The 144,179-nt window shown below is 52.4% G+C and overlaps 1 protein-coding gene and 1 long non-coding RNA gene across 2 annotated transcripts; both read left to right on the plus strand.

The window, feature by feature from the left end:
- The first annotated feature begins 33,693 nt into the window (after positions 1-33,693).
- Positions 33,694-108,645, plus strand: LOC142483701 (C-signal-like). Its single transcript, XM_075583723.1, has 6 exons — positions 33,694-33,885; positions 34,356-34,407; positions 94,166-94,353; positions 99,572-99,733; positions 101,255-101,365; positions 107,377-108,645. Exons 1-6 carry the CDS (start codon positions 33,748-33,750, stop codon positions 107,488-107,490), a joined length of 765 nt encoding a protein of 254 aa, XP_075439838.1. The 5' UTR covers positions 33,694-33,747; the 3' UTR covers positions 107,491-108,645.
- A 5,705-nt stretch (positions 108,646-114,350) lies between these two features.
- LOC142483698 (uncharacterized) lies at positions 114,351-130,201 on the plus strand. Its single transcript, XR_012797420.1, has 3 exons — positions 114,351-114,424; positions 129,495-129,599; positions 130,054-130,201. It is a non-coding gene; the product is annotated as an uncharacterized LOC142483698 (long non-coding RNA).
- The last annotated feature ends 13,978 nt before the right edge of the window (positions 130,202-144,179 follow it).

The raw sequence follows: 144,179 nt of genomic DNA on the forward strand, positions 1-144,179 counted from the left end.
GAGGTAACAAACGGATTGCTTTCTAATGGCCAGGAGTGCTGTAATTGCTGTGAGTTCTTATACGTAATCCTACACAAAGACAGTTACGGTTAGGGTTGCCAGGTGGCTTCTCCAAAAACGAATAGAAAATGTATAAACACTGCTCAACCTTAATATTCAAATAGTATAGGTAAAAAGTGGTGCATGGGAATATGTAACAAGTGGATAGGATTGGTCAGAGATGACCAACAAAAAGAAATCCCATAAGTTTGCACTCAACTAAATTATAACTCTGAGTATAGATATATATTAAACCAAATGGGTACCAGGAGGTTTAAAACACAAAACAAAAAATTATTTATTAAATACTATATAAGTACACATCTAATTGAAGACTATTTAAACTAATTTAAAAGTAATCTTAAAGTCTCTAAAGATAGCAGCGACGGAGCAGGTCGGCAAACCCAGTGAGGGTGTATGGGTATACAACAGGTAAAGTATTCAATATACTATCACGGCGGTCCCATACGTGGGTGCTACTGCATATATATAGAACTTAACAGTATAAGTCTGTATAGAGTAAATCAGCAGTGTGCCATAGGGTTTTGGATGTATCCAGCTGATTATCCTTTATGCACTAGCCTGTGTATCGCAAGGACCGTCTAATCTGCGTCACTAGACAGCTTGCATCTGTATGTCCCTAGTGTGTATACTCATAGTTAGGGCATAGTACTCTGATGAGTGTGCAATGTGTCTATAGTGCGCTACATATCACCCATATCCGAGATGTAGCTCGTGAGTCAGTGGGGATGCCTCACGCTCCGTCCTCAAGCTCCACGAAAAAAACTGGCTGACGTCATCGGTCTGCGCGTCGCCTGACACCCGACGATCGTTTCACGCCTCTTGGCGCTTCTAGGAGAAGAAGCGCCAAGAGGCGTGAAACGATCGTCGGGTGTCAGGCGATGCGCAGACCGATGACGTCAGCCAGTTTTTTTCGTGGAGCTTGAGGTCGGAGCGTGAGGCATCCCCACTGACTCACGAGCTACATCTCGGATATGGGTGATATGTAGCGCACTATAGACACATTGCACACTCATCAGAGTACTATGCCCTAACTATGAGGAGTATACACACTAGGGACATACAGATGCAAGCTGTCTAGTGACGCAGATTAGACGGTCCTTGCGATACACAGGCTAGTGCATAAAGGATAATCAGCTGGATACATCCAAAACCCTATGGCACACTGCTGATTTACTCTATACAGACTTATACTGTTAAGTTCTATATATATGCAGTAGCACCCACTTACGGGACCGCCGTGATAGTATATTGAATACTTTACCTGTTGTATACCCATACACCCTCACTGGGTTTGCCGACCTGCTCCGTCGCTGCTATCTTTAGAGATTTTAAGATTACTTTTAAATTAGTTTAAATAGTCTTCAATTAGATGTGTACTTATATAGTATTTAATAAATAATTTTTTGTTTTGTGTTTTAAACCTCCTGGTACCCATTTGGTTTAATATATATCTATACTCAGAGTTATAATTTAGTTGAGTGCAAACTTATGGGATTTCTTTTTGTTGGTCATCTCTGACCAATCCTATCCAATCGGCTTCTCCAAAAATACTGCACTCTATGGTGAAAGGTGCGTCAGGTCACTATGACTCAATCTCACCCACCCCAGCCTACATCTGCGTTGCCCCAAAGGCGCACAGCCTTTGGCGCAGCCGAAGGGCAGACAAAGGGTGTGAGCCGTTTGCTGCCGTTCGGCTGATGTTGGTTGATGTTAAAGTGATGTTGAAGCTGCTCTATTTCTATCTGAAACTCATAAGCCCTATATTCCCTGTACCCAATTTTCCAACTCTATCTGTCCATGAAATGTCTGTGAAGTGACTGTATAACCCGGTTTTTTAATGTAACCATGTATTTTTTATAACTCTGTGCCCAGGACATACTTGAAAACGAGAGGTAACTCTCACTGTATTACTTTCTGGTAAAACATTTTTATAAATAAATAAATGTCCAGGGAGGTAATACCGGAAACATACATGTCCAGTATTGCAGTACCTCTCATTTTTTACTAGACAAAGTATCCAAATACAGGACAGTCCAGTCAGGGTAAGCCTTTCGAAGCAGGCGCTCTGCACCTATTTGAGCCTTGTTTTGACCCACAGAACCCCAGTAAGTGTGTTTTTCAACTGTATTTTGTGTATTCATTGTGTGTACGCGGGTTTATGTAAGGCCGCCACCCACAGCGCCCGCTTCGGCTCTTACCTCCGCTGCCGGGGCGCGCGGCGTCCGGTCCCGTGGACTCTCCTCTCTCCCTGCATCTGCTTCTGCACATGCGCGCCGCCGGGGCAGACCCCCGCGCGCGTCGACGGCTTCTGCTTTCCTTCCTGGTGTACTCCCTCCTCCCCTTCCGTCGCACACGTCGCGCGCACGCGCCAATATGTCCATCTCCAAGGCTGCCAATGTACTTGTTCCTCCCACACCTGCCCTGCATCCTGCCTCAGCCTATCTGCGCTCTACCTTCATCTGACATCACCGCTGGTGGTTCTCATTGGCTCCTATCTGTATATAGTGCTACCAGCCCAGAGCTGATTGCTGAGCATAGTCAGTTTCTAGTTGTGCTTGCTACAAGCCACTTCGCAGTCTGCTCTTGTATTCCGTTACAGACCCTTGCTTGAATCTGGACTCCCGACCTCTGGCACCCTCGAACCCCGGCTTGACCTACGGACTTCTACCTTCTCCTCGACTTTGGCTTTGGACTTCGACAACTCTTGATCTCTCCGACCCCGACTCTGGCAAGTACCTCTACGATTCTACATTCTCCAGCCCCGAACCAGGCTATCCACACTACTCTGCTTACCGGACCCGCTCACGCGGCTGTAGGGCGGTGGTTTTCCTGTATCCCCACCTCGGCCTCGCGGTCCAGTTCAGTTTGTGGTGAGCACTCCTATAGTCCCTTGACATTATGCTCAGCCCAACAGACCTGGACTCCGCCAAGGTGGGTCGACGCTTAAGCGAACACGATGGCCTGTTCAAAGAAGTAGAGACTTGTCTCTCTCAAAATAACCAGCGTATGGAACTGCTCCAAAACTCCTTAGGTACCATTTCGGAACAAATAAAATCCCTTCTGTCCTCTTCTGATACCGCTGCCGCTCCACCTGCTCCTATCTTCTCCCCGCCGGTACCTCAAACTCACCCTTCTGAGCCTCGCCTACCCACTCCCAATCCATATGCGGGAGAGCCTTCTGCATGTCGTGGCTTCCTGGGGCAGTGTTCCACCCAATTTGATTTTCTACCCTCTCATTTTCCTTCTCCCCGTTCCAAGGTCGCGTACATTATCTCGCTGTTGACCGATGATGCCTTGCCCTGGGCTACACCCATATGGGAGCAACGGCCGGATCTGTCTTCCAACCTGGACCGATTCTGTGCTGAATTCCGGACCAGGTAGGAGGGTAACAGCCGCATCTTCTCTCATCAATGTAATGCAGGGAAATCGCTCTGTGGCTCGCTACGCACTTGAATTTCGCACTATTGTGGCAGAAACAAGGTGGAATGACGAAGCTCTCGCCGCAGTGTTCTGGCAGGGCTTAAATGACTCCCTCAAAGATGAACTGGTCGCCCTGGAGCGACCTACATCATTGGAGGAACTCATTGCGCTCTGTATCTGTATGGACCAGCGGCTCCAGGAGCGAAGAGCAGAGAAAGGAAAGCGCCAAAAAGGTATCCAACCCACTTCCTTCCCACATACAGCTCCAGGGGAGTCCGCCGCCGTATCTACCGAAGAACCCATGCAGCTGGGTGGGACTCGCCTTTTGTTGACAGAAAGACTACGCCGGCGTCGGGCGGGTCTCTGCCTTTACTGCGGAAATAGTGGACACCTGGTGAGTACCTGTCCATCCAAGTCGAGAAACGCCAGCCCCCAGTGAGTACTGGGAGAACTACACTGGGTATGGTAACCTCTCCTTCCTCTCCCAAACTACCATCCAAGATACTCCTTCCTTTAAACCTATCAGGAGGCTTTGGGGACATCACCACACAGGCCTTCCTAGACTCCGGTTCTGGTGGGAACTTTGTCGATCAGGCTTTTGCTGAGAAGAACCAGATTCCTCTGGTAGCCAAGGATTGGCCCGTGGGCCTTGAAGCCATTGATGGTAGGCCTTTGCAGCCCGCATTCATTTCAGAACAGACCATTCCCCTCCATCTCAAGATGACTGGTCACCATTCCGAACATATTCAGTTGGATGCCATCAACTAGCCGGCTGTAGACGTGATATTGGGCCTTCCCTGGCTCCAGCACCATAACCTCCAGATGGACTGGCTCCGGTCACAACCCATCACCTGGAGAGACCGGTGTAAAGACATTTGTCTGGATTCGCCTAAGGCCATAGTAGGTGCCACACACCCGGAATCTAAGAATCCCCTCCTTCCGGACGCCTACTGGGAGTTCAGAGACGTCTTTGACAAAATTCAGACGGAGGAATTACCACCCCATCGCGCCTACGATTGCCTGATCGATCTTCTTCCTGGCGCGATTTCCCCCACAGGTTGTACCTACCCGCTTTCCCCCCCGGAGACCAAGGCGATGAAACTTTACATACAGGAGAACCTCCAGAGAGGCTTCATTCGTAAGTCTTCTTCTCCGGCAGGAGCAGGCTTCTTTTTGGTAAAGAAAAAGGATGGCACACTTCGCCCTTGCATTGATTATCGTGGCCTCAACAAGGTGACTGTCAAGAATCGGTATCCACTTCCCTTGATTGCCGAACTTTTCGACAGGTTACAAGGTGCCACTATCTTCTCCAAGCTGGATCTCCGGGGAGCCCACAACTTGGTTCGGATTCGTAAGGGAGATGAGTGAAAGACGGCCTTCAACACGCGAGATGGGCACTATGAGTACCTCGTGATGCCCTTCGGTCTCTGCAACGCGCCAGCCGTCTTCCAGGATTACGTTAACGACGTCTTCAGAGATCTTCTGGATCAACGCGTGGTGGTCTACCTAGACGACATCCTTATATTCTCCCAGAATCCCCTGAAACATACTCGGCACGTCAAACAAGTACTTCAGAGGTTGCGGGAGAACTGTCTGTTCGCCAAACTTGAAAAATGCCAGTTCCAGCAGTCATCCACGTAATTTTTGGGTTACATAATCTCAGACACTGGACTCGCGATGGACCCTACCAAAGTGAAAGCTGTCTTGGATTGGCCCCGACCCCTCTCCCTGAAAGCGGTACAGAGGTTCTTAGGCTTTGCCAATTATTACCGCAGGTTCATAAAGAATTTTTCCACTCTGGTCGCAGACCACACGGACCACAGCCCTCACTCAGAAGAGCGCCAATCCCGCACTGTGGTCCCCCGAGGCCATCATGGCTTTTCAGGTTCTCAAGGAAGCCTTTGTCACAGCACCTATCTTGGTGCATCCTGATCCGGCACAACCCTTCACTCTCGAGGTGGATGCTTCGGACATAAGGGCAGGGGCGATCTTATCCCAAAGGAAGAACCCACAGGCCAGATTGCATCCCTGTGCATTCTTTTCTAAGAAATTCTCCGCTGCAGAACGGAATTATGACGTGGGTAACCGTGAGCTCTTCGCGATCAAGATTGCCTTGGAGGAGTGGCGTCACCTGCTGGAGGGCGCAGAGTACCCCGTCACCATCCTTACGGACCATAAAAACCTCTTATATATTGAGACTGCCCGCCGTCTGAGTGCCCGGCAGGCACGTTGGTTCCTCTTCTTCACCCGGTTCAATTTCCTTATTTCATACCTCCCTGGTTCTAAAAATGTTAAAGCGGACGCACTGTCTCGTCAATTCTCTGTAGAAGATAGAACTGAGGACCTTCAAGAGACTATCCTTCCTCCTAAATGTGACCTGTCGGCCAATACCTTTGATGCATTGACGGAGATCACCAAGGTTCAAGATCAGATTCCTCAGGGTCTCAGGGTGCCAGTTGGACGACTCTTCACACCCCCTACCTTCCGCCAGAAGGTAATGCAATGGGGGCATGCGGCCAAGACAGCAGGTCACCCAGGGATCAAAAGGACTATCGACCTCTTGCAGCGAACCTTTTGGTGGCCAGGCATGCATAAGGACATTCAACATTTCGTCTCAGCATGTCCCACTTGCGCACAAAACAAGATACCACGGAATAAACCTCCAGGACTCCTGTAACCCCTTCCCATTCCCGATCGACCATGGGAACATCTCTCGATGGACTTTATTGTCGACCTCCCCAAATCTAAGGGTATGGACACAATACTAGTAGTGGTCGATCGCTTTTCTAAACAAGTGCACTTTATCCCACTCAAAGGCCTACCCAGCGCCCCTAAACTTGCCGAGTTATTTGTGAGGGAAGTCTTCAAGCTCCATGAGTCACCCCAAACCATAGTCTCTGATCGTTGGTCGCAATTTGTCTCGACATTCTGGAGGGCCTTCTGTAAAAAACTTAACGTGGCGCTTCACTTCTCCTCGGGATACCACCCACAGACCAGACCAATGGTCAAACTGAACGAACCAATCAGTACCTGGAGCAGTTCCTTCGTTGTTTCATATCTGACTCTCAGGACAATTGGCTCGACCTACTCCCCTGGGCAGAATTCGCTCATAATAATCTCAGGAATGAGTCCACACTACAGTCTCCATTCTTTTCTAATTTTGGCTTTCACCCTTACTCAGTCTGGACCTTGTACAGGAGTTCCGGCCGCAGAAGAGAGGATTTGGGATCTTCAAGCTTCCTGGTCTAGGATTCAGGAGAATCTCAGACGGGCCACGGCTATGCAGAAGAGACAGGCTGATCGCCATCATCAGAAACCACCCAATTATGCCCCGGGTCAGAAGGTATGGCTATCCACAAAGAACATACGGTTAAAAGTCACATCCCCGAAGCTGGCACCCCGATTTATCGGTCCATTCTCTATATTGAAGAGGATTAATCCGGTTACCTACCGACTGAAACTACCTGCGACTATGAAGATTCCCTCTACCTTTCATTGTTCTCTATTAAAACCATTCATACCCAATTCTCAGATTCGACACAGCGCACCTCGTCCCAGACTGGTCAATGGACAAGAAGAGTTTGAGGTACAGTCCATCCTGGATTCTCGTATCTCAAGAGGAGGTCTCCAATATTTGGTACATTGGATGGGTTTTGGACCCGAAGAGAGGGCATGGATTCCGCAAGTCCAGGTATACGCTCCCAGGCTGGTCCAGGCATTTCATCTCAAATTTCCGCTTAAGCCTGGTATGGATCGTCCGGAGTCCGACCCTGAAGGGGGGGGGGGGGTACTGTAAGGCCGCCACTGTATTTTGTGTATTCATTGTGTGTACGCGGGTTTATGTAAGGCCGCCACCCACAGCGCCCGCTTCGGCTCTTACCTCCGCCGCCGGGGCGTGTGGCATCTGGTCCCGTGGACTCTCCTATCTCCCTGCATCTGCTTCTGCACATGAGCGCTGCCGGGGCAGACCCCTGTGCGCGTCGACGGCTTCTGCTTTCCTTCCTGGCGTACTCCCTCCTCCCCTTCCGTCGCGCGCATCGCGCGCGTCGCGCTCACGCGCCACTATGTCCATCTCCACTGCCGCCAATGTGCTTGTTCCTCCCACACTTGCCCTGCATCCTGCCTCAGCCTATCAGCGCTCTTCCTTCATCTGACATCACCGCTGGTGGTTCTCATTGGCTCCTATCTGTATATAGTGCTACCAGCCCAGAGCTGATTGCTGAGCATAGTCAGTTTCTAGTTGTGCTTGCTACAAGCCACTTCGCAGTCTGCTCTTGTATTCCGTTACAGACCCTTGCTTGAATCTGGACTCCCGACCTCTGGCACCCTCGAACCCCGGCTTGACCTACGGACTTCTACCTTCTCCTCGACTTTGGCTTTGGACTTCGACAACTCTTGATCTCTCCGACCCCGACTCTGGCAAGTACCTCTACGATTCTACATTCTCCAGCCCCGAACCAGGCTATCCACACTACTCTGCTTACCGGACCCGCTCACGCGGCTGTAGGGCGGTGGTTTTCCTGTATCCCCACCTCGGCCTCGCGGTCCAGTTCAGTTTGTGGTGAGCACTCCTATAGTCCCTTGACATTATGCTCAGCCCAACAGACCTGGACTCCGCCAAGGTGGGTCGACGCTTAAGCGAACACGATGGCCTGTTCAAAGAAGTAGAGACTTGTCTCTCTCAAAATAACCAGCGTATGGAACTGCTCCAAAACTCCTTAGGTACCATTTCGGAACAAATAAAATCCCTTCTGTCCTCTTCTGATACCGCTGCCGCTCCACCTGCTCCTATCTTCTCCCCGCCGGTACCTCAAACTCACCCTTCTGAGCCTCGCCTACCCACTCCCAATCCATATGCGGGAGAGCCTTCTGCATGTCGTGGCTTCCTGGGGCAGTGTTCCACCCAATTTGATTTTCTACCCTCTCATTTTCCTTCTCCCCGTTCCAAGGTCGCGTACATTATCTCGCTGTTGACCGATGATGCCTTGCCCTGGGCTACACCCATATGGGAGCAACGGCCGGATCTGTCTTCCAACCTGGACCGATTCTGTGCTGAATTCCGGACCAGGTAGGAGGGTAACAGCCGCATCTTCTCTCATCAATGTAATGCAGGGAAATCGCTCTGTGGCTCGCTACGCACTTGAATTTCGCACTATTGTGGCAGAAACAAGGTGGAATGACGAAGCTCTCGCCGCAGTGTTCTGGCAGGGCTTAAATGACTCCCTCAAAGATGAACTGGTCGCCCTGGAGCGACCTACATCATTGGAGGAACTCATTGCGCTCTGTATCTGTATGGACCAGCGGCTCCAGGAGCGAAGAGCAGAGAAAGGAAAGCGCCAAAAAGGTATCCAACCCACTTCCTTCCCACATACAGCTCCAGGGGAGTCCGCCGCCGTATCTACCGAAGAACCCATGCAGCTGGGTGGGACTCGCCTTTTGTTGACAGAAAGACTACGCCGGCGTCGGGCGGGTCTCTGCCTTTACTGCGGAAATAGTGGACACCTGGTGAGTACCTGTCCATCCAAGTCGAGAAACGCCAGCCCCCAGTGAGTACTGGGAGAACTACACTGGGTATGGTAACCTCTCCTTCCTCTCCCAAACTACCATCCAAGATACTCCTTCCTTTAAACCTATCAGGAGGCTTTGGGGACATCACCACACAGGCCTTCCTAGACTCCGGTTCTGGTGGGAACTTTGTCGATCAGGCTTTTGCTGAGAAGAACCAGATTCCTCTGGTAGCCAAGGATTGGCCCGTGGGCCTTGAAGCCATTGATGGTAGGCCTTTGCAGCCCGCATTCATTTCAGAACAGACCATTCCCCTCCATCTCAAGATGACTGGTCACCATTCCGAACATATTCAGTTGGATGCCATCAACTAGCCGGCTGTAGACGTGATATTGGGCCTTCCCTGGCTCCAGCACCATAACCTCCAGATGGACTGGCTCCGGTCACAACCCATCACCTGGAGAGACCGGTGTAAAGACATTTGTCTGGATTCGCCTAAGGCCATAGTAGGTGCCACACACCCGGAATCTAAGAATCCCCTCCTTCCGGACGCCTACTGGGAGTTCAGAGACGTCTTTGACAAAATTCAGACGGAGGAATTACCACCCCATCGCGCCTACGATTGCCTGATCGATCTTCTTCCTGGCGCGATTTCCCCCACAGGTTGTACCTACCCGCTTTCCCCCCCGGAGACCAAGGCGATGAAACTTTACATACAGGAGAACCTCCAGAGAGGCTTCATTCGTAAGTCTTCTTCTCCGGCAGGAGCAGGCTTCTTTTTGGTAAAGAAAAAGGATGGCACACTTCGCCCTTGCATTGATTATCGTGGCCTCAACAAGGTGACTGTCAAGAATCGGTATCCACTTCCCTTGATTGCCGAACTTTTCGACAGGTTACAAGGTGCCACTATCTTCTCCAAGCTGGATCTCCGGGGAGCCCACAACTTGGTTCGGATTCGTAAGGGAGATGAGTGAAAGACGGCCTTCAACACGCGAGATGGGCACTATGAGTACCTCGTGATGCCCTTCGGTCTCTGCAACGCGCCAGCCGTCTTCCAGGATTACGTTAACGACGTCTTCAGAGATCTTCTGGATCAACGCGTGGTGGTCTACCTAGACGACATCCTTATATTCTCCCAGAATCCCCTGAAACATACTCGGCACGTCAAACAAGTACTTCAGAGGTTGCGGGAGAACTGTCTGTTCGCCAAACTTGAAAAATGCCAGTTCCAGCAGTCATCCACGTAATTTTTGGGTTACATAATCTCAGACACTGGACTCGCGATGGACCCTACCAAAGTGAAAGCTGTCTTGGATTGGCCCCGACCCCTCTCCCTGAAAGCGGTACAGAGGTTCTTAGGCTTTGCCAATTATTACCGCAGGTTCATAAAGAATTTTTCCACTCTGGTCGCAGACCACACGGACCACAGCCCTCACTCAGAAGAGCGCCAATCCCGCACTGTGGTCCCCCGAGGCCATCATGGCTTTTCAGGTTCTCAAGGAAGCCTTTGTCACAGCACCTATCTTGGTGCATCCTGATCCGGCACAACCCTTCACTCTCGAGGTGGATGCTTCGGACATAAGGGCAGGGGCGATCTTATCCCAAAGGAAGAACCCACAGGCCAGATTGCATCCCTGTGCATTCTTTTCTAAGAAATTCTCCGCTGCAGAACGGAATTATGACGTGGGTAACCGTGAGCTCTTCGCGATCAAGATTGCCTTGGAGGAGTGGCGTCACCTGCTGGAGGGCGCAGAGTACCCCGTCACCATCCTTACGGACCATAAAAACCTCTTATATATTGAGACTGCCCGCCGTCTGAGTGCCCGGCAGGCACGTTGGTTCCTCTTCTTCACCCGGTTCAATTTCCTTATTTCATACCTCCCTGGTTCTAAAAATGTTAAAGCGGACGCACTGTCTCGTCAATTCTCTGTAGAAGATAGAACTGAGGACCTTCAAGAGACTATCCTTCCTCCTAAATGTGACCTGTCGGCCAATACCTTTGATGCATTGACGGAGATCACCAAGGTTCAAGATCAGATTCCTCAGGGTCTCAGGGTGCCAGTTGGACGACTCTTCACACCCCCTACCTTCCGCCAGAAGGTAATGCAATGGGGGCATGCGGCCAAGACAGCAGGTCACCCAGGGATCAAAAGGACTATCGACCTCTTGCAGCGAACCTTTTGGTGGCCAGGCATGCATAAGGACATTCAACATTTCGTCTCAGCATGTCCCACTTGCGCACAAAACAAGATACCACGGAATAAACCTCCAGGACTCCTGTAACCCCTTCCCATTCCCGATCGACCATGGGAACATCTCTCGATGGACTTTATTGTCGACCTCCCCAAATCTAAGGGTATGGACACAATACTAGTAGTGGTCGATCGCTTTTCTAAACAAGTGCACTTTATCCCACTCAAAGGCCTACCCAGCGCCCCTAAACTTGCCGAGTTATTTGTGAGGGAAGTCTTCAAGCTCCATGAGTCACCCCAAACCATAGTCTCTGATCGTTGGTCGCAATTTGTCTCGACATTCTGGAGGGCCTTCTGTAAAAAACTTAACGTGGCGCTTCACTTCTCCTCGGGATACCACCCACAGACCAGACCAATGGTCAAACTGAACGAACCAATCAGTACCTGGAGCAGTTCCTTCGTTGTTTCATATCTGACTCTCAGGACAATTGGCTCGACCTACTCCCCTGGGCAGAATTCGCTCATAATAATCTCAGGAATGAGTCCACACTACAGTCTCCATTCTTTTCTAATTTTGGCTTTCACCCTTACTCAGTCTGGACCTTGTACAGGAGTTCCGGCCGCAGAAGAGAGGATTCGGGATCTTCAAGCTTCCTGGTCTAGGATTCAGGAGAATCTCAGACGGGCCACGGCTATGCAGAAGAGACAGGCTGATCGCCATCATCAGAAACCACCCAATTATGCCCCGGGTCAGAAGGTATGGCTATCCACAAAGAACATACGGTTAAAAGTCACATCCCCGAAGCTGGCACCCCGATTTATCGGTCCATTCTCTATATTGAAGAGGATTAATCCGGTTACCTACCGACTGAAACTACCTGCGACTATGAAGATTCCCTCTACCTTTCATTGTTCTCTATTAAAACCATTCATACCCAATTCTCAGATTCGACACAGCGCACCTCGTCCCAGACTGGTCAATGGACAAGAAGAGTTTGAGGTACAGTCCATCCTGGATTCTCGTATCTCAAGAGGAGGTCTCCAATATTTGGTACATTGGATGGGTTTTGGACCCGAAGAGAGGGCATGGATTCCGCAAGTCCAGGTATACGCTCCCAGGCTGGTCCAGGCATTTCATCTCAAATTTCCGCTTAAGCCTGGTATGGATCGTCCGGAGTCCGACCCTGAAGGGGGGGGGGGGTACTGTAAGGCCGCCACTGTATTTTGTGTATTCATTGTGTGTACGCGGGTTTATGTAAGGCCGCCACCCACAGCGCCCGCTTCGGCTCTTACCTCCGCCGCCGGGGCGTGTGGCATCTGGTCCCGTGGACTCTCCTATCTCCCTGCATCTGCTTCTGCACATGAGCGCTGCCGGGGCAGACCCCTGTGCGCGTCGACGGCTTCTGCTTTCCTTCCTGGCGTACTCCCTCCTCCCCTTCCGTCGCGCGCGTCGCGCTCACGCGCCACTATGTCCATCTCCACTGCCGCCAATGTGCTTGTTCCTCCCACACTTGCCCTGCATCCTGCCTCAGCCTATCAGCGCTCTTCCTTCATCTGACATCACCGCTGGTGGTTCTCATTGGCTCCTATCTGTATATAGTGCTACCAGCCCAGAGCTGATTGCTGAGCATAGTCAGTTTCTAGTTGTGCTTGCTACAAGCCACTTCGCAGTCTGCTCTTGTATTCCGTTACAGACCCTTGCTTGAATCTGGACTCCCGACCTCTGGCACCCTCGAACCCCGGCTTGACCTACGGACTTCTACCTTCTCCTCGACTTTGGCTTTGGACTTCGACAACTCTTGATCTCTCCGACCCCGACTCTGGCAAGTACCTCTACGATTCTACATTCTCCAGCCCCGAACCAGGCTATCCACACTACTCTGCTTACCGGACCCGCTCACGCGGCTGTAGGGCGGTGGTTTTCCTGTATCCCCACCTCGGCCTCGCGGTCCAGTTCAGTTTGTGGTGAGCACTCCTATAGTCCCTTGACATTATGCTCAGCCCAACAGACCTGGACTCCGCCAAGGTGGGTCGACGCTTAAGCGAACACGATGGCCTGTTCAAAGAAGTAGAGACTTGTCTCTCTCAAAATAACCAGCGTATGGAACTGCTCCAAAACTCCTTAGGTACCATTTCGGAACAAATAAAATCCCTTCTGTCCTCTTCTGATACCGCTGCCGCTCCACCTGCTCCTATCTTCTCCCCGCCGGTACCTCAAACTCACCCTTCTGAGCCTCGCCTACCCACTCCCAATCCATATGCGGGAGAGCCTTCTGCATGTCGTGGCTTCCTGGGGCAGTGTTCCACCCAATTTGATTTTCTACCCTCTCATTTTCCTTCTCCCCGTTCCAAGGTCGCGTACATTATCTCGCTGTTGACCGATGATGCCTTGCCCTGGGCTACACCCATATGGGAGCAACGGCCGGATCTGTCTTCCAACCTGGACCGATTCTGTGCTGAATTCCGGACCAGGTAGGAGGGTAACAGCCGCATCTTCTCTCATCAATGTAATGCAGGGAAATCGCTCTGTGGCTCGCTACGCACTTGAATTTCGCACTATTGTGGCAGAAACAAGGTGGAATGACGAAGCTCTCGCCGCAGTGTTCTGGCAGGGCTTAAATGACTCCCTCAAAGATGAACTGGTCGCCCTGGAGCGACCTACATCATTGGAGGAACTCATTGCGCTCTGTATCTGTATGGACCAGCGGCTCCAGGAGCGAAGAGCAGAGAAAGGAAAGCGCCAAAAAGGTATCCAACCCACTTCCTTCCCACATACAGCTCCAGGGGAGTCCGCCGCCGTATCTACCGAAGAACCCATGCAGCTGGGTGGGACTCGCCTTTTGTTGACAGAAAGACTACGCCGGCGTCGGGCGGGTCTCTGCCTTTACTGCGGAAATAGTGGACACCTGGTGAGTACCTGTCCATCCAAGTCGAGAAACGCCAGCCCCCAGTGAGTACTGGGAGAACTACACTGGGTATGGTAACCTCTCCTTCCTCTCCCAAACTACCATCCAAGATACTCCTTCCTTTAAACCTATCAGGAGGCTTTGGGGACATCACCACACAGGCCTTCCTAGACTCCGGTTCTGGTGGGAACTTTGTCGATCAGGCTTTTGCTGAGAAGAACCAGATTCCTCTGGTAGCCAAGGATTGGCCCGTGGGCCTTGAAGCCATTGATGGTAGGCCTTTGCAGCCCGCATTCATTTCAGAACAGACCATTCCCCTCCATCTCAAGATGACTGGTCACCATTCCGAACATATTCAGTTGGATGCCATCAACTAGCCGGCTGTAGACGTGATATTGGGCCTTCCCTGGCTCCAGCACCATAACCTCCAGATGGACTGGCTCCGGTCACAACCCATCACCTGGAGAGACCGGTGTCAAGACATTTGTCTGGATTCGCCTAAGGCCATAGTAGGTGCCACACACCCGGAATCTAAGAATCCCCTCCTTCCGGACGCCTACTGGGAGTTCAGAGACGTCTTTGACAAAATTCAGACGGAGGAATTACCACCCCATCGCGCCTACGATTGCCTGATCGATCTTCTTCCTGGCGCGATTTCCCCCACAGGTTGTACCTACCCGCTTTCCCCCCCGGAGACCAAGGCGATGAAACTTTACATACAGGAGAACCTCCAGAGAGGCTTCATTCGTAAGTCTTCTTCTCCGGCAGGAGCAGGCTTCTTTTTGGTAAAGAAAAAGGATGGCACACTTCGCCCTTGCATTGATTATCGTGGCCTCAACAAGGTGACTGTCAAGAATCGGTATCCACTTCCCTTGATTGCCGAACTTTTCGACAGGTTACAAGGTGCCACTATCTTCTCCAAGCTGGATCTCCGGGGAGCCCACAACTTGGTTCGGATTCGTAAGGGAGATGAGTGAAAGACGGCCTTCAACACGCGAGATGGGCACTATGAGTACCTCGTGATGCCCTTCGGTCTCTGCAACGCGCCAGCCGTCTTCCAGGATTACGTTAACGACGTCTTCAGAGATCTTCTGGATCAACGCGTGGTGGTCTACCTAGACGACATCCTTATATTCTCCCAGAATCCCCTGAAACATACTCGGCACGTCAAACAAGTACTTCAGAGGTTGCGGGAGAACTGTCTGTTCGCCAAACTTGAAAAATGCCAGTTCCAGCAGTCATCCACGTAATTTTTGGGTTACATAATCTCAGACACTGGACTCGCGATGGACCCTACCAAAGTGAAAGCTGTCTTGGATTGGCCCCGACCCCTCTCCCTGAAAGCGGTACAGAGGTTCTTAGGCTTTGCCAATTATTACCGCAGGTTCATAAAGAATTTTTCCACTCTGGTCGCAGACCACACGGACCACAGCCCTCACTCAGAAGAGCGCCAATCCCGCACTGTGGTCCCCCGAGGCCATCATGGCTTTTCAGGTTCTCAAGGAAGCCTTTGTCACAGCACCTATCTTGGTGCATCCTGATCCGGCACAACCCTTCACTCTCGAGGTGGATGCTTCGGACATAAGGGCAGGGGCGATCTTATCCCAAAGGAAGAACCCACAGGCCAGATTGCATCCCTGTGCATTCTTTTCTAAGAAATTCTCCGCTGCAGAACGGAATTATGACGTGGGTAACCGTGAGCTCTTCGCGATCAAGATTGCCTTGGAGGAGTGGCGTCACCTGCTGGAGGGCGCAGAGTACCCCGTCACCATCCTTACGGACCATAAAAACCTCTTATATATTGAGACTGCCCGCCGTCTGAGTGCCCGGCAGGCACGTTGGTTCCTCTTCTTCACCCGGTTCAATTTCCTTATTTCATACCTCCCTGGTTCTAAAAATGTTAAAGCGGACGCACTGTCTCGTCAATTCTCTGTAGAAGATAGAACTGAGGACCTTCAAGAGACTATCCTTCCTCCTAAATGTGACCTGTCGGCCAATACCTTTGATGCATTGACGGAGATCACCAAGGTTCAAGATCAGATTCCTCAGGGTCTCAGGGTGCCAGTTGGACGACTCTTCACACCCCCTACCTTCCGCCAGAAGGTAATGCAATGGGGGCATGCGGCCAAGACAGCAGGTCACCCAGGGATCAAAAGGACTATCGACCTCTTGCAGCGAACCTTTTGGTGGCCAGGCATGCATAAGGACATTCAACATTTCGTCTCAGCATGTCCCACTTGCGCACAAAACAAGATACCACGGAATAAACCTCCAGGACTCCTGTAACCCCTTCCCATTCCCGATCGACCATGGGAACATCTCTCGATGGACTTTATTGTCGACCTCCCCAAATCTAAGGGTATGGACACAATACTAGTAGTGGTCGATCGCTTTTCTAAACAAGTGCACTTTATCCCACTCAAAGGCCTACCCAGCGCCCCTAAACTTGCCGAGTTATTTGTGAGGGAAGTCTTCAAGCTCCATGAGTCACCCCAAACCATAGTCTCTGATCGTTGGTCGCAATTTGTCTCGACATTCTGGAGGGCCTTCTGTAAAAAACTTAACGTGGCGCTTCACTTCTCCTCGGGATACCACCCACAGACCAGACCAATGGTCAAACTGAACGAACCAATCAGTACCTGGAGCAGTTCCTTCGTTGTTTCATATCTGACTCTCAGGACAATTGGCTCGACCTACTCCCCTGGGCAGAATTCGCTCATAATAATCTCAGGAATGAGTCCACACTACAGTCTCCATTCTTTTCTAATTTTGGCTTTCACCCTTACTCAGTCTGGACCTTGTACAGGAGTTCCGGCCGCAGAAGAGAGGATTCGGGATCTTCAAGCTTCCTGGTCTAGGATTCAGGAGAATCTCAGACGGGCCACGGCTATGCAGAAGAGACAGGCTGATCGCCATCATCAGAAACCACCCAATTATGCCCCGGGTCAGAAGGTATGGCTATCCACAAAGAACATACGGTTAAAAGTCACATCCCCGAAGCTGGCACCCCGATTTATCGGTCCATTCTCTATATTGAAGAGGATTAATCCGGTTACCTACCGACTGAAACTACCTGCGACTATGAAGATTCCCTCTACCTTTCATTGTTCTCTATTAAAACCATTCATACCCAATTCTCAGATTCGACACAGCGCACCTCGTCCCAGACTGGTCAATGGACAAGAAGAGTTTGAGGTACAGTCCATCCTGGATTCTCGTATCTCAAGAGGAGGTCTCCAATATTTGGTACATTGGATGGGTTTTGGACCCGAAGAGAGGGCATGGATTCCGCAAGTCCAGGTATACGCTCCCAGGCTGGTCCAGGCATTTCATCTCAAATTTCCGCTTAAGCCTGGTATGGATCGTCCGGAGTCCGACCCTGAAGGGGGGGGGGGGTACTGTTAGGCCGCCACTGTATTTTGTGTATTCATTGTGTGTACGCGGGTTTATGTAAGGCCGCCACCCACAGCGCCCGCTTCGGCTCTTACCTCCGCCGCCGGGGCGTGTGGCATCTGGTCCCGTGGACTCTCCTATCTCCCTGCATCTGCTTCTGCACATGAGCGCTGCCGGGGCAGACCCCTGTGCGCGTCGACGGCTTCTGCTTTCCTTCCTGGCGTACTCCCTCCTCCCCTTCCGTCGCGCGCATCGCGCGCGTCGCGCTCACGCGCCACTATGTCCATCTCCACTGCCGCCAATGTGCTTGTTCCTCCCACACTTGCCCTGCATCCTGCCTCAGCCTATCAGCGCTCTTCCTTCATCTGACATCACCGCTGGTGGTTCTCATTGGCTCCTATCTGTATATAGTGCTACCAGCCCAGAGCTGATTGCTGAGCATAGTCAGTCTCTGATTGTGCTTGCTACAAGCTACTTCGCAGTCTGCTCTTGTATTCTGTTACAGACTGGCTCCGGTCACAACCCATCACCTGGAGAGACCGGTGTCAAGACATTTGTCTGGATTCGCCTAAGGCCCTAGTAGGTGCCACACACCCGGAATCTAAGAATCCCCTCCTTCCGGACGCCTACTGGGAGTTCAGAGACGTCTTTGACAAAATTCAGACGGAGGAATTACCACCCCATCGCGCCTACGATTGCCCGATCGATCTTCTTCCTGGCGCGATTCCCCCCAGAGGTTGTACCTACCCGCTTTCCCCCCCAGAGACCAAGGCGATGAAACTTTACATACAGGAGAACCTCCAGAGAGGCTTCATTCGTAAGTCTTCTTCTCCGGCAGGAGCAGGCTTCTTTTTGGTAAAGAAAAAGGATGGCCACTTCGCCCTTGCATTGATTATCGTGGCCTCAACAAGGTGACTGTCAAGAATCGGTATCCACTTCCCTTGATTGCCGAACTTTTCGACAGGTTACAAGGTGCCACTATCTTCTCCAAGCTGGATCTCCGGGGAGCCTACAACTTGGTCCGGATTCGTAAGGGAGATGAGTGGAAGACGGCCTTCAACACGCGAGATAGGCAATATGAGTACCTCGTGATGATCTTGGGTCTCTGCAACGCGCCAGCCGTCTTCCAGGATTACGTTAACGACGTCTTCAGAGATCTTCTGGATCAACACGTGGTGGTCTACCTAGACGACATCCTTATATTCTCCCAGAATCCCCTGGAACATTCTGTTACAGACCCTTGCTTGAATCTGGACTCCCAACCTCTGGCATCCTCGAACCCCGGCTTGCCCTACGGACTTCTACCTTCTCCTCGACTTTGGTTTTGGACTTTGACAACTCTTGATCTCTCCGACTCTGGCAAGTACCTCTACGATTCTACACTCTCCTGCCCCGACCCAGGCTATCCACACTACTCTGCTTACCGGACCGGCTCACGCGGCTGTAGAGCGGTGGTTTTCCTGTATTCCCACCTCGGCCTCGCAGTCCAGTCCGGTTTGTGGTGAGCACTCCTATACTCCCGTGACAGTTTACCCGAATAAACGTAATTTTGTTCTATTATTCTGTTTTGCCTAGTGAATGATCCCGGTATAAATTTGTAAAACGTCCTGGTCTCCCGTGACATGCCCCCATTCTATCTCCATGACCCCTTGCTATTTCCCCATCTATTCTATTTAATTCGCTATCTGCTTCTTTTCCCTCCCCCCCTCCATCCTAGTTTAAAATCTCCTCCAAACTTTTTAGCATTCTCCCCCCTAGCACAGAAGATCCCTCTTCATTGAGGTGCAATCAGTCCCTAGAATATAGATGGCACCTCTCAGAAAAGGAGTCCCAGTGCTCTAAAAACCCAAACCCCTCCTTCCTGCACCACTCTCTTAGCCATACATTAACCTCCCTGATCTCGGACTGTGTTGGTGAGTGTGAGCTCTGTGTGGGATTTTGTGCTGTGCTTGCTGACTCCGGCTAGAATAAAAACTCTCAGTATTATCTGATGAAGGGTCATTTACCCGAAATGTTATGCTGTACTAAAGACTCTCTGCGATGGAATAGACAGAAATGGACTATTATGAAAATATATACATTAAAAACTAAACGCTTTTGATATTTTTGACTTATCTCCCTTTCAAAAAGCGTTTTGGTGCTAAATACATTTGATTTTTATTTGGTAAATCGTTTTGTGTGTGCCTGGTAATCGGACGATTCTTTTTGCTTACCTTTTAACCAATGTTTAATTTATTGTCGGTTGTTGAAGTTGAATCGCACAGAGCCAGCCAAAAAAACAGCTCATTGTAAAGAATATCACAAGCTAGGTGGCTTCCTTAAACTAATCTAACCGAATAAAAGCAAAGATTTGGCTGCTTTTGTGAATTAATTACAAATTGGATTTCTATGGGGGCAGCTAAATGGGGAAGTATTTATTTGTTTGTTTTCTCCACCCCTAGCCCCGCCCTGTATGTATCAGTCTTATCAGAGAGACAGTAAGGATAATGAGAAGGGGGAAAGATGGAGGAAATGAAACCCGCCCCAAGTCTCCGCTCAGCTTACAAACCAACTTTCCAAAATGATTTAAAGATACTCACAGATGTCGTATTTGGTAAAAAGGAATCAATCCTCCTGATGTGACCCTTTAACCATGTCACTGCCAGTAGGGCACTTTGGTTTTAGGAGGGGCTGCCCCCTTAAATTGTTCATGTCATCTTCCTACAGTATGTAAGCACGATATCGCTTAGGTTAACTGTTCAGAAACATGGTATTTATTTTGCTTGTCTGTCACCTTGTCGTTATTAACAAAAATAACGAGTCAGGTGTATCACCGCTGTGTTACAAAGGACTGCACTGTTACCATACATAGCTGAAGGGGTTAAATACAAAAATGTAGAATAGACAGGTGACAGACAAGCATAATAAATACCATGTTTATGAACAATTAACCTAAGCGATATCGTGCTTACATAGGGAGATATGAAGGGGTTAAATACAAATATTTAGAATAGACAGGCGTACAACTTAAAGAAAGAACAGAATGAACAAGTCACGAAATGCCCAAGCAAACGGGTTCAGACTGTGCAGAGGTGAGGTGAGGTAACAAACGGCGTGCTTTCTAATGGCCAGGAGTGCTGTAATTGCTGTGGGTTCTTATACGTAATCCTACACAAAGACAGTTACGGTTAGGGTTGCCAGGCGGCTTCTCCAAAAACACTGCACTCTATGGTGAAAGGTGCGTCAGGTCACTATGACTATGGTGACCAGATTTTCAAAATGAAAAACCGGGACACATTAAAAAATTATTTATAAAACAAATTACATCATGTGACGCACCCCGTTGCCATGACAACGAGACACTGACGTCAGGCGGTGACATGTTGCCATGACAATGTGGCATCACGTGATGCCTCGGCACCATAATGCGTCCCGTTGTCATGTCAACTTGATGCCGTGTGACATCACGGAGCGTCTCGTTGTTATGGCAATGGGCATTACGTGACATCGCGCAGCCATGTTGATGGAATTTGGAGGGGAGGATACAGCCAAAGGCAAGATAAATATATAATAAATAGAACTAAAAAGTGTTATCTCCACAAAGAGCCACTGACCCCCCCACACACACACACAGAGCCACTGACCCCCCCACACACACACACAGAGCCACTGACCCCCCCCCCACACACACACAGAGCCACTGACCCCCCCCACACACACACAAACACAGACACTGACCCCCCCCCCACACACACAGAGCCACTGACCCCCCCCACACACACACACAGCCACTGACCCCCCCACACACACACAGAGCCACTGACCCCCCCACACACACACACACAGAGCCACTGACCCACACACACGGAGCCACTGACCCACACACACAGAGCCACTGACCCCCCCCACACACACACAGAGCCACTGACCCCCCCACACACACACACAGAGCCACTGACCCCCCCAAACACACACACAGAGCCACTGACCTCCCACACACACACACAGAACCACTGACCCCCCCCACACACACACAGAGCCACTGACCCCCCCCCCCACACACACACACACAGAGCCACTGACCCACACACACAGAGCCATTGACCCACACACACAGAGCCAGTGACCCACACACACAGAGCCACTGACCCACACACACAGAGCCACTGACCCACACACACAGAGCCACTGACCCACACACACAGAGCCACTGACCCACACACACAGGGCCACTGACCCACACAGAGCCACTCACCCACAGAGCCACTGACCCACACACACACACACACACACACACACACACAGAGCCACTGACCCCCCCCCCCCACACACACACACACAGAGCCACTGATCCACACACACACACACACACACACACACACACACACACACACACACACACACACACACACACACACACACACACACACACACACACACACACACACACACACAGAGCCACTGACCCCCACACACACACAGAGCCACTGACCCCCCCACACACACACAGAACCACTGACCCCCCCCACACACACACAGAACCACTGACCCCCCCCCCCACACACACACAGAACCACTGAACCCCCCACACACACACACAGAGCCACTGACCCCCCCCCCCACACACACACAGAGCCACTGACCCCCCCCCCCACACACACACACAGCCACTGACCCCCCCCCCACACACACACAGAACCACTGAACCCCCCCCCCACACACACACACAGAGAGCCACTGACCCCCCCACACACACAGAGCCACTGACCCCCCCCCCCACACACACAGAGCCACTGACCCACACACACAGCCACTGACCCACTCACACACACAGAGCCACTGACCCCCCCCCCCCCACACACACACACAGCCACTGACACACACACACACACACACACACACACAGAGCCACTGACACACACACACAGAGCCACTGCCCCCCCCCCACACACACACAAAGCCAGTGACACACACACACACAATGCCAGTGACACACACACACACAGAGCCAGTGACACACACACACACACACAGAGCCAGTGACACACACACACAGAGCCAGTGACACACACACAGAGCCAGTGACACACACACACAGAGCCAGTAACACACACACAGAGCCACTGACCCCCCCCCACCCACACACACACACACACACAAAGCCAGTGACACACACTCACACTCACTCTGTGTCCTACCTGTCACTGTGGAGCATGGAGGGGGGGAGCCATCTTGACTGGCAGCAGGCACCTCACTTCAGGCTCTCACTGCTGAGGCTCCGCTGTCACTAACCCCGCCCCCACCCTCTGCAGCTAATCCCACCCCCACCCTCTGCAGCTAATCCCACCCCCACCCTCTACAGCTAATCCCATCCCCACCCTCTGCAGCTAACCCCGACCCCACCCTCTGCAACTAATCCCCCCCACCCTCTGCAGTCACTATCCCCGCCCCCACCCTCTGCAGCTAACCCCACCCCCACCCTCTGCAGCTAACCCCGCCCCCACCCTCTGCAGTCACTATCCCCGCCCCCACCCTCTGCAGCTAACCCCGCCCCCACCATCTGCAGCTAACCCTGCCCCCACCCTCTGCAGCTAACCCCGCCCCCACCATCTGCAGCTAACCCCGCCCCCATCCTCTGCAGCTAATCCCACCCCCACCCTCTGCAGCTAACCCCGCCCCCACCCTCTGCAGCTAATCCCATCCCCACCCTCTGCAGCTAACCCCGCCCCCATCCTCTACTGTCACTATCCCCGCCCCCACCCTCTGCAGCTAACCCCGCCCCCACCATCTGCAGCTAACCCCGCCCCCATCCTCTGCAGCTAATCCCACCCCCACCCTCTGCAGCTAACCACGCCCCCACCCTCTGCAGCTAATCCCATCCCCACCCTCTGCAGCTAACCACGCCCCCACCCCCTGCAGCTAATCCCACCCCCACCCTCTGCAGCTAACCCCGCCCCCACCCTCTGCAGCTAACCCCGCCCCCACCCTCTGCAGTCACTATCCCCGCCCCCACCCTCTGCAGCTAACCCCGCCCCCACCATCTGCAGCTAACCCCGCCCCCATCCTCTGCAGCTAATCCCACCCCCACCCTCTGCAACTAACCCCGCCCCCACCCTCTGTAGCTAATCCCATCCCCACCCTCTGCAGCTAACCCCGCCCCCACCCCCACCCTCTGCAGCTAACCCCGCCCCCACCCTCTGCAACTAATCCCACCCCCACCCTCTGCAGTCACTATCCCCGCCCCCACCCTCTGCAGCTAACCCCGCCCCCACCATCTGCAGCTAACCCCGCCCCCACCCTCTGCAGCTAATCCCACCCCCACCCTCTGCAGCTAACCCCGCCCCCACCCTCTGCAGTCACTAACCCCGCCCCCACCCTCTGCAGCTAACCCCGCCCCCACCCTCTGCAGCTAACCCCGCCCCCACCCCCTGCAGCTAATCCCACCCCCACCCTCTGCAGCTAACCCCGCCCCCACCCTCTGCAGTCACTATCCCCGCCCCCACCCTCTGCAGCTAACCCCGCCCCCACCATCTGCAGCTAACCCTGCCCCCATCCTCTGCAGCTAATCCCACCCCCACCCTCTGCAGCTAACCCCGCCCCCACCCTCTGCAGCTAATCCCATCCCCACCCTCTGCAGCTAACCCCGCCCCCACCCCCACCCTCTGCAGCTAACCCCGCCCCCACCCTCTGCAACTAATCCCACCCCCACCCTCTGCAGTCACTATCCCCGCCCCCACCCTCTGCAGCTAACCCCGCCCCCACCATCTGCAGCTAACCCCGCCCCCACCCTCTGCAGCTAATCCCACCCCCACCCTCTGCAGCTAACCCCGCCACCACCCTCTGCAGTCACTAACCCCGCCCCCACCCTCTGCAGTCACTAACCCCGCCCCCACCATCTGCAGCTAACCCCGCCCCCACCCTCTGCAGCTAACCCCGCCCCCACCCTCTGCAGTCACTAACCCCACCCCCACCCTCTGCAGTCACAAACCCCACACGCACCCTCTGCAGTCACAAACCCCGCCCCCACCCTCTGCAGTCACAAACCCCACACGCACCCACTGCAGTCACTAACCCCGCCCTCTGCAGATAACCCCACCCTCTGCAGCTAACCCCGCCCCCACCCTCTGCAGATAATCCCGCCCCCACCCTCTGCAGTCACTAACCCCGCCCCCACCCCCTGCAGTCACTAACCCCGCCCCCAACCTCTGCAGCTAACCCCACCCCCACCCTCTGCAGCTAACCCCGCCCCCACCCTCTGCAGCTAATCCCACCCCCACCCTCTGCAGCTAACCCCGCCTCCACCCTCTGCAGCTAATCCCACCCCCACCCTCTGCAGCTAACCCCGCCCCCACCCTCTGCAGCTAATCCCACCCCCACCCTCTGCAGCTAACCCCGCCCCCACCCCCTGCAGTCACTAACCCCGCCCCCACCCCCTGCAGTCACTATCCCCGCACCACCCCCTGCAGTCACTATCCCCGCACCACCCCCTGCAGTCACTATCCCCGCACCCACCCTCTGCAGTCACGAACCCCGCCCCCACCCTCTGCAGCTAACCTCGCCCCCACCCTCTGCAGCTAACCCCGCCCCCACCCTCTGCAGTCACTAACCCCGCCCCCACCCTCTGCAGCTAACCCCGCCCCCACCCTCTGCAGTCACTATCCCCGCACCCACCCTCTGCAGTTACTAACCCCGCCCCCACCCTCTGCAGCTAACCCCGCCACCACCCTCTGCAGATAACCCCGCCCCCACCCTCTGCAGTCACTAACCCCTCCCCCACCCTCTGCAGTCACTAACCCCGCCCCCACCATCTGCAGCTAACCCCGCCCCCACCCTCTGCAGCTAACCCCGCCCCCACCCTCTGCAGTCACTAACCCCACACGCACCCTCTGCAGTCACTAACCCCGCCCCCACCCTCTGCAGTCACTAACCCCACACGCACCCTCTGCAGTCACTAACCCCGCCCCCACCCTCTGCAGATAACCCCACCCCTACCCTCTGCAGCTAACCCCGCCCCCACCCTCTGCAGATAACCCCGCCCCCACCCTCTGCAGATAACCCCGCCCCCACCCTCTGCAGTCACTAACCCCGCCCCCACCCTCTGCAGTCACTAACCCCGCCCCCACCCTCTGCAGTCACTAACCCCGCCCCCACCATCTGCAGCTAACCCCGCCCCCACCCTCTGCAGTCACTAACCCCACACACATCCTCTGCAGTCACTAACCCCGCCCCCACCATCTGCAGCTAACCCCGCCCCCACCCTCTGCAGCTAACCCCCTCCCCCACCCTCTGCAGCTAACCCCGCCCCCACCATCTGCAGCTAACCCTGCCCCCACCCTCTGCAGCTAACCCCGCCCCCACCCTCTGCAGCTAACCCCGCCCCCACCCTCTGCAGCTAACCCCGCCCCCACCCTCTGCAGCTAACCCCGCCCCCACCCTCTGCAGCTAACCCTGCCCCCACCATCTGCAGCTAACCCCACCCCCACCATCTGCAGCTAACCCTGCCCCCACCCTCTGCAGTCACTAAGCCCGCCCCCACCATCTGCAGCTAACCCCGCCCCCACCCTCTGCATTCACTAACCCCGCCCCCACCATCTGCAGCTAACCCTGCCCCCACCATCTGCAGCTAACCCCACCCCCACCCTCTGCAGCTAACCCTGCCCCCACCCTCTGCAGTCACTAAGCCCGCCCCCACAATCTGCAGCTAACCCCGCCCCCACCCTCTGCATTCACTAACCCCGCCCCCACCATCTGCAGCTAACCCCGCCCCCACCCTCTGCAGCTAACCCCGCCCCCACCCTCTGCAGCTAACCCTGCCCCCACCCTCTGCAGCTAACCCTGCCCCCACCCTCTGCAGCTAACCCCGCCCCCACCCTCTGCAGTCACTAACCCAACACGCACCCTCTGCAGCTAACCCCGCCCCCACCCTCTGCAGATAACCCCGCCCCCACCCTCTGCAGATAACCCCGCCCCCACCCTCTGCAGTCACTAACCCCGCCCCCACCCTCTGCAGTTACTAACCCCGCCCCCACCATCTGCAGCTAACCCCGCCCCCACCCGCTGCAGTCACTAACCCCACACGCACCCTCTGCAGTCACTAACCCCGCCCCCACCATCTGCAGCTAACCCCGCCCCCACCCTCTGCAGCTAACCCCGCCCCCACCCTCTGCAGCTAACCCCGCCCCCACCATCTGCAGCTAACCCCGCCCCCACCCTCTGCAGCTAACCCCGCCCCCACCCTCTGCAGCTAACCCCGCCCCCACCATCTGCAGCTAACCCCACCCCCACCATCTGTAGCTAACCCCGCCCCCACCCTCTGCAGTCACTAACCCCACACGCACCCTCTGCAGTCACTAACCCCGCCCCCACCATCTGCAGCTAACCCCGCCCCCACCCTCTGCAGCTAACCCCGCCCCCACCCTCTGCAGCTAACCCCGCCCCCACCATCTGCAGCTAACCCCGCCCCCACCATCTGCAGCTAACCCCGCCCCCACCCTCTGCAGCTAACCCCGCCCCCACCCTCTGCAGCTAACCCCGCCCCCACCATCTGCAGCTAACCCCGCCCCCACCCTCTGCAGCTAACCCCGCCCCCACCATCTGCAGCTAACCCCGCCCCCACCATCTGCAGCTAACCCCGCCCCCATCCTCTACAGTCACTATCCCCGCCCCCACCCTCTGCAGCTAACCCCGCCCCCACCATCTGCAGCTAACCCCGCCCCCACCCTCTGCAGCTAACCCCGCCCCCACCCTCTGCAGCTAATCCCATCCCCACCCTCTGCAGCTAACCACGCCCCCACCCCCTGCAGCTAATCCCACCCCCACCCTCTGCAGCTAACCCCGCCCCCACCCTCTGCAGCTAACCCCGCCCCCACCCTCTGCAGTCACTATCCCCGCCCCCACCCTCTGCAGCTAACCCCGCCCCCACCATCTGCAGCTAACCCCGCCCCCATCCTCTGCAGCTAATCCCACCCCCACCCTCTGCAACTAACCCCGCCCCCACCCTCTGTAGCTAATCCCATCCCCACCCTCTGCAGCTAACCCCACCCCCACCCCCACCCTCTGCAGCTAACCCCGCCCCCACCCTCTGCAACTAACCCCGCCCCCACCCTCTGTAGCTAATCCCATCCCCACCCTCTGCAGCTAACCCCACCCCCACCCCCACCCTCTGCAGCTAACCCCATCCCCACCCTCTGCAGCTAACCCCACCCCCACCCCCACCCTCTGCAGCTAATCCCACCCCCACCCTCTGCAACTAACCCCGCCCCCACCCTCTGTAGCTAATCCCATCCCCACCCTCTGCAGCTAACCCCACCCCCACCCCCACCCTCTGCAGCTAACCCCGCCCCCACCCTCTGCAACTAATCCCACCCCCACCCTCTGCAGTCACTATCCCCGCCCCCACCCTCTGCAGCTAACCCCGCCCCCACCATCTGCAGCTAACCCCGCCCCCACCCTCTGCAGCTAATCCCACCCCCACCCTCTGCAGCTAACCCCACCCCCACCCTCTGCAGCTAACCCCGCCCCCACCCTCTGCAGTCACTATCCCCGCCCCCACCCTCTGCAGCTAACCCCGCCCCCACCATCTGCAGCTAACCCCGCCCCCATCCTCTGCAGCTAATCCCACCCCCACCCTCTGCAGCTAACCCCGCCCCCACCCTCTGCAGCTAATCCCATCCCACCCTCTGCAGCTAACCCCGCCCCCACCCCCACCCTCTGCAGCTAACCCCGCCCCCACCCTCTGCAACTAATCCCACCCCCACCCTCTGCAGTCACTATCCCCGCCCCCACCCTCTGCAGCTAACCCCGCCCCCACCATCTGCAGCTAACCCCGCCCCCACCCTCTGTAGCTAATCCCACCCCCACCCTCTGCAGCTAACCCCGCCCCCACCCTCTGCAGTCACTAACCCCGCCCCCACCCTCTGCAGTCACTAACCCCGCCGCCACCATCTGCAGCTAACCCCGCCCCCACCCTCTGCAGCTAACCCCGCCCCCACCCTCTGCAGTCACTAACCCCACCCCCACCCTCTGCAGTCACAAACCCCACACGCACCCTCTGCAGTCACAAACCCCGCCCCCACCCTCTGCAGTCACAAACCCCACACGCACCCACTGCAGTCACTAACCCCGCCCCCACCCTCTGCAGATAACCCCACCCTCTGCAGCTAACCCCGCCCCCACCCTCTGCAGATAACCCCGCCCCCACCCTCTGCAGTCACTAACCCCGCCCCCACCCCCTGCAGTCACTAACCCCGCCCCCAACCTCTGCAGCTAACCCCACCCCCACCCTCTGTAGCTAACCCCGCCCCCACCCTCTGCAGCTAATCCCACCCCCACCCTCTGCAGCTAACCCCGCCCCCACCCTCTGCAGCTAATCCCACCCCCACCCTCTGCAGCTAACCCCGCCCCCACCCTCTTTAGCTAATCCCACCCCCACCCTCTGCAGCTAACCCCGCCCCCACCCCCTGCAGTCACTAACCCCGCCCCCACCCCCTGCAGTCACTATCCCCGCACCACCCCCTGCAGTCACTATCCCCGCACCACCCCCTGCAGTCACTATCCCCGCACCCACCCTCTGAAGTCACGAACCCCGCCCCCGCCCTCTGCAGCTAACCCCGCCCCCACCCTCTGCAGCTAACCCCGCCCCCACCCTCTGCAGTCACTAACCCCGCCCCCACCCTCTGCAGCTAACCCCGCCCCCACCCTCTGCAGTCACTATCCCCGCACCCACCCTCTGCAGTTACTAACCCCGCCCCCACCCTCTGCAGCTAACCCCGCCACCACCCTCTGCAGATAACCCCGCCCCCACCCTCTGCAGTCACTAACCCCTCCCCCACCCTCTGCAGTCACTAACCCCGCCCCCACCATCTGCAGCTAACCCCGCCCCCACCCTCTGCAGCTAACCCCGCCCCCACCCTCTGCAGTCACTAACCCCACACGCACCCTCTGCAGTCACTAACCCCGCCCCCACCCTCTGCAGTCACTAACCCCACACGCACCCTCTGCAGTCACTAACCCCGCCCCCACTCTCTGCAGATAACCCCACCCCTACCCTCTGCAGCTAACCCCGCCCCCACCCTCTGCAGATAACCCCGCCCCCACCCTCTGCAGATAACCCCGCCCCCACCCTCTGCAGTCACTAACCCCGCCCCCACCCTCTGCAGTCACTAACCCCGCCCCCACCCTCTGCAGTCACTAACCCCGCCCCCACCATCTGCAGCTAACCCCGCCCCCACCCTCTGCAGTCACTAACCCCACACACATCCTCTGCAATCACTAACCCCGCCCCCACCATCTGCAGCTAACCCCGCCCCCACCCTCTGCAGCTAACCCCCTCCCCCACCCTCTGCAGCTAACCCCGCCCCCACCATCTGCAGCTAACCCTGCCCCCACCCTCTGCAGCTAACCCCGCCCCCACCCTCTGCAGCTAACCCCGCCCCCACCCTCTGCAGCTAACCCCGCCCCCACCCTCTGCAGCTAACCCCGCCCCCACCCTCTGCAGCTAACCCTGCCCCCACCATCTGCAGCTAACCCCACCCCCACCATCTGCAGCTAACCCTGCCCCCACCCTCTGCAGTCACTAAGCCCGCCCCCACCATCTGCAGCTAACCCCGCCCCCACCCTCTGCATTCACTAACCCCGCCCCCACCATCTGCAGCTAACCCTGCCCCCACCATCTGCAGCTAACCCCACCCCCACCATCTGCAGCTAACCCTGCCCCCACCCTCTGCAGTCACTAAGCCCGCCCCCACCATCTGCAGCTAACCCCGCCCCCACCCTCTGCATTCACTAACCCCGCCCCCACCATCTGCAGCTAACCCCGCCCCCACCCTCTGCAGCTAACCCCGCCCCCACCCTCTGCAGCTAACCCTGCCCCCACCCTCTGCAGCTAACCCTGCCCCCACCCTCTGCAGCTAACCCCGCCCCCACCCTCTGCAGTCACTAACCCAACACGCACCCTCTGCAGCTAACCCCGCCCCCACCCTCTGCAGATAACCCCGCCCCCACCCTCTGCAGATAACCCCGCCCCCACCCTCTGCAGTCACTAACCCCGCCCCCACCCTCTGCAGTCACTAACCCCGCCCCCACCATCTGCAGCTAACCCCGCCCCCACCCGCTGCAGTCACTAACCCCACACGCACCCTCTGCAGTCACTAACCCCGCCCCCACCATCTGCAGCTAACCCCGCCCCCACACTCTGCAGCTAACCCCGCCCCCACCCTCTGCAGCTAACCCCGCCCCCACCATCTGCAGCTAACCCCGCCCCCACCCTCTGCAGCTAACCCCGCCCCCACCCTCTGCAGCTAACCCCGCCCCCACCATCTGCAGCTAACCCCACCCCCACCATCTGTAGCTAACCCCGCCCCCACCCTCTGCAGTCACTAACCCCGCCCCCACCCTCTGCAGTCACTAACCCCACACGCACCCTCTGCAGTCACTAACCCCGCCCCCACCATCTGCAGCTAACCCCGCCCCCACCCTCTGCAGCTAACCCCGCCCCCACCCTCTGCAGCTAACCCCGCCCCCACCATCTGCAGCTAACCCCGCCCCCACCATCTGCAGCTAACCCCGCCCCCACCCTCTGCATCTAACCCCGCCCCCACCCTCTGCAGCTAACCCCGCCCCCACCATCTGCAGCTAACCCCGCCCCCACCCTCTGCAGCTAACCCCGCCCCCACCATCTGCAGCTAACCCCGCCCCCACCATCTGCAGCTAACCCCGCCCCCACCCTCTGCAGCTAACCCCGCCCCCACCATCTGCAGCTAACCCCACCCCCACCATCTGCATTCACTAACCCCGCCCCCACCATCTGCAGCTAACCCCACCCTCTGCAGTCACTAACCCCGCCCCCACCCTCTGCAGTCACACCGGCCTCCTCTCTCCTCCTGCTCTCCTCTCTCCTCCTGCTCTCCTCTCTGCCAGCATTCTGTACTCTCTGCTGCCCCCCCCCCCCCTGCTCTGATGGCCAAATCCGTAACAGCCACACAAAAAACGGGACATTTAAAAAAATGCGGGGCAGCCGGGACAGCCATTAAAAAACCGGGACAGCCATTAAAAAAATGGGCCTGTCCCGGCTAAAACGGGACACCTGGTCACCCTAACTATGACTCAAGCCCCACCCACTGGAATTTTAATGAGCCAAGGGGACACAAAGAAAGATCTTTTTGTTCACAGATGCATCAGACTCAATCTCACCCACCCCAGCCTACATATGCGTTGCCCCAAAGGCGCACAGCCTTTGGCGCAGCCGAAGTGCAGCCAAAGGGTGTGAGACATTTGCTGCTGTTCGGCTGATGTTGGTTGATGTTAAAGTGATGTTGAAGCTGCTCTATTTCTATCTGAAACTCACAAGCCCTTTATCCACTGTACCCAATTTTCCAACTCTATCTGTCCATGAAATATCTGTGAAGTGACTGTATAACCCTGTTTTTTAATGTAACCATGTATAGTTATAACTCTGTGCCCAGGACATACTGGGAAACGAGAGGTAACTCTCACTGTATTACTTCCTGGTAAAACATTATTATAAATAAATGTCCAGGGAGGTAATACCGGGCACATACATGTCCAGTATTACAGTACCTCTCATTTTTTACTGGACAAAGTATCCAAATACAGGACAGTCCGGTTCAATACCAGACACCTGGCAACCCTAGTTACGGTGAGTAAAAAAGCGACACAAACCCTGCACCACACAGTGTGCAGCAAATACAAAAACCAACTGTGAGCACAGTCACACGTCTCAGACAGCTCTGCAACCCTGCCCTTCCCCATTATCTCTTAGCATACACTGCTTCCAATGCAGTAAGGGATTCTGGGTAATGACATGCAAATGAGCACTCACTGTGGGTCACTTTTTCCTCCTCGTCCATTTCTAACCCAGGCAGTGCTGAAAACGCGGTAAAATGCGGCAGGCAGAAGCTTATGGGGTCCCTCTTAAAATGGACAAAAAGCAGAAGGTGACACACGGAATACTCATTTGCATAACTACCCAGGCTGCAGTGGAAGCATTGCATGCTGGGAGATAATGGGCATCAACAGAACTTCAAAGCACAAGAACTCTCCACAATCATGACAAAATAGAAACAAATATACGTTTTTATATGATCGGGACGCCGGGCATGTTCGGGGCGCCGGGAAGGATCGGGGCGCCGGGCAGAATCGGGACGCCGGGCACGATCGGGGCGCCGGGCAGGATCGGGAAGCCGGCCAGGATCGGGACTCCGGGCAGGATCGGGACTCCGGGCAGGATCGGGACTCCGGGCAGGATCGGGACGCCGGGCAGGATCGGGAAGCCGCGCAGGATCGGGACGCCACGCAGGATCGGGACGCCGGACAGGATCGTGAAGCCGCGCATGATTGTGACGCCGCGCAGGATCAGGACGCCGCGCAGGATCGGGACGCCACGCAGGATCGGGAAGCCGGGCATGAACGGGACGCCGTTTACTTCAGACCCAGCGTGGTCAAAACTGCTGTTTCTGTGGAGCATGAGAATAGAATGAGCTCACTGCTCAAACTATTTGTAGCACAAAGCTGTATTATACTATGTGCACCTCTTCTTCTTTTCTATGATTTGGCGAGATCAAGTGATACTAAATCCATCTAGATCTACACCAGATTGAATCTGAAAACGCCTGATAAATTTCTCTACCATGCGAGCGGGCGCTCTAAGGTTTCATCAATCATCACGTTTAGAATTGCGCACATTTGCACTGTGTATATTTGTTTCTATTTTTCTTGATGGCGGGGAGTTCCTGCGCTTTGAAGTGCTTTTGACGCCCACCTGTGGGCTGTTCAGAAAAAGAAACGCTGTGACGTTCGAAACGCGTTGGATGGGTCTTTTGTCACATTAAAGTGCCCTTTTAATCATTTTCCGTTTTGGGTCCTTCCTGCTCCGTTTGTGCTGGTGCGCTTTTGGTCTCCTTTTTCCCTGTTCAGAAACTCCCCCTAAAATAAGCTGCATTTCCCCTGCATGGTGATACTATTTGTATTTATTTGTATTCATTTAATCACTAACACATTGATACAGAGTTTTTTGGGTTTGCGCTTTTTTCTGTTGAGAGATAATGGGGAAAGGCAGGTTGTGGGCGTCCCTGAAACATGTGAATGTGCTCACAGGTGATATTTTCTTTGCTAACCTTATAAATCTGCTGACTCATGTTACATAGGGGATGTAATGATGAGATCGCTGTAGGGAGGGGGAGGAGCGTCAGAGAGTTTAAATTACAGGGTCAGAGCTGGAGAGAATTAAACAGCGAGTGCGTCTTATAATTAGACAACGAGTCCCAAGTAACATGGCCCCGCAAAGAATCCTGATCACAGGGTGTAACCGGGGGATCGGGCTGGAAATAGTCCGTCAGCTCCTAAACCAGCCAGTCCCTCCGAAGCAAATCTTTGCCACGTGTCGGGATCCTGCGCCCCCCCAGAATAAGGTAAGGATCAGATATTTATGGGGGGAAACGCTGTTCACACTGAGCAGGAATGGGTGCTGCGTGGGGTAGATTGATAACGGATAAACTACAGGAGTTACGTTCCTCCCAAAGATCGGGTGACCAGATTTTCAAAAGTAGAAACCGGGACACGATAAAAAATTATTCGTAAAAGAAATTACATCACTTCAAAATAAATATTATAATGGTATTTGTCTAATAGCGTCCCCAATTATGCTGTATTATTGATTTATTTCAGTTTCCTAAATATCTCTCTATCTCTCGTGGACATGTATTTGCGACACTAAAATATTTAGTAACAGTTATCCGTAAGGAGTGAAGTTTATGTTTCTGTGTAACTCTTGTTACTGACTGAGCTAAGCCCACATAGCCAGATGCTCAGTGTCACATCCACCGCTGATTATTTCACACTGTGTTCAATTAACTGCATCGCTGCATCTTTATATTTACAGAAACTTCATGATTTGGCAGCAAAACATCCCAGCATTGTTGTGATTAAACTAGGTAAGTGTCCTAACGATCCGCGGCTGTCTGCTCCCTCTCTGCTTGTACATCAGCACCCGCTGACAGGCGTGGGTACAGGCACTACTCTAAATAGCCTCTGCAGCAGGGGCCAAGTCCAGTCCTCAAGGGCCACCAACAGGTCAGGTTTGCAGGATATCCCTGCTTCAGCACAGGTCGAAGATTGAGCCTCTGTTTGCACCACCTATGCTGAAGCAGGGACTCATTGAGGGACTCACCCGCACACACTCTCCTAACACTACTGCATCGCACACGCTCTCCTAAACTCCTAACGCTACTGCACCCGCACACGCTCTCCTAACCTCCTAACACTACTACATCGCACACGCTCTCCTAACGCTACTGCACCCACACACGCTCTCCTAACCTCCTAACGCTACTGCACCCACACACGCTCTCCTAACCTCCTAACACTACTGCACCCGCACACGCTCTCCTAACCTCCTAACACTACTGCACCCGCACACACTCTCCTAACCTCCTAACGCTACTGCAACCGCACACGCTCTCCTAACACTACTGCACCCGCACACGCTCTCCTAACCTAACACTACTGCACCCGCACACACTCTCCTAACCTCCTAACACTACTGCACCCGCACACGCTCTCCTAACCTCCTAACACTACTGCTCCCGCACACGCTCTCCTAACCTAACACTACTGCGCCCGCACACGCACTCCTAACCTCCTAACACTACTGCAACCGCACACGCTCTCCTAATGCTACTGCACCCGCACACACTCTCCTAACCTCCTAACACTACTGCACCCGCACACGCTCTCCTAACACTACTGCACCCGCACACGCTCTCCTAACACTACTGCACCCGCACACGCTCTCCTAACACTACTGCACCCGCACACACTCTCCTAACGCTACTGCACCCGCACACACTCTCCTAACGCTACTGCACCCGCACACACTCTCCTAACCTCCTAACGCTACTGCAACCGCACACGCTCTCCTAACGCTACTGCTCCCGCACACGCTCTCCTAACCTAACACTACTGCACCCGCACACGCTCTCCTAACCTCCTAACACTACTGCAACCGCACACGCTCTCCTAATGCTACTGCACCCGCACACACTCTCCTAACCTCCTAACACTACTGCACCCGCACACGCTCTCCTAACACTACTGCACCCGCACACGCTCTCCTAACACTACTGCACCCGCACACGCTCTCCTAACACTACTGCACCCGCACACACTCTCCTAACGCTACTGCACCCGCACACACTCTCCTAACCTCCTAACGCTACTGCAACCGCACACGCTCTCCTAACGCTACTGCTCCCGCACACGCTCTCCTAACCTAACACTACTGCACCCGCACACGCTCTCCTAACCTAACACTACTGCACCCGCACACGCTCTCCTAACCTCCTAACACTACTGCAACCGCACACGCTCTCCTAATGCTACTGCACCCGCACACGCTCTCCTAACACTACTGCACCCGCACACGCTCTCCTAACACTACTGCACCCGCACACGCTCTCCTAACACTACTGCACCCACACACGCTCTCCTAACACTACTGCACCCGCACACGCTCTCCTAACCTCCTAACACTACTGCACCCGCACACACTCTCCTAACCTCCTAACGCTACTGCAACCGCACACGCTCTCCTAACCACCTAACGCTACTGCACCCGCACACGCTCTCCTAACCTAACACTACTGCACCCGCACACACTCTCCTAACCTAACACTACTGCACCCGCACACACTCTCCTAACCTCCTAACACTACTGCACCCGCACACGCTCTCCTAACCTAACACTACTGCACCCGCACACGCTCTCCTAACCTAACACTACTGCACCCGCACACGCTCTCCTAACCTCCTAACACTACTGCAACCGCACACGCTCTCCTAACGCTACTGCTCCCGCACACGCTCTCCTAACCTAACACTACTGCGCCCGCACACGCACTCCTAACCTCCTAACACTACTGCAACCGCACACGCTCTCCTAACGCTACTGCTCCCGCACACGCTCTCCTAACCTAACACTACTGCGCCCGCACACGCACTCCTAACCTCCTAACGCTACTGCACCCGCACACACTCTCCTAACCTCCTAACACTACTGCACCCGCACACGCTCTCCTAACACTACTGCACCCGCACACGCTCTCCTAACACTACTGCACCCGCACACGCTCTCCTAACACTACTGCACCCGCACACACTCTCCTAACGCTACTGCACCCGCACACACTCTCCTAACGCTACTGCACCCGCACACACTCTCCTAACCTCCTAACGCTACTGCAACCGCACACGCTCTCCTAACGCTACTGCTCCCGCACACGCTCTCCTAACCTAACACTACTGCACCCGCACACGCTCTCCTAACCTCCTAACACTACTGCAACCGCACACGCTCTCCTAATGCTACTGCACCCGCACACACTCTCCTAACCTCCTAACACTACTGCACCCGCACACGCTCTCCTAACACTACTGCACCCGCACACGCTCTCCTAACACTACTGCACCCGCACACGCTCTCCTAACACTACTGCACCCGCACACACTCTCCTAACGCTACTGCACCCGCACACACTCTCCTAACGCTACTGCACCCGCACACACTCTCCTAACCTCCTAACGCTACTGCAACCGCACACGCTCTCCTAACGCTACTGCTCCCGCACACGCTCTCCTAACCTAACACTACTGCACCCGCACACGCTCTCCTAACCTCCTAACACTACTGCAACCGCACACGCTCTCCTAATGCTACTGCACCCGCACACGCTCTCCTAACACTACTGCACCCGCACACGCTCTCCTAACACTACTGCACCCGCACACGCTCTCCTAACACTACTGCACCCACACACGCTCTCCTAACACTACTGCACCCGCACACGCTCTCCTAACACTACTGCACCCGCACACACTCTCCTAACACTACTGCACCCGCACACGCTCTCCTAACACTACTGCACCCGCACACGCTCTCCTAACACTACTGCACCCGCACACACTCTCCTAACCTCCTAACACTACTGCACCCGCACACACTCTCCTAACGCTACTGCACCCACACACGCTCTCCTAACCTCCTAACACTACTGCACCCGCACACACTCTCCTAACGCTACTGCACCCGCACACGCTCTCCTAACACTACTGCACCCGCACACGCTCTCCTAACACTACTGCACCCGCACACACTCTCCTAACCTCCTAACACTACTGCACCCGCACACGCTCTCCTAACCTCCTAACACTACTGCACCCGCACACGCTCTCCTAACCTCCTAACACTACTGCACCCGCACACGCTCTCCTAACGCTACTGCACCCGCACACACTCTCCTAACCACCTAACGCTACTGCACCCGCACACGCTCTCCTAACCTCCTAACACTACTGCACCCACACACGCTCTCCTAACCACCTAACGCTACTGCACCCGCAAACGCTCTCCTAACCTCCTAACACTACTGCACCCGCACACACTCTCCTAACCTCCTAACACTACTGCACCCGCACACGCTCTCCTAACCTCCTAACACTACTGCACCCGCACACGCTCTCCTAACCTCCTAACACTACTGCACCCGCACACGCTCTCCTAACGCTACTGCACCCGCACACACTCTCCTAACCACCTAACACTACTGCACCCGCACACGCTCTCCTAACCTCCTAACACTACTGCACCCGCACACACTCTCCTAACCTCCTAACACTACTGCACCCGCACACGCTCTCCTAACCTCCTAACGCTACTGCACCCGCACACGCTCTCCTAACCACCTAACGCTACTGCACCCGCACACGCTCTCCTAACCTCCTAACACTACTGCACCCGCACACGCTCTCCTAACCTCCTAACGCTACTGCACCCGCACACACTCTCCTAACCTCCTAACACTACTGCACACGCACACGCTCTCCTAACCTCCTAACGCTACTGCACCCGCACACACTCTCCTAACCTCCTAACACTACTGCACACGCACACGCTCTCCTAACCTCCTAACACTACTGCACCTGCACACGCTCTCCTAACCTCCTAACACTACTGCACCCGCACACGCTCTCCTAACGCTACTGCACCCACACACGCTCTCCTAACCACCTAACACTACTGCACCCGCACACTCTCTCCTAACGCTACTGCACCCGCACGCGCTCTCCTAACACTACTGCACCCGCACACGCTCTCCTAACGCTACTGCACCCGCACACGCTCTCCTAACCTCCTAACACTACTGCACCCACACACGCTCTCCTAACCACCTAACACTACTGCACCCGCACACGCTCTCCTAACCTCCTAACACTACTGCACCCGCACACGCTCTCCTAACACTACTGCACCCGCACACACTCTCCTAACGCTACTGCACCCGCACACACTCTCCTAACGCTACTGCACCCGCACACACTCTCCTAACCTCCTAACGCTACTGCAACCGCACACGCTCTCCTAACGCTACTGCTCCCGCACACGCTCTCCTAACCTAACACTACTGCACCCGCACACGCTCTCCTAACCTCCTAACACTACTGCAACCGCACACGCTCTCCTAATGCTACTGCACCCGCACACGCTCTCCTAACACTACTGCACCCGCACACGCTCTCCTAACACTACTGCACCCGCACACGCTCTCCTAACACTACTGCACCCACACACGCTCTCCTAACACTACTGCACCCGCACACGCTCTCCTAACACTACTGCACCCGCACACACTCTCCTAACGCTACTGCACCCGCACACGCTCTCCCAACACTACTGCACCCGCACACGCTCTCCTAACACTACTGCACCCGCACACACTCTCCTAACCTCCTAACACTACTGCACCCGCACACACTCTCCTAACGCTACTGCACCCACACACGCTCTCCTAACCTCCTAACACTACTGCACCCGCACACACTCTCCTAACGCTACTGCACCCGCACACGCTCTCCTAACACTACTGCACCCGCACACGCTCTCCTAACACTACTGCACCCGCACACACTCTCCTAACCTCCTAACACTACTGCACCCGCACACACTCTCCTAACGCTACTGCACCCACACACGCTCTCCTAACCTCCTAACACTACTGCACCCGCACACGCTCTCCTAACCTCCTAACACTACTGCACCCGCACACACTCTCCTAACGCTACTGCACCCGCACACGCTCTCCTAACACTACTGCACCCGCACACGCTCTCCTAACACTACTGCACCCGCACACGCTCTCCTAACCTCCTAACACTACTGCACCCGCACACGCTCTCCTAACCTCCTAACACTACTGCACCCGCACACGCTCTCCTAACCTCCTAACACTACTGCACCCGCACACGCTCTCCTAACACTACTGCACCCGCACACACTCTCCTAACCACCTAACGCTACTGCACCCGCACACGCTCTCCTAACCTCCTAACACTACTGCACCCACACACGCTCTCCTAACCTCCTAACACTACTGCACCCGCACACACTCTCCTAACCTCCTAACACTACTGCACCCGCACACGCTCTCCTAACCTCCTAACGCTACTGCACCCGCACACGCTCTCCTAACGCTACTGCACCCACACACGCTCTCCTAACCACCTAACACTACTGCACCCGCACACGCTCTCCTAACGCTACTGCACCCGCACACGCTCTCCTAACCTAACACTACTGCACCCGCACACTCTCTCCTAACGCTACTGCACCCGCACGCGCTCTCCTAACCTCCTAACACTACTGCACCCGCACACACTCTCCTAACCTCCTAACACTACTGCACCCGCACACGCTCTCCTAACCTCCTAACACTACTGCACCCGCACACACTCTCCTAACCTCCTAACACTACTGCACCCGCACACGCTCTCCTAACGCTACTGCACCCACACACGCTCTCCTAACCACCTAACACTACTGCACCCGCACACTCTCTCCTAACGCTACTGCACCCGCACGCGCTCTCCTAACACTACTGCACCCGCACACGCTCTCCTAACGCTACTGCACCCGCACACGCTCTCCTAACCTCCTAACACTACTGCACCCGCACACGCTCTCCTAACCACCTAACACTACTGCACCCGCACACGCTCTCCTAACGCTACTGCACCCGCACACACTCTCCTAACGCTACTGCACCCACACACGCTCTCCTAACCACCTAACACTACTGCACCCGCACACGCTCTCCTAACGCTACTGCACCCGCACACACTCTCCTAACGCTACTGCACCCACACACGCTCTCCTAACCTCCTAACACTACTGCACCCGCACACGCTCTCCTAACCTCCTAACGCTACTGCACCCGCACACGCTCTCCTAACCTCCTAACACTACTGCACCCGCACACGCTCTCCTAACCTCCTAACGCTACTGCACCCGCACACGCTCTCCTAACCTCCTAACACTACTGCACCCGCACACGCTCTCCTAACGCTACTGCACCCGCACACGCTCTCCTAACCTCCTAACACTACTGCACCCGCACACACTCTCCTAACCTCCTAACACTACTGCACCCGCACACGCTCTCCTAACCTCCTAACACTACTGCACCCGCACACGCTCTCCTAACCTCCTAACACTACTGCACCCGCACACGCTCTCCTAACACTACTGCACCCGCACACGCTCTCCTAACCTCCTAACACTACTGCACCCGCACACGCTCTCCTAACGCTACTGCACCCGCACACACTCTCCTAACGCTACTGCACCCACACACGCTCTCCTAACCTCCTAACACTACTGCACCCGCACACGCTCTCCTAACGCTACTGCACCCGCACACGCTCTCCTAACCTCCTAACACTACTGCACCCGCACACGCTCTCCTAACCTCCTAACACTACTGCACCCGCACACGCTCTCCTAACCTCCTAACACTACTGCACCCGCACACACTCTCCTAACGCTACTGCACCCGCACACACTCTCCTAACCTCCTAACGCTACTGCACCCGCACACGCTCTCCTAACCTCCTAACGCTACTGCACACGCACACGCTCTCCTAACGCTACTGCACCCGCACACGCTCTCCTAATGCTACTGCACCCGCACACGCTCTCCTAACGCTACTGCACCCGCACACGCTCTCCTAACCTCCTAACACTACTGCACCCGCACACGCTCTCCTAACCTCCTAACGCTACTGCACCCGCACACGCTCTCCTAACGCTACTGCACCCGCACACGCTCTCCTAACCTCCTAACACTACTGCACCCGCACACGCTCTCCTAACGCTACTGCACCCGCACACGCTCTCCTAACGCTACTGCACCCGCACACGCTCTCCTAACCTCCTAACACTACTGCACCCGCACACGCTCTCCTAACCTCCTAACACTACTGCACCCGCACACACTCTCCTAACCTCCTAACGCTACTGCACCCGCACACGTTCTCCTAACCTCCTAACACTACTGCACCCGCACACACTCTCCTAACCTCCTAATGCTACTGCACCCGCACACGCTCTCCTAACCTCCTAACACTACTGCACCCGCACACACTCTCCTAACGCTACTGCACCCGCACACGATCTCCTAACGCTACTGCACCCGCACACACTCTCCTAACCTCCTAACGCTACTGCACCCGCACACGCTCTCCTAACGCTACTGCACCCGCACACGCTCTCCTAACCTCCTAACACTACTGCACCCGCACACACTCTCCTAACCTCCTAACGCTACTGCACCCGCACACGCTCTCCTAACGCTACTGCACCCGCACACACTCTCCTAACCTCCTAACGCTACTGCACCCGCACACACTCTCCTAACCTCCTAACACTACTGCACCCGCACACGCTCTCCTAACCTCCTAACGCTACTGCACCCGCACACGCTCTCCTAACCTCCTAACGCTACTGCACCCGCACACGCTCTCCTAACGCTACTGCACCCGCACACGCTCTCCTAACGCTACTGCACCCGCACACGCTCTCCTAACACTACTGCACCCGCACACACTCTCCTAACCTCCTAACACTACTGCACCCGCACACACTCTCCTAACCTCCTAACACTACTGAACCCGCACACGCTCTCCTAACCTCCTAACACTACTGCACCGCACACGCTCTCCTAACCTCCTAACGCTACTGCACCCGCACACGCTCTCCTAACCTCCTAACGCTACTGCACCCGCACACGCTCTCCTAACCTCCTAACACTACTGCACCCGCACACGCTCTCCTAACCTCCTAACGCTACTGCACCCGCACACGCTCTCCTAACCTCCTAACGCTACTGCACCCGCACACGCTCTCCTAACACTACTGCACCCGCACACGCTCTCCTAACGCTACTGCACCCGCACACGCTCTCCTAACCTCCTAACACTACTGCACCCGCACACGCTCTCCTAACGCTACTGCACCCGCACACGCTCTCCTAACCTCCTAACACTACTGCACCCGCACACGCTCTCCTAACCTCCTAACACTACTGCACCCGCACACACTCTCCTAACGCTACTGCACCCGCACACGCTCTCCTAACGCTACTGCACCCGCACACGCTCTCCTAACGCTACTGCACCCGCACACGCTCTCCTAACACTACTGCACCCGCACACGCTCTCCTAACACTACTGCACCTACACACGCTCTCCTACCACTACTGCACCCGCACACGCTCTCCTAACCTCCTAACACTACTGCACCCGCACACACTCTCCTAACCTCCTAACACTACTGCACCCGCACACGCTCTCCTAACGCTACTGCACCCGCACACGCTCTCCTAACGCTACTGCACCCGCACACGCTCTCCTAACACTACTGCACCCGCACACACTCTCCTAACCTCCTAACACTACTGCACCCGCACACGCTCTCCTAACGCTACTGCACCCGCACACACTCTCCTAACGCTACTGCACCCGCACACGCTCTCCTAACACTACTGCACCCGCACACGCTCTCCTAACCTCCTAACACTACTGCACCCGCACACGCTCTCCTAACCTCCTAACACTACTGCACCCGCACACACTCTCCTAACACTACTGCACCCGCACACGCTCTCCTAACCTCCTAACACTACTGCACCCGCACACGCTCTCCTAACCTCCTAACACTACTGCAACCGCACACGCTCTCCTAACGCTACTGCACCCGCACACGCTCTCCTAACGCTACTGCACCCGCACACGCTCTCCTAACCCTACTGCACCCGCACACGCTCTCCTAACCTCCTAACGCTACTGCACCCGCACACGCTCTCCTAACGCTACTGCACCCGCACACGCTCTCCTAACACTACTGCACCCGCACACGCTCTCCTAACACTACTGCACCCGCACACGCTCTCCTAACCTCCTAACACTACTGCACCCGCACACACTCTCCTAACGCTACTGCACCCGCACACGCTCTCCTAACACTACTGCACCCGCACACGCTCTCCTAACACTACTGCACCCGCACACACTCTCCTAACCTCCTAACACTACTGCACCCGCACACGCTCTCCTAACACTACTGCACCCGCACACGCTCTCCTATCGCTACTGCACCCGCACACGCTCTCCTAACACTACTGCACCCGCACAAGTTCTCCTAACCTCCTAACACTACTGCACCCGCACACACTCTCCTAACCTCCTAACACTACTGCACCCGCACACGCTCGCCTAACCTCCTAACACTACTGCACCCGCACACGCTCTCCTAACACTACTGCACCCGCACACGCTCTCCTAACCTCCTAACACTACTGCACCCGCACACGCTCTCCTAACCTCCTAACACTACTGCACCCGCACACACTCTCCTAACCTCCTAACACTACTGCACCCGCACACGCTCTCCTAACCTCCTAACGCTACTGCACCCGCACACGCTCTCCTAACCTCCTAACACTACTGCACCCGCACACACTCTCCTAACCTCCTAACACTACTGCACCCGCACACGCTCTCCTAACCTCCTAACACTACTGCACCCGCACACACTCTCCTAACACTACTGCACCCGCACACGCTCTCCTAACCTCCTAACACTACTGCACCCGCACACACTCTCCTAACCTCCTAACACTACTGCACCCGCACACGCTCTCCTAACACTACTGCACCCGCACACGCTCTCCTAACACTACTGCACCCGCACACGCTCTCCTAACCTCCTAACACTACTGCACCCGCACACACTCTCCTAACACTACTGCACCCGCACACACTCTCCTAACCTCCTAACACTACTGCACCCGCACACGCTCTCCTAACACTACTGCACCCGCACACGCTCTCCTAACACTACTGCACCCGCACACGCTCTCCTAACACTACTGCACCCGCACACACTCTCCTAACCTCCTAACACTACTGCACCCGCACACGCTCTCCTAACGCTACTGCACCCGCACACGCTCTCCTAACACTACTGCACCCGCACACGCTCTCCTAACACTACTGCACCCGCACACACTCTCCTAACCTCCTAACACTACTGCACCCGCACACGCTCTCCTAACACTACTGCACCCGCACACGCTCTCCTAACACTACTGCACCCGCACACGCTCTCCTAACCCTACTGCACCCGCACACGCTCTCCTAACCTCCTAACGCTACTGCACCCGCACACGCTCTCCTAACGCTACTGCACCCGCACACGCTCTCCTAACCTCCTAACACTACTGCACCCGCACACGCTCTCCTAACACTACTGCACCCGCACACGCTCTCCTAACACTACTGCACCCGCACACGCTCTCCTAACACTACTGCACCCACACACGCTCTCCTAACCTCCTAACACTACTGCACCCGCACACACTCTCCTAACCTCCTAACACTACTGCACCCGCACACGCTCTCCTAACCTCCTAACACTACTGCACCCGCACACGCTCTCCTAACACTACTGCACCCGCACACGCTCTCCTAACCTCCTAACACTACTGCACCCGCACACGCTCTCCTAACCTCCTAACACTACTGCACCCGCACACACTCTCCTAACCTCCTAACACTACTGCACCCGCACACGCTCTCCTAACCTCCTAACGCTACTGCACCCGCACACGCTCTCCTAACCTCCTAACACTACTGCACCCGCACACACTCTCCTAACCTCCTAACACTACTGCACCCGCACACGCTCTCCTAACCTCCTAACACTACTGCACCCGCACACGCTCTCCTAACACTACTGCACCCGCACACACTCTCCTAACCTCCTAACACTACTGCACCCGCACACACTCTCCTAACACTACTGCACCCGCACACGCTCTCCTAACCTCCTAACACTACTGCACCCGCACACACTCTCCTAACCTCCTAACACTACTGCACCCGCACACGCTCTCCTAACACTACTGCACCCGCACACGCTCTCCTAACACTACTGCACCCGCACACACTCTCCTAACCTCCTAACACTACTGCACCCGCACACGCTCTCCTAACACTACTGCACCCGCACACGCTCTCCTAACCTCCTAACACTACTGCACCCGCACACACTCTCCTAACACTACTGCACCCGCACACACTCTCCTAACCTCCTAACACTACTGCACCCGCACACGCTCTCCTAACACTACTGCACCCGCACACGCTCTCCTAACACTACTGCACCCGCACACGCTCTCCTAACACTACTGCACCCGCACACACTCTCCTAACCTCCTAACACTACTGCACCCGCACACGCTCTCCTAACGCTACTGCACCCGCACACGCTCTCCTAACACTACTGCACCCGCACACGCTCTCCTAACACTACTGCACCCGCACACGCTCTCCTAACCCTACTGCACCCGCACACGCTCTCCTAACCTCCTAACGCTACTGCACCCGCACACGCTCTCCTAACGCTACTGCACCCGCACACGCTCTCCTAACCTCCTAACACTACTGCACCCGCACACGCTCTCCTAACACTACTGCACCCGCACACGCTCTCCTAACACTACTGCACCCGCACACGCTCTCCTAACACTACTGCACCCACACACGCTCTCCTAACCTCCTAACACTACTGCACCCGCACACGCTCTCCTAACCTCCTAACACTACTGCACCCGCACACGCTCTCCTAACCTCCTAACACTACTGCACCCGCACACGCTCTCCTAACGCTACTGCACCCACACACGCTCTCCTAACCTCCTAACACTACTGCACCCGCACACACTCTCCTAACCTCCTAACACTACTGCAACCGCACACGCTCTCCTAACGCTACTGCACCCGCACACGCTCTCCTAACGCTACTGCACCCGCACACGCTCTCCTAACGCTACTGCACCCGCACACGCTCTCCTAACGCTACTGCACCCGCACACGCTCTCCTAACGCTACTGCACCCGCACACGCTCTCCTAACATCCTAACACTACTGCACCCGCACACGCTCTCCTAACATCCTAACACTACTGCACCCGCACACGCTCTCCTAACGCTACTGCACCCGCACACGCTCTCCTAACCTCCTAACGCTACTGCACCCGCACACGCTCTCCTAACCTCCTAACGCTACTGCACCCGCACACGCTCTCCTAACACTACTGCACCCGCACACGCTCTCCTAACCTCCTAACGCTACTGCACCCGCACACGCTCTCCTAACGCTACTGCACCCGCACACGCTCTCCTAACGCTACTGCACCCGCACACGCTCTCCTAACGCTACTGCACCCGCACACGCTCTCCTAACGCTACTGCACCCGCACACGCTCTCCTAACCTCCTAACGCTACTGCACCCGCACACGCTCTCCTAACGCTACTGCACCCGCACACGCTCTCCTAACCTCCTAACGCTACTGCACCCGCACACGCTCTCCTAATGCTACTGCACCCGCACACGCTCTCCTAACACTACTGCACCCGCACACGCTCTCCTAACCTCCTAACGCTACTGCACCCGCACACGCTCTCCTAACGCTACTGCACCCGCACACGCTCTCCTAACGCTACTGCACCCGCACACGCTCTCCTAACCTCCTAACGCTACTGCACCCGCACACGCTCTCCTAACCTCCTAACACTACTGCACCCGCACACACTCTCCTAACCTCCTAACACTACTGCACCCGCACACGCTCTCCTAACCTCCTAACACTACTGCACCCGCACACGCTCTCCTAACACTACTGCACCCGCACACACTCTCCTAACCTCCTAACACTACTGCACCCGCACACACTCTCCTAACACTACTGCACCCGCACACGCTCTCCTAACCTCCTAACACTACTGCACCCGCACACACTCTCCTAACCTCCTAACACTACTGCACCCGCACACGCTCTCCTAACACTACTGCACCCGCACACGCTCTCCTAACACTACTGCACCCGCACACACTCTCCTAACCTCCTAACACTACTGCACCCGCACACGCTCTCCTAACACTACTGCACCCGCACACGCTCTCCTAACCTCCTAACACTACTGCACCCGCACACACTCTCCTAACACTACTGCACCCGCACACACTCTCCTAACCTCCTAACACTACTGCACCCGCACACGCTCTCCTAACACTACTGCACCCGCACACGCTCTCCTAACACTACTGCACCCGCACACGCTCTCCTAACACTACTGCACCCGCACACACTCTCCTAACCTCCTAACACTACTGCACCCGCACACGCTCTCCTAACACTACTGCACCCGCACACGCTCTCCTAACACTACTGCACCCGCACACGCTCTCCTAACCCTACTGCACCCGCACACGCTCTCCTAACCTCCTAACGCTACTGCACCCGCACACGCTCTCCTAACGCTACTGCACCCGCACACGCTCTCCTAACCTCCTAACACTACTGCACCCCCACGCACACGCTCTCCTAACACTACTGCACCCGCACACGCTCTCCTAACACTACTGCACCCGCACACGCTCTCCTAACACTACTGCACCCACACACGCTCTCCTAACCTCCTAACACTACTGCACCCGCACACGCTCTCCTAACCTCCTAACACTACTGCACCCGCACACGCTCTCCTAACCTCCTAACACTACTGCACCCGCACACGCTCTCCTAACGCTACTGCACCCACACACGCTCTCCTAACCTCCTAACACTACTGCACCCGCACACACTCTCCTAACCTCCTAACACTACTGCATCCGCACACGCTCTCCTAACGCTACTGCACCCGCACACGCTCTCCTAACGCTACTGCACCCGCACACGCTCTCCTAACGCTACTGCACCCGCACACGCTCTCCTAACGCTACTGCACCCGCACACGCTCTCCTAACGCTACTGCACCCGCACACGCTCTCCTAACATCCTAACACTACTGCACCCGCACACGCTCTCCTAACATCCTAACACTACTGCACCCGCACACGCTCTCCTAACGCTACTGCACCCGCACACGCTCTCCTAACCTCCTAACGCTACTGCACCCGCACACGCTCTCCTAACCTCCTAACGCTACTGCACCCGCACACGCTCTCCTAACACTACTGCACCCGCACACGCTCTCCTAACCTCCTAACGCTACTGCACCCGCACACGCTCTCCTAACGCTACTGCACCCGCACACGCTCTCCTAACGCTACTGCACCCGCACACGCTCTCCTAACGCTACTGCACCCGCACACGCTCTCCTAACGCTACTGCACCCGCACACGCTCTCCTAACCTCCTAACGCTACTGCACCCGCACACGCTCTCCTAACGCTACTGCACCCGCACACGCTCTCCTAACCTCCTAACGCTACTGCACCCGCACACGCTCTCCTAATGCTACTGCACCCGCACACGCTCTCCTAACACTACTGCACCCGCACACGCTCTCCTAACCTCCTAACGCTACTGCACCCGCACACGCTCTCCTAACGCTACTGCACCCGCACACGCTCTCCTAACGCTACTGCACCCGCACACGCTCTCCTAACGCTACTGCACCCGCACACGCTCTCCTAACCTCCTAACGCTACTGCACCCGCACACGCTCTCCTAACACTACTGCACCCGCACACGCTCTCCTAACGCTACTGCACCCGCACACGCTCTCCTAACCTCCTAACGCTACTGCACCCGCACACGCTCTCCTAACACTACTGCACCCGCACACGCTCTCCTAACACTACTGCACCCGCACACGCTCTCCTAACGCTACTGCACCCGCACACGCTCTCCTAACACTACTGCACCCGCAGACGCTCTCCTAACCTCCTAACGCTACTGCACCCGCACACGCTCTCCTAACACTACTGCACCCGCACACGCTCTCCTAACGCTACTGCACCCGCACACGCTCTCCTAACGCTACTGCACCCGCACACGCTCTCCTAACGCTACTGCACCCGCACACGCTCTCCTAACCTCCTAACGCTACTGCACCCGCACACGCTCTCCTAACGCTACTGCACCCGCACACGCTCTCCTAACCTCCTAACGCTACTGCACCCGCACACGCTCTCCTAACGCTACTGCACCCGCACACGCTCTCCTAACGCTACTGCACCCGCACACGCTCTCCTAACCTCCTAACGCTACTGCACCCGCACACGCTCTCCTAACACTACTGCACCCGCACACGCTCTCCTAACACTACTGCACCCGCACACGCTCTCCTAACACTACTGCAACCGCACACGCTCTCCTAACACTACTGCACCCGCACACGCTCTCCTAACCTCCTAACACTACTGCACCCGCACACGCTCTCCTAACACTACTGCACCCGCACACGCTCTCCTAACACTACTGCACCCGCACACGCTCTCCTAACACTACTGCACCCGCACACGCTCTCCTAACCTCCTAACGCTACTGCACCCGCACACGCTCTCCTAACACTACTGCACCCGCACACGCTCTCCTAACGCTACTGCACCCGCACACGCTCTCCTAACGCTACTGCACCCGCACACGCTCTCCTAACGCTACTGCACCCGCACACGCTCTCCTAACCTCCTAACACTACTGCACCCGCACACGCTCTCCTAACACTACTGCACCCGCACACGCTCTCCTAACCTCCTAACACTACTGCACCCGCACACGCTCTCCTAACACTACTGCACCCGCACACGCTCTCCTAACCTCCTAACGCTACTGCACCCGCACACGCTCTCCTAACACTACTGCACCCGCACACGCTCTCCTAACCTCCTAACACTACTGCACCCGCACACGCTCTCCTAACGCTACTGCACCCGCACACGCTCTCCTAACCTCCTAACACTACTGCACCCGCACACGCTCTCCTAACCTCCTAACACTACTGCACCCGCACACGCTCTCCTAACCTCCTAACACTACTGCACCCGCACACACTCTCCTAACGCTACTGCACCCGCACACGCTCTCCTAACACTACTGCACCCGCACACGCTCTCCTAACCTCCTAACACTACTGCACCCGCACACACTCTCCTAACGCTACTGCACCCGCACACGCTCTCCTAACGCTACTGCACCCGCACACGCTCTCCTAACCTCCTAACACTACTGCAACCGCACACGCTCTCCTAACGCTACTGCACCCGCACACGCTCTCCTAACGCTACTGCACCCGCACACGCTCTCCTAACGCTACTGCACCCGCACACGCTCTCCTAACACTACTGCACCCGCACACGCTCTCCTAACACTACTGCACCCGCACACGCTCTCCTAACATCCTAACACTACTGCACCCGCACACGCTCTCCTAACACTACTGCACCCGCACACGCTCTCCTAACCTCCTAACACTACTGCTCCCGCACACGCTCTCCTAACCTCCTAACACTACTGCACCCGCACACGTTCTCCTAACCTCCTAACCCTACTGCACCCGCACACGCTCTCCTAACGCTACTGCACCCGCACACGCTCTCCTAACGCTACTGAACCCGCACACGCTCTCCTAACCTCCTAACGCTACTGCACCCGCACACGCTCTCCTAACCTCCTAACCCTACTGCACCCGCACACGCTCTCCTAACCTCCTAACGCTACTGCACCCGCACACGCTCTCCTAACCTCCTAACGCTACTGCACCCGCACACACTCTCCTAACGCTACTGCACCCGCACACGCTCTCCTACCACTACTGCACCCGCACACGCTCTCCTAACACTACTGCACCCGCACACGCTCTCCTAATGCTACTGCACCCGCACACGCTCTCCTAACCTCCTAACACTACTGCACCCGCACACGCTCTCCTAACGCTACTGCACCCGCACACGCTCTCCTAACGCTACTGCACCCGCACACGCTCTCCTAACGCTACTGCACCCGCACACGCTCTCCTAACCTCCTAACACTACTGCACCCGCACACGCTCTCCTAACACTACTGCACCCGCACACGCTCTCCTAACACTACTGCACCCCGCACACGCTCTCCTAACCTCCTAACACTACTGCACCCGCACACGCTCTCCTAACACTACTGCACCCGCACACGCTCTCCTAACGCTACTGCACCCGCACACGCTCTCCTAACACTACTGCACCCGCACACGCTCTCCTACCACTACTGCACCCGCACACGCTCTCCTAACACTACTGCACCCGCACACGCTCTCCTACCAGTACTGCACCCGCACACGCTCTCCTAACACTACTGCACCCGCACACGCTCCTCCTAACGCTACTGCACCCGCACACGCTCTCCTAACGCTACTGCACCCGCACACGCTCTCCTACCACTACTGCACCCGCACACGCTCTCCTAACGCTACTGCACCCGCACACGCTCTCCTAACCTCCTAACGCTACTGCACCCGCACACGCTCTCCTAACGCTACTGCACCCGCACACGCTCTCCTAACGCTACTGCACCCGCACACGCTCTCCTAACCTCCTAACGCTACTGCACCCGCACACGCTCTCCTAACCTCCTAACGCTACTGCACCCGCACACGCTCTCCTAACGCTACTGCACCCGCACACACTCTCCTAACACTACTGCACCCACACACGCTCTCCTAACGCTACTGCACCCGCACACGCTCTCCTAACGCTACTGCACCCGCACACGCTCTCCTAACGCTACTGCACCCGCAAACGCTCTCCTAACCTCCTAACGCTACTGCACCCGCACACGCTCTCCTAACCTCCTAACACTACTGCACCCGCACACGCTCTCCTACCACTACTGCACCCACACCCGCTCTCCTAACGCTACTGCACCCGCACACGCTCTCCTAACGCTACTGCACCCGCACACGCTCTCCTAACCTCCTAACGCTACTGCACCCGCACACGCTCTCCTAACGCTACTGCACCCCACACACGCTCTCCTACCACTACTGCACCCGCACACGCTCTCCTACCACTACTGCACCCGCACAACGCTCTCCTAACACTACTGCACCCCGCACACGCTCTCCTAACCACCTAACGCTACTGCACCCACACACGCTCTCCTACCACTACTGCACCCGCACACGCTCTCCTAACGCTACTGCACCCGCACACGCTCTCCTAACCTCCTAACGCTACTGCACCCGCACACGCTCTCCTAACCTCCTAACGCTACTGCACCCGCACACGCTCTCCTAACGCTACTGCACCCACACACGCTCTCCTACCACACTACTGCACCCGCACATGCTCTCCTAACACTACTGCACCCGCACACGCTCTCCTAACCACCTAACGCTACTGCAACCGCACACGCTCTCCTAACATCCTAACACTACTGCACCCGCACACGTTCTCCTAACCTCCTAACACTACTGCACCCCGCACACGCTCTCCTAACATCCTAACACTACTGCACCCGCACACGTTCTCCTAACCTCCTAAACACTACTGCACCCGCACACACTCTCCCTAACACTACTGCACCCGCACACGCTCTCCTAACCTCCTAACACTACTGCTCCCGCACACGCTCTCCTAACCTCCTAACACTACTGCACCCGCACACACTCTCCTAACACTACTGCACCCGCACACGCTCTCCTAACCTCCTAACACTACTGCACCCGCACACGCTCTCCTAACCTCCTAACGCTACTGCATCACCCGCACACGCTCTCCTAACGCTACTGCACCCGCACACGCTCTCCTAACCTCCTAACACCTACTGCACCCGCACACGTTCTCCTAACCTCCTAACACTACTGCACCCGCACACGCTCTCCTAACACTACTGCACCCGCACACGCTCTCCTAACACTACTGCACCCGCACACGCTCTCCTAACACTACTGCACCCGCACACGCTCTCCTAACACTACTGCACCCCGCACACGCTCTCCTAACACTACTGCACCCGCACACGCTCTCCTAACGCTACTGCACCTGCACACGCTCTCCTAACGCTACTGCACCCACACACGCTCTCCTAACCTCCTAACACTACTGCACCCGCACACGCTCTCCTAACGCTACTGCACCCACACACGCTCTCCTAACCTCCTACGCTACTGCACCCACACACGCTCTCCTAACGCTACTGCACCCACACACGCTCTCCTAACCTCCTAACACTACTGCACCCGCACACGCTCTCCTAACCTCCTAACACTACTGCACCCGCACACGCTCTCCTAACACTACTGCACCCGCACACGCTCTCCTAACACTACTGCACCGCACCACACGCTCTCCTAACACTACTGCACCCGCACACCGCTCCTACCACTACTGCACCCGCACACGCTCTCCTAACGCTACTGCACCCGCACACGCTCTCCTAACCTCCTAACGCTACTGCACCCGCACACACTCTCCTAACCTACTGCACCCACACACGCTCTCCTAACACTACTGCACCCGCACACGCTCTCCTAACACTACTGCACCCCGCACACGCTCTCCTAACCTCCTAACGCTACTGCACCCGCACACGCTCCTCCTAACACTACTGCACCCGCACACGCTCTCCTAACACTACTGCAACCCGCACACGCTCTCCTAACGCTACTGCACCCGCACACGCTCTCCTAACACTACTGCACCCGCACACGCTCTCCTAACCTCCTAACGCTACTGCACCCGCACACGCTCTCCTAACACTACTGCACCCGCACACGCTCTCCTCCAACACTACTGCACCCGCACACGCTCTCCTAACCTCCTAACGCTACTGCACCCGCACACGTTCTCCCAACACTACTGCACCCGCACACGTTTCTCCTAACCTCCTAACACTACTGCACCCGCACACGCTCTCCTAACGCTACTGCACCCGCACACGCTCTCCTAACACTACTGCACCCGCACACGCTCTCCTAACCTCCTACGCTACTGCACCCGCACACGACTCTCCTAACCTCCTAACGCTACTGCACCCGCACACGCTCTCCTAACACTACTGACCCGCACACGCTCTCCTAACTACGACTACTGCACCCGCACACGCTCTCCTAACCACTACTGCACCCGCACACGCTCTCCTAACACTACTGCACCCGCACACGCTCTCCTAACACTACTGCACCCGCACACGCTCTCCTACCACTACTGCACCCGCACACACTCTCCTACCACTACTGCACCCGCACACGCTCTCCCAACACTACTGCACCCGCCACAGCTCTCCTACCACTACTGCACCCGCACACGCTCTCCTCCAACACTACTGCACCCGCACACGCTCTCCTAACACTACTGCACCCGCACACGCTCTCTCCTAACCTCCTAACGCTACTGCACCCGCACACGCTCTCACCAACACTACTGCACCCGCACACGCTCTCCTAACGCTACTGCACCCGCACACGCTCTCCTAACCTCCTAACGCTACTGCAACCGCACACGCTCTCCTAACACTACTGCAACCGCACACGCTCTCCTAACGCTACTGCACCCGCACACGCTCTCCTAACGCTACTGCACCCGCACACGCTCTCCTAACACTACTGCACCCGCACACGCTCTCCTAACCTCCTAACGCTACTGCACCCGCACACGCTCTCCTAACGCTACTGCACCCGCACACGCTCTCCTAACACTACTGCACCCGCACACGCTCTCCTAACCTCCTAACGCTACTGCACCCGCACACGCTCTCCTAACCTCCTAACGCTACTGCACCCGCACACGCTCTCCTAACCTCCTAACGCTACTGCACCCACACACGTTCTCCTAACCTCCTAACACTACTGCACCCGCACACGCTCTCCTAACGCTACTGCACCCGCACACGCTCTCCTAACACTACTGCACCCGCACACGCTCTCCTAACCTCCTAACGCTACTGCACCCGCACACACTCTCCTAACCTCCTAACGCTACTGCACCCGCACACGCTCTCCTAACACTACTGGACCCGCACACACTCTCCTAACACTACTGCACCCGCACACGCTCTCCTAACGCTACTGCACCCGCACACGCTCTCCTAACACTACTGCACCCGCACACGCTCTCCTAACACTACTGCACCCGCACACGCTCTCCTACCACTACTGCACCCGCACACACTCTCCTACCACTACTGCACCCGCACACGCTCTCCCAACACTACTGCACCCGCCCACACTCTCCTACCACTACTGCACCCGCACACGCTCTCCCAACACTACTGCACCCGCACACGCTCTCCTAACACTACTGCACCCGCACACGCTCTCCTAACCTCCTAACGCTACTGCACCCGCACACGCTCTCCCAACACTACTGCACCCGCACACACTCTCCTAACGCTACTGCACCCGCACACGCTCTCCTAACGCTACTGCACCCGCACACGCTCTCCTAACCTCCTAACGCTACTGCAACCGCACACGCTCTCCTAACACTACTGCAACCGCACACGCTCTCCTAACGCTACTGCACCCGCACACGCTCTCCTAACGCTACTGCACCCGCACACGCTCTCCTAACACTACTGCACCCGCACACGCTCTCCTAACCTCCTAACGCTTCTGCACCCGCACACGCTCTCCTAACGCTACTGCACCCGCACACGCTCTCCTAACACTACTGCACCCGCACACGCTCTCCTAACCTCCTAACGCTACTGCACCCGCACACGCTCTCCTAACCTCCTAACGCTACTGCACCCGCACACGCTCTCCTAACCTCCTAACACTACTGCACCCGCACACGCTCTCCTAACCTCCTAACGCTACTGCACCCGCACACGCTCTCCTAACCTCCTAACGCTACTGCACCCGCACACGCTCTCCTAACGCTACTGCACCCGCACACGCTCTCCTAACCTCCTAACACTACTGCACCCGCACACGTTCTCCTAACCTCCTAACACTACTGCACCCACACACGCTCTCCTAACCTCCTAACCCTACTGCACCCGCACACGCTCTCCTAACGCTACTGCACCCGCACACGCTCTCCTAACCTCCTAACGCTACTGCACCCGCACACGCTCTCCTAACCTCCTAACGCTACTGCACCCGCACACACTCTCCTAACGCTACTGCACCCGCACACGCTCTCCTACCACTACTGCACCCGCACACGCTCTCCTAACACTACTGCACCCGCACACGCTCTCCTAATGCTACTGCACCCGCACACGCTCTCCTAACCTCCTAACACTACTGCACCCGCACACGCTCTCCTAACGCTACTGCACCCGCACACGCTCTCCTAACGCTACTGCACCCGCACACGCTCTCCTAACGCTACTGCACCCGCACACGCTCTCCTAACCTCCTAACACTACTGCACCCGCACACGCTCTCCTAACACTACTGCACCCGCACACGCTCTCCTAACACTACTGCACCCGCACACGCTCTCCTAACCTCCTAACACTACTGCACCCGCACACGCTCTCCTAACACTACTGCACCCGCACACGCTCTCCTAACGCTACTGCACCCGCACACGCTCTCCTAACACTACTGCACCCGCACACGCTCTCCTACCACTACTGCACCCGCACACGCTCTCCTAACACTACTGCACCCGCACACGCTCTCCTACCACTACTGCACCCGCACACGCTCTCCTAACACTACTGCACCCGCACACGCTCTCCTAACGCTACTGCACCCGCACACGCTCTCCTAACGCTACTGCACCCGCACACGCTCTCCTACCACTACTGCACCCGCACACGCTCTCCTAACGCTACTGCACCCGCACACGCTCTCCTAACCTCCTAACGCTACTGCACCCGCACACGCTCTCCTAACGCTACTGCACCCGCACACGCTCTCCTAACGCTACTGCACCCGCACACGCTCTCCTAACCTCCTAACGCTACTGCACCCGCACACGCTCTCCTAACCTCCTAACGCTACTGCACCCGCACACGCTCTCCTAACGCTACTGCACCCGCACACACTCTCCTAACACTACTGCACCCACACACGCTCTCCTAACGCTACTGCACCCGCACACGCTCTCCTAACGCTACTGCACCCGCACACGCTCTCCTAACGCTACTGCACCCGCACACGCTCTCCTAACCTCCTAACGCTACTGCACCCGCACACGCTCTCCTACCACTACTGCACCCACACCCGCTCTCCTAACGCTACTGCACCCGCACACGCTCTCCTAACGCTACTGCACCCGCACACGCTCTCCTAACCTCCTAACGCTACTGCACCCGCACACGCTCTCCTAACGCTACTGCACCCACACACGCTCTCCTACCACTACTGCACCCGCACACGCTCTCCTACCACTACTGCACCCGCACACGCTCTCCTAACACTACTGCACCCGCACACGCTCTCCTAACCACCTAACGCTACTGCACCCACACACGCTCTCCTACCACTACTGCACCCGCACACGCTCTCCTAACGCTACTGCACCCGCACACGCTCTCCTAACCTCCTAACGCTACTGCACCCGCACACGCTCTCCTAACCTCCTAACGCTACTGCACCCGCACACGCTCTCCTAACGCTACTGCACCCACACACGCTCTCCTACCACTACTGCACCCGCACACGCTCTCCTAACACTACTGCACCCGCACACGCTCTCCTAACCACCTAACGCTACTGCAACCGCACACGCTCTCCTAACATCCTAACACTACTGCACCCGCACACGTTCTCCTAACCTCCTAACACTACTGCACCCGCACACGCTCTCCTAACATCCTAACACTACTGCACCCGCACACGTTCTCCTAACCTCCTAACACTACTGCACCCGCACACACTCTCCTAACACTACTGCACCCGCACACGCTCTCCTAACCTCCTAACACTACTGCTCCCGCACACGCTCTCCTAACCTCCTAACACTACTGCACCCGCACACACTCTCCTAACACTACTGCACTCGCACACGCTCTCCTAACCTCCTAACACTACTGCACCCGCACACGCTCTCCTAACCTCCTAACGCTACTGCACCCGCACACGCTCTCCTAACGCTACTGCACCCGCACACGCTCTCCTAACCTCCTAACACTACTGCACCCGCACACGTTCTCCTAACCTCCTAACACTACTGCACCCGCACACGCTCTCCTAACCTCCTAACACTACTGCACCCGCACATGCTCTCCTAACACTACTGCACCCGCACACGCTCTCCTAACACTACTGCACCCGCACACGCTCTCCTAACGCTACTGCACCCGCACACACTCTCCTAACACTACTGCACCCGCACACGCTCTCCTAACGCTACTGCACCCGCACACGCTCTCCTAACGCTACTGCACCCGCACACGCTCTCCTAACACTACTGCACCCGCACACGCTCTCCTAACGCTACTGCACCCGCACACGCTTTCCTAACACTACTGCACCCACACACGCTCTCCTAACCTCCTAACACTACTGCACCCGCACACGCTCTCCTAACCTCCTAACACTACTGCACCCGCACACGCTCTCCTAACGCTACTGCACCTGCACACGCTCTCCTAACGCTACTGCACCCACACACGCTCTCCTAACGCTACTGCACCCACACACGCTCTCCTAACGCTACTGCACCCACACACGCTCTCCTAACCTCCTAACACTACTGCACCCGCACACGCTCTCCTAACCTCCTAACACTACTGCACCCGCACACGCTCTCCTAACACTACTGCACCCGCACACGCTCTCCTAACACTACTGCACCCGCACACGCTCTCCTAACACTACTGCACCCGCACACGCTCTCCTAACACTACTGCACCCGCACACGCTCTCCTAACACTACTGCACCCGCACACGCTCTCCTAACGCTACTGCACCCGCACACGCTCTCCTAACACTACTGCACCCGCACACGCTCTCCTACCACTACTGCACCCGCACACGCTCTCCTACCACTACTGCACCCGCACACGCTCTCCTAACACTACTGCACCCGCACACGCTCTCCTACCACTACTGCACCCGCACACGCTCTCCTAACGCTACTGCACCCGCACACGCTCTCCTAACCTCCTAACGCTACTGCACCCGCACACACTCTCCTAACGCTACTGCACCCACACACGCTCTCCTAACACTACTGCACCCGCACACGCTCTCCTAACACTACTGCACCCGCACACGCTCTCCTAACCTCCTAACGCTACTGCACCCGCACACGCTCTCCTAACACTACTGCACCCGCACACGCTCTCCTAACACTACTGCACCCGCACACGCTCTCCTAACGCTACTGCACCCGCACACGCTCTCCTAACACTACTGCACCCGCACACGCTCTCCTAACACTACTGCACCCGCACACGCTCTCCTACCACTACTGCACCCGCACACACTCTCCTACCACTACTGCACCCGCACACGCTCTCCCAACACTACTGCACCCGCACACGCTCTCCTAACCTCCTAACGCTACTGCACCCGCACACGCTCTCCCAACACTACTGCACCCGCACACGTTCTCCTAACCTCCTAACACTACTGCACCCGCACATGCTCTCCTAACGCTACTGCACCCGCACACGCTCTCCTAACACTACTGCACCCGCACACGCTCTCCTAACCTCCTAACGCTACTGCACCCGCACACACTCTCCTAACCTCCTAACGCTACTGCACCCGCACACGCTCTCCTAACACTACTGCACCCGCACACGCTCTCCTAACACTACTGCACCCGCACACGCTCTCCTAACGCTACTGCACCCGCACACGCTCTCCTAACACTACTGCACCCGCACACGCTCTCCTAACACTACTGCACCCGCACACGCTCTCCTACCACTACTGCACCCGCACACACTCTCCTACCACTACTGCACCCGCACACGCTCTCCCAACACTACTGCACCCGCCCACACTCTCCTACCACTACTGCACCCGCACACGCTCTCCCAACACTACTGCACCCGCACACGCTCTCCTAACACTACTGCACCCGCACACGCTCTCCTAACCTCCTAACGCTACTGCACCCGCACACGCTCTCCCAACACTACTGCACCCGCACACACTCTCCTAACGCTACTGCACCCGCACACGCTCTCCTAACGCTACTGCACCCGCACACGCTCTCCTAACCTCCTAACGCTACTGCAACCGCACACGCTCTCCTAACACTACTGCAACCGCACACGCTCTCCTAACGCTACTGCACCCGCACACGCTCTCCTAACGCTACTGCACCCGCACACGCTCTCCTAACACTACTGCACCCGCACACGCTCTCCTAACCTCCTAACGCTACTGCACCCGCACACGCTCTCCTAACGCTACTGCACCCGCACACGCTCTCCTAACACTACTGCACCCGCACACGCTCTCCTAACCTCCTAACGCTACTGCACCCGCACACGCTCTCCTACCACTACTGCACCCGCACACGCTCTCCTAACCTCCTAACGCTACTGCACCCGCACACGCTCTCCTAACCTCCTAACGCTACTGCACCCGCACACGCTCTCCTAACGCTACTGCACCCGCACACGCTCTGCTAACCTCCTAACGCTACTGCACCCGCACACACTCTCCTAACCTCCTAACGCTACTGCACCCGCGCACGCTCTCCTAACGCTACTGCACCCGCACACACTCTCCTAACCTCCTAACACTACTGCACCCGCACACGCTCTCCTAACCACCTAACACTACTGCACCCGCACACACTCTCCTAACCTCCTAACACTACTGCACCCGCACACGCTCTCCTAACCACCTAACACTACTGCACCCGCACACGCTCTCCTAACCTCCTAACACTACTGCACCCGCACACGCTCTCCTACCACTACTGCACCCGCACACGCTCTCCTAACGCTACTGCACCCGCACACACTCTCCTAACCTCCTAACGCTACTGCACCCGCACACGCTCTCCTACCACTACTGCACCCGCACACGCTCTCCTAACGCTACTGCACCCGCACACGCTCTCCTAACGCTACTGCACCCGCACACGCTCTCCTAACACTACTGCACCCGCACACGCTCTCCTAACACTACTGCACCTGCACACGCTCTCCTAACACTACTGCACCCGCACACGCTCTCCTAACACTACTGCACCCGCACACGCTCTCCTAACACTACTGCACCCGCACACGCTCTCCTAACACTACTGCACCCGCACACACTCTCCTAACGCTACTGCACCCGCACACACTCTCCTAACGCTACTGCACCCGCACACACTCTCCTAACCTCCTAACGCTACTGCAACCGCACACGGTCTCCTAACGCTACTGCTCCCGCACACGCTCTCCTAACCTAACACTACTGCACCCGCACACGCTCTCCTAACCTCCTAACACTACTGCAACCGCACACGCTCTCCTAATGCTACTGCACCCGCACACGCTCTCCTAACACTACTGCACCCGCACACGCTCTCCTAACACTACTGCACCCGCACACGCTCTCCTAACACTACTGCACCCACACACGCTCTCCTAACACTACTGCACCCGCACACGCTCTCCTAACACTACTGCACCCGCACACACTCTCCTAACACTACTGCACCCGCACACGCTCTCCTAACACTACTGCACCCGCACACGCTCTCCTAACACTACTGCACCCGCACACACTCTCCTAACCTCCTAACACTACTGCACCCGCACACACTCTCCTAACGCTACTGCACCCACACACGCTCTCCTAACCTCCTAACACTACTGCACCCGCACACACTCTCCTAACGCTACTGCACCCGCACACGCTCTCCTAACACTACTGCACCCGCACACGCTCTCCTAACACTACTGCACCCGCACACACTCTCCTAACCTCCTAACACTACTGCACCCGCACACGCTCTCCTAACCTCCTAACACTACTGCACCCGCACACGCTCTCCTAACCTCCTAACACTACTGCACCCGCACACGCTCTCCTAACGCTACTGCACCCGCACACACTCTCCTAACCACCTAACGCTACTGCACCCGCACACGCTCTCCTAACCTCCTAACACTACTGCACCCACACACGCTCTCCTAACCACCTAACGCTACTGCACCCGCAAACGCTCTCCTAACCTCCTAACACTACTGCACCCGCACACACTCTCCTAACCTCCTAACACTACTGCACCCGCACACGCTCTCCTAACCTCCTAACACTACTGCACCCGCACACGCTCTCCTAACCTCCTAACACTACTGCACCCGCACACGCTCTCCTAACCTCCTAACACTACTGCACCCGCACACGCTCTCCTAACGCTACTGCACCCGCACACACTCTCCTAACCACCTAACACTACTGCACCCGCACACGCTCTCCTAACCTCCTAACACTACTGCACCCGCACACACTCTCCTAACCTCCTAACACTACTGCACCCGCACACGCTCTCCTAACCTCCTAACGCTACTGCACCCGCACACGCTCTCCTAACCACCTAACGCTACTGCACCCGCACACGCTCTCCTAACCTCCTAACACTACTGCACCCGCACACGCTCTCCTAACCTCCTAACGCTACTGCACCCGCACACACTCTCCTAACCTCCTAACACTACTGCACCCGCACACACTCTCCTAACCTCCTAACACTACTGCACCTGCACACGCTCTCCTAACCTCCTAACACTACTGCACCCGCACACGCTCTCCTAACGCTACTGCACCCACACACGCTCTCCTAACCACCTAACACTACTGCACCCGCACACTCTCTCCTAACGCTACTGCACCCGCACGCGCTCTCCTAACACTACTGCACCCGCACACGCTCTCCTAACGCTACTGCACCCGCACACGCTCTCCTAACCTCCTAACACTACTGCACCCACACACGCTCTCCTAACCACCTAACACTACTGCACCCGCACACGCTCTCCTAACCTCCTAACACTACTGCACCCGCACACGCTCTCCTAACACTACTGCACCCGCACACACTCTCCTAACGCTACTGCACCCGCACACACTCTCCTAACGCTACTGCACCCGCACACACTCTCCTAACCTCCTAACGCTACTGCAACCGCACACGCTCTCCTAACGCTACTGCTCCCGCACACGCTCTCCTAACCTAACACTACTGCACCCGCACACGCTCTCCTAACCTCCTAACACTACTGCAACCGCACACGCTCTCCTAATGCTACTGCACCCGCACACGCTCTCCTAACACTACTGCACCCGCACACGCTCTCCTAACACTACTGCACCCGCACACGCTCTCCTAACACTACTGCACCCACACACGCTCTCCTAACACTACTGCACCCGCACACGCTCTCCTAACACTACTGCACCCGCACACACTCTCCTAACGCTACTGCACCGGCACACGCTCTCCCAACACTACTGCACCCGCACACGCTCTCCTAACACTACTGCACCCGCACACACTCTCCTAACCTCCTAACACTACTGCACCCGCACACACTCTCCTAACGCTACTGCACCCACACACGCTCTCCTAACCTCCTAACACTACTGCACCCGCACACACTCTCCTAACGCTACTGCACCCGCACACGCTCTCCTAACACTACTGCACCCGCACACGCTCTCCTAACACTACTGCACCCGCACACACTCTCCTAACCTCCTAACACTACTGCACCCGCACACACTCTCCTAACGCTACTGCACCCACACACGCTCTCCTAACCTCCTAACACTACTGCACCCGCACACGCTCTCCTAACCTCCTAACACTACTGCACCCGCACACACTCTCCTAACGCTACTGCACCCGCACACGCTCTCCTAACACTACTGCACCCGCACACGCTCTCCTAACACTACTGCACCCGCACACGCTCTCCTAACCTCCTAACACTACTGCACCCGCACACGCTCTCCTAACCTCCTAACACTACTGCACCCGCACACGCTCTCCTAACCTCCTAACACTACTGCACCCGCACACGCTCTCCTAACACTACTGCACCCGCACACACTCTCCTAACCACCTAACGCTACTGCACCCGCACACGCTCTCCTAACCTCCTAACACTACTGCACCCACACACGCTCTCCTAACCTCCTAACACTACTGCACCCGCACACACTCTCCTAACCTCCTAACACTACTGCACCCGCACACGCTCTCCTAACCTCCTAACGCTACTGCACCCGCACACGCTCTCCTAACGCTACTGCACCCACACACGCTCTCCTAACCACCTAACACTACTGCACCCGCACACTCTCTCCTAACGCTACTGCACCCGCACGCGCTCTCCTAACCTCCTAACACTACTGCACCCGCACACACTCTCCTAACCTCCTAACACTACTGCACCCGCACACGCTCTCCTAACCTCCTAACACTACTGCACCCGCACACACTCTCCTAACCTCCTAACACTACTGCACCCGCACACGCTCTCCTAACGCTACTGCACCCACACACACTCTCCTAACCTCCTAACACTACTGCACCCGCACACGCTCTCCTAACCTCCTAACACTACTGCACCCGCACACACTCTCCTAACCTCCTAACACTACTGCACCCGCACACTCTCTCCTAACGCTACTGCACCCGCACGCGCTCTCCTAACACTACTGCACCCGCACATGCTCTCCTAACGCTACTGCACCCGCACACGCTCTCCTAACCTCCTAACACTACTGCACCCGCACACGCTCTCCTAACCACCTAACACTACTGCACCCGCACACGCTCTCCTAACGCTACTGCACCCGCACACACTCTCCTAACGCTACTGCACCCACACACGCTCTCCTAACCACCTAACACTACTGCACCCGCACACGCTCTCCTAACGCTACTGCACCCGCACACACTCTCCTAACGCTACTGCACCCACACACGCTCTCCTAACCTCCTAACACTACTGCACCCGCACACGCTCTCCTAACCTCCTAACGCTACTGCACCCGCACACGCTCTCCTAACCTCCTAACACTACTGCACCCGCACACGCTCTCCTAACCTCCTAACACTACTGCACCTGCACACGCTCTCCTAACCTCCTAACGCTACTGCACCCGCACACGCTCTCCTAACCTCCTAACACTACTGCACCTGCACACGCTCTCCTAACCTCCTAACGCTACTGCACCCGCACACGCTCTCCTAACCTCCTAACACTACTGCACCCGCACACGCTCTCCTAACGCTACTGCACCCGCACACGCTCTCCTAACCTCCTAACACTACTGCACCCGCACACACTCTCCTAACCTCCTAACACTACTGCACCCGCACACGCTCTCCTAACCTCCTAACACTACTGCACCCGCACACGCTCTCCTAACCTCCTAACACTACTGCACCCGCACACGCTCTCCTAACACTACTGCACCCGCACACGCTCTCCTAACCTCCTAACACTACTGCACCCGCACACGCTCTCCTAACGCTACTGCACCCGCACACACTCTCCTAACGCTACTGCACCCACACACGCTCTCCTAACCTCCTAACACTACTGCACCCGCACACGCTCTCCTAACGCTACTGCACCCGCACACGCTCTCCTAACCTCCTAACACTACTGCACCCGCACACGCTCTCCTAACCTCCTAACACTACTGCACCCGCACACGCTCTCCTAACCTCCTAACACTACTGCACCCGCACACACTCTCCTAACGCTACTGCACCCGCACACACTCTCCTAACCTCCTAACGCTACTGCACCCGCACACGCTCTCCTAACCTCCTAACGCTACTGCACACGCACACGCTCTCCTAACGCTACTGCACCCGCACACGCTCTCCTAATGCTACTGCACCCGCACACGCTCTCCTAACGCTACTGCACCCGCACACGCTCTCCTAACCTCCTAACACTACTGCACCCGCACACGCTCTCCTAACCTCCTAACGCTACTGCACCCGCACACGCTCTCCTAACGCTACTGCACCCGCACACGCTCTCCTAACCTCCTAACACTACTGCACCCGCACACGCTCTCCTAACGCTACTGCACCCGCACACGCTCTCCTAACGCTACTGCACCCGCACACGCTCTCCTAACCTCCTAACACTACTGCACCCGCACACGCTCTCCTAACCTCCTAACACTACTGCACCCGCACACACTCTCCTAACCTCCTAACGCTACTGCACCCGCACACGTTCTCCTAACCTCCTAACACTACTGCACCCGCACACACTCTCCTAACCTCCTAATGCTACTGCACCCGCACACGCTCTCCTAACCTCCTAACACTACTGCACCCGCACACACTCTCCTAACGCTACTGCACCCGCACACGATCTCCTAACGCTACTGCACCCGCACACACTCTCCTAACCTCCTAACGCTACTGCACCCGCACACGCTCTCCTAACGCTACTGCACCCGCACACGCTCTCCTAACCTCCTAACACTACTGCACCCGCACACACTCTCCTAACCTCCTAACGCTACTGCACCCGCACACGCTCTCCTAACGCTACTGCACCCGCACACACTCTCCTAACCTCCTAACGCTACTGCACCCGCACACACTCTCCTAACCTCCTAACACTACTGCACCCGCACACGCTCTCCTAACCTCCTAACGCTACTGCACCCGCACACGCTCTCCTAACCTCCTAACGCTACTGCACCCGCACACGCTCTCCTAACGCTACTGCACCCGCACACGCTCTCCTAACGCTACTGCACCCGCACACGCTCTCCTAACACTACTGCACCCGCACACACTCTCCTAACCTCCTAACACTACTGCACCCGCACACACTCTCCTAACCTCCTAACACTACTGAACCCGCACACGCTCTCCTAACCTCCTAACACTACTGCACCGCACACGCTCTCCTAACCTCCTAACGCTACTGCACCCGCACACGCTCTCCTAACCTCCTAACGCTACTGCACCCGCACACGCTCTCCTAACCTCCTAACACTACTGCACCCGCACACGCTCTCCTAACCTCCTAACGCTACTGCACCCGCACACGCTCTCCTAACCTCCTAACGCTACTGCACCCGCACACGCTCTCCTAACACTACTGCACCCGCACACGCTCTCCTAACGCTACTGCACCCGCACACGCTCTCCTAACCTCCTAACACTACTGCACCCGCACACGCTCTCCTAACGCTACTGCACCCGCACACGCTCTCCTAACCTCCTAACACTACTGCACCCGCACACGCTCTCCTAACCTCCTAACACTACTGCACCCGCACACACTCTCCTAACGCTACTGCACCCGCACACGCTCTCCTAACGCTACTGCACCCGCACACGCTCTCCTAACGCTACTGCACCCGCACACGCTCTCCTAACACTACTGCACCCGCACACGCTCTCCTAACACTACTGCACCTACACACGCTCTCCTACCACTACTGCACCCGCACACGCTCTCCTAACCTCCTAACACTACTGCACCCGCACACACTCTCCTAACCTCCTAACACTACTGCACCCGCACACGCTCTCCTAACGCTACTGCACCCGCACACGCTCTCCTAACGCTACTGCACCCGCACACGCTCTCCTAACACTACTGCACCCGCACACACTCTCCTAACCTCCTAACACTACTGCACCCGCACACGCTCTCCTAACGCTACTGCACCCGCACACACTCTCCTAACGCTACTGCACCCGCACACGCTCTCCTAACACTACTGCACCCGCACACGCTCTCCTAACCTCCTAACACTACTGCACCCGCACACGCTCTCCTAACCTCCTAACACTACTGCACCCGCACACACTCTCCTAACACTACTGCACCCGCACACGCTCTCCTAACCTCCTAACACTACTGCACCCGCACACGCTCTCCTAACCTCCTAACACTACTGCAACCGCACACGCTCTCCTAACGCTACTGCACCCGCACACGCTCTCCTAACGCTACTGCACCCGCACACGCTCTCCTAACCCTACTGCACCCGCACACGCTCTCCTAACCTCCTAACGCTACTGCACCCGCACACGCTCTCCTAACGCTACTGCACCCGCACACGCTCTCCTAACACTACTGCACCCGCACACGCTCTCCTAACACTACTGCACCCGCACACGCTCTCCTAACCTCCTAACACTACTGCACCCGCACACACTCTCCTAACGCTACTGCACCCGCACACGCTCTCCTAACACTACTGCACCCGCACACGCTCTCCTAACACTACTGCACCCGCACACACTCTCCTAACCTCCTAACACTACTGCACCCGCACACGCTCTCCTAACACTACTGCACCCGCACACGCTCTCCTATCGCTACTGCACCCGCACACGCTCTCCTAACACTACTGCACCCGCACAAGTTCTCCTAACCTCCTAACACTACTGCACCCGCACACACTCTCCTAACCTCCTAACACTACTGCACCCGCACACGCTCGCCTAACCTCCTAACACTACTGCACCCGCACACGCTCTCCTAACACTACTGCACCCGCACACGCTCTCCTAACCTCCTAACACTACTGCACCCGCACACGCTCTCCTAACCTCCTAACACTACTGCACCCGCACACACTCTCCTAACCTCCTAACACTACTGCACCCGCACACGCTCTCCTAACCTCCTAACGCTACTGCACCCGCACACGCTCTCCTAACCTCCTAACACTACTGCACCCGCACACACTCTCCTAACCTCCTAACACTACTGCACCCGCACACGCTCTCCTAACCTCCTAACACTACTGCACCCGCACACACTCTCCTAACACTACTGCACCCGCACACGCTCTCCTAACCTCCTAACACTACTGCACCCGCACACACTCTCCTAACCTCCTAACACTACTGCACCCGCACACGCTCTCCTAACACTACTGCACCCGCACACGCTCTCCTAACACTACTGCACCCGCACACGCTCTCCTAACCTCCTAACACTACTGCACCCGCACACACTCTCCTAACACTACTGCACCCGCACACACTCTCCTAACCTCCTAACACTACTGCACCCGCACACGCTCTCCTAACACTACTGCACCCGCACACGCTCTCCTAACACTACTGCACCCGCACACGCTCTCCTAACACTACTGCACCCGCACACACTCTCCTAACCTCCTAACACTACTGCACCCGCACACGCTCTCCTAACGCTACTGCACCCGCACACGCTCTCCTAACACTACTGCACCCGCACACGCTCTCCTAACACTACTGCACCCGCACACACTCTCCTAACCTCCTAACACTACTGCACCCGCACACGCTCTCCTAACACTACTGCACCCGCACACGCTCTCCTAACACTACTGCACCCGCACACGCTCTCCTAACCCTACTGCACCCGCACACGCTCTCCTAACCTCCTAACGCTACTGCACCCGCACACGCTCTCCTAACGCTACTGCACCCGCACACGCTCTCCTAACCTCCTAACACTACTGCACCCGCACACGCTCTCCTAACACTACTGCACCCGCACACGCTCTCCTAACACTACTGCACCCGCACACGCTCTCCTAACACTACTGCACCCACACACGCTCTCCTAACCTCCTAACACTACTGCACCCGCACACACTCTCCTAACCTCCTAACACTACTGCACCCGCACACGCTCTCCTAACCTCCTAACACTACTGCACCCGCACACGCTCTCCTAACACTACTGCACCCGCACACGCTCTCCTAACCTCCTAACACTACTGCACCCGCACACGCTCTCCTAACCTCCTAACACTACTGCACCCGCACACACTCTCCTAACCTCCTAACACTACTGCACCCGCACACGCTCTCCTAACCTCCTAACGCTACTGCACCCGCACACGCTCTCCTAACCTCCTAACACTACTGCACCCGCACACACTCTCCTAACCTCCTAACACTACTGCACCCGCACACGCTCTCCTAACCTCCTAACACTACTGCACCCCCGCACACGCTCTCCTAACACTACTGCACCCGCACACACTCTCCTAACCTCCTAACACTACTGCACCCGCACACACTCTCCTAACACTACTGCACCCGCACACGCTCTCCTAACCTCCTAACACTACTGCACCCGCACACACTCTCCTAACCTCCTAACACTACTGCACCCGCACACGCTCTCCTAACACTACTGCACCCGCACACGCTCTCCTAACACTACTGCACCCGCACACACTCTCCTAACCTCCTAACACTACTGCACCCGCACACGCTCTCCTAACACTACTGCACCCGCACACGCTCTCCTAACCTCCTAACACTACTGCACCCGCACACACTCTCCTAACACTACTGCACCCGCACACACTCTCCTAACCTCCTAACACTACTGCACCCGCACACGCTCTCCTAACACTACTGCACCCGCACACGCTCTCCTAACACTACTGCACCCGCACACGCTCTCCTAACACTACTGCACCCGCACACACTCTCCTAACCTCCTAACACTACTGCACCCGCACACGCTCTCCTAACGCTACTGCACCCGCACACGCTCTCCTAACACTACTGCACCCGCACACGCTCTCCTAACACTACTGCACCCGCACACGCTCTCCTAACCCTACTGCACCCGCACACGCTCTCCTAACCTCCTAACGCTACTGCACCCGCACACGCTCTCCTAACGCTACTGCACCCGCACACGCTCTCCTAACCTCCTAACACTACTGCACCCGCACACGCTCTCCTAACACTACTGCACCCGCACACGCTCTCCTAACACTACTGCACCCGCACACGCTCTCCTAACACTACTGCACCCACACACGCTCTCCTAACCTCCTAACACTACTGCACCCGCACACGCTCTCCTAACCTCCTAACACTACTGCACCCGCACACGCTCTCCTAACCTCCTAACACTACTGCACCCGCACACGCTCTCCTAACGCTACTGCACCCACACACGCTCTCCTAACCTCCTAACACTACTGCACCCGCACACACTCTCCTAACCTCCTAACACTACTGCAACCGCACACGCTCTCCTAACGCTACTGCACCCGCACACGCTCTCCTAACGCTACTGCACCCGCACACGCTCTCCTAACGCTACTGCACCCGCACACGCTCTCCTAACGCTACTGCACCCGCACACGCTCTCCTAACGCTACTGCACCCGCACACGCTCTCCTAACATCCTAACACTACTGCACCCGCACACGCTCTCCTAACATCCTAACACTACTGCACCCGCACACGCTCTCCTAACGCTACTGCACCCGCACACGCTCTCCTAACCTCCTAACGCTACTGCACCCGCACACGCTCTCCTAACCTCCTAACGCTACTGCACCCGCACACGCTCTCCTAACACTACTGCACCCGCACACGCTCTCCTAACCTCCTAACGCTACTGCACCCGCACACGCTCTCCTAACGCTACTGCACCCGCACACGCTCTCCTAACGCTACTGCACCCGCACACGCTCTCCTAACGCTACTGCACCCGCACACGCTCTCCTAACGCTACTGCACCCGCACACGCTCTCCTAACCTCCTAACGCTACTGCACCCGCACACGCTCTCCTAACGCTACTGCACCCGCACACGCTCTCCTAACCTCCTAACGCTACTGCACCCGCACACGCTCTCCTAATGCTACTGCACCCGCACACGCTCTCCTAACACTACTGCACCCGCACACGCTCTCCTAACCTCCTAACGCTACTGCACCCGCACACGCTCTCCTAACGCTACTGCACCCGCACACGCTCTCCTAACGCTACTGCACCCGCACACGCTCTCCTAACCTCCTAACGCTACTGCACCCGCACACGCTCTCCTAACCTCCTAACACTACTGCACCCGCACACACTCTCCTAACCTCCTAACACTACTGCACCCGCACACGCTCTCCTAACCTCCTAACACTACTGCACCCGCACACGCTCTCCTAACACTACTGCACCCGCACACACTCTCCTAACCTCCTAACACTACTGCACCCGCACACACTCTCCTAACACTACTGCACCCGCACACGCTCTCCTAACCTCCTAACACTACTGCACCCGCACACACTCTCCTAACCTCCTAACACTACTGCACCCGCACACGCTCTCCTAACACTACTGCACCCGCACACGCTCTCCTAACACTACTGCACCCGCACACACTCTCCTAACCTCCTAACACTACTGCACCCGCACACGCTCTCCTAACACTACTGCACCCGCACACGCTCTCCTAACCTCCTAACACTACTGCACCCGCACACACTCTCCTAACACTACTGCACCCGCACACACTCTCCTAACCTCCTAACACTACTGCACCCGCACACGCTCTCCTAACACTACTGCACCCGCACACGCTCTCCTAACACTACTGCACCCGCACACGCTCTCCTAACACTACTGCACCCGCACACACTCTCCTAACCTCCTAACACTACTGCACCCGCACACGCTCTCCTAACACTACTGCACCCGCACACGCTCTCCTAACACTACTGCACCCGCACACGCTCTCCTAACCCTACTGCACCCGCACACGCTCTCCTAACCTCCTAACGCTACTGCACCCGCACACGCTCTCCTAACGCTACTGCACCCGCACACGCTCTCCTAACCTCCTAACACTACTGCACCCGCACACCGCTCTCCTAACACTACTGCACCCGCACACGCTCTCCTAACACTACTGCACCCGCACACGCTCTCCTAACACTACTGCACCCACACACGCTCTCCTAACCTCCTAACACTACTGCACCCGCACACGCTCTCCTAACCTCCTAACACTACTGCACCCGCACACGCTCTCCTAACCTCCTAACACTACTGCACCCGCACACGCTCTCCTAACGCTACTGCACCCACACACGCTCTCCTAACCTCCTAACACTACTGCACCCGCACACACTCTCCTAACCTCCTAACACTACTGCATCCGCACACGCTCTCCTAACGCTACTGCACCCGCACACGCTCTCCTAACGCTACTGCACCCGCACACGCTCTCCTAACGCTACTGCACCCGCACACGCTCTCCTAACGCTACTGCACCCGCACACGCTCTCCTAACGCTACTGCACCCGCACACGCTCTCCTAACATCCTAACACTACTGCACCCGCACACGCTCTCCTAACATCCTAACACTACTGCACCCGCACACGCTCTCCTAACGCTACTGCACCCGCACACGCTCTCCTAACCTCCTAACGCTACTGCACCCGCACACGCTCTCCTAACCTCCTAACGCTACTGCACCCGCACACGCTCTCCTAACACTACTGCACCCGCACACGCTCTCCTAACCTCCTAACGCTACTGCACCCGCACACGCTCTCCTAACGCTACTGCACCCGCACACGCTCTCCTAACGCTACTGCACCCGCACACGCTCTCCTAACGCTACTGCACCCGCACACGCTCTCCTAACGCTACTGCACCCGCACACGCTCTCCTAACCTCCTAACGCTACTGCACCCGCACACGCTCTCCTAACGCTACTGCACCCGCACACGCTCTCCTAACCTCCTAACGCTACTGCACCCGCACACGCTCTCCTAATGCTACTGCACCCGCACACGCTCTCCTAACACTACTGCACCCGCACACGCTCTCCTAACCTCCTAACGCTACTGCACCCGCACACGCTCTCCTAACGCTACTGCACCCGCACACGCTCTCCTAACGCTACTGCACCCGCACACGCTCTCCTAACGCTACTGCACCCGCACACGCTCTCCTAACCTCCTAACGCTACTGCACCCGCACACGCTCTCCTAACACTACTGCACCCGCACACGCTCTCCTAACGCTACTGCACCCGCACACGCTCTCCTAACCTCCTAACGCTACTGCACCCGCACACGCTCTCCTAACACTACTGCACCCGCACACGCTCTCCTAACACTACTGCACCCGCACACGCTCTCCTAACGCTACTGCACCCGCACACGCTCTCCTAACACTACTGCACCCGCAGACGCTCTCCTAACCTCCTAACGCTACTGCACCCGCACACGCTCTCCTAACACTACTGCACCCGCACACGCTCTCCTAACGCTACTGCACCCGCACACGCTCTCCTAACGCTACTGCACCCGCACACGCTCTCCTAACGCTACTGCACCCGCACACGCTCTCCTAACCTCCTAACGCTACTGCACCCGCACACGCTCTCCTAACGCTACTGCACCCGCACACGCTCTCCTAACCTCCTAACGCTACTGCACCCGCACACGCTCTCCTAACGCTACTGCACCCGCACACGCTCTCCTAACGCTACTGCACCCGCACACGCTCTCCTAACCTCCTAACGCTACTGCACCCGCACACGCTCTCCTAACACTACTGCACCCGCACACGCTCTCCTAACACTACTGCACCCGCACACGCTCTCCTAACACTACTGCAACCGCACACGCTCTCCTAACACTACTGCACCCGCACACGCTCTCCTAACCTCCTAACACTACTGCACCCGCACACGCTCTCCTAACACTACTGCACCCGCACACGCTCTCCTAACACTACTGCACCCGCACACGCTCTCCTAACACTACTGCACCCGCACACGCTCTCCTAACCTCCTAACGCTACTGCACCCGCACACGCTCTCCTAACACTACTGCACCCGCACACGCTCTCCTAACGCTACTGCACCCGCACACGCTCTCCTAACGCTACTGCACCCGCACACGCTCTCCTAACGCTACTGCACCCGCACACGCTCTCCTAACCTCCTAACACTACTGCACCCGCACACGCTCTCCTAACACTACTGCACCCGCACACGCTCTCCTAACCTCCTAACACTACTGCACCCGCACACGCTCTCCTAACACTACTGCACCCGCACACGCTCTCCTAACCTCCTAACGCTACTGCACCCGCACACGCTCTCCTAACACTACTGCACCCGCACACGCTCTCCTAACCTCCTAACACTACTGCACCCGCACACGCTCTCCTAACGCTACTGCACCCGCACACGCTCTCCTAACCTCCTAACACTACTGCACCCGCACACGCTCTCCTAACCTCCTAACACTACTGCACCCGCACACGCTCTCCTAACCTCCTAACACTACTGCACCCGCACACACTCTCCTAACGCTACTGCACCCGCACACGCTCTCCTAACACTACTGCACCCGCACACGCTCTCCTAACCTCCTAACACTACTGCACCCGCACACACTCTCCTAACGCTACTGCACCCGCACACGCTCTCCTAACGCTACTGCACCCGCACACGCTCTCCTAACCTCCTAACACTACTGCAACCGCACACGCTCTCCTAACGCTACTGCACCCGCACACGCTCTCCTAACGCTACTGCACCCGCACACGCTCTCCTAACGCTACTGCACCCGCACACGCTCTCCTAACACTACTGCACCCGCACACGCTCTCCTAACACTACTGCACCCGCACACGCTCTCCTAACATCCTAACACTACTGCACCCGCACACGCTCTCCTAACACTACTGCACCCGCACACGCTCTCCTAACCTCCTAACACTACTGCTCCCGCACACGCTCTCCTAACCTCCTAACACTACTGCACCCGCACACGTTCTCCTAACCTCCTAACCCTACTGCACCCGCACACGCTCTCCTAACGCTACTGCACCCGCACACGCTCTCCTAACGCTACTGAACCCGCACACGCTCTCCTAACCTCCTAACGCTACTGCACCCGCACACGCTCTCCTAACCTCCTAACCCTACTGCACCCGCACACGCTCTCCTAACCTCCTAACGCTACTGCACCCGCACACGCTCTCCTAACCTCCTAACGCTACTGCACCCGCACACACTCTCCTAACGCTACTGCACCCGCACACGCTCTCCTACCACTACTGCACCCGCACACGCTCTCCTAACACTACTGCACCCGCACACGCTCTCCTAATGCTACTGCACCCGCACACGCTCTCCTAACCTCCTAACACTACTGCACCCGCACACGCTCTCCTAACGCTACTGCACCCGCACACGCTCTCCTAACGCTACTGCACCCGCACACGCTCTCCTAACGCTACTGCACCCGCACACGCTCTCCTAACCTCCTAACACTACTGCACCCGCACACGCTCTCCTAACACTACTGCACCCGCACACGCTCTCCTAACACTACTGCACCCCGCACACGCTCTCCTAACCTCCTAACACTACTGCACCCGCACACGCTCTCCTAACACTACTGCACCCGCACACGCTCTCCTAACGCTACTGCACCCGCACACGCTCTCCTAACACTACTGCACCCGCACACGCTCTCCTACCACTACTGCACCCGCACACGCTCTCCTAACACTACTGCACCCGCACACGCTCTCCTACCAGTACTGCACCCGCACACGCTCTCCTAACACTACTGCACCCGCACACGCTCCTCCTAACGCTACTGCACCCGCACACGCTCTCCTAACGCTACTGCACCCGCACACGCTCTCCTACCACTACTGCACCCGCACACGCTCTCCTAACGCTACTGCACCCGCACACGCTCTCCTAACCTCCTAACGCTACTGCACCCGCACACGCTCTCCTAACGCTACTGCACCCGCACACGCTCTCCTAACGCTACTGCACCCGCACACGCTCTCCTAACCTCCTAACGCTACTGCACCCGCACACGCTCTCCTAACCTCCTAACGCTACTGCACCCGCACACGCTCTCCTAACGCTACTGCACCCGCACACACTCTCCTAACACTACTGCACCCACACACGCTCTCCTAACGCTACTGCACCCGCACACGCTCTCCTAACGCTACTGCACCCGCACACGCTCTCCTAACGCTACTGCACCCGCAAACGCTCTCCTAACCTCCTAACGCTACTGCACCCGCACACGCTCTCCTAACCTCCTAACACTACTGCACCCGCACACGCTCTCCTACCACTACTGCACCCACACCCGCTCTCCTAACGCTACTGCACCCGCACACGCTCTCCTAACGCTACTGCACCCGCACACGCTCTCCTAACCTCCTAACGCTACTGCACCCGCACACGCTCTCCTAACGCTACTGCACCCCACACACGCTCTCCTACCACTACTGCACCCGCACACGCTCTCCTACCACTACTGCACCCGCACAACGCTCTCCTAACACTACTGCACCCCGCACACGCTCTCCTAACCACCTAACGCTACTGCACCCACACACGCTCTCCTACCACTACTGCACCCGCACACGCTCTCCTAACGCTACTGCACCCGCACACGCTCTCCTAACCTCCTAACGCTACTGCACCCGCACACGCTCTCCTAACCTCCTAACGCTACTGCACCCGCACACGCTCTCCTAACGCTACTGCACCCACACACGCTCTCCTACCACACTACTGCACCCGCACATGCTCTCCTAACACTACTGCACCCGCACACGCTCTCCTAACCACCTAACGCTACTGCAACCGCACACGCTCTCCTAACATCCTAACACTACTGCACCCGCACACGTTCTCCTAACCTCCTAACACTACTGCACCCCGCACACGCTCTCCTAACATCCTAACACTACTGCACCCGCACACGTTCTCCTAACCTCCTAAACACTACTGCACCCGCACACACTCTCCCTAACACTACTGCACCCGCACACGCTCTCCTAACCTCCTAACACTACTGCTCCCGCACACGCTCTCCTAACCTCCTAACACTACTGCACCCGCACACACTCTCCTAACACTACTGCACCCGCACACGCTCTCCTAACCTCCTAACACTACTGCACCCGCACACGCTCTCCTAACCTCCTAACGCTACTGCATCACCCGCACACGCTCTCCTAACGCTACTGCACCCGCACACGCTCTCCTAACCTCCTAACACCTACTGCACCCGCACACGTTCTCCTAACCTCCTAACACTACTGCACCCGCACACGCTCTCCTAACACTACTGCACCCGCACACGCTCTCCTAACACTACTGCACCCGCACACGCTCTCCTAACACTACTGCACCCGCACACGCTCTCCTAACACTACTGCACCCCGCACACGCTCTCCTAACACTACTGCACCCGCACACGCTCTCCTAACGCTACTGCACCTGCACACGCTCTCCTAACGCTACTGCACCCACACACGCTCTCCTAACCTCCTAACACTACTGCACCCGCACACGCTCTCCTAACGCTACTGCACCCACACACGCTCTCCTAACCTCCTACGCTACTGCACCCACACACGCTCTCCTAACGCTACTGCACCCACACACGCTCTCCTAACCTCCTAACACTACTGCACCCGCACACGCTCTCCTAACCTCCTAACACTACTGCACCCGCACACGCTCTCCTAACACTACTGCACCCGCACACGCTCTCCTAACACTACTGCACCGCACCACACGCTCTCCTAACACTACTGCACCCGCACACCGCTCCTACCACTACTGCACCCGCACACGCTCTCCTAACGCTACTGCACCCGCACACGCTCTCCTAACCTCCTAACGCTACTGCACCCGCACACACTCTCCTAACCTACTGCACCCACACACGCTCTCCTAACACTACTGCACCCGCACACGCTCTCCTAACACTACTGCACCCCGCACACGCTCTCCTAACCTCCTAACGCTACTGCACCCGCACACGCTCCTCCTAACACTACTGCACCCGCACACGCTCTCCTAACACTACTGCAACCCGCACACGCTCTCCTAACGCTACTGCACCCGCACACGCTCTCCTAACACTACTGCACCCGCACACGCTCTCCTAACCTCCTAACGCTACTGCACCCGCACACGCTCTCCTAACACTACTGCACCCGCACACGCTCTCCTCCAACACTACTGCACCCGCACACGCTCTCCTAACCTCCTAACGCTACTGCACCCGCACACGTTCTCCCAACACTACTGCACCCGCACACGTTTCTCCTAACCTCCTAACACTACTGCACCCGCACACGCTCTCCTAACGCTACTGCACCCGCACACGCTCTCCTAACACTACTGCACCCGCACACGCTCTCCTAACCTCCTACGCTACTGCACCCGCACACGACTCTCCTAACCTCCTAACGCTACTGCACCCGCACACGCTCTCCTAACACTACTGACCCGCACACGCTCTCCTAACTACGACTACTGCACCCGCACACGCTCTCCTAACCACTACTGCACCCGCACACGCTCTCCTAACACTACTGCACCCGCACACGCTCTCCTAACACTACTGCACCCGCACACGCTCTCCTACCACTACTGCACCCGCACACACTCTCCTACCACTACTGCACCCGCACACGCTCTCCCAACACTACTGCACCCGCCACAGCTCTCCTACCACTACTGCACCCGCACACGCTCTCCTCCAACACTACTGCACCCGCACACGCTCTCCTAACACTACTGCACCCGCACACGCTCTCTCCTAACCTCCTAACGCTACTGCACCCGCACACGCTCTCACCAACACTACTGCACCCGCACACGCTCTCCTAACGCTACTGCACCCGCACACGCTCTCCTAACCTCCTAACGCTACTGCAACCGCACACGCTCTCCTAACACTACTGCAACCGCACACGCTCTCCTAACGCTACTGCACCCGCACACGCTCTCCTAACGCTACTGCACCCGCACACGCTCTCCTAACACTACTGCACCCGCACACGCTCTCCTAACCTCCTAACGCTACTGCACCCGCACACGCTCTCCTAACGCTACTGCACCCGCACACGCTCTCCTAACACTACTGCACCCGCACACGCTCTCCTAACCTCCTAACGCTACTGCACCCGCACACGCTCTCCTAACCTCCTAACGCTACTGCACCCGCACACGCTCTCCTAACCTCCTAACGCTACTGCACCCACACACGTTCTCCTAACCTCCTAACACTACTGCACCCGCACACGCTCTCCTAACGCTACTGCACCCGCACACGCTCTCCTAACACTACTGCACCCGCACACGCTCTCCTAACCTCCTAACGCTACTGCACCCGCACACACTCTCCTAACCTCCTAACGCTACTGCACCCGCACACGCTCTCCTAACACTACTGGACCCGCACACACTCTCCTAACACTACTGCACCCGCACACGCTCTCCTAACGCTACTGCACCCGCACACGCTCTCCTAACACTACTGCACCCGCACACGCTCTCCTAACACTACTGCACCCGCACACGCTCTCCTACCACTACTGCACCCGCACACACTCTCCTACCACTACTGCACCCGCACACGCTCTCCCAACACTACTGCACCCGCCCACACTCTCCTACCACTACTGCACCCGCACACGCTCTCCCAACACTACTGCACCCGCACACGCTCTCCTAACACTACTGCACCCGCACACGCTCTCCTAACCTCCTAACGCTACTGCACCCGCACACGCTCTCCCAACACTACTGCACCCGCACACACTCTCCTAACGCTACTGCACCCGCACACGCTCTCCTAACGCTACTGCACCCGCACACGCTCTCCTAACCTCCTAACGCTACTGCAACCGCACACGCTCTCCTAACACTACTGCAACCGCACACGCTCTCCTAACGCTACTGCACCCGCACACGCTCTCCTAACGCTACTGCACCCGCACACGCTCTCCTAACACTACTGCACCCGCACACGCTCTCCTAACCTCCTAACGCTTCTGCACCCGCACACGCTCTCCTAACGCTACTGCACCCGCACACGCTCTCCTAACACTACTGCACCCGCACACGCTCTCCTAACCTCCTAACGCTACTGCACCCGCACACGCTCTCCTAACCTCCTAACGCTACTGCACCCGCACACGCTCTCCTAACCTCCTAACACTACTGCACCCGCACACGCTCTCCTAACCTCCTAACGCTACTGCACCCGCACACGCTCTCCTAACCTCCTAACGCTACTGCACCCGCACACGCTCTCCTAACGCTACTGCACCCGCACACGCTCTCCTAACCTCCTAACACTACTGCACCCGCACACGTTCTCCTAACCTCCTAACACTACTGCACCCACACACGCTCTCCTAACCTCCTAACCCTACTGCACCCGCACACGCTCTCCTAACGCTACTGCACCCGCACACGCTCTCCTAACCTCCTAACGCTACTGCACCCGCACACGCTCTCCTAACCTCCTAACGCTACTGCACCCGCACACACTCTCCTAACGCTACTGCACCCGCACACGCTCTCCTACCACTACTGCACCCGCACACGCTCTCCTAACACTACTGCACCCGCACACGCTCTCCTAATGCTACTGCACCCGCACACGCTCTCCTAACCTCCTAACACTACTGCACCCGCACACGCTCTCCTAACGCTACTGCACCCGCACACGCTCTCCTAACGCTACTGCACCCGCACACGCTCTCCTAACGCTACTGCACCCGCACACGCTCTCCTAACCTCCTAACACTACTGCACCCGCACACGCTCTCCTAACACTACTGCACCCGCACACGCTCTCCTAACACTACTGCACCCGCACACGCTCTCCTAACCTCCTAACACTACTGCACCCGCACACGCTCTCCTAACACTACTGCACCCGCACACGCTCTCCTAACGCTACTGCACCCGCACACGCTCTCCTAACACTACTGCACCCGCACACGCTCTCCTACCACTACTGCACCCGCACACGCTCTCCTAACACTACTGCACCCGCACACGCTCTCCTACCACTACTGCACCCGCACACGCTCTCCTAACACTACTGCACCCGCACACGCTCTCCTAACGCTACTGCACCCGCACACGCTCTCCTAACGCTACTGCACCCGCACACGCTCTCCTACCACTACTGCACCCGCACACGCTCTCCTAACGCTACTGCACCCGCACACGCTCTCCTAACCTCCTAACGCTACTGCACCCGCACACGCTCTCCTAACGCTACTGCACCCGCACACGCTCTCCTAACGCTACTGCACCCGCACACGCTCTCCTAACCTCCTAACGCTACTGCACCCGCACACGCTCTCCTAACCTCCTAACGCTACTGCACCCGCACACGCTCTCCTAACGCTACTGCACCCGCACACACTCTCCTAACACTACTGCACCCACACACGCTCTCCTAACGCTACTGCACCCGCACACGCTCTCCTAACGCTACTGCACCCGCACACGCTCTCCTAACGCTACTGCACCCGCACACGCTCTCCTAACCTCCTAACGCTACTGCACCCGCACACGCTCTCCTACCACTACTGCACCCACACCCGCTCTCCTAACGCTACTGCACCCGCACACGCTCTCCTAACGCTACTGCACCCGCACACGCTCTCCTAACCTCCTAACGCTACTGCACCCGCACACGCTCTCCTAACGCTACTGCACCCACACACGCTCTCCTACCACTACTGCACCCGCACACGCTCTCCTACCACTACTGCACCCGCACACGCTCTCCTAACACTACTGCACCCGCACACGCTCTCCTAACCACCTAACGCTACTGCACCCACACACGCTCTCCTACCACTACTGCACCCGCACACGCTCTCCTAACGCTACTGCACCCGCACACGCTCTCCTAACCTCCTAACGCTACTGCACCCGCACACGCTCTCCTAACCTCCTAACGCTACTGCACCCGCACACGCTCTCCTAACGCTACTGCACCCACACACGCTCTCCTACCACTACTGCACCCGCACACGCTCTCCTAACACTACTGCACCCGCACACGCTCTCCTAACCACCTAACGCTACTGCAACCGCACACGCTCTCCTAACATCCTAACACTACTGCACCCGCACACGTTCTCCTAACCTCCTAACACTACTGCACCCGCACACGCTCTCCTAACATCCTAACACTACTGCACCCGCACACGTTCTCCTAACCTCCTAACACTACTGCACCCGCACACACTCTCCTAACACTACTGCACCCGCACACGCTCTCCTAACCTCCTAACACTACTGCTCCCGCACACGCTCTCCTAACCTCCTAACACTACTGCACCCGCACACACTCTCCTAACACTACTGCACTCGCACACGCTCTCCTAACCTCCTAACACTACTGCACCCGCACACGCTCTCCTAACCTCCTAACGCTACTGCACCCGCACACGCTCTCCTAACGCTACTGCACCCGCACACGCTCTCCTAACCTCCTAACACTACTGCACCCGCACACGTTCTCCTAACCTCCTAACACTACTGCACCCGCACACGCTCTCCTAACCTCCTAACACTACTGCACCCGCACATGCTCTCCTAACACTACTGCACCCGCACACGCTCTCCTAACACTACTGCACCCGCACACGCTCTCCTAACGCTACTGCACCCGCACACACTCTCCTAACACTACTGCACCCGCACACGCTCTCCTAACGCTACTGCACCCGCACACGCTCTCCTAACGCTACTGCACCCGCACACGCTCTCCTAACACTACTGCACCCGCACACGCTCTCCTAACGCTACTGCACCCGCACACGCTTTCCTAACACTACTGCACCCACACACGCTCTCCTAACCTCCTAACACTACTGCACCCGCACACGCTCTCCTAACCTCCTAACACTACTGCACCCGCACACGCTCTCCTAACGCTACTGCACCTGCACACGCTCTCCTAACGCTACTGCACCCACACACGCTCTCCTAACGCTACTGCACCCACACACGCTCTCCTAACGCTACTGCACCCACACACGCTCTCCTAACCTCCTAACACTACTGCACCCGCACACGCTCTCCTAACCTCCTAACACTACTGCACCCGCACACGCTCTCCTAACACTACTGCACCCGCACACGCTCTCCTAACACTACTGCACCCGCACACGCTCTCCTAACACTACTGCACCCGCACACGCTCTCCTAACACTACTGCACCCGCACACGCTCTCCTAACACTACTGCACCCGCACACGCTCTCCTAACGCTACTGCACCCGCACACGCTCTCCTAACACTACTGCACCCGCACACGCTCTCCTACCACTACTGCACCCGCACACGCTCTCCTACCACTACTGCACCCGCACACGCTCTCCTAACACTACTGCACCCGCACACGCTCTCCTACCACTACTGCACCCGCACACGCTCTCCTAACGCTACTGCACCCGCACACGCTCTCCTAACCTCCTAACGCTACTGCACCCGCACACACTCTCCTAACGCTACTGCACCCACACACGCTCTCCTAACACTACTGCACCCGCACACGCTCTCCTAACACTACTGCACCCGCACACGCTCTCCTAACCTCCTAACGCTACTGCACCCGCACACGCTCTCCTAACACTACTGCACCCGCACACGCTCTCCTAACACTACTGCACCCGCACACGCTCTCCTAACGCTACTGCACCCGCACACGCTCTCCTAACACTACTGCACCCGCACACGCTCTCCTAACACTACTGCACCCGCACACGCTCTCCTACCACTACTGCACCCGCACACACTCTCCTACCACTACTGCACCCGCACACGCTCTCCCAACACTACTGCACCCGCACACGCTCTCCTAACCTCCTAACGCTACTGCACCCGCACACGCTCTCCCAACACTACTGCACCCGCACACGTTCTCCTAACCTCCTAACACTACTGCACCCGCACATGCTCTCCTAACGCTACTGCACCCGCACACGCTCTCCTAACACTACTGCACCCGCACACGCTCTCCTAACCTCCTAACGCTACTGCACCCGCACACACTCTCCTAACCTCCTAACGCTACTGCACCCGCACACGCTCTCCTAACACTACTGCACCCGCACACGCTCTCCTAACACTACTGCACCCGCACACGCTCTCCTAACGCTACTGCACCCGCACACGCTCTCCTAACACTACTGCACCCGCACACGCTCTCCTAACACTACTGCACCCGCACACGCTCTCCTACCACTACTGCACCCGCACACACTCTCCTACCACTACTGCACCCGCACACGCTCTCCCAACACTACTGCACCCGCCCACACTCTCCTACCACTACTGCACCCGCACACGCTCTCCCAACACTACTGCACCCGCACACGCTCTCCTAACACTACTGCACCCGCACACGCTCTCCTAACCTCCTAACGCTACTGCACCCGCACACGCTCTCCCAACACTACTGCACCCGCACACACTCTCCTAACGCTACTGCACCCGCACACGCTCTCCTAACGCTACTGCACCCGCACACGCTCTCCTAACCTCCTAATGCTACTGCAACCGCACACGCTCTCCTAACACTACTGCAACCGCACACGCTCTCCTAACGCTACTGCACCCGCACACGCTCTCCTAACGCTACTGCACCCGCACACGCTCTCCTAACACTACTGCACCCGCACACGCTCTCCTAACCTCCTAACGCTACTGCACCCGCACACGCTCTCCTAACGCTACTGCACCCGCACACGCTCTCCTAACACTACTGCACCCGCACACGCTCTCCTAACCTCCTAACGCTACTGCACCCGCACACGCTCTCCTACCACTACTGCACCCGCACACGCTCTCCTAACCTCCTAACGCTACTGCACCCGCACACGCTCTCCTAACCTCCTAACGCTACTGCACCCGCACACGCTCTCCTAACGCTACTGCACCCGCACACGCTCTGCTAACCTCCTAACGCTACTGCACCCGCACACACTCTCCTAACCTCCTAACGCTACTGCACCCGCGCACGCTCTCCTAACGCTACTGCACCCGCACACACTCTCCTAACCTCCTAACACTACTGCACCCGCACACGCTCTCCTAACCACCTAACACTACTGCACCCGCACACACTCTCCTAACCTCCTAACACTACTGCACCCGCACACGCTCTCCTAACCACCTAACACTACTGCACCCGCACACGCTCTCCTAACCTCCTAACACTACTGCACCCGCACACGCTCTCCTACCACTACTGCACCCGCACACGCTCTCCTAACGCTACTGCACCCGCACACACTCTCCTAACCTCCTAACGCTACTGCACCCGCACACGCTCTCCTACCACTACTGCACCCGCACACGCTCTCCTAACGCTACTGCACCCGCACACGCTCTCCTAACGCTACTGCACCCGCACACGCTCTCCTAACACTACTGCACCCGCACACGCTCTCCTAACACTACTGCACCCGCACACGCTCTCCTAACACTACTGCACCCGCACACGCTCTCCTAACGCTACTGCACCCACACACGCTCTCCTAACGCTACTGCACCCACACACGCTCTCCTAACGCTACTGCACCCACACACGCTCTCCTAACGCTACTGTACCCACACACGCTCTCCTAACACTACTGCACCCGCACACGCTCTCCTAACCTCCTAACGCTACTGCACCCGCACACGCTCTCCTAACCACCTAACGCTACTGCACCCGCACACGCTCTCCTAACACTACTGCACCCGCACACGCTCTCCTAACACTACTGCACCCGCACACGCTCTCCTAACCTCCTAACGCTACTGCAACCGCACACGCTCTCCTAACGCTACTGCACCCGCACACGCTCTCCTAACCTCGTAACGCTACTGCACCCGCACACGCTCTCCTAACCTCCTAACACTACTGGAACCGCACACGCTCTCCTAATGCTACTGCACCCGCACACGCTCTCCTAACCTCGTAACACTACTGCACCCGCACACGCTCTCCTAACACTACTGCACCCGCACACGCTCTCCTAACACTACTGCACCCGCACACGCTCTCCTACCACTACTGCACCCGCACACGCTCTCCTAACCTCCTAACACTACTGCACCCGCACACGCTCTTCTAACCTCCTAACACTACTGCACCCGCACACGCTCTCCTAACCTCCTAACGCTACTGCACCCGCACACGCTCTCCTAACGCTACTGCACCCGCACACGCTCTCCTAACCTCCTAATGCTACTGCACCCGCACACGCTCTCCTAACCTCCTAATGCTACTGCACCCGCACACGCTCTCCTAACCTCCTAATGCTACTGCACCCGCACACGCTCTCCTAACGCTACTGCACCCGCACACGCTCTCCTAACACTACTGCACCCGCACACGCTCTCCTAACGCTACTGCACCCGCACACGCTCTCCTAACGCTACTGCACCCGCACACACTCTTCTAACCTCCTAACGCTACTGCACCCGCACACGCTCTCCTACCACTACTGCACCCGCACACGCTCTCCTAACGCTACTGCACCCGCACACGCTCTCCTAACGCTACTGCACCCGCACACGCTCTCCTAACACTACTGCACCCGCACACGCTCTCCTAACACTACTGCACCCGCACACGCTCTCCTAACACTACTGCACCCGCACACGCTCTCCTAACGCTACTGCACCCACACACGCTCTCCTAACGCTACTGCACCCACACACGCTCTCCTAACGCTACTGCACCCACACACGCTCTCCTAACGCTACTGTACCCACACACGCTCTCCTAACACTACTGCACCCGCACACGCTCTCCTAACCTCCTAACGCTACTGCACCCGCACACGCTCTCCTAACCACCTAACGCTACTGCACCCGCACACGCTCTCCTAACACTACTGCACCCGCACACGCTCTCCTAACACTACTGCACCCGCACACGCTCTCCTAACCTCCTAACGCTACTGCAACCGCACACGCTCTCCTAACGCTACTGCACCCGCACACGCTCTCCTAACCTCGTAACGCTACTGCACCCGCACACGCTCTCCTAACCTCCTAACACTACTGGAACCGCACACGCTCTCCTAATGCTACTGCACCCGCACACGCTCTCCTAACCTCGTAACACTACTGCACCCGCACACGCTCTCCTAACACTACTGCACCCGCACACGCTCTCCTAACGCTACTGCACCCGCACACGCTCTCCTACCACTACTGCACCCGCACACGCTCTCCTAACCTCCTAACACTACTGCACCCGCACACGCTCTTCTAACCTCCTAACACTACTGCACCCGCACACGCTCTCCTAACCTCCTAACGCTACTGCACCCGCACACGCTCTCCTAACGCTACTGCACCCGCACACGCTCTCCTAACCTCCTAATGCTACTGCACCCGCACACGCTCTCCTAACCTCCTAATGCTACTGCACCCGCACACGCTCTCCTAACCTCCTAATGCTACTGCACCCGCACACGCTCTCCTAACGCTACTGCACCCGCACACGCTCTCCTAACACTACTGCACCCGCACACGCTCTCCTAACGCTACTGCACCCGCACACGCTCTCCTAACGCTACTGCACCCGCACACGCTCTCCTAACACTACTGCACCCGCACACGCTCTCCTAACGCTACTGCACCCGCACACGCTCTCCTAACACTACTGCACCCGCACACGCTCTCCTAACGCTACTGCACCCGCACACGCTCTCCTAACGCGACTGCACCCGCACACGCTCTCCTAACGCTACTGCACCCGCACACGCTCTCCTAACGCTACTGCACCCGCACACGCTCTCCTAACCTCCTAACGCTACTGCACCCGCACACGCTCTCCCAACGCTACTGCACCCGCACGCGCTCTCCTAACACTACTGCACCCGCACACGCTCTCCTAACCTCCTAACACTACTGCACCCGCACACGCTCTCCTAACACTACTGCACCCGCACACACTCTTCTAACCTCCTAACGCTACTGCACCCGCACACGCTCTCCCAACACTACTGCACCCGCACACACTCTTCTAACCTCCTAACGCTACTGCACCCGCACACGCTCTCCTAACCTCCTAACGCTACTGCACCCGCACACGCTCTCCTAACGCTACTGCACCCGCACACGCTCTCCTAACCTCCTAACATGTCTTGTTATGCGAATAAGATATGTTAACCCCTAGTGCTGTGACTTGTGAGGTTTCCCAGGCAAGCGTTTCCTCCTTTCCCATTCAAGCCTGATACATTAATCAAAGATACCATAATGGTGCTTTCTGTTTGAAATATATATATTTCTCATTTTTTGTATGTTTCTTATAGTTCTGCACTCGGTTTTCTGGACTCTGCTTTCATGCGCCTGTGAATGGCCAGTCTATAAATGTGTGTATCTGTATTAAATAGTGTCAATTTCTCCCCTCTCTCCGTCAGCTACATAGTTACATAGTTACATAGTAGATGAGGTTGAAAAAAAACGTATGTCCATCAAGTTCAACCTACTGTATGCTAAATTTAGACAACAGATACTTTATTTTATATCTATACTTACTTATTGATCCAGAGGAAGCCAAACAAAAAACAACATTAAGGGGAAACATTAATTCCTTCCTGACTCCAAGAATTGGCAATCGGATTAATCCCTGGATCAACATCCTTCCCATGTATACTTATTTGGTATATCCCTGTATACCTTTCCCATCTAAAAAGATGTCCAACCTTTTTTTGAACAAATCTATTGTATCTGCCATCACAGTCTCCATGGGTAATGAATTCCACATTTTAACTGCCCTTACTGTAAAGAACCCTTTCCTTTGTTGCTGGTGAAATTTTCTTTCCTCCAACCTTATGGGATGGCCCGAGTCCTTTGTACTGCCCGTGGGATGAATAGTTCTTTTGAAAGCTCCTTGTATTGTCTCTGAATATATTTGTATATAGTTATCATATCCCCTCTTAGACGCCTCTTTTCTAATGTAAATAAATCTAATTTAGCTAGCCTCTCCTCATAAGTTAGAATGTCCATCCCCTTTATTAATTTGGTGGCTCTTCTCTGCACACTCTCTAGTTCCATAATGTCTTTTCTTAGGATTGGTGCCCAAAATTGTACTCCATATTCAAGGTGTGGTCTTACTAATGCTTTGTAAAGGGGCATAATTATGTTTACTTCCCTTCCATCCATTGCCCGTTTCATGCAAGATAAGATCTTGTTTGCCTTTGCAGCTACTGCATGACATTGGGCACTATTGCTAAGCCTCCTGTCTACAAGCACTCCTAAATCCTTCTCCATCAAGGATTCCCCCAATATATCTCCATTTAATTTGTAAATCCCCTGTTTATTCTTGTTTCCCAAATGCATAACCTTACATTTATCTGTATTAAACCTCATCTGCCATTTACCTGCCCACGTTTCCAGTCTCTCCAAGTCCTTCTGAAGAGAAATTACGTCCTGCTCTGATTCTATTACCTTACACAATTTAGTATCATCAGCAAAGATGGAGACTTTGCTCTCGATGCCAACCTCAAGGTCATTAATAAATAAGTTAAAAAGCAGGGGTCCCAGTACCGATCTCTGAGGTACTCCACTCACGACTTTAGCCCAACCTGAAAAAGTTCCATTTCTGACAACCCTCTGTTGTCTGTCCTTCAACCAGTTTTCAATCCAGGTGCATATATTATTACTGAGTCCAACTTTCTTTATTTTGTACACCAACCTCTTGTGTGAAACCGTATCAAAAGCTCCATTTCTCCCCTCTCTCCGTCAGTTCTATTTCTCCCGCCTTTCTATAGTTTTCCCTTGTCCTCCTGCCTCTCTCCCACGGGCCAAACCCTTGATAACGTTTGCTTTGCCAGTTTTCCTCTTACAGCCACACCTGGAATGTAAATACATGCCTGCGTGTCTGAGCCGGGAGGCTTTATATTGTTATCACGTTGGCATAACTTGCATGTACCTGCTTCCTGAGCGCTTGTGTCCTTGTTCGAGGGTGAAGCGCAGTTGCCCCTTTAACCTCCCGGGCGGCAACTTACAAGGAACTGATGTTTACAGAATTAAACCGCAGACTTTAAGGGGCTTATACAACAAGGTCTGTTGCAGGATAGCGCAGCCGAACGAACGTTAACAGCCATTCAAGTCAATGGGAGTTAATGCCCATTCAGGCATGTTAATTCAGAGGGGCTCAAGAGCCCCCCACAGGTCAGGTTTTGAGGATATCTCAGCTTCAGCACACGACTGAGCACCTGATTGAGCCACCTGAGCTGAAGCAGGGACTGATTGAGCCCCTGGATTAACTCACACCTTATCTTTGTGGATGAGGCGTTAATAGGGTGAAATTGCTAAAAATACAACAGTAAAATAACTACACAAAGAAACACTCGGTTTGCACAGTGGCACAGTGGCACGGTGGCACAGTGGCACGTTGGTTAAATGTAGGTAATTGGTCAGAATATCAGAAAAGATGAGGTATTTTTAATGTTAATAGTTAACCCGGAGGTTCCCATCACCAGTCCTCAAGAATGGACCCCCCGCTGAACTCGCCTACCCCGAGCAGCAACAAAGCGCGCTTACTCCGCGGCTCCGGGGAACGCTAAACCTGCAGCTTTTTTCTGCACAGATAATATGAGAATAACATAGGGCCCGGAAAAGAAAATAGCAACATATCAAATAAGTGAAACTATTACAGCTCAACCCCCTTATAACGCTGTGCTTGGGGTCCGAAGAATCACATCGCGTTATAAGCGGATCGCGTTAGAAATAATGTACAATTGTATGCATTGTACAATAAAGTATTTAAGATCCCAATAATCGTGTTGTAAAGTATTCATAAATACGAACATTGGGAGCCACGCTTGCATCGCGTTGTAAGCGGGTTCGCGTTGTAACGGATCGCGTTGTAACGGGGTTGCGCTGTACTTGTTTTGCCTGCTATGTGGGACTGCCCGTTAAAACTGCAGAGAGCAAGTCCCTGATACATACCATGGGCATACGGAGCATAACTTTCTTTTAGCTTCTATCAAATTTTAACAGGGACTTTCCATAAAGTTTGAATAACTTGGCAGCCCCTCCAGCACCATGTAACAAAAAAATACACGTTGATGAAGCAGATCACATGGTTGGATCTGTGAGTTGTCGCCTTCCCAGGCATCCGGATTTCGAGACTAGAAATCCATTGTGCAAATGTATAAAACATTTCAGTCCTTTTGCCCCGTTACTTCTAATGTCTCCTGCTGGTGTAATGTACAACGAGCTCATCCCCAGCCTGTGTGCTATACGGAGGGAGCGCTCCGTTCCTGCTGGTGTAATGTACAGCGAGCTCATCCCCAGCCTGTGTGCTATACGGAGGGAGCGCTCCGTTCCTGCTGGTGTAATGTACAGCGAGCTCATCCGTAGCCTGTGTGCTATACGGAGAGAGCGCTCCGTTCCTGCTGGTGTAATGTACAGCGAGCTCATCCCCAGCCTGTGTGCTATACGGAGAGAGTGCTCCGTTCCTGCTGGTGTAATGTACAGCGAGCTCATCCCTAGCCTGTGTGCTATACGGAGAGAGCGCTCCGTTCCTGCTGGTGTAATGTACAACGAGCTCATCCCCAGCCTGTGTGCTATACGGAGGGAGCGCTCCGTTCCTGCTGGTGTAATGTACAGCGAGCTCATCCCTAGCCTGTGTGCTATACGGAGAGAGCGCTCCGTTCCTGCTGGTGTAATGTACAGCGAGCTCATCCCTAGCCTGTGTGCTATACGGAGAGAGCGCTCCGTTCCTGCTGGTGTAATGTACAGCGAGCTCATCCGTAGCCTGTGTGCTATACGGAGAGAGCGCTCCGTTCCTGCTGGTGTAATGTACAGCGAGCTCATCCCTAGCCTGTGTGCTATACGGAGAGAGTGCTCCGTTCCTGCTGGTGTAATGTACAGCGAGCTCATCCCTAGCCTGTGTGCTACACGGAGAGAGTGCTCCGTTCCTGCTGGTGTAATGTACAACGAGCTCATCCCTAGCCTGTGTGCTATACGGAGAGAGTGCTCCGTTCCTGCTGGTGTAATGTACAGCGAGCTCATCCCTAGCCTGTGTGCTATACGGAGAGAGTGCTCCGTTCCTGCTGGTGTAATGTACAGCGAGCTCATCCCTAGCCTGTGTGCTACACGGAGAGAGCGCTCTGTTCCTGCTGGTGTATTAGACCCAGGAAAGTGTATGTGGGTTGCAGGTTCTTTTCCGCGTCAAGAAGATGTGATAGTGTGTGCAGAACTTTCCAGTCTTTACTTCAGCCTGTGCACGCGCGAAAAACACTCTTTGTTTCAAATAGTTTTTTTATTTGTTTTTCACTTATAATCAGGGTGGGGTGGGGTGGGGGGGGGGCTTACAGAACAAAGAAGAAGGGGTGCTTTGGGTTAGGAACAAAAAAAAACAGCCAACATAATTAAATTCACAATACATTACAGAAATAATAACAGTAGAAATAATATATAACAATAATAGTAATGGACAATCATTTTTTAGACTTTGGTTTGTAACCCACAAGCAATGTTTAAGGACTCTGATTTGTCCATTCACAACAAATAATATATGACATATCAATGTCTTCATAAAATTAAATGGTAAATGGTCGGGAGAAGAACAATATAACCAACACAATTAAAACAACAATAATACAATACAAAAATATTGTTAATATTCAAAATAATTATTACCCATATTAATATCAAAATATGTGGGAGGAGGAGCGCTCTTGTTGGTCCGTTTAAACATTTCACAATCGGTGGTGGTGGGAATGTGGTTGATCCATTGAATACACGTGCAGGCCGGTTTCCTGGGATTTTAATCCATCCCGTCACGCGAGCCAATAGGAAACTGCAACAGACGATGCTGCGGCTTCCTATAGGCCAGCGTGACATGGGAGACTGAAAGCGCACCTCAGGAGCTAGAAATAGAGCAGCTCAGCGCCATTGGACCTGGAATTCCCATCCGGTAAAAAGTGGGATTGGTTCATTATGTATAATTTCTTCACTATCATTCTCGTGAAACAACTAACATGATCATTCCAATTCCGTGTCTGTAGAAGCCACAGATCCCGCCAGTGTCAAAGAAGCCACCAAAGAGGTGGAGAAGCATCTGAACGGAGCCGGGTTGAATGTCCTGGTTAACAACGCCGGTATCATGCCAGCGAGCACGCTGGAGTCCGCGGACGCAGAAGACTTTTTGCATGTGTACAACACCAACGTTGTCGGCCCATTATTGGTGACAAAGGTAAGGTCCTGATCACAAACTGACTATAGGAAAAAGATGATTATTCCTATACTGCTACTGCAGATATACCCGTGATAACTGTGACATTGGGTCAGATTTACTAAGTGGTGCTAAGCCTTAAAGAAGAGCAGTCAGGGCTGATTGCTGGTTTTATTTAACTTTATGAGATCTCTTCTTACTCGATGCTTCGTTCAAATGATAAAAGTGGTTGAAATATTTAGTGACCGGGAGGGTAAAATGGAGCTCTCCCACGAGCCGAGTGCCATCTAATGGTTACCATGGTAACCACAGCCACACAAAATTAGGGAAATCGGTCTTTTACCCTATAAACGATATAGGGGCCAAGATACTAACGTTATAGGAGTTAAACTCATAGAGGCTTTTGGGATTGCTGCTATAATGCATCTTTTGGCCCCTGCATTTGAATGAGGCCCCTGCATTTGAATGAGGCCTTAATGCTTAGTACTGCTGAGTACAGATGGCCCTATGCCTCTTAAGACGAAACATTGTAATAGACATATTGGTCCCAGAGATAAGGCAAGTTGTTATTATTAAGCTGAACCGATAACATTCAAAAGTGTTGAAAGGGATCAGAACTGTGGCATCAGTGGGCATGGAATAAAGGTGGCGTCCAATAACATCAAGGGTGTAACGCTGTGACATCAGAGGGTTCTCCTTTTGCCCAGAAGGAAGCTGACAGAGACAAACAGGGTATCTGGGAATAAAGAACGGGAAACACTTAGGGCCTTATTCAGAGAGGGTTGCTAAAAAATATCGCCAGGGAATTTAAAATTACTGTTTTTTGGGTGTTGCTATCACGGTATTCAGAAAGGCTCGATTACCAGTGATAGCAAAATTCCCAAAACGGGCGAGTTGCTGCCAGCGAGAGCCTCGAGCCTCTGAAAAGGCCTGAACCAGCGATTCATTTCTGCTGCTGAGAGAGCGGCTCTGAGAGAGCCGCCTCTCCCAGCGGAAATGTCGCCCGAAAATTATTTATTTAAATATACATTTCTTTCATAGTGTAGATGTGCAGGGGGTCTCCGGAGCTGAACCACGTTTGTTTTATGTCCGGGGACCCCCTGCTTCCCGAGATACAGGCCTCTTTATGGGGTGCCGGTATCTCCTATGCAAGGAAATGTCCCGGTCACGTGACGCGGGACATTTCAATGTAGAGGGATGCCGGCACCCCATAAAGGGGCCTGTATCTTGGGAAGCACGGGGACCCCGGACATAAAACAAATGTGGTTCATCTCCGGAGACCCCCTGCACATCTACACTATTAAAGAAATGTATATCAATAAATATTTTAATAAACATCAATACACGCCCCCCCCCCTACGACCAAACCCATACAGTACAGTAATGGGCAAAATAACTATTATCCAGATATGGATAATAGATTATTTGCCCATTATTAATCACTGCATTAGCATACAAAAATAAAGTAAATAAATACAGTTATACTTACCACAACAGCAGGTCCCTCTATCCTCTGTAGCAAGAAAGCATATACAGTATATACATAATAAAGACATTTTAATGGTCCCTAACCCCTTAATCACCTTAGCAGTTACTAACCCACGCTGACCCGATACCAACCCGGGAGGCCTAAGCACCCACCCCTGACTGACTATACCCACCCTATACCCATTGAGTAGTATAGTGGTACATCATACCCATATAATAATAATATGGGCATGATAAGCCTCTATAGCACTCAATGGGCACCCTAATTACAATACATTAATGCACAAGACACACAATAATAAAACATAAGTAAACTCCAAAAAAACATACTTCACTAAATATAAACAGTAGCCAGCTAATCCAATCAATACAAGCAGTAACAACATCAACAATGAATTAATTAAACCATTACCCAATCAAACCAATTAATTCCTAAACCAACTCAAAATGAATAGTAACACTAACCAATCCAAACAATGAATTACTACAACATTAATGAATGTAACCATTAAAAGACAAAGAAATAAATTAAAACAATCTCTGAAGTAACCATAAAACACATTAGCTAACATAATATAACATTAAGTACAAGCGAACACCAATCGCAAACCTTTTATTACATTAAGCATGAACAAACAAACAATCACATCCACATAATAAACTGCAATGAAAAAAAGCAACAGCAATAACAAGCGAGAAATGCCCCCCCAAATATAGGCATAATAATGTATTAATCTGTACCCTAAAGAGGTACCGATTAATATATTATCAGTCAATGTACCTTCCCCCAAAAAAATCAAAAAACACATCCAAAGAATAAACCTGTAAAAAGAGACATTTATAAACATTGAATATATTACTTACCATTAGAAGCGGTGGCCCTCCGACTTCCGGGGTAACAGGAAGCTCACGTACCTTGAAGGCCTCCAACAGCATCCGATGCCATCCGCCATGAAGATCCGGCTCAGGTACCCCAATCTTCTGTTTTCTTTCTTTAATCACCTTCTTCTATCTTTATCTGTCACCATTTCTTGTTCTTCTTTCTTCATCTGTCAATCCAAAATACCCCATGGTAAATCCCAACCGATGTTGTCTCGTCAGCTTCTTCGGCTCAAATGAGGCGTCACGGCCTTAAATAGGGCTTGTGACGTCATATTTAGCCTCAAAATGGTTAACAGCCACCTGATTGGCTGTTAAAACCATGTTCCGACTTAAAAGGCAAATTAAGCACAGCCATTCTGATTGGCTGGCATCATTCCCTTTAACATGATGTCACTAAATCCAAGATGGCCGCTGTGTCACAGGGTATTTCAGCCAATCAGAGTCTGGAATTTGGTTCCCACGATCTGATTGGCTGAAATACCATGTGACGCCGGCTTCGTGACGTCATCTTAAAGGCAAATGAAGTACAGCCATTCTGATTGTCTGGCATCATTCCCTTTAAGTGACGTCATGTCCAAAAAAAAAATTGAAGTCGGAACATGGTTTTAACAGCCAATCAGGTGGCTGTTAACCATTTTGAGGCTAAATGTGATGTCACAAGCCCTATTTAAGGCCGTGACGCCTCATTTGAGCCGAAGAAGCCGACGAGACAACATCGGTTGGGATTTACCATGGGGTATTTTGGATTGACAGATGAAGAAAGAAGAACAAGAAATGGTGACAGATAAAGATAGAAGAAGGTGATTAAAGAAAGAAAAAAGAAGATTGGGGTACCTGAGCCGGATCTTCATGGCGGATGGCATCGGATGCTGTTGGAGGCCTTCAAGGTACGTGAGCTTCCTGTTACCCCGGGAGTCGGAGGGCCACCGCTTCTAATGGTAAGTAATATATTCAATGTTTGTAAATGTCTCTTTTTACAGGTTTATTCTTTGGATGTGTTTTTTGATTTTTTGGGGGAAGGCACATTGACTGATAATATATTAATCGGTACCTCTTTAGGGTACAGATTAATACATTATTATGCCTATATTTGGGGGGGCATTTCTCGCTTGTTATTGCTGTTGCTTTTTTTCATTACAGTTTATTATGTGGATGTGATTGTTTGTTTGTTCATGCTTAATGTAATAAAAGGTTTGCGATTGGTGTTCGCTTGTACTTAATGTTATATTATGTTAGCTAATGTGTTTTATGGTTACTTCAGAGATTGTTTTAATTTATTTCTTTGTCTTTCTTTTAATGGTTACATTCATTAATGTTGTAGTAATTCATTGTTTGGATTGGTTAGTGTTACTATTCATTTTGAGTTGGTTTAGGAATTAATTGGTTTGATTGGGTAATGGTTTAATTAATTCATTGTTGATATTGTTACTGCTTGTATTGATTGGATTAGCTGGCTACTGTTTATATTTAGTGAAGTATGTTTTTTTGGAGTTTACTTATGTTTTATTATTGTGTGTCTTGTGCATTAATGTATTGTAATTAGGGTGCCCATTGAGTGCTATAGAGGCTTATCATGCCCATATTGTTATTATATGGGTATGATGTACCACTATACTACTCAATGGATACAGGGTGGGTATAGTCAGTCCGGGGTGGGTGCTTAGGCCTCACGGATGGATGAAGGGGGTATTAGCCCTAAGGATGGGTGTTGAGACCTTGTAGGGGGTAGTGGTTGGGTTAACCCCTTTATTACCTTAGCAGTATTAACCGCTAAGGTAATGAAGGGGTTAAGTCCCCCCGCAAGGCCTAAACAGACACTAAGGGCTGAATTCCCCCTTCACCCACCCTCGCTAGCCACAGTATTGTATTGTATTGTTTGTCTTTACTGTAAGCCTGGCACGGGTGTTTTAGCCCTTCATTACCTTAGCGATTAGCCGCTAAGGTAATGAAGTTGCTGTTCATGCATTTTTCCTGCATCGGATGCATGCCGGGGGGGTCCGGAGCTGCTATTATTGGCTATCCGCTCCGGAGACCCCTGGCATCAATCCGAGGCAGGAAAAGGGCCTGATTTTTTCTAAGTCCCGACACATCGCAGCTCATCGAGGCCATCTCCCCACCAATTTACCAAAAGTTTGAGGTGAATTGGATTTGGGGAGAAGAACGCCTTTTTAGGGCTGCGATGGGCGGCGATAGGCCGTGACAGCCGACTCGCTGGTCTCTGAATCGCGCGAGTTTATGATCCTTCAGAAAATGGTCGATAAGCGGCTGATCGCCGCTCAATTGGCGAATTTCTGTTGGTGGAAAAGAAAAAATGTACTTTGTTTCCAAGTATTTTCTGTTGTTCTTTGTTTCCAGGAATTTCTGTTGGTGATAAAATTTTGTGTCGATACAGGCAGTTATCGAGCACTTATCGAGGCTTTCTGAATACGAGTAGCCATTTTGGTCTATAAGTGCTCGATAAGGGCCTTATCGAGGCTTTCTGAATGAGGCCCTTAGAGATAAGCCCATTTTTCACTTGCGTTAGTGAACTTTGTGAACGTGCCCTTTTTGGGTCGTCGAAAAGGTTCACTTTGAGCCAAAAGATTGCAACAAGATGGGCCTCGTATATTCGATGAATTCCGCTTTTGAAATTCTACCAAACTTGAAAAACTTAAAAATGAAGTTGCGGGCCGGTAAGTCACCAGTTTAAAAAACAAAATGTTGAACAATTTAGATCGTTTCCCGATAACGTTTGTTGCTGAAACTTCAGCCAGAGTTGTTGCTGATATTTCAAACTCTTTATAAAGATCGGCGGAAGCAGCGGTGGAGCGAGCAGCGGTATGTTCGCCATGTTGTAGAAAAACTGTAGGTGACACACTGTATTTTACAGGCTTTCCTGCCGGTCCTGAAGAAAGCTGCACAGGAAAATCCCCAGAAGCCTCTGGGCTGCCACAAAGCGGCTTTAATCAACATGTCTACAGTGGGGGGATCCATTGAGAAAACTCCTGAGAATATGCATTTATTCCCTGTGCTCTCATACCGCTGCAGCAAGGTATGGTATATACTGCACAACAGTGGCACGTCACATGATATACTTTAAGGGCCACATGTGCGACCCTTGAGGCCTCAAAAGGGTCTGTATTCATGTATGAATTATATATATATTTATATACAATATTTGGGCCACCGCATAGAGAGAAGAGGAAAACAAAATGCTGCAGCCAACAGCATGGGGTGTGTGACATACAGTATATGAGGTGCCTAAAGGGTTCCAATGTAAGAAACACAATATGTGCTATGTGTGAGCTAGAGTGCAGTTATAACTGTTACAACCCAGAAGTGCCCTAATAATTATAGTGAATGTTTGGGGGGGGGGGTGAGTTTGAACAGTACAAAAAAACAAACAAAAAAAAAAAATATATATATATATATATATATATATATACTGTATCTCAAATATTCCTGTATGCTCATTTGCATGTCTTAGGCAGGTCTGCAAAACCGCCTTTCACCATTATCACCCAGCACACAGCACTTCCACTGCAGCAAGGGATTCTGGGAAATGACATGCAAATGGGCACACCGTTACCTTTTGCTTCAAAACCATTTTTAACATGGTTCCCTATAGGCTTAAGCTTGCTGCATGGTCACAGCTTTAAGCACAGCCAGGGTTAAGATGCAGAGCCAGTAAACCCACCCACAGACAGCTGTTTCGACCTTAATGGGTCTCCTCAGTGTGGGGTTGGTTAACTGGCTATGCAATGAAGCAAGCTTGGAAATAAAGTAATTCAAAAAGCAAACCCAGGAAACTCTTGCTATAGCCTAATTACAGTTTAGGGAGGTGCAAGGGGTGGGGTAGTATTAAGATATATACAAAACAGAGACAGAAGACTTCACCTAGACCTAATGATATAATAAAACAACTTTTAATGTAATCATAGATTCAAATAAGAATGTAGTTACTGAGAGTATTTATTCAAATAAAATTGTCAGGAAGGGGGAATCCTAAATTCTTCTTCTCTTGTGAGAGTCCTAATTATAGAAAGAAGCTGTCTTGAGTCACGCTTTAATATTGTTGGAATTACCAGTGCAAACGTTAATCCTCACGGGGATAGCACTTAGTCACGAAGTCCCTATCTCAATGTATATTAGAATGAGTAGTTCATATAGGGATATCCTGCTTATTATACTCTAATAGTATCAATAATGAGAAATTGTTATACAATACTACCATTATTAGACATTGAATGAGTATTACTTAAAATAGGATAAACCTCTATTTTAGGAGTCTTACTCTGCTTACAGATGCTGGGCCTCTTGCTAATTGCAACACATCTATTCCTTTTGATCACTTGGTGTCTCATCAATAGTAGTTCTACTGTATACCTTTTGTTGCTATATAGTTTGCAAGGGAGTCCCAAGGTCTTGGATCCTTGCCTATAAATTATACCATTATGTTATTTCTGTTTCATTTCCAACCGTGCTGATGCTGTTGCAGGACATTGCAAACTGAGGGTGTTTGGTTTTGTGGTTAAACTCACCTGATGCCATATTACCATGATCCTTTCTGCAGGCTGCCCTGAATATGCTGACTAAGTGCCAGTCACTGGGGTACAAGAAGGATGGCATTCTGTGCACTGCCCTCCACCCAGGATGGGTACAGACTGACCTGGGAGGACCTGGTGTGAGTATACGGCTGCGGTACCAAAAAAGCACCCCAAAAATGTAGCCCTTTGACAACTAATGACTTGGCTGTCGTTGATCCCGATAATAGATATTGAAAAAAGTCAATTGAAATCCTATTTAAATTAAACATAACAGTGTGTAATATTTGTATGTCCTTTAAAATAACTATAAGAACATTTACAAAAGTGTTGAAACTTTTATTTATAAAAATATTTTACCAGGAAAACCTGCTCCCAAAGTTACCCAAATTACAGATGTAGCGGCTCTTGTTTCCCCGCTGCCGGGGAAAGCGATTGTGACATCCCCCCGGCAGCGGGCGGCGCTTGGCGAGGTGACTTGTGTATATATATATATACACATCTCTTACTACTGTATATATTTCTGAAACCGTCATATGTGGCTGTGTCTGTATGTGTCTCCCTGTGTCCCTCCCTGTGTCCCTAGCGGCAATCACATTGGACCTTGGGCCAGGCCAATGAGATTGCTCCCTTGCCCCGGCCGCCCTTGCACACCTCTCATTGGCCTGAGGCGTAGTGACGGGCCAAAGGAGAGAGAGACACACACACACTCACTCACTCACTCTCCTCGGATCTGCGCCAGTCCCACTCTCCACCACCTCTCACTCCCGTCGTGTGTGTGTGTGTGCCCCCCTCACCACAAACCCCCCGCCCTCCCTCACTGCAAACCCCCTGCCCCCCCTCACCGCAAACCCCCGCAACCCCTCACCGCAAACTCCCCGCCCCCCCTCACCGCAAACCCCCCCGCTCCCACTCACCGCAAACTCCCCGCCCCCCCTAACCGCAAACCCCCCCTCACCGCAAACCTCAGCCTCCCCGGCGCCAAGCCTCCTCCACCTCACCTCTCGACACGCTGCCAGCAAAACTCCCGCCGCCTCTCACACGCCGCCGCCTGCCCACTCAGCTCTTCTCATCGCGGCCCCGTATTACCGCCGGGAGCGCCAGCAAGCAGTTAACCCCCCCGCGGCCGAGCCAGGAGCACCGGGGGCGCAAGGAGGTAACCTCTCCCCCCACCACACACAACCCCCCCCACGGCCGGGAGCACTGGGGGCGCAAGGAGGTAACCTCCCCCCCCCCACCACACACAACCCCCCCCGCGGCCGGGAGCACCAGGTGGCGCAAGGAGGTAACCCCCCCCCCCCTCACACCCCACCGTGGCCGAGCCGGGAGCACCGGGTGGCGCAAGGAGGTAACCTCCCCCCCACACAACCCCCCCCCCCCCCACGGCCGGGAGCACCGGGTGGCGTAAGGAGGTAACCACTCCCCCCCCCACAACCCCTCCCCTCCACACAACCCCCCCACACACACAACCCCCCCCACACACAACCACCCCCCCCGCAGCCGGGAGCACCGGCTGGCGCAAGGAGGTACACACACACACACACTGACTGGCTGACACACACTGAATGGCGCACGCACACACACCCTGACTGACGCACGCACACACACTCACTGACGCGCACACAAGCACTGACTGACTGCCACGCACACACACACAACCCCTTACTGACGCACACACAGAGTGACTGACGTGCACACACACACACACCGTCTGGCTGCCACGCGCACGCACACACCCCATGACTGACGCACGCACACACCCCATGACTGACGCACGCACACACCCCCTGACTGACGCAACCACACACCCCTGACTGACGCACGCACACACACCCTGACTGACGCACGCACACACCCTGACTGACGCACGCACACACACTTTGACTGACGCACGCACACACACACACACACACACACTGACTGACACACACACACTGACTGATGCACGCACACACACACACAGACTAACCGACGCGCACACACACACACTGACTGGCGCACACACACACACTGACACACACACTGACACACACACACACACTGACTTATGCGCAAACTCACACACACACTGACTGACTGCCGCACGCACACACTGACTGACTGCCGCACGCACGCACGCACACACTGACTGAGGCACACACGCACGCACACACTGACTGAGGCACACACGCACGCACACACTGACTGAGGCACACACACACGCACACACTGACTGTGTGTGTGTGTGTGTGCGTCACTCAGTCTGTGTGTGTGTTTGTGTTTCTGCGTCAGACTCACTGACGCGCGCGCACACACACACACACACTGACTGACTGACGCACACACAATGACTGACGCACTCACACTGCATGAAGCTGTAAAGGGGGACAAACAGAGCTGTAAACGAGGGAGGGGGGGGCTGGATTGATGTGAATGGGGGACAAACAGAGAGAGGGGGGAGGAGAGAGGAGACAGAGAGGAGCGGGAACATTACATCCCGGGCAACGCCGGGTCTCTCAGCTAGTATATATATATATATATGCAAGTCCCTGCTCACGCAATGCGTTGTATTGTATGTCTTTATTTATATAGCGCCATTAATGTACATAGCGCTTCACAGTAGTAATACACATGGTAATCAAATAAATAATAGATAATATAAATAACAAATCATGGGAATAAGTGCTTTAGACATAAAAGTAACATTAAGGAAGAGGAGTCCCTGCCCCGAGGAGCTTACAGTCTAATTGGTAGGTAGGGAGAATGTACAGAGACAGGAGGAGGGAGTTCTGGTAAGTGCATCTGCAGGGGGCCAAGCATTATGTATCGTGTTTAGAATATCCACAGTGCTATTCATATGCTTCTTTAAGCAAGTGTGTCTTAAGGTGGGTCTTAAAGGTGGATAGAGAGGGTGCTAGTCGGGTACTGAGGGGAAGGGCATTCCAGAGGTGCGGGGCAGAAAGTGAGAAAGGTTTAAGGCGGGAGAGGGCTTTAGATATAAAGGGGGTAGAAAGAAGACATCCTTGAGCAGAACGCAAGAGTCAGGATGGTGCATAGCGAGAAATTAGGGCTGAGATGTAGGGATACCTCACTATGCGGCAATGCCGCCCTCCCCTCCTTCCCCTCCCCCCCGCAAGCGCGCGAGCAGACGCAGGACACCTGCCACGCATACTTTGAGCGCCAGCGCTAGCGGGGACTCAGCCTTAGGCAGCTGTGGCTTTTACCTTCCACGAAACCGCAGCGGCTCCGGAATAGTTCCGCCCGGCTACATCCGTACATAACGTTTTACATTACTTCTGTTGGAGACTAGGGACACGATACAGACATTGTATAGTGACAAAACCATACACAGCCCCTCTCTAGAACAGTACTGCGCCTAGCATACATAAATCTCTCTACGTACACTCCGTACGGTGTAGCGCTAAATAAAGACCCCATCCCACTTAAATGATGTGCGCATGTTCATGAACGGCGGTTATGTAAAGAATTACATGAACTGTACAACTTTCCCGGCAAGTTTTAGGCAAAGAACTGCTTTGCAGAGATGAGGGAAGGGTCTGGCAAAACCTGTACGACTGTTTGCCAGAGAGACGGGGCTCCTTTTCCTGTTGTAGGAATAAGTCATAATTATTGTTTGTTCTTGTATAGCGCTGCTAGTTTTACATCGCGCTTTACAGAGACATTTTGTAGACACAGGCCCTGCCCCGTAGAGCTGACAATCTATGTTTTTTATTATTATTTTTTGGTGCCTGAGGGGGGATGACGGGAAGGTTAGTGCTTAGTGTGTGGGGGGGAGGAAGGTGAGTGCTTAGTGCGGGCAGGTGGAGGAAGGTGAGTGGTTAGTATGGGCAGGTGGAGGAAGGTTAGTGCTTATTGTGGGAAGGGGAAGATGGTGAGTGCTTAGTGTGTGGGGGGGAGGAAGGTGAGTGCTTAGTGTGGGGAGGGGAGGAAGTGTGCTTAGAGAGGGAGGGGGAGGAAGGTGAGTGCTTAGTGCGGGGAGGAAGGTGAGTGCTTAGTGTGGGGGTGGGGGAGGTGTGTGGTGTAAGTACAAGAAGAGGGAGGAGGTGAATGTCATGTTTATGATTAAGAAAGAGGGTAACTGTGCTGGGTAAAGAATGGGGGATACATGTGGTGTGTTGAATAAAAGGGTGAGTATGATGTGTGATGGGGGAGTGTGTAAAACAAGTGTGGGTGGGTGTGAAACGAAGGGCGTGTGTTGTGGGGAAGGGATGAGTAACATCTGAAGAGCAGAGGTGCCCTGAGATTTGAACAATCCTTCTGTTGTGCCCCTGTTTAAAAAAGGTTGAGAACCCCTTAATTAGATAGAGGTGTAACGGGCTGACGGAGGCCCTCAGTGAGGATCTAAATTCCTGTGAAGTGGGTATACCTGGTTGTGACGGTGAGGGGGTAACAAGGCTCGCAATAACGGTTTCAGCCCGTTTGGTTACCTCTGATCCATGTTTTGGGGTTCTAGAGTGTCAGCTCTTGAACCTGCTTATTGTGCATGCATTGTGGGAAATTATGTGACAATAAATAATGTATGGGTGTTTTTACCTTTCCAGGTGTGCCAGCAAGCAGAGATTGCTAGGCTGAGTTTCAGGGGGGGGGGGGGGGGGGGGGTTGCGGAGAAAGTCTTGTCAGATTGTGCCTAGGTAGTCAGGGTCCAGAGTTGCTGGATACCCCAAAAATGTACCCAGGAATCAGGTTGGAATCCCGGATACATATAAGCACATTGTTCCGGTCAAAATCCCACCTTCAAAACGCCGCTAGGGCTCCCTGCTTCAGCACAGACCAGAAAGGTAAATAGAGCATAGGGGTGTGAGGTATCCCTAGAACAGTCCTGGGGTCCCTAAGTAAAGGGGGGATCCCAAGTCACCCAGAACCCAGTATAGAGGTTCTGGGGTTACTCCAACCATACACAAGTTTGCAAGGAGTTTTAAAGTCTAAGTAAGGTTTGCAGTGTGTGAGGAATATGTGTACTAAGAATAAAAGGGCAGATTCTTATTCTATCCCCCGTAACCAAGAGACTTAGGAAAGTACATTTTATTAAACAGTGTGTTTAAGGTACATTGCACGGTATAATGAGCTGGGACTTTCAGGTCCAAGGTTCCGAGAGACCGTTTGGCTACCAAGCTTGGTGCCATCAAGTCTACTCAGGTCCCGGACATGAAAGCCTCAGAGGATGCCAGAGGTGTGAAAAACATTTGGGCAGGAGATTCAGGCTTGAGTATCCATGTCCTGGGCTGAATGAAATGTCCTCAGACTATCACTTGCCCAAGCAGACTATGTGGAGCCTAAATCAGCGGGTGCCTTCTGCATACCAAGTGGCTGAGGTGCCAGGTTGACGCATGCCCTTGGCCGATTCAAAAGAACCGCTTGCCCGGCTTAAGTAGACTGGTATCACTCTGATTGGCTGGTAGGAATTTTCCCATGCTCGGATTGGCTATAGTATTTCATGAATGAACTCTGAAATACTATAAGAAACCCTCAGCCAATCCGATGTTGAGATTCTGAGTGCCAGAACAGCAGCGGCAAATTTGAATGTACCAAAAGATTTAAGTCCCGCTTTTCGCGGCCAAGTTCTGAGAATTAAACGTAGCCGATTTTTAGTTCCAGGACGTTTGGAGCTAAGTCGTGGCCGAGTTATTTCAAGCCCTCCGGAGCTGATACAGCTGTGGCGTCAGGAACTTCATGCCGATTTTAGTTCTAGGACATTTCGGGCTAAGGCCCAGTCAGCCAAAGACTTTGTTTAATGTTCCATTTAAGCTAGGAAAGTCCAGTTTTGTAGCCCAGACCCCCAGGAAGTTTGTCTTTCTTTTGTATTTTGTGTCCCATTGTGTGTATGCCTATTTTAAGTGAATAAATGACTATTTGTTTTACTACCTTGTTTTGCTCAGTGAATTATCCCGGTAAAAAGGTGTAAATTGCCTGGTCTCCCGTGACACCGGTTCCAATCCCCAAGGGCAAGTCACTCGGGCACAAGAATGAGATTATACGATCTTTGGAGTAGAGACTTATCATGCTTATGAACATCGATGTAAAGTGCTGTGTACATTGTAGGCAGTGAACGCTACATAAAAAAAACTAATATTCATTTATATAGACAACATTACTATAAATTGTTTTGTTCCCCCCCCCCCCTCCCCACTGATTTATATTTCTACATTTTCAGGCCGTCCTCACGGTCGAGGCGAGTGTGAAGGGGATCCTGAAAGTGCTGGACAGCCTCTCGGAGAAACAGAGTGGAATTCTAATGGACTGGGAAGGAAATACCATCCCTTGGTGAAAAGGCAGACAAGTGCAGGACATAAAAAACGTCTCTTTAAATCAGCAAGCCCCCATCCCCTCGACCTTTCCCCCCACCCCCCCAACTAAACTTTGTTTTTCACAGAATTGGAAACGGGGTTCTCCAGAGCTTAGCGGCGCTATTATCCACTCCAGAGACTTACCGGTTCCTGAGATACTCACCTGTAAAGTTACCAGTATTGCTACCCCGGTTTTTAATGGGGATTTAATTGGCCATCCAATAGGAAACCGATGATGTTGGGATGATTGGCCTAAGATTTGGAAGCCATTTTGTTTTCCCTGGATGAAGCCCTCAACCCAGTAACTTCACTGATGAGTATCTCCGGAATGGAGGGGTCCCCAGAACTGAGAACAGTGGCTTCCTATCAAGTAAGAAAGAGTAGGGGGGCTGCTGCTATAATGTTTAATGTTTTATTACTGTCTGGAATACCTGTTGAACCCGTCCCTGTCAGAGGTGCTTTGCAATGCGTTGCTGGCCCCTGTGCCAGTGAAGGGGTTAATTGCGCTCTGCCATTTATAGCTGTTGAGTCCTAATTCCCGGACCTGATGCGCTTTAACCACTGTACCAATCATGTAACACACAGATACAATGACAGTGTAACACACGGATGCACACACAAAATATTGTGTGTGTATACATGTGTGTGTGTGTGTGTATGTGTATATATATATATATATATATACATACATACATACATACATACATACATACATACATACATACATACATACTCGCACTGATACACTCATGCAGTTGTTTATCAAAGTTTCCTGCTGCAAAACGAAGCCAAAATGCTGCATAGAAATAGCCGATTTGCCAAGAAAAAGGAATTCCATTGAAATTAATGGGATTCTTTCCATTGAAAAATCTAGTGCAAGTGTTTCCCCAGTTTTGCCGCTGATTACAAATATTATTTTAATCTAAACGCAGACACAGCGATATATACAATGATACACACAGATTTATACACGCACACTAACACAAAGAAAGATACGTGTGGCAGGCCTTTCTGGCAGCAAAGGATTAAGGGACCAACACAAGATTAGTTTTATATAAGTCATTTGAAGACATCACATTTGTGTCGGGGCTCAATGTGAAAAAAAAATAAAGAATTCATTTTTTATAACCACAAAATAGTTGTACTTTATTTATGAACTATTTATCTAATATTTATAAAAGCCAGTGTGTCTTGCAAAGAAAGAAGATCCGGCGCCACAGCCTGTGACAAAATCCAAGGCACTTCCGGGTTGTAGAAAAACTTTATTGAGACTTCACGAACAGAACAGGCTACACCACATTCTCTGCAAGCAACGTAGTAAACGGCGGTGCATCTGCTGCTGGAAAAAATGTGTAACCAAAACTGCAAAGGAACTAGGTGTCAAAATTTATTGAAGGCACGTTAAAAAACAGTAAGAGAACACTCTTACGCGTTTCGCGTGGTAACCCACGCTTTATCAAAGAGCATAGTACAAACAACCGATCGAACATTTAAATACCCATAATTCCCTCTCTTCACTCGTGACGTTGTACTGCTAACGTCCAATGGGAAGCATCACGCCCCTTCACTGACGGAGAGCTAGTAAACTCAATCTGATGCCAGCTGAACTGCATCGTACATAAGTTTAGTGCATGGAGGTAAAGTACCCTCCTTCTTATGTGACGTAACGGCCCGTCTGACCAATTGAAAACGATTGCAGACGTTTGCCGTGAAGATGTAAACAAAGCAGCTTGTAAGGTATATAATATAACCGAAGAGGGAAGGAAACCTGGGTATATTAACAAGAACCTATAACTTACTGGGGCAATGCTATGAATTCCTAATCAACATATATAAGACACAAATATAATTCCAAAGCATTGACCCACAGAATAAATCAATAAAAATTAAAACACTATCAACATTATAGTGAGAACTAACAAAAGAACAATTACTGTAATGTATATCCTCACAATACAAGAAAAATCACTAAAGTACTAGAAACACAACATCATAATAACAGACATAAATCATTCATTAATTAAATAAACAGGACAATGTATATATCATGTAAAGACATTTGTGGAGGAAAAATGGTCAATGTGGGAAAGGCATCCTTGGATAATCTTTATCATTATTATGATCTTATCAGAGATATTAAGTTAATGTTTCATAAATACACGATTTCATAAATACACTATAAAGAGCTCAGAAACTCCTATCCAGAGGAACCATGCTAATAATTGTATTATTTAATTCAAAAGCCCTAATCCAATCTTTTTGTTATTGTAAAATAAATATATATAGACCCTAAGAAAAGGAAGAAAAGAAAATAGTATAGGAAGAAAGGTAATGAAAAGAAAGGGGGGGGGGGGAAGGGAAGGACGGGAAAGGATAAGGGAAAAACAAAAGGAAAAAGAAAAATATGTTAATCAATATTAACAATATTTATTGCAGAAAATGTTGCAATTCCCAGTCAATATTAATGCCATGTGGGGCCAGGGTATCTAAAGAAAACATCCAAAACATTTCTATTTTGTTCAAGATATTCATTCTATCACCCCCTCGCTTCAAAATCTCAAAGTGCTCAATAGCCATAAATCTAAAGTTTGCAAGACCACCTTGGGGACATTCCACAAAATGTCTTGAAACTGGATGTTTCACATCCTTAGTTCTAATAAACCTGACATGTTCCATCATTCGTTGTTCCAATGGTCTTATTGTTCCCCCGACGTATCCCTTAGAGCAGCGGTGCGCAAACTGGGGGGCCGCAAGATTGTTTAGGGGGGGCGCAGGAAGCAGCGGCGATTTTGCCAGGAGCAGAGGGAAAAAAGCCGTCTGCAGCTGCAATTTTTCTTTTGGCCATTAGGTGGCGCTGTGCTGCGCTGTGCTGCGCTGTGCTGCGCTGTGCTGCGCTGTGCTACAGTGTACTACAGTGTGCTACAGTACACAGCAGCATCTCGTTGCTTCCTGAATCAGCGACATGGGGAGAGGGGGTGAGTGAGACTGGCACATGGGGGGAGTGAGACTGGGACATGGGGTGAGTGAGACTGGGACATGGGGGAGTGAGACTGGCACATGGGGGGAGTGAGACTGGCACATGGGGGGAGTGAGACTGGGACATGGGGGGGAGTGAGACTGGGACATGGGGGGGAGTGAGACTGGGACATGGGGGGGAGTGAGACTGGGACATGGGGGAGTGAGACTGGCACATGGGGGGGGAGTGAGACTGGCACATGGGGGGGGAGTGAGACTGGCACATGGGGGGGAGTGAGACTGGGACATGGGGGGGGAGTGAGACAGGGACATGGGGGGGGAGTGAGACTGGGACATGGGGGGGAGTGAGACTGGGACATGGGGGGGAGTGAGACTGGGACATGGGGGAGTGAGACTGGCACATGGGGGGAGTGAGACTGGGACACGGGGGGGGTGAGACTGGGACATGGGGGGGAATGAGACTGGGACATGGGGGGGAGTGAGACTGGGACATGGGGGGGAGTGAGACTGGCACATGGGGGGAGTGAGACTGGGACATGGGGTGAGTGAGACTGGGACATGGGGGAGTGAGACTGGCACATGGGGGGAGTGAGACTGGGACATGGGGGGAGTGAGACTGGGACATGGGGGGGGTGAGACTGGGACATGGGGGGGAGTGAGACTGGGACATGGGGGGGGAGTGAGACTGGGACATGGGCGGGGGGAGTGAGACTGGGACATGGGGGGGAGTGAGACTGGGACATGGGGGAGTGAGACTGGCATATGGGGGGGGAGTGAGACTGGCACATGGTGGGGCGGGAGTGAGACTGGCACATGGGGGGGGGAGTAAGACTGGCACATGGGGGGGGGAGTGAGATTGGGACATGGGGGGGGGAGTGAGACAGGGACATGGGGGGGGGGGGAGTGAGACTGGGACATGGGGGGGGAGTGAGACTGGGACATGGGGTGAGTGAGACTGGGACATGGGGGAGTGAGACTGGGCACATGGGGGGAGTGAGACTGGGACATGGGGGGGTGAGACTGGGACATGGGGGGAATGAGACTGGGACATGGGGGGGAGTGAGACTGGGACATGGGGGGGGGAGTGAGACTGGCACAATGGGGGGGGGAGTGAGACTGGCACATGGGGGGGGAGTGAGACTGGCACATGGGGGGGGGGAGTGAGACTGGCACATGGGGGGGGGAGTGAGACTGGCACACTGGGGGGGGGAGTGAGACTGGCACATTGGGGGGGAGTGAGACTGGGACATGGGGGGGGGAGTGAGACAGGGACATGGGGGGGGGGAGTGAGACTGGGACATGGGGGGAGTGAGACTGGGACATGGGGGGGGAGTGAGACTGGGGACATGGGGGGGGGGAGTGAGACTGGGAACATGGGGGGGGGGAGTGAGACTGGGACATGGTGGGGAGTGAGACTGGGACATGGGGGGGGGGAGTGAGACTGGGACATGGGGGGGAGTGAGACTAGGATATGGGGCGGGAGTGAGACTGGGACATGGGGCGGGAGTGAGACTGGGACATGGGGGGGGGACTGGGGACATGTGGGGGGGGGACTGGGACATGTGGGGGGAGTGAGACTGGGGACATGGGGGGGGAGTGAGGACTGGGACATTGGGGGGGGGAGTGAGACTGGGACATGGGGGGGGTGGGGAGAGTGAGACTGGGACATGGGGAGTGAGTGTGAGACTGGGACATGGGGGAGTGAGTGTGAGACTGAGGCATGGGGAGGGTGTGAGTGACATGAGAGGGGTGAGAGTGGTGAGATGGGAAGGGGGGTGAGAGTGAGTGTGACATGGGGAGGGGGGGGGTGAAAGAGCTACATGGGGATGGGGATGAGAGAGACATTGGTGGGAGGGAGGGAGACACTGGCAGGAGGGAGAGAGACACACAATGGCTGGAGGGAGAGTGTGAGAGAGACACCGGGTGGAGGGAGAAACAATAGCTGGTTGGAGAGTGCAAGAGAGACACGGGGGGAGGGAGAAGGCAATGGCTGGAAGGAGAGTGAGAGACAATGGAGGGAGGGAGACACTAGGGGGAGGGAGAAAGAGAGAGAGAGAGACACACAGGGGGAGGGAAAGAGAGTGGGGGGAGACACTGAGGGGGAGGGGATAGAGAGGGACTGGAGGGGGAGTGTGAAATTACAGGGAGTTGGAGAGACTGGAAGAGGAGTGTGAGACTGGAAGAGGGGAGAGAGTGAGAGACAATGGGGGGAGGGAGAAAGAGACACACACTGGGGGGAGGGAAAGAGAGTGGGGGGGGAGGGGGGAGACACTGAGGGGAGGGAATAGAGAGGGACTGGAGGGGGAGTGAGAAATACAGGGAGAGACTGGAAGAGGTTAGAGAGGTCCCTGAGGTGTTCTAATGTGGCGGGAAGAGAGAGATTAATAATACAGCAGAAATGGGAACGCTATTAGACAAATATTATAATATTTATTTTTAAGTTATGTAATTTGTGCTATAAATACTTTTTTTGTAGACGCGTGGCGGGGGCGTTACAAAGCTGGTTCGCACTGACGTCATGCACTGCACATGCACTGACGTCGTGTGATTTTGATTACATCAGGCAGGGGGGGCCCGAGAAATTTCATGGATGAAAAGGGGGGCTCGGCATAAAAAGTTTGCTCACCCCTGCCTTAGAGCACTTACACCATATGTAATCAATTACAAATTGTGTATTGCAATTTATAAAAGACCTAATCACATAAGGATGTTTCATTTTCTTAACAATAAGATTCTTAGCAGGACAAGCATATCTGCAAATTTTGCATGTACCACATCTAAAAAAAAACTTTTGTTTTATTAAGGGACACCCCCTGTATCACAAAAGGAGAAAAGGCTGGGGGATAAATAGTTAGCCAAAGGTTTAGCTTTTGTGAAGACCGTTTTGTGACCTTGCTTAATAAATGGAAAGAAGTTCGTTATCAAGTCTTAAAACACCCCAATGTTTGCGAATGATATTTTTAACTTGTTGTGCCTGGTTACTAAATCTTGTTATAAAAAAACGGAGTTACAGAATCACTGACAGAACTATTGTTTTTATTTCTCCTTCTTGTCTTCTTATGTGAGTTATCTCCACAAGTAGTGATAAGACTATCTCGATTCAATTGCAATGCGTTTTCAAATGCATTTTTTTAGGGTCAAATCATCATTACCCCCGGTCCCCTAAACCTCTGCCGTCAAGCCGCTGGAATGATGAATACTGTATATGTCTCATCTGAGGAGCATAACCTCCTCAACCTAAGAAATTGACTTTTAGGTATCCCTTTTATCAAAGGCCTGGGATGACTGCTGTCAGATCTTAAAAAAGTGTTTCGTGAATTGATCTTCCTGAATACCTGCCATCTGGATGGTACAGGATAGATCTATGTATAAATGTACATCCAAATAGTTAATATTTGTTACGTGACTATCAAAACGTGAAATTTAAATTTAAATTATTTGTATTCAGTATATCGATGAATGTACCCAACGTATCACTATCACCGTCCCAACCACTCTGATTACCACATAAGATATACCTGTTGTAGGCTAGTGGTGTCTATATGGGTGGTGTCTAAGGGACAATCATAATCAAGCTATATAACCTCAATACATAGTCCCTCTCCTGGTTAGCATCACTAGGGGTTTATCCTCTATTTTTCTTGTATGTACAACCACAGTCTCCCCCTCAACGCGTTTCACGCTAGAATCAGCGCTTCGTCCAAGATGAAGCGCTGATTCTAGCGTGAAACGCGTTGAGGGGGAGACTGTGGTGTAGCCTGTTCTGTTCGTGAAGTCTCAATAACGTTTTTTCTACAACCCGGACGTACCTTGGATTTTGTCACAGGCTGTGGCGCCGGATCTTCTTTCTTTTCTATGCTGCATACACAGAAGGCTGCACGCCTGGAACCGGAGCACAGAGGAGAGCAGGACTGAGGTTTTTCAAGTGAGCTTACATAGGTAAGGTTTCCCTTCCCAGCTCTGACCTCTTTTTTGGTCCGTTTATGTCTCCCTGCTCCATTCTAAGGCTGGGGCCATAGAGGGGGTAGCAGGGCTGAGGCGCGCTGACACTGAGGCTCGCCTGCTGAAATCTGCGCGATTTCATGCCCATGCAGGTGAGCCAGCGGGCGCGATCGGGAGGCGGGGGGAGACTGAGGGAGGCGGGTCAGTGACGTCGCTGGGCCAATCGCCCGCGACGCACCGACGTCAACATCACGGCGCCGACGTCCACGGCGCCGTGACGTTGACGCTGCTCCGCGCTGATTGGATATTTTCAGCCGACAGTGCTCTGAAAAAACAGCTTGGCTGTCGGCTGAAAAATCCAGCGCCTCAGCACGCCTGCGGACGCTCGCGTGAGCCCCCTCTAAAAGACATCCTCATGGAGGATGCAGGGGCTCAGCGCGGAGCGTCCGCACGGCTCAGCACGGACGTGCCTTCTATGGACTCAGCCTTAGTGACTCACTTAACACCTAAGTGTGCTGGCATTCATGGCCATTAGCGCAGAACAGACTTTCTTCCTTTTTTTTCAGTGTGTCTTGCATGTCTGTACGTATTTGGCGTGAGGTCACCGGTGACATCATAATGCACATAAGTGGGAGAAGGAGAGAGAAAATCAATCCAACTCTTGAGTTTTTATTCTAGAAGGGTTATTATATCTCGAGCTTATGATCTGTAGACAAAATAAGAAATCAATGATGACCATAAAATATAAATATCTGAAAACTGTCTCTATTAATCACATACATAGAAGCTTCTCTTGTAGTCCTGGGCTTCTTCATGAAAATATAACTCCAACCTGGAAGTGCAGATTATGAGGAAAAAGGGAAAAATAAAATGGAAATATACTATACAATAGTGTAGTAATCCCAGAAAAAAATATGGTATACAGTTGTGTGAAAAAGAAAGTACACCCTTTTTGAATTCCATGTTTTTAAATATCAGGACATAATAACAATCATCTGTTCCTTCGCAGGTCTAAAAATTAGGTAAATACAACCTCAGATGAACAACAAAACATGACATATTACACTGTGTCATAATTTAACAAAAATAAAGCCAAAATGGAGAAGCTATGTGTGAAAAACTAAGTACACCCTTACTGTTTCCATAGGAGTTAAGATGCTAAGTAGCCGACAGGTGCTGCTAATCAAATGCCCTTGATTAATTGATCATCAACAAGTGTGAAACCTCTATAAAAGCCGAAGTTTTAGCAGTTTGCTGGTCTGGAGCATTCAGGTGTGTGTTAACACAATGCCAAGGAGGAAAGACATCAGCAATGATCTTGGAGAAGGAATTGTTGCTGTCCATCAATCTGGGAAGAGTTATAAGGCCATTTCCAAACAATTTAAAGTCCATCATTCTACAGTGAGAAAGATTATTCAAAAGTGGAAAACATTCATGACAGTTGCCAATCTTTCCAGGCGTGGACATCCCAGCAAATTCACCCCAAGGTCAGACCGTGCAATGCTCAGAGAAATTGCAAAAAACCCAAGAGTTACATCTCAGACTTTACAGGCCTCAGTTAGCATGTTAAATGTTAAAGTTCATGACTACAATTAGAAAAAGATTGAATAAGTATGGTTTGTTTGGAAGGGTTGCCAGGAGAAAGCCTCTTCTCTCTAAAAAGAACATGGCAGCTCGGCTTAGGTTTGCAAAGTTGCATCTGAACAAACCCCAAGACTTCTGGAACAATGTCCTTTGGACAGACGAGACCAAAGTGGAGATGTTTGGCCATAATGCACAACGCCACGTTTGGCGAAAACCAAACACAGCATATCAGCACAAACAAAGAAAAGCCCGGGCGCTCCCTGATTAAGTTCTTAAGAACAGGGGCAATGTAACAATGAAATTTACAACCTTATAAATAAAGTTCCCCTCTGGTTCGTCTTCTTGTCCTATGGCTCAGACCCCAATAGGGTCCTTATCCAGGATCCTTATTAGTACAGGGATATAGAGAGAGAAAGGGGGAGCACAGGTTGAAGAATGTGGGGTATCTAGAGTATCTGAATAGATATTTATGGGTGTGTTTGAAAAATATATAATCAATCACTTACACGGCCTTGTGTAAATGCTCTCACAGCAAGGTTTACTTGTCTTGATGTTCCCTTGGTCGTTTGCCTTCTTCTTTTCAGGACTTGGTTTTCTTTCTGGATGTCTTCAGCAGTCCTCGGCTTACTTTGAGGATGTCTCCCTCGGAGTCAACAGATTAAAAACAGTGGTTTAGAGGGGAATACAGACAGTATTTAATAAAGTCCAAAAAAAAAAAAAAAAAAAAAAAAAGAATATTTATATAAAGGCAGTAAATACTGCCGGTACTCACACGGGCTAGTGTGAGTACAATCCTAGGGGAAGGTATCTTTTTATCCGAAGTTTGTCTTTACACGTAGTGGTCTATAGGTATACTGAGGGTCAGGTGTGTAATGATATATATAAGTCAAATGATACTCACACGGCCTTGTGTGAGTAAATGCACATCAAGGTATCTTTATCTTGATAGTCCCCGTTTTCTTCTTGTTCGGTTCTTGATCTTCTTCCTGTTTTTCCTTGGTGGTCTTCGATTTCTAGTGTGATAATCCCCCTCGGTGTGAACAAATTGAAAAACAATTGTTAGTGGGGAATTAACAACACAATTCTGTGATAACCCACTAGAAAAGCCCGAGCAGATATGTAAAAGCAGCAAAATGCTGCAGGCACTCACACGGGCAAGTGTGAGTGCAATCCTAGGGGAAGGTATCTTTTTTTCTTTTTTTGGTGTCTTTAAATCTGGTGCCCTGTAAGGGTAATGGCGGTCTGATAAGTATAGATCTATAAAAATAAAAATGATACTCACACGGCCTTGTGTGAGTAAATGCACATCAGGGTATCTTTGACTTCTTTATAATACTGACAGTATTAATCTCCTAGTGCCAGTGTAGGTAGATAACCCCTTCCTGGTGTAGATGCAAAATTGAACACTGTCACGATTTTCGTGGGCTACAACAAAATTTATTAAAGAAAGCTCTAAAAACAAAACATGTATAAAAACAATTAGAAAAATGCATTAAAAGAAAAAGCCAGCCGTCTGAAAGAAATTGCTTGTGGGTCTCGTGGAGCGCAGCTAACTTGCTCCGCGTCCGGATGTAGTGCTGCCTCCTCTCAGATCCACTCCTAGACGGTGGCTGTGCTGGGTCAAGATTGCCTAGTGGTCAGAGCAACGCGTTTCGACTTTTGGTCTTCCTCAGGCTCCGTAGTTTGGGGTTAAGGTTCGTGGCAGATATTTATACTGATGTCAGCCAATCCCCATTCTACTTTAGGCAATGTCCTCTGTTGTTCAATTAGAACTGATGAGTGCTGTGTAATGCACTCCGTTTTCTACTTCTGCACATCATAGTGAATAAATAATTAAATAAATTGACGCATTTACTGGGTGGAGACTTGAACGTGGTTACATAGAAAATAGATCATAGTGAAACTTAAAGTTTAATACATAATTTAAAAGACAATTGGTGACTTGTTCTACATAAAGAGTGAAGTAATATGTGATATACCAAATAAATCTGTGTGCTCTGTGAGGAATGCCTGCGTGATTAGTAATAATTTCATCTGTGGCTAGAATAAAGTTGCTATGAGTGATTAATGTGCATGTAATATTTCTAATGTGTTTTTTGTTAATGGTTAATTGAATGAGTGTTTTTATACATTACAGTTAATAAATATATATATACAACAGTGGGCTTAGGTGTCTGTGTTCCTTATTTTACTTATTATATAGTGTTTAAGTGAGGTTTAGTGAATGAGTATGTGCTTATTATATGAGTATGTGCTTATTTGCACGCTCATTTTTAATGGACGTTTTTTAATATAAAAGGATGAAACTCAAAATCTGGTTTCATATGAAATGGAGATAATTCAAATTTGTTTAAAATGTGAACTCTCTATGGAAATCCAAGGCTACCACATAAATATGAATTATCTCCATTTCATATGAAACCAGATTTTGAGTTTCATCCTTTTATATTAAAAAACGTCCATTAAAAATGAGCGTGCAAATAAGCACATACTCATATAATAAGCACATACTCATTCACTAAACCTCACTTAAACACTATATAATAAGTAAAATAAGGAACACAGACACCTAAGCCCACTGTTGTATATATATATTTATTAACTGTAATGTATAAAAACACTCATTCAATTAACCATTAACAAAAAACACATTAGAAATATTACATGCACATTAATCACTCATAGCAACTTTATTCTAGCCACAGATGAAATTATTACTAATCACGCAGGCATTCCTCACAGAGCACACAGATTTATTTGGTATATCACATATTACTTCACTCTTTATGTAGAACAAGTCACCAATTGTCTTTTAAATTATGTATTAAACTTTAAGTTTCACTATGATCTATTTTCTATGTAACCACGTTCAAGTCTCCACCCAGTAAATGCGTCAATTTATTTAATTATTTATTCACTATGATGTGCAGAAGTAGAAAACGGAGTGCATTACACAGCACTCATCAGTTCTAATTGAACAACAGAGGACATTGCCTAAAGTAGAATGGGGATTGGCTGACATCAGTATAAATATCTGCCACGAACCTTAACCCCAAACTACGGAGCCTGAGGAAGACCAAAAGTCGAAACGCGTTGCTCTGACCACTAGGCAATCTTGACCCAGCACAGCCACCGTCTAGGAGTGGATCTGAGAGGAGGCAGCACTACATCCGGACGCGGAGCAAGTTAGCTGCGCTCCACGAGACCCACAAGCAATTTCTTTCAGACGGCTGGCTTTTTCTTTTAATGCATTTTTCTAATTGTTTTTATACATGTTTTGTTTTTAGAGCTTTCTTTAATAAATTTTGTTGTAGCCCACGAAAATCGTGACAGTGTTCAATTTTGCATCTACACCAGGAAGGGGTTATCTACCTACACTGGCACTAGGAGATTAATACTGTCAGTATTATAAAGAAGTCAAAGATACCCTGATGTGCATTTACTCACACAAGGCCGTGTGAGTATCATTTTTATTTTTATAGATCTATACTTATCAGACCGCCATTACCCTTACAGGGCACCAGATTTAAAGACACCAAAAAAAGAAAAAAAGATACCTTCCCCTAGGATTGCACTCACACTTGCCCGTGTGAGTGCCTGGAGCATTTTGCTGCTTTTACATATCTGCTCGGGCTTTTCTAGTGGGTTATCACAGAATTGTGTTGTTAATTCCCCACTAACAATTGTTTTTCAATTTGTTCACACCGAGGGGGATTATCACACTAGAAATCGAAGACCACCAAGGAAAAACAGGAAGAAGATCAAGAACCGAACAAGAAGAAAACGGGGACTATCAAGATAAAGATACCTTGATGTGCATTTACTCACACAAGGCCGTGTGAGTATCATTTGACTTATATATATCATTACACACCTGACCCTCAGTATACCTATAGACCACTACGTGTAAAGACAAACTTCGGATAAAAAGATACCTTCCCCTAGGATTGTACTCACACTAGCCCGTGTGAGTACCGGCAGTATTTACTGCCTTTATATAAATATTCTTTTTTTTTTTTTGGACTTTATTAAATACTGTCTGTATTCCCCTCTAAACCACTGTTTTTAATCTGTTGACTCCGAGGGAGACATCCTCAAAGTAAGCCGAGGACTGCTGAAGACATCCAGAAAGAAAACCAAGTCCTGAAAAGAAGAAGGCAAACGACCAAGGGAACATCAAGACAAGTAAACCTTGCTGTGAGAGCATTTACACAAGGCCGTGTAAGTGATTGATTATATATTTTTCAAACACACCCATAAATATCTATTCAGATACTCTAGATACCCCACATTCTTCAACCTGTGCTCCCCCTTTCTCTCTCTATATCCCTATCAGCACAAACACCTCATACCAACTGTCAAGCACGGTGGTGATGGGGTGATGATTTGGGCTTGTTTTGCAGCCACAGGACCTGGGAACCTTGCAGTCATTGAGTCGACCATGAACTCCTCTGTATACCAAAGTATTCTAGAGTCAAATGTGAGGCCATCTGTCTGATAGCTAAAGCTTGGCAGAAATTGGGTCATGCAACAGGACAATGATCCCAAGCACACAATCTACAACAGAATGGCTGAAAAGGAAAAGAATCAAGGTGTTACAATGGTCCAGTCAAAGTCCAGACCTCAACCCGATTGAAATGCTGTGGTTGGACCTTAAGAGAGCTGTGCATAAACAATTGCCCACAAACCTCAATGAACTGAAGCAACATTGTAAAGAAGAGTGGGCCAATATTCCTCCACAACGATGTGAGACTGATAAAGTCATACAGAAAATGATTTCTTCAAGTTATTGCTGCTAAAGATGGTTCTAAAAGCTATTGAATCATAAGGTATACTTGGTTTTTCACACATGGCTTCTCCATTTTGGCTTTATTATTGTTAAATAAATCATGACACGGTGTAATATGTCATGTGTTGTTGTTGATCTGAGGTTGTATTTACCTAATTTTTAGACCTGCTAAGGAACAGATGATTGTTATTATGTCCTGATATGTAAAACCATAGAATTCAAAGAGGGTGTACTTTCTTTTTCACACCACTGTATATACAATTATTTATACACACAATTAGCCTCTCATAACATCTCCAGCTGCCATGCTCCTACTATTTATATATACTTTAACCTCGCTTCTTTCCAAACTACACTTTTCTTCCTACCATCCTCATTATTCCCCTATAACCATTCGTGTGCCTCCATCTTTCCTTCCTTCTCCATTTTTCAGATCACATGATTTCCTTTGCTATCTGCGCCCTCTGACACCACTCTTCAATACACTCTGCACTAAAACTCGCCCCTACAAATCTTACTTGAACCTCCCTGTTTCTTTCCCTGCTTCTCCTCCTAGCTTCTGTGGACATTTCTCCCACTCCAGGTCCCCATCTTCTTTCTACGTGCTCTCATCCTCACCTACCACATCAAAGTTACATAGTAGATGAGGTTGAAAAAAGACATGCGTCCATCAAGTTTAACCTATGCTAGATGTAGACAACAGATACTTTTTCCTATACTTGAACTGAGAGTATATTGATCCAGAGGAAGGCAAACAAAAAAAGAGAAAGAAAAGGAGAGGTCCAGGAAAAAGCTCTAAGATACACGAACAGACAGCTTAACAGAAGATGAAGACAAATTAGCAACAGAGACAGAGAATGTGCGATGGGAGATGAGGACCAGGACCAGGAGAGTTTAGAATATGAAGGAGACGATATGCGCATGCGCGGCGGGCTGGAGATGGCAGTGTGAACGCGCGGCTCCATTACCCGTCGGCAGAATTATAAAATTATATCAGTGAAATACCAAACAGAGCAGGGGCAAAACACCACACACAGAACCCCGTTAACCCAAGGCACATCTTGATCCCATCGGCGGAGCAATGGCAACACAGAGGCAGAAACCAAAGGCAAAGGCAGATGTCAGGTCTTACTTTGCCAACGCAGGTAAAGCGGGAACCACAGACCACTCTGCAATCTCGGACTCGGATTCGGCCCAGGAGGCAGAGGGAGCCCAAGCAGGTCACACTAAAATCATTAAAAAGGAGATAGCAAGGCTCCTCACAGACCTGAAAACGTTTTTTAAAGGAGAAGTGGAAAGCCTCAGAAAGGACATAATCCAGATAGGCACCCGCACCAGTGAACTGGAGGACCGCATGGAGGACAGCCATAGGAGACATCAGGAAACGGGCACAAAACTGGGGGCTCTAGAGGACAGGATTGCGGAATTGGAAGCCAGGCAGGAGGACAATGAAAATCGAGACCGGCGCAATAACCTGCGAGTGAGGGGGATACCAGAAGAAGTCATAGACCCAGAGGCCCTGCTTGCCCGGTGGATGGCATCCCTGCTACCGGGTAAGGCGGAGGCTGAACTAACCATGGACCGCTGCCACAGAGCTCTGCGTTCAAGGCCCCTGCCGTCGAACCCCCCGCGGGATGTCATCCTCCGGCTACACCACTTCAAAACGAAGGAGGAGGTGTGCAGAATAACAAGGGCCACCCCACACATAACATTTGAAGGGATTACCTTGTCCGTCTTCCAGGACATCTCCCCCCTAACCCTCGCCCGCCGAAGAGCTGTGCTCCCTGTAACGAAGGAGCTCAGGGATAGAGACATTAGGTACCGGTGGGCCTTTCCCTTTGCCCTGGTGGTGATCAGGAATGGCCGCTCTCATGTGCTGAGGCAACCCTCTGAGAGCGTGGCCTTCCTCAAAAAACTGTGAATCAAGGGGGCTCCCAATACCCCGCGAGGGGCGAGTAATGCCCAAACGGAGAGGCAGGAGACGGCCCCAGCGTCCACGGAGCCCTGGGTTGAGGTGCCCTCCTCGGCGCGAGAGAAGAGAACAGAGAGGGTGACGAGCGAAGAGAGAAACAGCTAAGGCCCGGAGCGGATTACCAACAAATAAAAAAAAAAAAAAAAGCAAAATAACAAAAAAAACCACACAAAACGCACCACTCTACTCAGGGGGGTTCCAGTCACGGTTGACACCCACCCTCGGAGTGATTAGAAGACGCCCTCCCGAAGAACCAGCTGTCAGAGATGGCAAAATCCTGGGCAATAAAGAACTATCCAACAAAATGGCCGGTTGATCATACCTGTATCAGACGAGGTAGAGGAGGCGCGGAGCTTCAATGGCGGCGAGGAATTGGCGCGAAGGTTCTGCTCCGCTGAGACGACCCGCCCTCCTCTCCGCCCTCTCTCGTCCAGAGACAGCCCACGAATGCGAACCTCCCGCCTAGCCAGATGACGTCATCAGCAGAGTCGCGCGAGACGCGTCTACTCCGCAAGACCAACGCGAGACCTAAAGAGCCGGTGGAGCCCGCGAGACCTCAGAGGAGGGAGTACCGGTGCCTGCAGCCTCCGGAGTGGAACTTCCTGCTGGACGCACTCGAGCTCTAGCCCGGAGGAGATAAAGGAGGGACAATACTAGAGAGAGCAAGCATTTAGGCGCCCACATACGGGGGGAGGGCGCGAACACTAGGGGGAGCTGGGGGAGGTCCTGGGAGTTGTATTACCAGACGGACAGAGGAAGCTGGACATGGCCAAAAGAACCTGCACAGGGAGTTTAGAAGGGGCGGACAAGGTTACTAGGGAGTGGGTAATTGTTACAGGGGTTAGGGGGGTGGGTTACTATTTAGGGGAGGGGGGAAGTGGTAGTTATAGAAATAGTTATAGTTGTGGATAAGTTAAAAAGTTTGGTTGCTGACAGAAACAGATGCCGGCGGGGGGAAGAGGCGCGTTGCAGAACCTACCCGCAGGCATGCGCTTCACAGACGAGGTCGCGGCCCTAGGCCGTACCCACGTCAAAGTCCCGGGAACCCGTGGTCGACAAGAGAGGCCATGGGGTTGGACCAGGAGGGAGGGGGGTCCGGAGGAAGAATATCCTTCCTGGGCATTGAACCCGAGGTCCAGCCGGACCAATACAGTTCTGTATGTTGATATATGTTCTTTATGTTTTTCCCCAGTGTTTTCTTCCCTCCCCACCTCTGGTCCTCACGGCGAAGAAAAGGAGTCACCCCTCCACATCGGACGACGAGGCACTTCCTGCTATGCAGCATCAGCCCTAGGTAGGCACGAGTCCGGCCATTTGCACAGCCACCCACCTCTCACAAATACATGGCGGTAACATTCTTATCGCAGAATGTTAAGGGGTTCAATAGCCCGACTAAAAGAAAGGTCGCCTTCTCCGAATTTAGGCGGCGAAAAGCCGACGTTTTATTCTTACAAGAGACACATTTTAGCGCCCAAAACACCCCGAAATTCTTAGATAAGCAGTATGGTCAGGTATTTTTGTCATCGGCCAAAGAAAAGAAAAAAGGGGTAGCAATAATATTCCACAACAGGGCCCCCCTTTCAAGTGGAGAAAGTCAAACGAGATCCTGGCGGGAGGTATATTATCCTAGTGGGCCTTTTAAAACAGAGCAGATTGACACTGGCGAACGTCTATGCCCCAGGCTCAGGGGAACCTCGGTTCTTTGCCGAGTTCTTTCAGACACTCCAGCGAATTGTGGAGGGACAAGTAATACTGGCAGGGGACTTTAACAAAGTCATGGACCCAAGGATAGACCGCTCCCCACTAGCTCAGACCCAGAGGAGAGAGGGTAACGGGCCAATGCTAAAAGGCCTAAGACAGATGGGCTTGATAGATATTTGGAGAGAACATCACCGGGGAGAACGCGGATACACATTTTATTCCCACCCCCATGACAGCTACAGCAGGATTGATCACTTCTTTGTATCTGGTAGAATGGTCCCACAGATATCCGATACTCACATACATGACATAACATGGTCGGATCATGCATCTATAGAGCTGAGATGCGTGCAAATTAATCCACCTAGGTCGGGAGCAAATTGGAGGCTAAATGAATCGCTGATTAAAATACCAGAAATCGCAAAACAAGTTAAGAGTGAAATCTCCCAGTACTTCCAAACTAATCTGGGGTCTGTGGAATCCCACACAACGCTGTGGGAGGCTCACAAGGCCTCGATGAGAGAGATATTAATTGGCATAGCTGCTAGGAAAAAGAAACAGAAAGAGGCCAAAATGACCCAGCTTTATCAGAGGTTGCACGAGCTCTCTATACTACATAACCGATCAGGTAGAGAGGAAACATTAAAGGAGTTGAAGGATGTTAGGATTGAGCTCAACCTCCTCCTTACGTCCCGGGCTGAGAAAGATCTGAGTTGGACACAGAGGAAGTTCTTTGAGAAAGCTAACAAACCGGACACAATGCTAGCCACCAGACTCCGAAACAGACAGCCAAATTTCAATATTCACTCTATTAGGACAACAGAGGGGAAGTTCTCGTCAAATCCCAAAATTATCGTAGACGAGTTTAAAAAGTTTTACGCACAGCTATATAATGGGGAGAAGGTGGTCCACAATGCCAGGACAAGCAGTAAACTGCGGAAATTCCTGGCAGGCGCAGAGTTACCACAACTGGGCAACTTAGAACGAGAGGCAATCCAGTGCGACTTCACAGGGGAAGAACTGTTGACAGTGGTTAAGGGTTTAAAACCCTCTAAAGCCCCGGGCCCAGACGGGTTCTCAAATTTATACTACAAAAAATTTATTGGAGTTCTCGCTCCACATATGCTTCGGTTATTTAATGGAGTGCTGGCTGGAGAGCCCTTCTCGGAACAGATGCTCCAGGCGTCGATCTCCTTGATTCATAAAAGGGACAAAGACCCCACAAATTGTCAAAGCTATCGGCCTATATCATTAATAAATACAGATGTTAAAATCTATTCTAAATTGCTGGCCAATCGTTTGAGTGTCATCCTGCCGGGGCTTATCTATCCTGACCAAGTTGGCTTCATTACCAACAGACAGGCGGCCGACAATACTAGACGGATTGTAGATATAATTGACTTTGTGGAAGCCAACGGGGTCGGGGGTGTTGTTTTAAGCTTAGATGCAGAGAAGGCCTTTGACAGGATAGACTGGCCATACCTGGAGTCCACGCTTGGAGCGTTTGGGTTTGGGGGCAAGTTCCAGAGGGCAATAAAAGCGTTATACAGTGCGCCTGCAGCTCGGGTGGTTCACCAGGGGTTTCCCTCAGAGCTGTTCCCAATTAAAAGTGGTACGAGACAGGGTTGCCCGCTATCACCCTTGTTGTTCGCCCTATGCATTGAACCACTAGCAGCCCAAATTCGTAACAACAAAGATATCACTGGAGTACAAATACACTCGCAAGAACACAAAGTGGCTTTGTACGCAGACGATATTATTCTAACCCTGACGAAGCCGCTAATCTCGTTACCTAACCTGTTCGGGCTTCTAGAACAATTTAACCAGATCTCGGGGTTCAAGATTAATCAGACAAAATCAGAGGCCCTAAGTCTTAATATTCCCCGAGAAATGGAGAAGCTGATTGAACTCAACTTTGAGTTTAAGTGGAGACCCTCCTCCATAAGATACCTAGGGGTGTATATCACAAAAAAGATAGGCTCCTTGTATCAAGCAAATTACCCCAGTCTATTGAAAACTCTAAAAAAAGAATTACAAGACTGGGCAGCATATGGTATCTCATGGTTAGGACGGATCTATAGCGTCAAGATGAACATCCTCCCCCGGATTTTATACCTGTTTCAGACTCTCCCGATACCCGTGGTTCGGGCAGATATTATGGGACTCCAAAAAGAGATCTCGAAATTTATTTGGAAGGGGAAAAAACCACGGATAAATGCCAAAATGATGCAGCAGTCAAAGGAGGGGGGGGGTCTAGCTGTCCCGAGTATTATGTCCTATTACAAAGCGGCACAATTGTGCCAAATTACGCAGTGGCATGGGGACCCGGAGCTAAGGCGGTGGGTGGCACTAGAAAAGGAGATGTGTGCCCCTCTGGAGCTCGGTGACCTAATCTGGTACCCGCGGAAAGGGGTAAAGGACATAGACAGGGCACTATCCTCTGTTCTCAACTCGCTCTCGGTCTGGGAAGCATCTAAAAGTAGTCGCTCGCTGACCTCCAAACATACGCTCATGGCCCCCTTATATGGTAATCCAGATTTTGCTCCCGGTCTAGCGAACAAGAGTTTCCCATTGTGGCGCAAATTGGGGTTGAGGAGGTTGAAGGATCTGGAGGGTAGTAATACAATTAAATCTTTTGAGCTTTTAAAGTCAGAAACGGACATCCCCAACACAGAATTCATTAGATACCTCCAGGTCCGGGCTTTTTACAACGCACATCCGGTGAGACCACCGCTAACAAAGTTTGAACAGCTCTGCGTGAGAGGAACAAACACGCGGGGACTGATTTCTACCTTGTACAGAGACGTGGTCGGTACTGACAAACCAGTTACAGACAAACCTAGATTTATGGCCCAGTGGGAGTCGGATCTCCAGTGCACATTAGAGGACGAGGACTGGACGGCGATTTTTAGAGCGGCAGCGAGTAGCTCCATCTGCACGACCTTGAAGGAGAACTCATATAAGGTAATGTTGCGCTGGTATCTCACCCCAGTTAGATTAGCTAAATTCGTCCCAGGCTCTTCCCCGCTTTGCCCTAGGCAGTGCGGGGAACGGGGGGACTTGGTGCACATGCTGTGGTCTTGCCCGAGAATAGTACCGATTTGGACACAGATTAGAGATTGGCTACAGAGGCTCTTCCTGGGCCTCCAAATTACGCTTGACCCATGGGTGTTCCTATTAAGCAAACCCACAGATGAGGTTTCGCGCTCAGGGAACAGATTAATAGCACATTTTGCAACGGCTATGAGGTGCGAGACAGCAGCATTATGGAACCAGAACGTAATCCCATCACTAGCAAAGATCAGGAATAGAATTTGGTTCATATGCCGAATGGAAAAATTAACGAGTCTAATCAACGACTCCGGCGACAAATTCCAAAAAGTCTGGCTGCCCTGGTTGGCACAGACGGACATCCAGGGAGTGAACGATGCCACGATATGGCTATAATTTAAAGGAAGTGAGTTCTCCTATGAGGGGTGCCAGGGAGTGGGATGAGAAGGACGGTCCGGACGTAGGGATCCCCCAGGTAGCAATAATTTGGCAGAGGCAGTGCAACCTCAGTCGAGAGGGTGGTGCGGTATCACGGCGATGGCAATTCGCTACTGGCGTCGGTTGGAAGGACATAGGATGAAGATTCTTCGCATATCCCCCTCCCCCTTCCCTCTCCCAATCCCTCCCCTCCCCCACTCTCCGTTGTAGTCATGTCTGAATGTTTGTGATGTCTTGTCGTATCCCCATCACGTCGTCTGTTTAGTGTTGTATGTCCCACAGATGGAGTTTATTTGTGTGCGTACTGCAAAAGTTGACATTATGTTTATTTCTTCAATGTATGTATACAAAAACCAATAAAAAAGAATGTTTAAAAAAAAAAGAATATGAAGGAGACGAGAGTGATTAACAGTATCAAATGCAGCAGTGAGATCATGTAGGATTAGTAAGGAAAGTGACTATGGGATTTTGCTTCATGTAGATCATTGGCTACTTTGGTAAGCACAGTCTCTGAGTGAGCTGTACGAAAACAAGATTGTAAAGAATCCACGAGGGCATGGGAATTAAGGAAGCTGAGAACACAAGATGTTCTAGCAATTTGGAGGCAAATGGCAGGAGGGATACAGGGCAGTAGCTGGTAAGGCACACAGGGAATAGGTTGTTATTGATAATAGGTGTGACCACTGCATGCTTAAAGGGAGTTTCAGAGGTCAGGTAGGTATTGGAGATGTGTGTGAGAGTGGGGACTAAGTCAGGATAAGAGATCTAATAAAGTGAGAGGGGATAGGATTAAGAGATCTAATAAAGGATAAGAGATCTAATAAAGTGAGAGGGGATAGGATTAAGAGATCTAATAAAGGATAAGAGATCTAATAAAGTGAGAGGGGATAGGATTAAGAGATCTAATAAAGGATAAGAGATCTAATAAAGTGAGAGGGGATAGGATTAAGAGATCTAATAAAGGATAAGAGATCTAATAAAGTGAGAGGGGATAGGATTAAGAGATCTAATAAAGGATAAGAGATCTAATAAAGTGAGAGGGGATAGGATTAAGAGGGCATGTGGTAGAGAGGCTGGAGATGTTGGAGTTATGCAGTTGAGTCCCACATGCAGAGAGAGAGGGTAGAAAAGCTACACCGTGTGAGTGTCCAAGGAAGAGAAAGACAGGTGGTGGCATGGGGTGGAGCTGATATTGGCAGCAGGAGGAGAGGAGGAGACCTACCCCTCCGCCCCGGCAATTGGAAAGTGCAGTGTCAGAGAAAGAGAGAGAGACCACCATAGGAGACAGCAGCATACACAGCAGAGTTATATTGTGAAAGTCTGGTTTCTGTTAGAACAAAGAGGTGAAGAAAGCGAGAGCAGAAGAAGTCATGTACAACCACAGCCTTGTTCGGGAGAGAGTGGACATTCTAGAGGACACAGGAGAAGGGAAGAAATTACAAAAACAGCTCCACAAAAGGGACCGAACACAAAGTTTATTACTCAGTAAATGAGGGAGCGCAATACTACTTGTCATTCTCTACCTTCGGCAGGCACCCGGAGGGGGGACGAGGAGGTTCCCTTGAAGCCGCGGATGTGCGGCGTGGATCTCCATCAACAGCGGGACTTTGGGTCAGATGTGAAGGTTTATATAGGAGGTAAGAAGATTTTCCCTACCTCCACTACCCCATACTCAGTCTCACTAATGGAGTTGCCCAACACTGGTGGGATTCATTCATGTCCCTAGTCGGAGCTCAGGAGCAGTGCCACAGTCTCCAGGACAGCAATTTCCCCCGACGGACCATAAATCATTCCTCCTCCCAATCCACACATAGCAAGCCAAGCTACTAACAACGCACGCCGGAGCGCACGACAGCGCCTTTCTACGCTCCCTCCTTATACCGAGTAATAAACCTGGTTTTCTGTCCCTTTTGTGGAACTGTTTTTGCTTCTTTTTTTTTTATCAATTCAGCTCTATTTAAAGATTCCACTTTTCCCAGAGATGAATTGACTAGTTCTGGACTGTAGTTATTCTCTTTGAATCTATTTATTAAGAGTTCAGCTTCTATTTGAAAATCAGAGTCTGAAGTGCAATTCCTTTTTACTCTGCAGAATTGCCTGGATGGGATGTTACTGATCCAGTTTGGGAGCTGCCCACTGCATGCATCGAGATAACCACTACAATCTACTACTTTCTTAATATTTTAGTGTAAATGGGACCTACTCATTAAAAAGTGAAAGGTCTAAAAATACAATCTGTTTCTCATCAATCATACTGCTAAAAACCAGTCCCTTCTCCATCCCCCTGTCCCTTCTCTTCTCACTTCCCTTTTTCCCCCACCCCTCACCTCCCCTCTCTCCCCCCCCCCCCCCCTGCCTAACTTTCTCTCCCCCCCCCACACACAAACACTCATTACCTTATCTTTATCAGCACACTGCAGCCAGGGGGAGGGGTTATATGAGCAGCCCAGCACCCCCTAATGGTCAGAGGAGTAATTATGCTGCAGACTCTGCCCCACTCTCTGCTCCTGACTGGACCTCCGCAAAAAACGAGACTGTCCCAGCTAAACTGTGTTGTCTGGTCATCCTAGGGAAACACATATTTTTATGTTTAAGACAGAGAAAGTTTCTATATACTGTACATGCACTAAATACACTTTAGCCGCAACGTCTTAACTGAGGCCTCGTTTATAGTAGAGCTGGCAGTGTGTGGGCGCGCAACCGCGTGACGTCACTCGCGCGGTGCGCGCGAAACCTGCACTGCCAGCTGGAGGCATCGGAAGGTGTGGCGGTGGCGCGGCCATGACGTCACATGAGCGATTCGCCGCCATTCGTTGAACCGCTCACTTGACGGCCGTTCGAGAAAACAATTTGGGAAATCTGTTCAAAAGTCGCACGTCTGGACGCGGCGTTTGCACGCACTGTGTGCGCCTTTATTGCTCTGCATATGTTTGTTTCGGTATCGCCACCACTATAAGCACGTCTTTAGACATTGACGTAGCGGCTTTATTCTAATAATAGGCAATCTAATTTATTTACACATTAGTAGTAGTAGTATTAACAGTATTATTATTATTTGTAGTAGTAGAAGCATTAGTATTATTATGTCTGTTTATTGCATTCGCTCACCTTTATAATAAGGGAACTCTGACAATGGCTTTGGCCAGCTTTGAATTGCCCTAAATCACAAATAAGCATATGCTTCACGCTAGCGCGTCCGACAGCGGGACCGGTGTCGGAGGATCTTGCCGGAAGTCCAGCGGCTGCCTGGGTCCTACACACAATGAGCACCGGCAGGGAACTACGCGTTTCGCAAGTAATGCTTCGTCAGGTTCCTGTGTAGGACCCAGGCAGCCGCCTGACTTCCGGCAAGATCCTCCGACACCAGTCCCGCTGTCGGACGCGCTAGCGGGAGTTCATCGGGAAGGAAAGGGTCTACCGGATATACCTACGGCTGGCTCTGGGCTGTTTTTCGTTGTGTGTGACTTCTCCAAAGTTTTATCTTTATTGCTGGAATAAATTATATATTGTTATTAATCCAGGCTCTGCCCATTTCTTGTTATATGGGCACCTGGGAGAGGAGCTATCCACACCTTGTCTCCACTGTGAGATACTGAGAAGGAGACGTGACTGATCATAAAAAGACTGACAGCACTTACTCACTGAGGGAAGGGGCTCACACAAGGCCGTGTGAGTTGTTCTTTCATTTTTATATATCCCCCACTGCTGGAGCATTTATATGCAGTGATCCATTTTTCCATCCGCCTCTGAGGGAAGGGTCTCACATAAGGCCGTGTGAGTCACTGAAACATATGCTTATTGTTCCATTACTTTATTATTGTCATAAAGTGAATACCTCTTACTCCCTTCCCCCTTCCTTTTTTCCACTTCCTTCCCCTTTCCCTCCCCCCTCCCCCCTTCCCTTCACCCTCCCTCCTTCAACCATTGTACAAAAGGACAGACTGTGTCCATTTAATACATGCATTCATTTTATGTGTTTTTATTATCTCTTTATTTTCTGAGCTGACCGCTACACTGTATCCATCACCGCTATAAGAAGATCCTGGGTTTCATCTTCTTCTTGGTCAAGCTGCAGAACTGCGACGAGGGCTAGTATATACTCACTTCTTTGGTTTCTACACTAGAACACAGGCCTTATACTTTTACACGCCATATAAGGTAGGGAGCGCCCCAGTTTTTCCTTTTTGTTCTATTGTCAGTGTCACGGCTGGCAGTGCTGTGAGCGCTGACAAGTAGACACAGTGTCTGTGTGCAGTGCGGTTGCTGCAGGTACCAGGTTGGTTGCAGTGGGTTGCTGAAGGTACGGTGTGAGTGCAGTGGGTTGCTGCAGGTACCAGGTTGGTTGCAGTGGGTTGCTGAAGGTACGGTGTGAGTGCAGTGGGTTGCTGCATGTACAGTACTGTGTGAGTGCAGTGCGGTTGCTGCAGATACTGTGTGAGTGCAGTGTATTTGCTGCAGGTTTAGGTTGAGTTAGTCAGAGGGGATCCGGGAGGTGAAGGGAGAGGTAGTGTGGGTGAAGGGGGGTCAGTGACCCACCTGCATAGGACAGGCTACCCCGTAGGCCCCTAGGAGTGTTCCCCGAAGTCACCAAAGGTTGCTGTGCTGCAGGGACGCCCATAGTGGTAGCAAGCATCACCCTTACTGTGTAGACAGCTAGGGACAAAGGGACAAGCGTGCTGAGCAGGTTCTGCTGGGGAGTCGTTTGGGACCAGACGGCTGGATATTGAGACCCAGGAGACATACCGCTGATTCATCTGACCCTTTGCGAAGAGGTACCGGTCACCGCCGTGACCGGAAGGTACTATAACATCAAGTGCACCAACACCGGTCACCAGGCGCTGATCCCGCCTTAGGCGTAACTCTTTAGGAACACTGAGCGAGTGGTTTAAGAACTGAGCCTATACCAATAGTACTATACATGGACACGGCGTGTGGGACACGCGGTGAGGGGACGGAGACGTTGCTCCTGATGAGTGGCCACCGTTAGAGTATAAGTGTACATGTTGTGTTATTGCTACCGTGCATAATTATAGTAAAACCAGTTACAATCATAATGTGTTGTATGTTTCTTGCCCAGGGGAATCTCACATCACGGGGATCCTGGGTAAGTGGAGGCGCTGCGCTAAGTAAGTGTATGAGTGTTACCCCAGGCTCCCAGCTAGCGGAGGCTCAGATCTCCTGGAGCCGCAGGTGTCATACAGTAACCAGTAGTTCCTTTGGGAGGGTTCAGAAAAAGGGGTACACAATCTTACTCAATAAATTCTTAAATGTGTTATTTAAATGTCTCAATACGTTGTAATTTGTACATTTTGCCCTTTTAGAGTATTCTTCATTTGAACATTTTGGATTTCTGAGTGGGGGGTTTCTGAGAGCTTGCTGGGTATCTGTGTGTTTGTTGGATTTCTGATACGCCTTAAGATCTTTTAGAAAGTTTTGGAAGTTCTCTTTAAGTCTGCTTTTAATTGTTGTGTCACGCTGTTAATTTATGAAGATTAGATTTATGTAATGTTTCCCCATCTCAACCTTCTAATGATGGGCTGTTAAGTCTCTATTTAAAGCCGTTTACATATCCCCAGGCTGCACATACCTCCATATGCGTCCCCGCCTCTAGGGATATACATATTGCTTAGGATATATATATATATATATATATATATATATATATATATATATATATATATATATATATATATATATATATATATATATATAAACCATAATACTGAGTTAAGTTATGGTGAGTAAAAAAAGTGACAAAAACCCTCCACAGGAAAGCAAATATGCAAATATAGCTGTATGTTCATCTGCATGTCTTAGGCAGGTCTGCAACCCCGCCTTTCCCCATTATCACCCAGCATACAGCACTTCCACTGCAGCAAGGGATTCTGGGAAATGACATGCAAATGAGCACACAGTGTCACTTTTTGCCTCAATAACCACTTTTAACATGGTTCCCTATAGGCTTAAGCTTGCTGCATGGTCACATCTTTGAGCACAGCCAGGGTTAAGGTGCATACCCAGAAAACCGCCCACAGACAGCCGTTTCGACCTTTATGGGTCTCATCAGTGTGGGGTTGATTTTACTGGGAATGCAAGAGAGGCTATGGGATAGGCTAAACCATAATACTCAGCGGGGTTGCAGACCTGCCTAAGACATGCAGATGAACATACAACTATATTTGCATATTTGCTTTCCTGTGGAGGGTTTTTGTCACTTTTTTTACTCACCATAATTTAACTCAGTATTATGGTTTAGCCTATCCCATAGCCTTTCTTGCATTCCCAGTAAAATCAACCCCACACTGATGAGACCCATCAAGGTCGAAACAGCTGTCTGTGGGTGGTTTTCTGGGTATGCACCTTAACCCTGGCTGTGCTCAAAGCTGTGACCATGCAGCAAGCTTAAGCCTATAGGGAACCATGTTAAAAGTGGTTATTGAGGCAAAAAGTGACACTGTGTGCTCATTTGCATGTCATTTCCCAGAATCACTTGCTGCAGTGGAAGTGCTGTATGCTGGGTGATAATGGGGAAAGGCGGGGTTGCAGACCTGCCTAAGACATGCAGATGAACATACAGCTATATTTGCATATATATATATATATATATATATATATATATCCTAAGCAATATGTATATCCCTAAAGGCGGGGACGCATATGGAGGTATGTGCAGCCTGGGGATATGTAAACGGCTTTAAATAGAGACTTAACAGCCCATCATTAGAAGGTTGAGATGGGGAAACATTACATAAATACATATACACACACACGCTGTAGTAGGTATTATATTCACTCGTTTAATCAAACACTGGTTGCATTCATGTTTATTTACAATATATCACTCACCAGCACTGAAATGAGTTTATATATTCCCAGTGTTCATTCAGTTTTATTTTATACATATTTTCAGTTCTCGTAATTACTCTAATTGCATATCAGAGGTGTCACTGACCGAATAGGAGATAATAGGATAACAGGGGTCTCTTTAAAAGGACAGACGCGGGTTACCAGTGCCAGCATGATGGCGGATCCACCTGTGCAGTCGCACTGAGCCCCGCACTTACAGAGTTCCCGCGTTCTTCCTCACAACATTTAAATGGATTGCCGGGGGAGAGTGCGGGGCCGCTGCAAGCGCCTCTAACCTTCTCTCTGGCTTCTCCTCTCCTGAAACTTCTGAATGTGATGACGCGTCGCCATGACAATGGGGCATCAAGTGACGCTGCCACGTCAAATGACAATGCATTGCCATGACAACATAACACCATGATGCCGCAACGTAGCAGATATGAGGCGCAGGAGGAGATAACAGAGAATATAAGAGGTCTCGCGTTCTCCCCCAGCACCGAACCCCGCCAAATTCCAAGCCAGCCCTGGTGATTACCATGACGACAATTGCTACTTAAACATGTGTAGGATACACACGCCTATCAGAAAGTGAAGTGGACGAAGCTCTCACGAAACGCGTCGGGTGTTTTCCGCAAGCAATCACGCTTTTCTGAGAGGAGAGGATGATGGCGCAGTGATGTCAGCCCCTAGTGACTCCCAGGAGCGGACAGAGGGTTTCCCCTAACAGCAAGGACGCTGAACGCCAAGCACCGCCTCCCGCGGGACATCACTCTCCCTCTTGCTTCTCGTTCACATTTGGACCAGACTAAAAGGACCTTTATAACTTTTACATGCTTTCTTATATTGAAGAAGATTCTGAGTTGGCATTTTTAACCCCTTATACTTGAATTTGAATACATCTCTTTTATTGCGCCATAGAAGCGTTTTGCACTTTTATTGTCTAGGAATAAACTCCAAGTGACTCCAAGAACAGATGTATGAGCAGCTGCCCTTCATTGGGCCTCATCCGGCTTCCAAATAGTACTAACACTTCTACTGTAACCATTTATCGGACTAGGTGATATTAGTGCTACAGATATATTCATAGTAACCCCATAATTCATTATTTATTTATTCTTTAATCATTTTAACCATATTACCAACTACCTCAGATATATATGTCGAGATTTTCTCTTAACCCATTACATTAGATATGTAGTGAGATTATAAATACTACCAGTACATTATACAGTATATGCAGTGAGATTATGAATACATAGTTACATAGTAGATGAGGTTGAAAACAGACGTACGTCCATCAAGTTCAACCTATGCTAAATTTAGACGACAGATACTTTATCCTATATTTATACTTACTTATTGATCCAGAGGAAGGCAAACAAAAAATCCCAGAATCATATCATCCAATGATATCTCATAAGGGGAAAAATAATTTCCTTCCTGACTCCAAGAATTGGCAATCGGATTAATCCCTGGATCAACATCCTTCCCATGTATACTTATTTGGTATATCCCTGTATATCTTTCCTATCTAAAAAGATGTCCAACCTTTTTTGAACAAATCTATTGTATCTGCCATCACAGTCTCCATGGGTAATGAATTTCACATTTTAACTGCTCTTACTGTAAAGAACCCTTTCCTTTGCTGCTGGTGAAATCACCTTTCCTCCAACTTTAAGCTAAAGCTTTACTCTCTTCTGCTCCTCCTTACATCTCAGCCCTAATTTCTCGCTATGCACCATCCCGACTCTTGCGTTCCACTCAATGATGTCTTCTCTCTACCCCCTTTGTATCTGTAAGGAATCAGGGAACACATCCTCTGCGACATGATCCCTCCTTGCCTCCTGCTGTACAGCCTCCCGTGCACTTTACAGAGCGCGTGCACCCACGGACGGCTTTCAATGTTCCCACAGAGCTTGGCTCAGCCCCTCCGCTTACGACGCGTGGCCGCCCCGCGCTGCGCACACATGACGCGCATGCACCGCTCCCCAGCTGCACGTCAACACGAATATCTTCCTCACCTGTCTCCTGCTTCTCACAGCCTATCCCTTCCTCCGCAGAGGCAGCTCCTCCGCTCCACCCCCTTCTCTCATTGGACTCCTGTTACTATATATACTCAGCTCTGTCACTTCCTCTTTGGCTGAGCATAGTTATTGGTAGCCTTGTGTTCCCACGTCTCTGTCTCTGCCTTGTTCTGTCTGTGCTAGTAACCTTGTTGCTGTTTGCCTTCCTGTGTACCGACCCGGCTAGACTTTGGACCCTGCTCTGGATTATCGACCCCGGCTTGCCTCTGACCTTCCGACCTTCTCCATCCCTGACCACGGCAAACGGACAATCTACTTCTTTATTGGCTCCAACCCTTGACCACTGCACCTCAGACTCTGACTACTCTCCTGGCACCTACCTACGACCTCGGCAAGTATCAAGACTAACCCACTCTCTCCAACCCAGACCCGGCGATCTTGACTATCCATCCTCCAGGCACGCCTCTGCTGCTGTGTGTGCGCAGTTGTATACTTTCCACCTCAGTACCGGGGTCCAGCCTTGTTCGTGGTGAGCGCAAGCTTTACAGTATCTAAAGCCCTCTCCCACCTTAAACCTTTCTCACTTTCTGCCCCGCACCTCTGGAATGCCCTTCCCCTCAGTACCCGACTAGCACCCTCTCTATCCACCTTTAAGACCCACCTTAAAACACACCTGCTTAACGAAGCATATGAGTAGCTCTGCATCTAATGCTATAAACCTGATACATTAAACTTGGCACCTTGCAGACTCACTTACCAGAATTCCCTCCTACTGTCTCTGTACGTTCTTCCTACCTACCAATTAGATTGTAAGCTCTTCGGAGCAGGGACTCCTCTTCCTACTAAATGTTAATTTTTAAGTCTGAAGCACTTATTCCCATGATCTGTTATTTGTATTATTTGTTATTTATATGATTGTCACGTGTATTACTGCTGTGAAGCGCTATGTACATTAATGGCGCTATATAAATAAAGACATACATAATGCGACATTATATATGCAGTAAGATTATGAATACGATGTTATATATGCAGTGAGATTATGAATACGATGTTATATATGCAGTGAGATTATGAATACGATGTTAGATATGCAGTGAGATTATGAATACGATGTGATATATGCAGTGAGATTATGAATACGATGTTATATATGCAGTGAGATTATGAATACGATGTTATATATGCAGTGAGATTATAAATACGATGTTATATATGCAGTGAGATTATAAATACAATGTTATATATGCAGTGAGATTATAAATACGATGTTATATACAGGCATACACCGCAATTACGTACGCAATGGGACCAGAGCATGTATGTAAAGCGAAAATATACTTAAAGTGAAGCACTCCCTTTTTCCCACTTATTGATGCATGTACTGTACTGCAATCGTCATATATGTGCATAACTGATGTAAATAACGCATTTGTAACAGGCTCTATAGTCTCCCCGCTTGCGCACAGCTTCTGTACAGGTAGGGAGCTGGTATTGCTGTTCAGGACAAGCTGACAGGAGTATTCGCGAGCTGCCGTTTGCCTATTGGGCGACATGTCCTTACTCGCGAGTGTACTTAAAGTGAGTGTCCTTAAACCGGGGTATGCCTGTATGCAGTGAGATTATGAATACGATGTTATATATGCAGTGACATTATAAATACAATGTTATATATGCAGTGAGATTATGAAAACATAGTTACATAGTTACATAGTAGATGGGGTTGAAAAAAGACATAGGGCCTCATGCAGTAAGCGTTGATAAGGGAATTATCGCCATTTTATAGCCAAAATTGGGTTTGAGATTCAGTAAGCGCCGATAAGTGCTTGATTTCGCCATGTTTCGGAGCCGATTATTTTGTTATGGCCAGTCGGCTGCCGATAAGCCTGTTTTCGCCACTGATCGCCACTTTTTTAAATCGGCTGGATTCAACAAAAAAAACCAGCTTATCGGGGCTGATCGGCACTACGAAATTGAGATGTTATGGCCAATTTCTCCCGCCAACTAAAGTTGGCAGTTTGGAGGGGAGAACGATCGCTAAGGCTGCCGGAACGGCACTTAGAAAAAAAAAATCTTCTGTACATCAATGGAGTCAATGGAGCAGGGACGTATAACAGTATAGTACTGTTTACGTTTCATTGCTCACAATACAAACGTCATTTGCATTACAGTGTGGGGGCATTCCCTGCATTGTGTCACAGCTGACGTGTATTATTTGCATAAGATTATACTTTTACATGTTTTCAGCATTTGCGGGTCACATTACTCATCATGTGATGATGTGTCAAGGGAAAATACTATACTCAACTCTTAAAGGAGAACCTCACATCATATCACACATTTTACTGAACTGAGCAACAATTATTTACATGATGTTACACATGTCACACATGTCACACATACACAGTATATTCATGTTCCTTTACATTACACAATGCTTGTAATGTGTCACGCATCTTTAAACGTTCATGTACATCTGTATTCTCATGTTTACATCTAGTTTTGGGTCCTCCCTATTTTCATGACGTCACTTATTGGACGCTCAATCACATTGCATGTTTACATTGTAACCGTAGCATTACAAGCACTTCAACCTAACTTATACACACATGTACAGTAATTCATCATTGGGACACCTTGTAAACTCATTCTATACCAACTATCCTCATTACAGAAATGCATGCATATGCACACGACTATTCATTGTTGTCAACATGTGACAATAACATGCCTAATTACACGTTACACCAAACTTTTCCCACGTCAATCTCAGCCTTTTTGTCTAATTACATGACTGACTGTTGCGTTCACAAGTGTTACATGCATTGCACATTACACTATTTATTTTCAACCAATCTTTGTACAAAGCTTCACGTCACATCATTGGCAAATATCATCATTCCCTGCAGAATACACACAACAAATACTTCTAAGAACACCTGCACACAGCTTGCCACAGAAGTACTTTATTATGTTAATGTAACACCTTGCATTTTACTATGTCACCTGACATCATCACATACCTATTTAAAGGACGCCCATTACCTGCTCATTCACAGCTACTCATTTCAAAATGTTGCGAATGTTTAGGAGACGGAGGAACATTCTTTTCTATGACATGCTTGATGATCAAGAGAATCATATAGGGCAAGGGAGGGACACACCGAGGGACAGTGACAGGGACAGTCACGCGGATACGACAGGGACAGGGAGAGGGACAGGCCGAGGGACAGGTAGAGGGACAGGAGATCAGAGGAGAAGACAGAGGAGACAAGTTGTGCCTCGTCCGCGTCTGTACAGGGAGAGAACCCTGTTAGATGGGATGAGTGAGGAGGAGATTGTAAGTCGCTATCGTTTGAGTTCAGCAGCAATCTTATCTCTTTATCAGGAGATAAGGGGAGATTTAGATTTTTTCACAGCCAGAGGTCGTGCAGTCCCTGGGCTTGTTAAAATGCTGTGCTCATTACATTATCTTGCTTCCGCGTCATACCAGACAACTGTGGGCATAATGGGCGGGGTCTCGCAATCTACATTCTCGCGGGCCTTGACCCAGTTTCTCTATGCACTCAATAGACGCGCTAGGAATTATATTCATTTTCCTACAGAGGCGACAGAGTGGCTGGAAGTCAGGACTGGCTTTTATAATATAGCAGGGATACCATGTGTGCTGGGTGCAATCGATTGCACACATGTTGCTTTGATTGCACCTAGTCAGAGTGAGCATGTGTACCGCAATCGTAAGCACTACCATTCACTCAATGTACAGGTGGTATGTGATGCGACGATGAGGATAATGCATGTGGTACCCAAATTCCCTGGTTCCAGTCACGATTCCTCTATCCTGAGGAACTCTTCAGTCTTCCATGCGTTCGAAGAGGGACATTTTGAACATGGTTGGCTGCTGGGTGAGTACACATTTACATGTTCTAACACAAAACACATTTTTATTTAGGAATGTTGGCATTGTACAATTTGATCACTAATGTCAGCTTATGTGTGCTCCATTCATTATAGGTGACTCAGGATACGGAATTAGGCCGTGGCTCTTGACTCCGGTGCTAAACCCTCAAACTGAAGCAGAGGAGAGGTACAATGCAGCCCATATATCTACAAGATCTGTTATAGAGAGGACATTTGGCCTACTCAAGACCAGATTTAGGTGTCTGGACAGAACTGGTGGGGCTCTTCTATACAAGCCTCAAAAAGTGTCTGATATTATCCTTGCCTGTTGCATTTTGCACAATGTTGCACTCAGGCACAATGTACAATCAGACCTAGCTGAGCCTTTGGTAGACGAGCATCCCACCCATGTAGCTGCTGAAAATGAACAAACAGCCAGTGGTGGCCAGACACGCCAGAATCTCATCAATTCATTTTTTTCTTGTAAGTAAAAACATATATGTTCCAAGTTCTACTTTTATAGTTACATTATGTTATCTTAACAATAATGTTTTTTTATATACCCTTCTGGTAGGACACAGATGAATATGGGTTGCACACCTTTCTTTTCTCTGCTGTGTGCACAAAGGGATGTGGCACCGGTATGTTATTGTTGCACAGGTTATATAATCCCTCTTCAATTGTACTTTAGTTGTGTGTATGTGAATACAACTGGGGTAACAAAGCACTAATATTTTAGCATTGTGTTGTTCCTTATGCTAACACAATACACATATTATGCCCATACTCATTCATGCTTCTAGTATGCTTACATACAATGTTATTGGTGCAGTGTAACATGTACATCCATATGATGTGTACACCAGGCTGATTTACATTTTGAATGTGATTAAACATACATGGTGTTGCACATTTAACACCAAATACACACTTTGCTGTGTTGTTTACGGTACTGAAGATGGCATGTCAATGTTTGCAATTTATATATTGTTCCTTTGCATTATAGGTATATCTCCAGTATGACTGATCATGGTATGTATATTTGCTGACATCTCTCATAAGATGTGCCTACCTCAATCTTCCTATAATTATTTGAAGTAAAAACCCAACATATTGGTTTAAACACAAATGTAACATATATGTACTTTCTGTATCATGTATATGCATTTAGCTACTCTTGAGCTTTCATGTGCATTGTATTAGAAAATGATTACTCCCATTTCATCACATTTTATGTATGTTTCCTTATAAATTCCATTAATGTAATATAGAGGTGTTTGGAGACAAGGGGATAACTGTACTTATTTGTTTACTTACGGGAGCTCATTCATCACGGATGAAATTGACTGATCATAACATTCCATGCATGAATGCCTGTAATCACAACAATGCGTACTACATCTTATATTTAGCAATGTAGGTGTTTTTTAATGCTAGGAATTAATAGTCAACATTAATTTAAATTTGTGACATGTGTATGTATAAGTCACACGTGTGTGGATGTGTCCTACATGTACCAAGTGTAAAACTGGTAACAGAAAACACAATTTTGTCGCAAATGTTACTGTCATTTAGCATTTCTAATTTACCAATATGACAATGTTGGTAATATTTTTGCAATATAAATCACGTCACTTCATCATTATCATGATGATAATTATCAAGTATTCTCACAATTGTAACGTCAATCACGTGCACATTAGCATAGACACACTTTTTAAGACAACTGTTTGTGTCTGTATCAATTTGTGTAGGATCCATGTATAACACCGACAAATGATAACACCAGCTTTATTATGGTAGCTTATATCATCATATTGACTATACTATGTATTTTTAGAACGTTTAATAAACACAGTAAACTATAGTTAGTTAGGTTAATGAAATATACACAGAAACGTACTTCATTACATGATGTTGATGTCATATTCAGAACATCATGCATTGTAGGGGACCACAACATCTGGCCAATAACATTATTTGCTACAGTCCCAAACCATTTTATCAACATACCCATGTAACAAGAGATTTTAAACAATAAATGGCTAGTTGGTTGTAAGTGTCCTTTACATTGGGAGAAGGAGTGGCTCAGTGAGTAAAGACACACACTGGCACTGAGAGTTTGAAGCAGGGGAGTCTGGTTCAATTCCCGGTGTCGGCTCCTTGTGACCTTGGGCAAGTCACTTTATCTCCCTGTGCCTCAGGCGGCAAAAAATAAATTGTAAGTTCCACGGGCCAGGGACCTCAGCCTGAAAAATGTGTCTGTAAAGCGCTGTGTACAACTAGCAGCGCTATACATGAACATGCTCATATTATAATTATTATTATTATTCTTATTATTATTGTTACATAGTTTCGACAGTCATACGTTCCATTACACAATAGAATACACAAATGTGTTAGCAGAGTGGGAATGGTTGTTATATATAAAACACACCATGCCATAAAATGATAGTAGTCATTAAAGAACACTCAATAAAAATTCATGAGGCACTATTTTGCAATATCATTATGTTAATTAAGTGCTTATGCAATATAGGCATAAGGGTATCACATTTTTAATTGTTTGTTAATAAGCGCTGCAAGCAATATAAAATTAGTTCCATATGTAGTATAGTAGTCGGTGGCTCCTCCTCACAATCATCTCATATAAAGGTAGACTCTTCTGAAATCATACATTGATCCGATTGTATCTTCCCCGACATCTCTGAAATACAGCAAACACATGATGGTCAAATATGGCACCTTACTATATATGTATCCGTGACAACGCGTTACACAGCTCTATATGATTGTGTACATACACACGTCACTCACTTATATGTTAGAAGTACAAGTGTACATCAGTATGTAATGTTTCTTTAAATTTGTAGCAGGCATAACTATGTATATGATGTGAACGTTGCCTGTATACTGAAAAATGTGCGCGCACATCTTAGTGTGCGCACGCACTTCACGCTTGGCTGCACTAACTGTTAGCGCATGCGCAAAACAAAGCGTACGTTGTGCGTTCAATATATCTTGAAAATACCATTAAACATAAAATCTTTATTTCAAATACAATGAATACGAAACTACATTCGTTCTAAACGAGTACATCTGTATTCTTTTTAAACAGACGTGTTTGGACAGAAAGGACGGCCGATAACACAATGCGCAAATGCAATACGTGTGACGTCGTGTTAAACCAGCGTGAAACGCACGCTAACACTCCTCCCACTCAATTAACATTCGGCTAACGCCCAGTTGACGCCTACAAACACTGAGCCGCACACATGACACACTGCAGTTACCTTTACTATAACAAAACATGACAGCCAATAGGCTTTGAGGCGCGCACGTCGCTTGGGGGCGGGACTTACATCCGTAATCCTTTTTAAGGACGCCTTGGGCCATGACAAGGGTCCCACGTCATACGTGGTGGACCCGGTTTTAAATGTTGTAGAT

The sequence above is a fragment of the Ascaphus truei genome, unplaced genomic scaffold (assembly GCF_040206685.1).
Source record: "Ascaphus truei isolate aAscTru1 unplaced genomic scaffold, aAscTru1.hap1 HAP1_SCAFFOLD_358, whole genome shotgun sequence".
NCBI classification, from domain to species: domain Eukaryota; kingdom Metazoa; phylum Chordata; class Amphibia; order Anura; family Ascaphidae; genus Ascaphus; species Ascaphus truei.

Bases quoted from the DNA above. Each gene is read 5' to 3' on its own strand.
- LOC142483701 (XM_075583723.1), top strand. From the start codon at position 33,748: ATGGCCCCGCAAAGAATCCTGATCACAGGGTGTAACCGGGGGATCGGG. The intron at 34,408-94,165 runs GTAAGTGTCCTA...CCGTGTCTGTAG, and splicing joins CATTGTTGTGATTAAACTAG to AAGCCACAGATCCCGCCAGT. The intron at 94,354-99,571 runs GTAAGGTCCTGA...TGTATTTTACAG, and splicing joins GCCCATTATTGGTGACAAAG to GCTTTCCTGCCGGTCCTGAA.